General features: G+C 40.0%; 6 protein-coding genes across 9 annotated transcripts in view; 2 read left to right on the forward strand and 4 right to left on the reverse strand.

Moving 5' to 3' along the window:
- Positions 1 to 3,565, reverse strand: part of LOC146316176 (fibroblast growth factor 6-like) — a 9,358-nt gene extending 5,793 nt beyond the window's left edge. Inside the window, exons 1-2 of the mRNA XM_084734699.1 lie at positions 1,798 to 3,565; positions 1,113 to 1,216 (exon numbers count right to left, since the gene is read on the reverse strand). Coding sequence (XP_084590825.1) covers positions 1,113 to 1,216; positions 1,798 to 2,143 — 450 coding nt within the window. The 5' untranslated portion in view covers positions 2,144 to 3,565. The remainder of the gene's footprint in view (positions 1 to 1,112; positions 1,217 to 1,797) is intronic.
- Positions 3,566 to 6,370: 2,805 nt separating this feature from the next.
- LOC146316177 (solute carrier family 45 member 3) lies at positions 6,371 to 44,375 on the reverse strand. Of its 2 annotated transcripts, none has more exons than XM_084734255.1 (6): positions 44,257 to 44,375; positions 20,242 to 20,607; positions 13,163 to 13,353; positions 12,395 to 13,058; positions 7,573 to 7,838; positions 6,371 to 7,479 (listed from the first exon to the last, which is right to left on the reverse strand). In XM_084734255.1, the coding sequence occupies exons 2-6, from the start codon at positions 20,387 to 20,389 to the stop codon at positions 7,036 to 7,038; spliced, it is 1,713 nt and encodes a 570-aa protein (XP_084590381.1). In that variant the 5' UTR covers positions 20,390 to 20,607; positions 44,257 to 44,375; the 3' UTR covers positions 6,371 to 7,035. The 2 variants fall into 2 exon arrangements, with proteins under 2 accessions (XP_084590381.1, XP_084590382.1); XM_084734256.1 differs by lacking the exon at positions 44,257 to 44,375 and adding an exon at positions 29,364 to 29,539.
- A 3,707-nt stretch (positions 44,376 to 48,082) lies between these two features.
- Positions 48,083 to 66,132, reverse strand: ferry3 (FERRY endosomal RAB5 effector complex subunit 3). Of its 2 annotated transcripts, none has more exons than XM_084734855.1 (14): positions 66,041 to 66,132; positions 65,251 to 65,439; positions 64,343 to 64,488; positions 60,962 to 61,143; positions 59,784 to 59,883; positions 59,475 to 59,599; positions 56,104 to 56,210; positions 55,686 to 55,883; positions 55,168 to 55,296; positions 54,495 to 54,563; positions 54,188 to 54,390; positions 51,527 to 51,584; positions 50,442 to 50,509; positions 48,083 to 48,729 (listed from the first exon to the last, which is right to left on the reverse strand). In XM_084734855.1, exons 2-14 carry the CDS (start codon positions 65,429 to 65,431, stop codon positions 48,637 to 48,639), a joined length of 1,659 nt encoding a protein of 552 aa, XP_084590981.1. In that variant the 5' UTR covers positions 65,432 to 65,439; positions 66,041 to 66,132; the 3' UTR covers positions 48,083 to 48,636. The 2 variants fall into 2 exon arrangements, with proteins under 2 accessions (XP_084590981.1, XP_084590980.1); XM_084734854.1 differs by lacking the exon at positions 66,041 to 66,132 and adding an exon at positions 65,868 to 66,015.
- A 1,501-nt stretch (positions 66,133 to 67,633) lies between these two features.
- On the forward strand, positions 67,634 to 76,300 carry e2f4 (E2F transcription factor 4). Its single transcript, XM_084734609.1, has 11 exons — positions 67,634 to 68,061; positions 69,679 to 69,788; positions 70,781 to 70,941; positions 72,394 to 72,438; positions 72,538 to 72,602; positions 72,687 to 72,875; positions 73,147 to 73,234; positions 73,436 to 73,582; positions 74,888 to 74,935; positions 75,029 to 75,073; positions 75,235 to 76,300. The coding sequence occupies exons 1-11, from the start codon at positions 67,897 to 67,899 to the stop codon at positions 75,348 to 75,350; spliced, it is 1,179 nt and encodes a 392-aa protein (XP_084590735.1). The 5' UTR covers positions 67,634 to 67,896; the 3' UTR covers positions 75,351 to 76,300.
- Positions 76,301 to 81,571: 5,271 nt separating this feature from the next.
- On the forward strand, positions 81,572 to 111,479 carry elmo3 (engulfment and cell motility 3). Its single transcript, XM_084734152.1, has 21 exons — positions 81,572 to 81,827; positions 87,339 to 87,447; positions 91,897 to 91,937; positions 92,043 to 92,115; positions 94,118 to 94,168; positions 94,454 to 94,623; positions 95,706 to 95,805; positions 95,926 to 96,077; positions 97,649 to 97,727; positions 98,536 to 98,586; positions 98,699 to 98,821; positions 99,456 to 99,578; positions 99,699 to 99,803; positions 100,127 to 100,235; positions 100,371 to 100,507; positions 107,560 to 107,723; positions 108,781 to 108,893; positions 108,985 to 109,089; positions 109,257 to 109,336; positions 109,420 to 109,500; positions 109,943 to 111,479. Exons 2-21 carry the CDS (start codon positions 87,370 to 87,372, stop codon positions 110,153 to 110,155), a joined length of 2,148 nt encoding a protein of 715 aa, XP_084590278.1. The 5' UTR covers positions 81,572 to 81,827; positions 87,339 to 87,369; the 3' UTR covers positions 110,156 to 111,479.
- A 186-nt stretch (positions 111,480 to 111,665) lies between these two features.
- On the reverse strand, positions 111,666 to 121,388 carry fbxl9 (F-box and leucine rich repeat protein 9). 2 transcript variants are annotated; one of them, XM_084734990.1, is made up of 11 exons: positions 121,028 to 121,388; positions 120,006 to 120,107; positions 119,729 to 119,863; positions 118,050 to 118,229; positions 117,085 to 117,390; positions 116,706 to 116,922; positions 115,745 to 115,902; positions 115,442 to 115,657; positions 114,179 to 114,391; positions 113,880 to 114,097; positions 111,666 to 113,340 (listed from the first exon to the last, which is right to left on the reverse strand). In XM_084734990.1, the coding sequence occupies exons 1-11, from the start codon at positions 121,079 to 121,081 to the stop codon at positions 113,172 to 113,174; spliced, it is 1,968 nt and encodes a 655-aa protein (XP_084591116.1). In that variant the 5' UTR covers positions 121,082 to 121,388; the 3' UTR covers positions 111,666 to 113,171. The 2 variants fall into 2 exon arrangements, with proteins under 2 accessions (XP_084591116.1, XP_084591117.1); XM_084734991.1 differs by lacking the exons at positions 120,006 to 120,107; positions 121,028 to 121,388 and having other exon boundaries at positions 118,050 to 118,527; positions 119,729 to 119,844.
- Between the last annotated feature and the right edge of the window lie 508 nt (positions 121,389 to 121,896).

Genomic DNA, 121,896 nt, shown 5'->3' on the forward strand with positions numbered 1-121,896 from the left:
TGCCATAATACAGGATATGAAAAAGCAGATGCCACTACGTTCAATATCTGCCATATTTTGTCAATAATTCTCCAATAATCATGCACACTGGACCTTTAATTATAGCCCATTATTTTTATAATTACACTTCTGAAAATGATCACAATTTTTTCTGTCTGTTCTACCGCCAGTTAAAACCTTTTAAGAAAAAGGCCAGTTCTTGTTGCTGAGAAATACATACCCCCTCACTGGTGCTCTTATCTTTAGCCCCATCCCTGTATAAAGCTATAGGCTGTTACCTGCCTCCCATCAGGTGAGAATCAGAGTGCCGTGTTTCCATTTCACAAAAAATGCAGGTGTTCTTTGAGGATGCATCAAAAGATATATGAAAATTTCAGACAGTGCTGCACAGTGAGGTCTCGCTGCCGACAACACCTCAACCGCAGCCAAATGTACACACAGCTGCAAATTTTATAGCATTGGATGCTTCTCAGACATCTAACATTCACAGCTGCAGTTTGGTGAAACAATCATAAGGCTGTGAGTTACACTGTCCAGCAAACACAGGTGTTCTGTTTTAAGCCAAAAAGTTTAGAAAGATTTCAATTTTCTTTCTAATATAAACTAGAAATGTGCATATTTCCAATGTTTTTAAGAGGTTAGAGTTTGGAGAAGCAGCTGCTGGTGAGGTGGGTGAGTTGGGCTTTTGCCTCCCAAGATGTGTGTGATGTGCACTGCCCTGCAAAGTGAGCGCTTTGCCGTTAAAATCGATTTCCAGCGCTGCTGACAGGTTTCTTTGCGTCAGGGGGTTTTCCCTCCTCCTCTCTCTCTCCCTCTCTCTCTCTCTCACACACACACACGACCACATCACAGGCGTGTGGACTGAACCCTGCATCTGTTAACCTCATCATTATTTACCCATAGGCCACCAGGCCTGGCACACTTGCTTTAAATAGAGCATTATAAATCCCTGATGAAATTAAAATATATGGATTTCGCAACATAATGTGCAGCCTCCCCCCTGCTGAGAGCCATCACAAGATGTGACTGATCGGGCTGCAAGTGCGTCCTATTTTCAGGAGGATCGTTAACTAACAGAGCTGTACAATAAATGAAATACTGTGCATACCTACCGTTCCGTATAACCTTCCACGGCTGTTCATTGCGACAAACAACTCACTCTTCACCCCGTACAGGCTCACCACTCCTCTCTCCACCGTGGAGATCTCTATTAGACCTGACACGAGACAAAGAATCATCACATTAGAGCAGAAAATAATCATCAACTACCAGCCGATCCTCCTGGTTCAATCAGTGTTTAATGATGGTGACTGGAGCATTGTGCTCTCTCTGCGTCTATGGGTGTAACCTTGCAGATTGCTGCGCAGCATGCCGAGCCTTTGTTCTACATCTTTCAGCCCATCTTACATTTGCATCCAGGCGCGGGTCAATTAAGCGCATTCTGGTTATTAGCAATAATTGCAGTAATTGCATTGACGTGCACAGCTATTGGTCTGTGGACCGCCCTCACAGGGCTGCGTAAAAATAAGTTGTGTCTAAAAGCGTCCATACATTCATGTCATGGTTGAGCTGGGGGAGGAGGAGGAGGAGGAGGGGGGGTGGAGGGGGGGGGGTTGTTCAGCACTGATGGATACTTCTTTTGAATAGATTTGTCTTTGAAGAAATTCAATTGTCAGCGCTCAGAGTCAGGATGACATATGATCATGCAGATTAATAGCTGCTCATCATCACAGATCCATGCTTATTGACTCTGCCTCTGAATGTCTATTGCATTACATCGGTGGAGGTAGGACTCACTGTACTGGTTTTCATTATGTACACCGTTTATCCTGCCGTCGGGGAGGATCTGAAGGTGAAACCCGATGCCCACGTTGCAGTAGAGCCTCCGCACTCTCTTGATGCCCAGCAGATAGTCACTCTCCCAGTTCAGCTCCGGTTTCTCCCCGGAGATCCCCAGCACAGAGCGGGAGAAGAGGGTCTCCCATCGTTTCTCCAGTAAAGTTGCATTCGTCCTGCTGCTCGGTAACGGGTACGCTGACACGATCCCCAGCAGAAAGCCCAGGAGAAGCAGCGCGGTCAGCGTCCAGTGCGGCGTGCCGGCCTCGCAGGACATACTGACGAGGAGCCTTTGCGCAACGGCCATCCGGTTTACCTTCGGGCCACGTGGTCAAAATTAATGACCCTAAAAATACCGCTCTTCTTGTTTTGCTTCCTTCGGCATGCTGGCTGAGGGTTATTTCTGGAGCGCAGATCAGGGCTTTGGGCATGAAACGCAAGCCCCGGTGCAGAGGAGGAGAGGAGACGGGAGAGTGCGCGGCAGAGCTGGAGGTGATGGTGATGGTGGTGTTGGTGGTGGTGATTACCATGTTTTGCAGCTCCTCCGCGCCTCTCTCTCTCACACACACTCTCTCTGTCTCTCTCTCTTCCCCCTCTCTGTCTCCCTCTCGGTTAAGAGTTGAGAAGAAATCCTCCAGCACTCACCAAAAACCCTGCCTCAACCTCGCATCCCTAGATGACATCATGCTGACTTCACGGCCGGGACAATGCAAGGGTAGAGAGGGTGCTGACAGCAGGAAAAATACCAACTCTGCTGAGAGTTGAGGGGAATATTCTTCTGTCACTGCCGGACTGGAGGGGGAGAGAGAAGCTTATTGGTGGCGTTCAGCGGCCGTGGGACGCGATGGGGCACTCGGGCTGCTCCCAAATTGGGTCGGTGGTCATATGTCTGTCAGGCCGCTTCCTTATTTAGAAGGAAGGTGTAAAAACAGGCCCACTTGTCACCGGAGAGCAATGACAGGGCTCTCGTGGTCCCACTTCTTCTGCTGCGCCGTTCAAGAACTTTCCCCAGCAAAACCTGCGTTTTCTGGGCCTAAAAGGACACAGCAGCTGGAGCAGAGAGCCAGCAGGGTAAAGATCAGGGTTCAAGACCTCAGTGTTGGCCAGCATCCGCCCTGCTGACGTGTCCTTGAGCAAGACACCCACTGACTCCCCCTCAGCTCAGCTCCACGGCGCGGCTGGGTGACGGAGGCCCAGAGTGACATTTTACTGAAGTATCACATTTTTATAAGCACATCATAACCCCGTGCATTTCCCATGGTGCATTCGTGAGAACTCGTGAGGCCTGCCATGAAACGGCACACATTGTCAGCATGCCATTCCCTGCAACATGAAAGCCTATCGTCTTTTCCATGTAATAGATAATGCCACCAGCAGCATGCCCATGCGTCAGTGAGGCCGGTGCAGTTGCGCACCAGCAGCCTCTCCTGCACACATCAGTTCCCCGAGATTTCCAAAGGATGGCACCATTTCCAAGTTCATTGAACCACTCCTGTACATCCTGTAGGTCTTAAGTGTGTGTAGACCAAACTGAGGAGAGATTTTCCACAAACACTTAAAATGATCAAGATCAAAAGGCACGTCATATTAAATTTATTAAAATAGTTAACACAAACAAAATTAACTGACTATTATGTTTCAAAGGGACAGTTCACCCCAAAATCAAAAATCCATGTTTCCTGTTACCTGTAGTGCTATTTATCCATCTGTTTATTTGTGGTGTGAGTTGCTGGGTTTTGGCAAGATGAGCCTCAGAGATGTCTGCCCTCTCTAATATAATGGAACTAGATGGTACTCAGCTTGTGGTGCTCAAAATGCCAAAAAATAAATAAATAAATAAATAAATAAAAATAAAAAAATACACCTGAAAAACTCACCAGCAATGTTTCTTTCCAGAAATCATGATCTGGTTACTCATGATAATCCAAAGACCTTGTTGTGAGCAGTTTCATGTGTCTGCAGTAGAAGCTACCAGAAGTGACAGAAAGATGGAGTGGATTATCATGAGTAACCAGGTCATGATTTCTCACACCAAACTAACATAAAAACAATCTGGATGGATAAAAAGCACTACAAGTAAAAGGAAATATGTATAATTTTGATTTTCTGGGTGAACTGTCCCTCTAAGTTTAAATACTGTATACAATGATGATTATTTTTCTTTTTTTTTAAACACTGAGGAGAATGGTTTTCATAAAATCACTCCAAGACACAACTCATTAACAATGCAGTTCTTTTATTTTGTATAAAATCTATTTGGTAACTGCATATTCATACACAATCTGATGATGTATAAGGAAAATGAAATACAAATTTTTGTTATGGCTGAATGCATTTATGACGAAGAAACAAGTGACTGAAATGTTGTAACAAAAACTGTGACTTAAAAAAACCTGATCACATCAGAACACAAACAACTTCTGGCCTGAACATAATCGGACCATTGGCACTTTTTAAAATTACACAGGACATTTGGTTGAGAGCAGGGACTGAAAACAACTCCCTTCCAGTTAAAGATATCTGCAGTGTTTAAGTTTACCAGTAAAACAGATCTCTGATAAGAAGAAACAAGTGGTTATATGAGACCCAGATAAAGCAGTATTGACAAAATGATTAGTTTTTTTTTTATTATTTGCACTAGCTGCACCAGACAAAAAACCCCACCAAGCATCCCAGTTGTGTGACAGGAAATAAGGTTTCAGCTGATGAAGGCTTCATGGATCATGACCACAGGAGCAAATTCTAATCATTTTCATCGTTATACTCATCTGCAGCTGATTGGATACTGGCAGCAGACACCAGCTATAGGCTCTGTGATGTTAACAAAGCTACAGGATAAAGTGGGAAATGTTAAAATAAATTAGAGCTTTGATGATGCTTCTATACCACATCTATACAAATAATTTATCTTTTTTCACAGAAACAGCCTTCACCCTTGCACCTCTGAAAGATGCCAAAGTGGCCCATAGTTTAATACGTGCTATTTTGTAATAAAAGCATAAATAAATACATATGTACAAAAAAGTTTGACAAATGTACAGGCACTTGTAAAACAACTTTTTTTTTCACTTCAGCTACTTCTAGACAATATTTTCCTGTGCATTTCAGGGTAAAAAGGATAATTCAGTTGCTTGACTGTTTGACTCCGCAGCAGTGTCAACATGACAAACAAATCCTCTGCCATTTTTACTTCTCTCACGCTGAGCGTACCTCAGGCAATAAGATCCTTCAGGGCTATTTGTATCTGCTGAACCCAATTCATCACCCCTCGTGTAGGATCACACAACCTGGATACAAAACGCTCACATGAACTCACTTACCGGTTGCGAAACAAGCATGGTGTTTACACCAACCGGCCAAGTTCAAAAGCTCAACTGAAGGCCACAATACATTGTAACACAGAGTATCAGACAGACCAGGCTGAAGTCAATACAGTTCATCAAAACTGCGCACACTCGAGTCAAATCGCTTTTCATTAGTCTCATACTTTCACACTGCCTGTCCTCCATGTACACATACATACACACATGCACGCACGCACGCACACACAGCTTGACCTTCAGCCCATCAATATACAGTGCCTACTCTTGCATCATTTTCAGTAACCAAATATTTCCATTTACTGCATTACATGATTTTTTTTTGGTCTTTCAGGAATGGGTGCTATGAAGTGGGCTTCCATCAGACATCCCCCTACATGTTTACATTACATAACGAGCCCATCTGGATGTCCTAGATTGTCATTTAAGAATACAGTAAAACATGAAGGTTTAGGCCGCAGGGAAAGTGTTTTTTTTTTGTTGTTTTTTTTTTAATCAGTGGCATAAGGACAGGATGGGATACTAAAAACAAGGTGCTAACCTGAGACGACTGTCCTGATCAGATGGTTGGGCAGGATGAGCAATCAACTACACTAGACTACTCTTGATTATCTAGACAGAGGCCATTGGATGCAATATTTCCAGTTCCGGTAAACAGCTTCATTCTCAAACCACCACAGTCGATAACCTCACCTCAACAGGTTGCATAACAAAACTCCCATAGGGATATACAGTATATTTGTATACAAAATATTTACAGTCAAACTGCTCATTAATTTATAGGTGACACTGGGGTGGGGGGGGGGCATACAGTAAGTTGGGGTCAACTTCAGAGTACAGCTGACTTTTTAAAGGGGTACTCCACCAATTTTACACAGATGTCAGAAGAGCTTGGTCAAATCTGAGAAAATAACCTGGATGATGTCATAGTGATGTAATCAGGGTTATTTTGGGTTAGGGTTGAGATTTCAGTGATAAGAAATAAAACAGCCTTACAAAATGAGGGCCTGGAGCTTACAAGATGATGGCACTTAACATGTAGAGGCGGCCTAACGAAAGATGATCCAGGGTTGAATTATTGGAAATGCAGGATCCAGCATTTTTGAAAAACAACATTCTGACAGTTTTTTTGTTAATGGGTCTTTTGCAAGTCCCCAAACATTATGGAGCTGCAGTACTAAATCGCTGGAGTACCCCTTCAGGTCCAATGGTCCCACTTGTTGTTATATTTTCTGAATGGGTAGAGACAATGCATTTATCTATCCATGCTGCCGTTGTAAAGAAAGACAGGCCTGCCTCAATAAGATGATGACTGGCTTAGTGACACTGTAGGTGAGTCTGTACAAGCCAGTACTGTGTTTGACATATTTTTTTTTTCAAGTACAAAACAGACTGTACTTTTATAAATGGTGGCTAGTTCAGGATAAGACCATTAAGTAAAACATAAAAAGGTTAGTAGCTGTGTATCTGAGGTTGATGAGTTCTACAGTAAGTCTGTTTGTGGTACCTGAGGAAAAAGATGATGGACAGAAAAGATGTCACAACAAAAGGGCTTCAGAGAGATTTCTATAGAATTCAGTTGCATTCAGTACAGGCAGTACCACACCTGTCCTGAGCACACAGTTGGTGTTGACTCTTCAGGTGGCTAACATGGAAACTGCACCTTACTGGCTGATAAAAAGTCAATTATGACATTTTCTTTCTCTCATAACCTGCCATACACTGACAGACACACACTTTCCCAACAGAACAAACACACGGTACTATAGCACAAGGCATTCAGGAAACAGTAGTGCATTGTTGAGTTCCGCCCAAGGAACCTGAATGACTGATTGATTATTTGTGATTCCACCACTCCCAAATCTTTTGCATGTATTTCTCAGCTCTTGAGGTCCTTTTGGTCAAAGATGATTTGACTGGCCAGGTAGATGGCAACAGCACCGAAGATGGCAGAGGAGGCGATATAGGCAGTGACGGACTGTGCGAACTGAACGATCATGCCCATGAAGAGGGTGGGGAAAACCTGAGAGAGGAGGAAGGTGCTGTCTAAGATGGCAAAGTCCAAACCCACACCTCTTTTCTCAAAGCCCGGCTCAGCCTCCTCCTGCTCGGTGCCGCCAGAGCTGTGAGAGGAGCCGTTCTGGCTGTGTGGACTGGGGTAGTACTCATAACTGTCCTGACTGAAGAAGGCATTCCCATAGGGAGCCCCTGTTTTGTGGATCAGTCCGTCCTCCTCTTCCACAGGAGTCAAATACACAGAGTCCCGCTTGGTTGTAATACCATTTTTATGGATGCTTTTGGTTTTCTTTTTTGGCATATAGACCTGAAATTAGACAAGACAAGAATCAGCTTATCAATCACAGAGATCTTCTAAACACACTCTCCTTGTGTATACGGCTATAAGATCTTAACTCACCTCTTTCTCCTTGTGGTAGTGGCAGGTGAGGGTGTAGGGCAGAGTCTGCAGTGTGGCGTACGCATAGCCAGTGAGGGCCGCCATTGCAGTTACCAAGACCACACTTTTGGACAGGCAGATGACCATAGCAGAGATGGTAAAGCTCACCATGCTGCTCAGGTAGACCCACCGTGAGCCAAAATGGCGAACCAAACGACTCATGACCAGAGAGAAGAAGGTTGAGGTAGCACACTGCAGGAATAGGCCCAGACTGCCCATACGGATACCTGAAAGAAAAATGTCACTTTGTTACACCAAATTCAGTGCATATATGCAGGTTTTTAATTGCAGCTAAACCCACTAAAAATAGGCAATTGACCTTTTTTCAATTGCCTGTACACCCATTCACCTTCATTTCTTTCTGATGTGCGCTGGAAAACTGAGACTCAGTTTATGTCTGTGCAGGAGAGCAGAGAGTGTGTCTGTGTCTTCAGCTCTCAGTACTTTTGCAGCTTCTAACTGAATCTCTGTGGTTTGAAGTTTAAGTCCTCTCCTGCATCGCTCTTTGTGCTTTCTGGTATCTGCTTTATTTTACTGTTTCACATTGCTTTCAGCAGGATAGGAGTTGTGTTAATTTACTGCCAATGAAAACCCAACATTTCCAGATTTTTCTGCTTCATAATAAAATCTTGAAGATAAGAAAAAAACGGGGGACTTTTATGTTCATCCACCATAAGATGTTGAACGCTGAAAAGAAGTGAAAATAGCATGTCCCACCAGATGTGATGTTTACATCACTGCCGATTGGACCTGGAGCCGATTACTGCCTAGTCATTTGACCTGAGAGTGAATGCCAACTGTACCCTTTTCCACTGAAGACAAAAGTGAGATGCTAGTTGGTGTTGGTCTTCAGACATCCTCTGTAAGACACTCAGTGTAATGATGTATGGTATGTTACAAAATGTTGTCATGTTTCGTTGTCAGTACAAAGACTATCTGACGTCTGTATTAACTCTAATCATTCCCTTTTATGGCCACATCTAGGCAAAAATGCTTGACCACTGACAAACCCTGTGTTAACTTGAAACTGTGATGCATAAACAACTCTTGGGTGAGCTAGAAACCCTGCTGTTTGCTTGAGCCCATAAACACACAGGCACAGATCTGGTTGGGGGGACATTCACAGAGCTCTGCAGCACAGACGCTCTGTTTGGGGTGACTGACTTGGCCTATCACAGAGAACATTAACCTTAGATAAGCCCTTGAAAAGCCAGAGGGCGGCACACATAGGCTGCTCCCTGTTTACAGAGGCACTGTGCCTCTTGGCCAGAGTCTGGCCCAATCAGCCAACCAAACAACAAGCATTTGAACGAGGTCTAACAAACTGACCAAGGCAGAATTTTAAGTTTCATTTGACATGCAACTGTGGGACTGCATGAGGTAGGCTACTTTAGACAGACTACCCACAGTAGATGCAGGTAGGCACACACCCAGTTTAGAGAATCAACACAGAAGCTAAGCAATGTACTGCTGTCGACAGGGTTAGCAACAAAAGATATTTCGCCACTTAGAAGAGGATCCACCTAAAAAAAGAACCCAATATTTAAATACTTCCGCCATTGAACTTTGCCATCAGCAAGCGTTTTCCAACTCGAAACCGCTATTATATGAGCCAAATATTGCTCTCTCTCCACACCAACCAGACTCCATGTGCAAATTCAGAAATTTTACCTTGTAGAACACAGAAGTTGCTGCCATGGAGTTTGGTTGGTTTGGAAAGCGTGATATTTGACTTATATAACAGTGTTTTCCCATCAGAAAAGGCTGTCTGACGACATATATGCATCACAGTATGATGCATGTGAAACTTATATGAACCAGCCAGTACCACAAGAGCTAATGACAACATTCTTATGACTGTGCAACTGCTATTTATAAAAAAAATTGAACAAAATGTTTGTTTAGCTCTCCAGTACAGTATAGTCATAAGAGCATTTGCACCCTCCCTCTGAACTCTGCCTTTAGAAGTAAACATTAAATTTCCATATTTTGACTGAATCACAGAGTGCAACAATTTTCCAAAAATTGTGCTCAACTATGGGATTTTCGCTATGGGAAAATTCTCCCATTTTTAATGATGTTTCCAACCTATTTATTTCACTCATTAAAGTTATTTTTTTCATTTTAGTACCAGTCCATGCAAGCTGCACTGCCTACATGTCGTGACTGTTTTTTATTTCAGCCAGCATTCAGCCTGATCTCTCAGCTTGCTCTCTGTGAACAGTGTGGGTCAGAAGTTCAGCAGCAGCGCAGAGAATCACTTATGTGAAAGGAGTGTGTGGCTCAAATTACTCCTGGAAAGCAAGAAGCTGCCGAGCCCACTTTACAAACACTACAGAAGCTAATGAGGACCGAAATTCAAGCCCTGAGAGATATGGGACTGGGCCAGAATGCCAGTGAATCTGTGCACAGCAGAACTGCTGCAGTATGGGAACGTTTCTCTAGTACAAGCTTCATAAATCACTACATTGCACTGCAACCCTTCACAGAAGGAAAGATGATTGGGAAAAAAAAGCAGTTACAGTGAAGAAATACAGTAAGATAACCTTGATGTGGAGAAAATCAGCAGGATGAATGATGTGGTTTAATAACATCCGTTGCATTTCAGATTAAACAAACCGGCTCAGACAGACCTCAGAATTGTGTGGTTTGGCCATCTACCTGACATGAATGAACATGTTCTTTGTGTGCCAATTCCTTGACATTAATTCTTTGTGAGTGTGACATTCCTCGTGGTCCAGCAAGCACAGGGAGGAGAGACAGAGGAAAAGTGAAAAGTAAACAAAGGAGGGAAGGGAGGGAGAAAGAGGTGGAGAAAAAGGGAGGACAAAAGAATGTGGATGGATGGATGAAAACGAGAGAGAAAGAATTGAGAGGGAGAAGAATGGTTGAGAAAAATTACTAAAGGATGAGAAAACAGGTGGACGGTAGTAGGAAAGGACTGATAAAATGAGAAGTGAGAAGTATGTAAAAAAAAAATACTGGAAAAGAACAGAGAGAAATGCAGTGTCAGGAAGTCTGGCTGAACAAAGGGACACTTAAAACCCAGACATGGCCCATTGTATTCATAAATCTACAACAAGAAGCTGGTCTCTCATTTGTTTACTTCAGCTTAAGCTTCACCTTTGCTATATTTTACCAGACAGTGTTTCAGAATGAACAGTAAAGAAATAAGTCTTCTTAGCATGCTTAACGCTCTTACACCACTGACACAACAGATTTGTTCAGGTTTATCTGCCTTCATATTGTCTATCTAAAGGTTATATTTAGGTAGAATCATACAGCTAAGCATTTGCATAGCTATAGAATACAGCCATACAACTGTCTAGTAGGATTAGTGACAACTCTGTGATTTACAGAGCAGGAACAGGAACAGATAAAGAGACTGTGTGTGTATTTGTTTACAATTTCCAAAGTGCAGGGGTGGAAAGCAATACCTGAAATTCCTTGGATTGGCTTGACATGGACTTAAGCACACATACCCAAAGGATTAGTTACTTGTTCAGTGGCATAACTACACAAAATGTTCATCATCTAATGTCAAGTCTTGGTTACGTCAGAGTCTATGCTAACCCTGGTCTTTGTTGTATATGCCCTATACCTTGTCAGCAGCCAAAATGAGGGCAGCAGGAATGCATGTAGGCATGTAGGAACACAAGCTTGATCTCTGTCCTCCACCTGTGCCTAAGGAATGTGAGTGCATCCTGCCCAGCTGTGACAGAGCAGGCGGCACACTAATGACCCTGAACTACGCTCTGTGGACAAGGCAGTGCAGGTAAGACAAAAGGTAGGACATGTCTCGTGCAAGGCTGTCAAAAGTACTGATACTTAAGTACTTTTTCAATACCGTTTGTCATTTTACAAGTTACAAAAGCATGTGTAAAACTGTGCAAATAGAAAGACTACACACCTAGAAGACTTCATGACTTTCTCCCTCCACAAATTAAAGTAGGCCCTGAAGCTACAATGTCTGTGTGGTTTTGTACCAAGATATAGTCGCATGAGCAAAAGGAAAGATAATTTTATAAGGGACAGCAATGTTGGTGATGTATATTTTGCAAGATGAGAGATGTAGTTCACTGAGCAGTTTCACAGAAAACTAAACAGTGATGCAATAAACCTGTGACAAACTGTGCCTATCTTGACTTGTAAAATTATTGTTTGTGAAATTCATGGCACAATTTAAATGTCAACAAAAAGTTATTTGTCTCTCTCAATGAACTGCTCCCAGTGGAAGGGGAAGGGACAGGCAGAAAATGAAGGGGAGGGACTTCAGCTCTCTATAAAATTATTTTTTGTCCTGCCTGAAATTGGGTTTGCAGCAAAACCAGTGTTCAACTTGCTACAACCATAGATTGTATATTAAACAGGAGTACAACCTATTTAATATTCCATCTATGGCTCAAACTCACGATTTGGACTGCTGTACAAATTTTTGCATGTGCAACAGCTGCATATTGCCCCGTTAATTTTATATTTGATTTAAAAAAAAAAGAAGAAGAAATTAGCCTATTTTTGTGTGCATAGGCTTTTTTCCCTTTTTGCTGTGGTATTGAAAGAGATCTGGAATATCATTTTTTTTATTCTAGTGTTGTATCAAGGATTAAAATTTTAATGTTGTGACAACTCTAGTGCAATGGCAATTTGCTTCACAAGGCACCGTCTCATAATATCTTGTGTGTATACCACAATAAGATATTTTTATATGATATAGTCTAAAGATTAAAAGAAGAGACTTGCATAACACAAATCTTTAAGATACTGCATAAAGAGAAGAACTGACCTTCATCATATCTTTGCCTGGACACACTTCCTGGTAATGCACTGGGCACACCCTCGTACAGGCCCTCCCCCACAAAGTCTGTGTAGAAAAGCATAAAAGACATGACAGCCATCCAGCTGCAGAGCTGAGCCACACACAGCTGCCTCATCACCCGCGGGACGTGGCAGTAGCTCCTGTAAATGGCCGGGGTCATGGACCAGCATGTCCTCAGCAGGCACAGCAGGGGTCCTGACTTCAGCAGCCTCAGTTTGCACTTCAGCAGGTAGCAGCATGAGCGTGGCACGCCGCACCGGCCGGCCTCCATCGCACCAGTCCCTGACTCAAGTAATGATCCAGAGCCTGCCAAGACACTGCTGGCACACGAGGGTTCCTCAGAAACCTTCATGGTGATGAGCACACTGGAGATGAAGATGAGGATGAGGAGGGAGAAGAGGCACTCGGCCTGGCCTCCAAGGTAAGCGGAGAGGAGGCCACGACTCCAGTCGAGTGCAGGTAGCAAATAACCAACACAGCCTCCCAAGCTGACCATGAAGGAGAACATGGCAAAGGCTTGGCCGCAGTCCTCCTCGTCCCGATACAAGTCCGACAAAAGAGCCTCCAGTGGTGTGAAGCACACCTGTCCACAGAAGTCCAGGAGCCCCACCCCAAGGATAAGGAAGCCCACCTGTAGCAAAGCAACAATGACATTAGAGTTAATTTCTTATTTTGTGTGGTTTGTAGGGATAATTCACCACAAGGACAATCACAAACGATGAACAGGTGTCCTACCTGGAGAGTCCGCCCACCCCAGGCAAGGCGTGCAGCCAGTACATCAGCGTGGGGAATGATGACAAGCGCCAACAGGACTCCCAAAGACAGCAGCCAGATGAAAGGCCGTCGCCTGCCATAACTGCTGTTGCAGTGGTCACTGGCTGAGCCAATCAGAGGGATGAACAGAAGGCCGAGCACTGGACCGATACCTGTAGACAGAATCAGGGATAAAACAAGTCAGTTTAGTTAAAAGGGAAAATTTAGAACTATTCATGTTGTAGTCAATTGAAGGAATAAATTCCTCATTGCATGCTGACTGAGAAAGCTGAGTTCTCATGCTGCTGAATCTGATGTTCTTCCTGCATCTAGCGATGTCATAGTGATGTAGTTGGTTTTATGGAAGAACTACAGGCTATTTCAGCTTGGATTTCTGGTCTCGGCCTATAGATAGCAAGGGGGCGTGCTAGATAAGCATTTTTGTCATTTAATAGTATGTTTTGGCCAACAAAGTAATAGATAGAAACTGTGCAGCACATGGGGGTGCAACTCTAGTTTTAAGTCAGTGCCTTAGTTAAGGGCATACATGTTGTATGAAGCCAGAGCGCACAGAGTAAACCAGTGCAAACATGGGGAGAACATGTAAACTCCACACCAGATGTGACCCCAGCTAACTACTGAGCCACTAAGTCAGAGACAGTACTAAGAGAGCGCATAGAGGAGGAACAGCAAACACACATAGGATAGGACAAAGTAGAAGGAAATTTGGACAAGGGCATGTGGGCACAATATGAATTTACAAATGTTTCAAAACAGACTGCATAAGAGGGACAAAGTATTTTCCTTCTGAAACACTGTCACACGTCAAGTTGGTATGATGTCCTTAAAATGACACATTCCATTTCTATTCAGAAATATCCCACACCAAAAACACAAGTAAAATCTCTGTTCAGCGTCAGTGGCTTAGAACAGTTACTATGACTGTTTGGTGTTCAACACATTAAACGACGTCTACTGGTCCTGTCAGGTCCTCCTTTCAGCTGCCCTACAGGGGGTGAACTGCATGTGTCCCTCTGCCATCATCCCTGACTGCTGCTGATGGTTCATACAGATGGCCCGCTGCCTGAAGGTAACCCACCCCCAGCTCATCCTCTACACGTGGTCGGGCCTGGCTAATTAGAACACACCATGTTCAGACACAATATCTAAAACGACCCAATCTCGGGGCTACAGTGTGACATTTAAAAGGTATCCTGCAGAGTTTTCATTATGGACGAGCATGAATTTGTTTACGTCCAATGTTTCTCATCAAAAGGCACTTTGTCAAAAGCCACGTTGTGAATTCATTCTGTCCTCATGCTTATAAAACACATAATACAAACTAGGGCTAAGCTGATAAACTGATTATATATATTTATATATAAATATATATATATATATATATAAATATTTATTTATTAGGGGTGTGTCTAACTGACTGAGACTGATTCAGTATGTATCTCGATACATGTTAAACAATACAATATATTTTAAATAGCAATCGATTCGGTTCGATTCAGCTCTGTCACGATCCGATACGATATGAAGTAATACAAGATAATGTAATGTGTGAAATTTTACATTTTGATTCAACTAATGCTATATTTGTAGAGTGCTATTAGTTACAAAAAGACATCCTGATAGTTTTACTAAATATAGTAACAGTAGAGACAGAGAGAAGGAGACGTTACAGTGATGTTAACATCTTATTATGAGTCTTGTGTAAATGAGATACTGTACAAAAAATGAGAATCTGGGAACAAACTTTAAAACTGTTTAAAATATTAGTATTTTTGCAGTGAGATGATCTGCTGCTCTGTTTCATATGAAGAGTGCTGTGGTTTGGACTAGTGTGGGGGAACAGTGACCCACAGAGACGTCATGTCACTGAGAGAGCAGGTAACACAGAACATCAGACTCGCGTCTCTGTACTCTGCTGTCTGACACGTTTTGCATGAATGATTTGCAGCAGTGTTCCTCATCTTTCTTATAAAACCCAGAACTTATTCTACACTTGTGCGCTTATGAAAGTTTGGTCGTGCGATGCGGTACAATGTCACTTCTGTCACTGTTTGCAGCGCTGTCTGTTTTGAGCAAATGAAGAGGAGACACAGAAGAGGGAGGAGGGAGCGCTTGTTCTATGTGAGCACAGCAGCAGGCGTCCAGCGAGAGCAGTGCAGGCAGAGGCAGGAGGAGACAGAAAATGGAGGAAAGTTACAGTGGCAGCTCCCTGATGCCAAAAATGAAACATATGCGCGTCCTAATGAGATTTAACGATGCGCTAGTGCAGCATCGATTTGTTTCCAATTCATGTTCAGCTTTTAAACTGAACCAATGCACTCGTATCTTACACATTAAAGTCCGATGCATAAGTGAATCGTTACACCCCTAATTTGTATATACATATACATATATATATACACACATATACATATATAAAATTATATGAGGGCACTGAAACCATAAACTTTTCCATTGTAACTTTAATAATTATAAATAATTATCAATAAAAAAACAAATACAACAATTTAACTTAAGGAAAAGCATCAAACATACATAAAAATAAAAAACAAAAACAATCTGTATTATGCTCTATAAAAAATGTGGGACAATTATGCTGAGACTGATACAGACCACGCCAATACCATCGGCTGACCAATATATCAGACTAGCCCTAATACAAACCTCCTCCAAAACACCATTATCTACAGCACCACTAGGGGTCAAAAACTCCACAGCAGATTACCATGACTGAAATACACAACTTAACCAACATCCATTTATAGTCTTGATACAGTTTCACAAGAACCTAAAACACAGAGAAAGGAAGACGCATTTTGTTTTTCTGGTGTCTGAAGAGCACTCCAAAACACACAGAGTCCAGGGGGCCCTGAAAATAGACGAGCACAGACAAAGAGACCGACGGGCAACTTGAGAAAGACAGACAGGTCGACTGCAGCTAGGCAGTCAGTAACTCCACCACCTTTCATGCTGCTGCAGCTGTGGAGGCTCATCCTAACAATCTTCACCATCCACAGCTGTAACTCTTACTGTCTCACACTGTCCCCACTCAGTAGCTGCTCACTACTCCCTGCAATATATACTGTATATATCGCACACATACCAAAGCATGCTTTGCAGCCTCTCAACAAAATACAAGCTGCTTTCAAGCTCTGTTTAGACACACACACACACATAAATCAGTGTGACATCTAATCTTACCCACACACGCTACATATGATCCTACCTAATATAAAACGTGTCACATTCCACAATGTGCTTTGTTACTTAAATACACGTAAATATGCTTAAAATAACAAGAGTAATGGACACGTCAGTATCTTCTTCACTTCCAGAGAGGAAACTGGAGAAAGAAAGTAACAACTGGAGAATGAAGCAGCCAACAAATGGCTATTACATAAAGTAGAAAGCAGCCATCTGAGAACCTGACACTACTGCTTGGGGAAATTAGCTTTAACCCTCCCAAGACACAATATCTATCTTCATTCAAATAACACTCCGGCACTCCATTATAATACAGGCAGATGAGAATTAGGTTGAGTGCCATTTCCAGATTGGCTTACAGTGCAGCATGTTTGGGAGAAACTCTACAATGAAATCATTTTTCTGCATATCACCAGCAGCTGTTACAGAAACGGAAGAGTAGAAGTGTATATTGTTTAATACTTTATACTTGAATAGTCACTTCTGTCAGCCTTTTACGTCGGTGAAATTGTATCTATCATCTGTATAGTCACAAGACAATGTCTCAAAGAGACTCCTTTAGTGAAGACCATGTGAAGGTCATTTGGCCTGACAGGATAAATAAGGCAACCATTCACGTTGCTTACAAGTAAACTCAGTTACAATGTGCAAACCATATGGGTGATGTTAAAAGTGTGTATGCACAGTACACACATGCCACAATTTGCTAGCACCAACATGACTGGCCCTTTTCAAAACCTGTCTTAATGTTTGCGTCGGGCAGAGTTCCAAATAGTTTCAGTAAATTCTTACAGACTATTGTTAGACTGAAAGGTCTGAGGCAACTGAAGCCACAAATACACAACCACAGGCAAAACTGAATTACATGTTAGCCAGACATAATGGTGCGGTCATCAGCTGCAGACCAGTGTTTGTGGTGTGTATGACCATTTTTGCACAAGGCAGTGCACTGCAGAGAGAGGGATACTTTTCATGGCTGTTCTCAGAATTCCTGGATATGATCATGCACCTCACTGTAAAAAAATTACACAAGTGAAATATATCTTAAAGGGATAGTTCACCCAAAAATGAAAATTCAATCATTATCGACTCATCCTCATGCTGATTGACTGCATTGGAGAATCTCCCAAACAATGGAAGTGAATGTTGACCAATTTTCAAACTTAAAAAAACAACAGAATAAAAACATAAAATGCCTCCATACTGCTCGTCTTGTGTAATCCATGTCTCCTAAAGCTCCAACATGCCAAGTTGACTAAAAAATGGCATGATGAGACTTTAGGAGACATGGATTATGCCAGACAAACATTATGGAGGCATTTTCTGTTTTTTTCCAGTTGTTTTTTACATTTGCAAACCGGTCTCCATTCACTTACATTGTTTGGGAGATTATGCAACACTGTTGGCTAACAAAATAAACCCAACCTTCAACTGGCATGACGGTGAGTAGATAATGACTGAATTTTCATTTTGGGTGAACTATCCCTTTAAAGTGAAAGATAATCCACATTAAAACGGCTAAAAGGAACATTCATATTGTGTTGATTTTGGAGGCCCCTCTGGAAAAAACGATGGTGTTTCTAGGCATTAGGAGAAAAAGCATGGATTTTTTTCATCAGTTTTGTAGAGACACCATTTTACCAGGAAATATTGTGCCTGGTGGCAGACAGATGAAAGTGAGACTTACAGGGAATCAATCTAAACAGATAGCGTCATTATTCTATAGCCATTGCACTGTGCAATCAATATTTACTTCATAATGATAAATTAAAGCAAAAGAACTGTGTATTACCACTTAAAATTGAGACTGTTTCTTAACCAGTTTGAAACTCTTGTAGAATGTTTTAATACCCTCGATTATAATTCAGTGTTAGATGACACAAACACACACTTCAACATCAAAAAAGCCTCTCTTACACAGTCTCAACCAAATATAACAATAATGAGGTTTCTTGGCATCAGTAGCTCACTAACACTACAACAGTGTAAAACTTTAAAGGTAAGTGACTGCGAGATTATCCTGGGTCTGTCATATCTCTGTACATATCATTTCCATCAAGTCCAAACGGAAGATGAGCATTCTGGATTCAAATACATGCTGCCTGCATGATAAATTTCTTTTAAGCCTTTGGTTTGCCATCGAATCAATGTTTACACACCACCTGGTGTGTAACAAAAAACAATGCTTTGTATTTTCTGGCTAATTGTTGCCTGTGCCTCTCAGTGGCACTAATGTGCAACCATCACCTAAGAGGAACACAGACTTAATGGATCATCACTCTAACCTTCTGCACCTTTTACCAAGGAGCAGTGTTGTTTCACAATGCCTCTAAAGAGTGGTTGAAGTGAAAACTGGTTTTGAATTTCAGTGTTTGCCAAATCCCGTACCAAATTTTTCTGCCAGTTCTAGTTCAGATCCTATGCAAAATGCACTCCATAAAATAAGTTAGTAGAGCTAATCAGTTGTCAAGCATTGTGTTCTGTGCTACTGTGATGTACAATATAAATGTCATTACATATATGTTTTTTTTAAGTCAAAGGATTAAGCATTGCATATACGCTTAGACAGTACATATTATATGTAGTAATAGTAGTTATTTTAACTAATAGAAAATGAGATAAGATACATTTAGTGGAAAAATAGTTGCCCCTTGTTTTACAGTGTGTAATGGAATTTCATGAACCGCAATGAGTAACACTGTGTGTCAGTCTGTCTGGAGATCGTGTCTCTTCCCCAGGCAGTTTGCCCTCCTGCTGCCTTCAAATTAGCGCCTGATTACAACCTCCACAAAACAACAGGTGATTTGGCCACTGATTTGGGTAACGGCCTCAATTATGTCTTTATGACCTGAATGGGAAAGAAGATAGGAGCCCTGTGGCATAGTCACACTTCTGTGGAACACACAAGGTCATGTCTTGATGTGTCAAACTCATTTACAAAGCGTACAATCCTCGGAGGGAACAGCCTATTCTGATTTACAGCATTTCTCATGGCGTCAGTAGCAACTAATGAAATAGTTTTCCATTTGGATTACAGATTTAATGTAACCACAGCAAACAAAGCATTCAGACTGATTAAAATAAAACCTCATTTCTTTTCAGCCCTACAGTAATACACAAAGTATTGCAAATTGGATAAATGGCACTCAATAGCTCTAAAATATATATTTTGAAACACTTGGACAAGTAACAATCACTCCTGTGGTCAGTAAACAAGCCACAGAGGAGACAGTTGAATCCATGATGCAGTGAGTGTCTTTTCAATATTAAATACCTCGTCACAAAGGGACAAAGATGGAAATGATGAGACTATGAATATGTGTGAGAAAGAAGAGAACACATGCACACTATGAGGTAGCAGGGATATAACGAACAATCAGTCCGGATTAATATATTGATTCACTGATCAACATTCCAAAAAACATTGACGTAAAGTGAAAACATCAGTCCAGGTTATCATCATCTTTAAAGATAAGCCTTTATTTTGGAATTCTATAGCACGTCTATGTCTATGAACCTTGACAGTTATTACTGAATTTTATATTTTTGTTAAATGTTCTTGTTGCTAAGCCATGTTTTATGTGAGTTAGTGGACTGGACTGAAATTATTTATAAATATTTATGCACTGTTTTTTCTTTTATGGCCAAACGCAGAAAAAAAGAGGCAGCAGCTCCTTGTATAACTGATTGCTATGAGATGATGATATTCCCATTTAACACAACCACAGACCCCTGAACTGAATTGAAATCATATCATGGCAGACTTTGTGATATCAGGAAATATTATATCACTGTCCAAAGAACTGATATAATATCAGTTCCCCCCATGCCCTTACCTAACACCATGGTCATGTAGCGCTCCTCCACTCCAGCCTCCAGTAGCAGCGGGGGCACGTATGTGATGCCAGCTGCCACACAGATCTCCAGGCCACAGGTCAGGGAGTTCAGCAGGACGAGACGCCACTGAGACCTCCATCCAGGCATATTTACAGGGGCTGGCTCGCCTGTCTTCCCCTCTGGGATGGCCACTACTGAGGGCTGGGGAGGGGGGATGAGGGACCCGGGCAGGGGCAAGGGGGGGAGCGTGGGGAGACAGATGGTGCCCCAGTGGGACGAGAAGGCTGTCGGAGAGGGACAGCGGCAAAGACACGTGGATGTCTCAGATGACCTGGAGGATTCATCCTCTTCTCAGCATTCTGGATCTGAGGAGGAGTGGGAGAGGAGAGCATTGAGCAATGGAAAGAAAGTTTGAGAAACTTTTGAAGAAACACCTAAATGTGACATGGTCTCTAAAGAGCATGTCCTCTAGTATATAATTAACCACTATTTCAGACCGTTAGAAAATGTGAGTAAGGGCTAAGGTATGTCATGTTAGACAGGTCATTCCCAGGTTACTACACCTGGAGGTCAACGGCCTCAGGTTGCATGGGGAATGTCTGTGTGACAGCTCTCTCACAGCAGAGTGCAGGTTTCCAGAAACAACAGTCACAAGGATATGATATTGATGTATTCTCAGAGCTCCTCAGCAACAGCTTCAGGACAGCAGGAACAACAACAGGCGGACAGAGGTGATGAGTCAGCTGGAGCGACGTGGCAAACACACCAAACCATTTGCCAGCTGAATTCTTCCTCTCCCTGCTGCTTTGCTCGCCTGTTCTTTAAGTCTCAAAATGCGTTCGGTTGAGGTTTGGGAGATCAACATTTTTTTTTTTTTTTTTTTTTAAAAGGAGTCTAAGTTCTAATTTCTCTCTTTACTGCATCTCACTTTCCTTTCTCCATAATAATTCTACTATTAGTGGGAGGATCTAATACCCAGCCTTTCCCTGGCTGACCCTGTCATTATCTGTATTATTAAGCTCCAACTGCAGTTTTAGTCTCGTACACGAAACCTCCTTCCAGAAGTGTTCGGCAGATTACTACCACCGTTCAGCTGAGAGAGCATAAGACAGACTTCAGCACCTGAAAAGACGTGTGACTACAAAGAGACTATAATGCAGGAGGAAGATTAAGTCATTATGTCACATGCGAGAGGGATGATTTAAAACAGCATATTTTCCCGTGCTAGTTTAAGAGACAGCAAGCTCATAAACTGTGTTGTCACAGTGATACATTTAATTCAGAGATCAAGTTTTGTGTATCAAGACAAACAAAAACAGCAGTATGAACCACAACAACCTTGTTATTTTCTGCACTGATAAAGTCAACCACATGTTGAAAGATACTTTATCCAGTGACAGTAGCTGGCATTCTCCATTATATGCTTATAACTCTAAAAATCAGTCTGCACAATGATTTTAGGTTTAATTTTAGGTCTGATTTTAATTCAAAAAGCAAAAAAAAAAAAAAAATTCACTTAAGAGAAATTGGACTGTGGAGAAACAGACTGATGAGGCAACATGTCTTCAGTACATCAGGCTGCCTCCAATCTGTGCACAGTCATGCACAGATTTGTCTGCTGCTAACGAGCAAAAACAAAAAATAAAACCAAGATATTTTCGTCATCATCCACCAATGAGGTGTGCGTTCTTTTAAAGCAGAGGGAAAGAGCAAGAACAGTCAGAACAGCCGCAAACACAGAAACAACAAGGTGCTATATTTGCATTTGGTGTGACATTTCTCTGCCAATGCTGCCCATCTGTTCTCTCCCAGCAAACAAAATGGATGTCATCATCTTCAACAAGACTTGGTTAATCACAGAAATGTGCTCCGCTCAGTAAGTGATCTCATCAGATTCAGCTTCATACAGCATTACAAGGAAAAAAATCATTTCCATTAGGTAACATGTATAGTGCTGAACAAACAGCTGATGAAGAGACAAAACAGATGACATACTGTTTTCTCAAGGATCTGGAGTTGCTTGGGGCATTGCAACAAAGTTTTCATTATCAACTCAGGAAATCCATGTCCTTAAACCTCCTGGTTTAACATCACTTGCAAAAATCACTGTCATCAGTCATCCCAGACTAACATGGCTCATCTAAAACCTATAGGGCTGACGCAACAAACACAATTTTGAAATATTGCACTGATGACAAGCAGCCTCAGAGGATGGCACACAACCACAACATGATTTTTCTTTTTTAGGGGTTCAAGCGGCAGATCTTGCTGCAGACCCCTATTGTTTTTGTTTTGATTACTCTTTTTCTCTTTCTTTCTTTATTTCTGATAAATTTTCTCCAGCAAAAACATTTGTGCAGCAAAAAACAGAAGATGAAAACCCACCAAAATTGGCAGGTGGGTTGCAAATTTCACCCAGTTTTATCAAAATCCTATTTTTGCTGACTTGTCTTAGACCATTGGGCCAATCGCCCTGAAAATCAGTCAGAATTATCTACAGACTTTGCTGATCTAAAGTTATCAAAGGAATTTTGATCCGTCAATCTGTTTTGATTTTACACAGCAATCAATTTTTATCAAAATAGCTCATTTGCAAAGAGAAAAGTTTATATCTCATAATTGACTGCATGGAAAATCACAAAATCATTATGCAAATCAGTCAATGCATGAATTTTTGTAATGACTGTAAAAAATGGGTGTGACCTATTACAATAAATCTAAATTCATAGACATTTCACAATCCAAACCTGAAAAAAAAAAAAATCAGCCATACGTCCTACAGAGCTGAAATTTCTTTAGCACATCTGCTGAATTGTGACAAAAGTTTGCTTCACTGCAACCTGCGGTCAATTCAAAATTGTGAACGTTCAGCCTCATTTGTTTTCAGCCAACTAAAAAACGAGAGTAATCGGTTGGATGCAAATAACTTTTTTTGATGTTGCATTTCGTGAAAGCTTACACTGCAGCATGAGCTGTACTAGGTTTGTTGTTTTATGGAAGTGATCCTCGTCATCGGTGTGTGTTTTGTCACTACTGTATGCAAATTGACATGTCCCAAAGGTAATGATATAACTATGTGTGCAAAAGAAAATGGTAAAACTGCATGAATTAATTTGCTTGGTAACATTGTGCATCTATTACTAGAACCCAGCAGCTAGGCTGCACTGCCCACTGGGCAGTGACATTACTGCACCCCATTACTTTACTCATTGTAAAATGAATATGCAATACAAATAAAAGACTGGTGCTAATACCACTACTGGTTTAAGAAAATGCCAATACACTTGAGTATCATAATATTGTTTTGGGATACTGAATTGATTCTGTATTTTGATATTGTGATACAGGCAAAGATAGATAGCAGTGATTCATTGTGTTGTGTTAAATGCACATCTGCTAGATAACAGTGTTATTTATCTTCACTGTTCTGATTGCATTAAAAAAGTTAACTTTCTAACTCAAGAGTTTATGATATGGTGCTGTGTTCTTTAAAGTATATCAGTTTTCCTAAAAAATGATTTAAAATAAAAAAAAAAAAAAAAACATATGACCATGTTCACAGTATTGCAATATATTACAATACCGCACACCATGCTGTTGAGCCAATCTAAATAACCACAGAGGAAATTTCATCACCCCGACAACCCTACTAAAACTGATGTGTGCCTTTCATATCATTGTTATCAAAAATCTTGACTGAATGTCATCAGTGATGCCATCAGAGTTCCTACGGCATTCATACATTCCCAGCTCAGTCATTGCGAGTCCATTGATATCGAAGCTCTTTGAGAATCTGAAGGACAAAGCAACAGTGTTAGCAGGCTGGACCTAGCAGGGGCCTGGGTCACTGAGAGAGAGGACCATTTCACACCCGTCAGATCTCATTCCCACCCAGCCTGGGTACACTGAAAGACGCCCATCAGGGGACCAGCCTTTGCCCCTACGGCCTGTCTGGCCACTACAACCCCCTACCAACATATTCTATGTGTATGTGTATATGTACAACCTCTCCGACTCCCTCTCCGCTGCATTTCTTCCTCATCCTTCCTCAGCCCCTGAGGTCAGCTTCGTCCCTGACCTGCATTCTGAGAGGAACCCTTTTGACATGTCTGCCCACGACTGAGACTCAGAATCATAAAGGCATAACCAGTGTGAATGCTTTCTATTGCAGCTCCAGCTGACTCTCTGTCAGATGTTCTCACTGGAAACACAAGGGCCCCCAGTGGCAAGAATAGAGACATCTGATTTGTCCACCCAGACAGCCGCGGTTTGTCTGGATGCCTGCCCGAATGCAAGTCAGATTCCAGGGTTTTGTAAATTGAATGGTTGCTTAAATCTTGACCTGAGTCAGAGTTAGGACAGATGCAGGGGAGGATTGAAGTACTCAGACACAGTGTCAGGAACACAGGGATGTAGTGGAGAGAAGCATTTATCAGTCCATTTATCCACCTCAAAGTCAAACATAAAAATAAAATCCAGTTGTTTGTTTTAAATATGGTACTCTTTAGCCAATGTGATGTTTGTACAACGGGCACAAAGCACTAAAGAACTCAAGTTTGTATTTTAGGGATGGAAGACAAAACGCGCACACAGGCAACCCACATAGTCATTCCACCACCCGTTTAATGACACCTCTGACTCTACAATGTATTCTAGTCATGCCCTCCGTCGTCTTCCCATAGCCTTGGAGACACAAACACACGCACACACTGTTAGACAAACAGCCCTCCTTGTCACCTTATGTGTTTAAACACTACAATATGAGCCAGGCTGCTGAGAGGAAGGGGGTGGGGGTGAGGGGCTGCTTTTGTCAGCTCTCCCACTGCTCCATTACCAAGCCCTATTCAGCCGCAGGCCCCCCCAAAAATCGGTCCTAATGACTCTGAGTGGTATTCTTACAGTACAAAACAGGCTTTGTATACATTGTGCCAGGGAGAGTAATGTGATATAGTGAGGTATCAAGTCCATTTCCAAGTCTTTTATTAACGCACAGTTCATATAGATGGTAGGATATAGAAAGTGTGTGCATATGTGTGTGTAACGTTGGGTGGGGGGGGGGGGGTCTCCCAGCAGACAGCATGGTCGGGAAGAGAAGAGGGGAAGGAATTGCTCTGAGATGACATCAGAGCCACAAGCACAGTGGAGGCTGTGGCTGTAGAAACCTCAGCAGGAGGGTCTGGGTTGTGTGTTTGGCTCAAGCTGAATGGCTGCAGCGCTGTGGCCGTCCTCCCTCTGAGTTCCTGCACATTAATGGACCTGACCGTCTGCATAGAGGGACAGCAGGACCAGCTTTTATGCTGACTGCTCCCCTGGCTTACTTCCTGCAAACGTCTCTCTGTGACTCTCCTTCTTTGCTGTCTGAATAACATAGTTAAATGAGTTAAGTGACCCTGAATGAACACTGCGCTGCTTACAATGCTGCCATAATATCACTACCTCAGCACTTCCTAACGGTGCACATTGGCATTGTCGTGGATTTCATAGGAAGAGACTGGCATCACTGAATGAGGGCCCCAGACAGGACACTGTCCTCAACATGTCCTCTGTTATAAATGTCAGTTTTGCCTGATGTCAAGCAACAACAAAAAACTTACAAATATTTGTCCTCTTAACTGCAGCACAATTTATCCATCTCGTTTTGATGTAAGTTTTGGAGATATCTGCCTTCTCTTGAATATAATCAAACTAGAGCCACATCACTGTGCTAGCTAACTCAGTGGCGCCAACATTACAGTTCAACTGAGGAGGATGTCATTGATGTTTACATCATAAGCCTGTTGTCCCTGAGTAGATAGATGTTTCCGTCACAGTGCTACGGTTGGTGGGTGTGGTTTGGAACAAGGAAAATAAATACTACATGAAACTGCTCACAACAAGGTCTGGATCATACTGATGAAATGGGTCATGATTTCTGGAAAGCGATATTGCTGTTGAGTTTTTCAAATGTATTTCTTTCGCAGTTTGAGAACCACAAGCTGGGTGCCATTTAGTTTCATTATATTCAAGACAAGACATCTTTATGTCTGATATCTCCAAAACTCAGCAACTAACACCAAAACTATCTAGATTTTTGATTTTGGGGTGACCTTTCCCCTTATTAAACAGATCTGTTAACCAACTCTGTCATAAATCTTATACCTCGATGACTGAGATTAATTAACTGTTATTATCTCTATCAGCATTTAAACTTCTTCTGTAGACATCAACTGACATTTCATCTGCTTTCTGTTCTGACTAATCAGCTGATGGTTAGCCTGCTTTCAGTCCTTCAGCGCTTACTTCATGTTCCTTCAATGCTCACATACACACTGCTTCAACTGTCGACAGGCCTTTATACTTGAAGCTAAAACTTCAAATGCTAACAGTGATTACACATCAACTTTTTTCAACTGCTTTAATGGTTTAAGGTATGTTAGAATAGAAAATGAGATTAATGTTCGCTTCCTGTAATTTGCCCAATTTGACTGCTGTAGTGTTCATAGTTCAGCTTAGCCTCCGACTGAACTCAGAACTCACCCAAAACTTCAGTTCTGTCACTCTCTCCTTTTTCTTCTCATCTCTGTACCTTTATGAAGCAGATTCATACAGCCTGGGGAAACATTTTCAACCTGCACAAATGCTTCTTTGCATCAAATCAGGCAAATCTGCAACTGATCGTCTTCAATTCACATAGACTTTATACGCAATTGAACTGCTTCTGAAACTTGCTTCACACTCTCTAAACACACAGACCTCAAATGGCACAATCGTTTAATACCCACACCTCAACTGCCACTTTAAAAACTGCCACTTCCGTTCTTTAACTTCAACTGAGACTTCCAACAGTTGTAAGTGCTAAAGTTTAAAGCAATTCCCATACAACAATTCACATAAAAAAAATTATTCAAAGACATTTTAACCTGTTTGCACATTAAATTTTCAGCATGAGCAAGACCACTATTTTTTTTTAAGTGATTGTACCTTTTTCTAATTTATAAACATTACAAACAGATTTTACAATTCTTCCCACCCACTTTTCATCTGCAGCTTTTTTCTCCATATCTCCTAAGTTCATCTCTACATCGCTTCCTGGCCTGTGATCCAGATGAGGACCCCATCACACCTCTGGCACCCTTTTACCAAACACACCGTTTCCATCTGTTACTGACAACTGGATAATAACATGTTACTTGTCTTATCTACTTCAATAAAAAAAGTTTAGCGTTTGATTTGTGTTCTGCCTCTGCTCACTTGAAAGGCAGCACTGACCACGCTGACCCTACCCCCCAGCCTGTAATCTTAAGCCCACATCCGTCACTGCGACCCCTGACCCTGCCTTTCACCACAAATCATGTGACCAACCTAAAATTTCAAAGCTGTCTGCTGCTAATAGTCTCCTCCTGTACTGCGCTGCCTAGTTAAAGTAAAAGTCAACCTGTCCCCAGTTATTTTAAAGCAGTGCTTCTGAGAGAAGATACTATGGGAGGACGTACATCTTATAATGGAACAGGAAAGACGACCTTGTCTTATTTCTGGAGGGTCTAATGACACTCTTTGCACTGCCAAAATGTGAAGTGCTCTTTCCATCTCTGCACCTAATTAGGACAATGACTCAGAATAAGTCCCTTAAGTTTCAAAGACCAAAAAGATGACAAGAAACTAATAGTTCATGGCTCCTGAGAGAGCAATGCTATCAGTGTCTTCAAGAATTATTTTAGGAAGAGAATGTAATTTCTGGTTCTATTATCATCGCAATTCCTCAATTTTCCATTCACTCATAAGATAGAAATACACCACAAGTATTTTAAACAGCATCTAAACCTTAATGGACTGCAGACCCCAACCTTGAAAAAGTGAGAGGAGAAAGGATCAGTGCTTATCTGAGGGGGGCCACATGGGACCCGCACAGACACACAAACACCCACACATATCACACTTATCAGGTGAACATGAGAGGAATGCAGGCGAGGCTGGGTTGCCCTGGTGTGGGATTAAGGTGTGTGTGTATATGTGTGTGTGTCAGAGGGTGAACTGAGGGAAGCCTGCTTGCGCCTCTGTCCACACCAGAGCATGATGCCAACTCCAGCTCAGGGAGGTGACCATTATCATTCTTGCCCATGCAAATAACATGACAATGGAGCACAGCAGAGTTCTGCTGTTTTGCCTCTTGTGAGTCAGTGTGGTTGATAACATGCCTCCCCATGGACTGTGGCTTTCCAGCCACTGAAAACCTTTTGTGTCAAGGTGAAAGGACTAATGAGAGGGAATGCAAACGCTAATGAGTTTTCATTCAAGCATGATCAGGTGTGTTTACATTTAGTTAATAGAGCGGTCAAAATTTTAATTAGGTTTAATCAACAACCAGTTAATTACTGTAAGATGTTATTTCTGATTAAAACCATGTTGGAACATGCAAGCATGAAATTTCATTTAGTAAGATGCAGGAAAAAATGTATAATGATATTCTATGCTAATTTCTCAATGACAGCTTTTATCTTCATTCTACCAATTTTTGTTTTCTTTAATAATTAAACTAATAAAACTGTTGGTCAGTTAATCTCACCAGATGTTTCTGAATTTCTAAACCTTATTTAAAAACATAAAATTTGTCTTTTCAGCCAAATTATTAATACAGCCATGTTTATGACACTTCATGCATCAGGGAATTGACTGAATCAGCCTGTTTGGCCTCATTTTTCAATCAGAAAATGGCTCAGCTTACATCGCTTACATGCACATTCATGTTAATAAAAGAACGTTATGATAAAAATGATACAAAGGTCACATAAGAACTTCTTTGTCAAAAACATGGCTTAAATTAGACCTTTTATTAAAAGGATACAGCTGACCTTTCACTGCCATTAGCACACACAATACAGATGTACAGTTTCATTTCATACGCTACAGTGAGCTCATCAAATTCAGAGCAAATTCATCACGCTTGGCTGAATGACAGCATCTAAAAATCCCAAACGCAGGACTAAAAGTGTACCTTTGCTGTTACAGAGATGTTCATTTAGTTCTGTCTATTTTATCCTCCACTAGCATTTCACACATTGAGGTAAGACCGTTTCAGAGAAAGTGTGATCATTACAAAGTAACATGATGACAAAAAGGAGTTATTTGGCAAAATGATACTCACCAGCCAAAGAAGTGAAGCTCAGAGGTCCATCTACAGACTTGCATTTCTGAAGATTGAGCATCTAATCTATTTTAAAGGCTGCTCGCCCTCTTTATCCAATCAACACACTCCACTCACTTGCAGCATATCTACACTGACTCTTTTGACCACCTGCTTCAACTCTATGCTCAAGAGTCTGACTCTTTTTTTATCCTGCTGCTTTTTGTGTCCCTTGTTCCCTCCTCTCTTATTTAGCCCACCTCCTCTGCATCCCTCCCATTATTTTCCCTCCTTCCCTCCCTCCCTCTCCTCTGTGCCTCAGCCTGTAAGGTGGGAAATGGGAAAATCCCAAAGCACTTGAGGAATCCTGGCACTTTCTGTCTGTCTTTATCTGTCTCAAAATATGACTCATTTCTGTTTTACTCCCCAAGATTTTCTCTTTAAAGCAACATTCAGACCACTACTAAAACCTTTAGCTGAAATATGGTACAGAGACACACTCACCTGTGTTGTATGATAAGAGCACAACAGGCAGTTAGGAAACAAAGAATGAATTGATATCATCTAACAACCCCATGCTAAGGCCACTCCCCCATCCTTTCTCTCCCACTATCTCTAACCACTCCCTAAAAGTTCTATATTATAGCCCCTGACCCAGTATCATGTTCAGCTGCCTATCAGGGCTGGGGGACTCTCATTACCTCCCTTCCTGCAGCCCAGTCTTAGTTAAGCTCATACTCCTGCATGACCGCTTGCCCATGGACTGCTTTAACCCTTTTCCTGGTTCACCAGCTCAGTTAGCAGTAAGCCTATTTGAGTAGACACGTACATGCACGCACGCGCAGACAATTGCACGCACACACACACTCACGCACAGACTATCACTCCACCCCCGGCCGACTGCCATGTCTGTACCCCACGCCTGGAGGCCAAGACCAACCCTCTATAGAGAAAAGCTTTTAATTAGATAACAGTGAGAGGAAGAAAAAAAAACGGAGCAGAGGGAGATCTAAAATGGAGAGGGTGGTTAGTAGTGGGGTGGGAGGGTGGCTGGTGTTGGGTAATGTCATTAGACTATGGCTGGCTTTAAGGAATCTCCATTTCTGGAGCCCGGAGACAGATCAATATTGAGACAGAGAGCAGGGAATGTCTGCTGGCAGCATTTCCCCTCTGCAACAGGAGCGGCTTGCCTGGAATTAAGAGAATTCTGAAAATCCCATTTTGGAAAGAAAGGCTGGGCCTCACTCACTCCAATAGGACTTGTGTGTCGACTATGGCTACAACTAATGATTACTTTAATTGTAGGTTAATCTGTTGATTATTTTCTTGATTAATAAAATAGTTGCTTGGTCTAGAAATTGGAGAAAATTGTGAAATATGTCGAGTGTTTCCCAAAATCCCAGATGACATCCTCAACCCAACAACCCAAAGATATTTAGTTTATTGTCACAGAGGAGTAAAGAAACCAGAAAATAATCCCATTTAAGAAGCTGGAATTACTTTTTTTCTTAAAGCTGCTACACGATTTTGTTGATTTTGGAGACAGCAATGGACAACTGTGGTTCCCCAGTCATAACTATAAAATATAATGTTAAAAATAATTATTTTCAGAAAACTGCTTCTTTTTAACTGGCTTATGTACTACTCACTATAACTCTTCACAGAAAACTGTAAATACAGGCTTATTTCACAGAGAATCCAACCCGGTGGCAGGCATTAAGAATAACTGCATAGAAATAGATGGTCTCACAGACGGTCTTGTTTAGTTATGTAGGTATCTGTATTAAACTGAGACTTTCATAACCAGTTTAGCTTGTTGCAGCTTTAAAAAACTACTCACACCGGTTATAAAAATATTTGGAGATTAATTTAGTAATCAATACATAACCAATTAGTCACTGCAACATAAAAAGTGCACACAAAACTATCAATGCACTCCCTTTCAAACAGTGGGCAAAGGTATATTTTGTCATTGGTGAGCAGTTACCCACCCTAAGTTTAAATATGCGCACACACCCTCCAAGTAGCCTAATAATTAACTAGGAATGGAAAATGTCAAAAAAGGTTTTCGCTGGGTCAGTTCAGCAGAACTGTAAGGAAGTAAGAAGAATAATGAGGTATACAGTGTATAACTAATGCTGCAGACAATCCCCCCACCCCCCCCACCCCCAAACCTCAAGTTCCACACATACCAGACACTTTGCTTTCCCCACCCGGCTGACGGCTCTTTCTACAAATGGCTCTATTGCCACATAAACTGATACTGCAACAAAACTGTACACTTCTTTGACCGTACTGATGTTTCTATTGTTTACATGGGGTGTGTGCTTGACTACAGCCTTGGCTTAAGATGCAGAAGCACTCTGGGCAGGCAGAGAAGGTTTTAATTCCATGGTAGCCTTCTCCACAAACCCGGCTTCTCCAGCGCCGGCCAAACCCAACGTGCCCATAATAAGCTACAACTCACTGCTCCCTGCTTTGATAAACCAAGGAAACCAAAACAGTGTGTCAGAAATAGAACTCAAGGGCCACTACTCCTGGCAGAGCAGCAGGGTCCCAATAAAGCCTAAATGTCACCCACATTATACATAGCACGAAGGATGGGAAGGATCAATTACTCATTGTGTGCTTCCACAGCAAATTAACCTTTAAGTAAATACGTGACGCTGATGCTTAAACACAGAGCTTCTATACATACCGAATAGCTTTTAACATGTAACGCCTTCAGGATTAGCACTACTCCAATAACCATCTAAGAGCAGCAAACAGTTAGCATTCTCCAGGAGTTATCTATACGAGCAAATAACATAGATGCTACAAGATTCTTCTATATAGTCCCCTAAGGCTTGAGAATCCCATCAGTGTTTTAGTTACACATAGCCATCTGTTGCACACTGCCACACGACTGTCACAGCTGCCACAGTATCATAAATAATGAAAATGCAATTATGAATCAATCCATAAAGCTGCACTAAGAGCCACACATTATGTTGCATCCCCTTTAGGATCAATCATACTTTGCACAAGGCTGCTTTACACATGTTTGTTTCCCTCGTCTGAGAGAAGCAGATGAGCTCAAAGCCACAAGTTAACTTAAATTTGTAGGGTTTTTCCTATGTGCCGAATTTAAGGACTGACACATGTGACACTTTAACTTGATGAAATTTGGACTATTTAATAAAATTGTGACATGTGTCAGTGAAAAATGCAGGGTTTTCCCCGAAGAATGTATTTTCCACTGTGCTATGGCTGCGATACTACCTGGTATTATCACAAACATGTCCACAACACAGGTGACAAAAACCTTTGCTCCAACAAATAATTACAGACAATTCTACCTCTAATGTAGAATTTATGAAACTCTTACTAACGACAACCGCAGCAACATTATACTGACCATGTGAATGGCATTTTCCCAGAACAAATGGCATTTTCCTCTTTTACCGCTTTCAGTGTAACAAATCCACAAGATTTTTTCACATGGAACTGAGATAAAGAACCACCAGCTTTGGACCACATAAAACCATCAGGCAAATAAATGAGTACACACCATGTAAAAAAGAAAAAAAAGGCTAAGGTTCTGTTTTCTTATTGAGTTTGATATGATCATTGTACATACTATAAACATCTTCTTGCACAGAGAATCACTTCATTCATTACACCATTTTGATTTACTTTCATCTAGATCCATTAGCGAGACTAATAGCTGGACAGACATGTAACATAACAAACAGCAAGTGAAAGAGCACTGCTTCAAGAGCATTACTCGCTGGCAGGATCTGGTCCTGATCAGTTCATGTGTTAACCCACTGAGAGAAGAGGTGTTCTTAGAGAACATGCATGGGCTCTTACAGAACCAACAGAGGAACACTCATGGGGGCAGAGATGCTAAATGTCCACTGAGAAACACAGTCATTTACATCAGATGCTATCAGGAACATTACAAGGAACTCTTATTCTGTAGTTTACCCCACCTGCTAACAGAAGACAAGGATTGGAGGACAAGTTCTATTTATTGATGTATAATCTGTGATATTAAAAATTTTTACACAATTAATGTGCCAGCGTTAGCCAAAATGCTAATTTTCAAGGCTATCATGTGTGCGCAATGGCAACCTGAGAAAACATACCATTGGGTGCACTAGGGGTGGACGATATGAGCAGTATAGAAAAAGAATATAAGTAGGAAGTACATCAGTATAAATTTGCCCTGCAGCAACAATTTCAACTTGATTGTGCTGACTGCTAGAGTCCTCCCTTTGCCTCACCAAAAAAAGTTGTCCCACATTGGTCCCAGGATTCGTTGTCAACTAGTCATCAGTCTGCGCCACGTAATTGTCTGGAAAATGTGAGAGCCCACACTGCTTTGTTTGAAAATGAAGTGCTGCACAGTCGAGTTAGTATGCTGTGCTCGTGTAAAACATAGCAGTAGTGGATGAGGCTGCAGAAAGAACAAATTAAAATATTTATTTAGCCTTCTTTCTTCTTCAAATTAGTTGGTTTACAGGCATCATAAAAAACATGGTGATGGAGATAGGCTTGTTTCTCTTAAGAGGCCTCCTGTGTTCTTGTCCTTGTTGTATTTGTTACATTTTAATATGTTGTGATTTTGTACAGCTGCTTCCTAGACCAGGTCTGTCATGCTTCTCTTTTTTTATCTCAAAGGAACTTCCTGGTAAAATAAAGTCAAAGTAAATAAAAATTACAGTCTCAATCGTAGCCTCTGCTAACTTCGCATCGGATCTACATTTATGTAAGTGTATGTGGAGGAGGTGCCCCACCACAGAGCAGGAAGAGATGTAGCGTGATAATAGATTATACCAAAATGCTGAAAGATTTGCCAGAGTTTTAATGTTGCAAACTAAAAAGCAGTTAGACTACATACTGACAGCTTCGGCCTCAGCTTTTTGTTACATTTCACTACAGTACGCACAACAAAGAGGAGGAGTTGGTTGTAAGGTCATTGCATCATCCACACATGGTTCAGGTTTAAAAGTCAGACTATGAGCAGAAAACAAATCTGCAAATCATGTCAAGCAACAGTGGTTAAACAAGGTGTGACACAATTTGTTATTCTTGAGTAAAGTTTTTGTATTTTTCTATCATTCAAGTCCAACATAAAATGCTTTTAAAAACCTCAGTACTATGTAAAATATCTCCTAGTAATACATTTAAGAGTACAACAATTGCTTCCACGCAGGTGCCATACCAGTGCTTTACCCCGTCAGAGGCATTTATATTGAAATTTTGAGAAAATAAAACAAATATACCATGATATAAATACCATTACTATCAATTTTCCAAATAATACTGTGATATAAACTGTGGGTCATACCACCCTGCCCTAGACTGCACAAACAGCCTAGTTCCACACATCTTCCATATCACAGAAGCAAGGGAAACAGCTTTGTTTGTTGTGTTTGGCTGAACAACAAGAAAAAGTTAAAAAATAAAGTAAAATATTGTGTGCGACCACTTCACAAGAACAGGATCAAGGACAGGGCATACAGCACATACACATACGCTACACAAAACAAGGCTCCAGTTTGCTTTTCTATTCCAGGTAGTGTGTAGAGTTCGGCACAGCACCCACATGGACCCATGCAGATGTGCCAAACGTTAATGCTTTACAATGTTTGTGCAGTTCCTTGAAATAGGGGCAAGTCAGCAAACTTTAAAATACTTAAGAGAGCAGTATAGAAGCACTGCGTGACTTGTAGGAAATTGAGGGCTGAGAGACATTACGGGGAGAGGAAACAGTGCCAGGGAGGCCCTTCCAGCTGTTTTTCAAGAAACTAGAAACACCAAGGTCATGAACCTTCCAGCTGCATGGATACAGTTAATACAGCAATGCAGAGAGGACTGACAGCCATAAGGACAGATGGACATCAACAGGTCCATCTCCCTTTTCCAGCTGTTGTCGGAGCAGGAGTGGCCCCGAGGCACAATGATTAACGCCTCAGTCAAATGCTACACAAACCAGATGGTAAAGATGGAAGACAAGGGCAACGTCCTCTTGCTCCTCTTTAACTAGTAGCATACACAGGAAGACATGAACCCACACACATACACACACCATGACCCTAAACATATGCTTAACCTTGTGCACACACACAACGTTTAAATCATCTTTAATAACCATCCTGCCCACAGTGGGGTTGTAATCATATTTAATGTAGCCCTTCCTTCAAAAACATAAAAGCAGCAGTAGAAAAACACAATTACACAATAGAAAGGGTTCTACAACATTACCATCTTTGCATGCCCAACCCATAACTGCCAACTAAAAGGCGGAAGGCTACTCTGGGCTTTGTAGAAAAATAAGAAATGTCAATCATCAGCTCTGCCAGACGAAAGGCTTGCCAACAAAAGAAACATGTAATCAAGACAAATTGTTCCTTTCCTTCATTTTAATCATGTCCTCCAAACCTTGGACGGGACACTCGATATCAAAACCACCAAAACAAGTACACCAAGGGGACATTGTTTACCATCGACTAGGGTGGAACAGCAATTCCATAAACGCTTCAGTCTGTATGCATCTGTGTGGGTTACTGTACTCATATGTGCATGAGCAGGCTCCTTTTCACACGTGTGTGAGCTGTGGGGACCATCGGGGACCCATCATGGCTGATCCCCTAAGCTTGCTGTACGAAACATTTCTGACAAAACACTGAACTGGCAGGAGCAGGCATCAAAGCAGTCACACACATATTGACTCAAATCATAAGCTTGATCCTTTCACAAGGCACAGAGCATCTCACATATCAAAGGACTCCCTCAAACACTCAATAGCATCCCTTTCAGCTTACTACATGAAAGAGAACACTGTGGTGTCTCATAATATGCTGTTTTCCCCATTCACAGTGCCAAACTTCAAAGAGGCCTAAATTAAGTTGGAAACCTTTCACTGTCCCCTTGGCTTGGTGTTTCCTGACAGTTTCAGTAAGACGTAATCAGGAGGTGGCAGGGTCATTCATAATTTGGCACACTAAGGGCCTTACCAGATTTGCTCTTTCTGGATCTGCCACTCTATGCGCTCTCTGGGGCATCTCTGAGTTGCAGAGAGGAGCAGGGTGTGAATATGTATTGCAAACATCTGGCTAAGTCCTTATCACCATGGGAAAATGTCTGAGGACAAGCCTGTGTTATCCCAGCTCCAGGGCCTGTACTTGTCTCATCTGGACTTCAACTATGGTCTAGCAGCCATGTCAAACTCTCAAAGTAGAGCTTCTCATTTATGGGGAATTACGGAAAAGCGAAAGCTCATTTGCCGTCTGTTCCTCGCCTTTTTGTGAGAGCTGGACCTGAGGCTGTTTTGCCTTCAATGCCACACAGTCCCCCTCCACACTTAGACCATGTGGGTAGAAATAAGTTAAGTCAGTAAATTGAATTAGACTAGGAGAGGGGGTGTGAGAGTGAAAACAACACAAACCAACTCAGACTGTTGGGTCTGTCGTTTTCTCTCACCGAAAGGAAGTGAGCGCTGCCATGGTAGCTACAAGTAACTTGGTTTTTGTCAAATGTACTCGGGTAGAATTGATAAGCGAGGGTCGAGGCAACACTTACAAGAACCAGAGGCAAAATCCTGATATGAAGACAACATGTATTCATTCTAAAAACATGAATCAAAATAGAAGCAGAGCTGGTCTAAAAATACATTTAATTTCACCAAGTTTTATATTGAAAATAAATTATTTGATACAGCATCATGTCATTTACAATGTCGATGTTTTCAGTGATGCAAAACAAACCCACGTTGTGTTCTGCACCTGCATCCGGAAGACTGTTGCTAACTTAATGCTAAACAATATTTGAGTTTTTTAAAATGTGATACTTAAGCATGCTTTTAATGCCAGTTGAAATTTGAAAAAAGCGTGATATTTGTCAGAAGTTTTTGATGCAGTTTATCATGACACCGGTAACTGTTTCATCCCTACCCACAATGCAGCTACTTTTTTCAGGAATTATGGTGTGTTATGCTAGTAGTGACGAATGTAGCCACAAGCAGAGATCTACAAAGATCTCGTCAGTTCACTTCTTTCTAAATCCACACACATTTTCAAACTAATTGGAACTGGTCCGTCTGGACCCACAAGAGGCTTAATAAAATATTTTCCACATACGCAGGAGTATTCCCCAAGACCTGTAAACACATGTTGATGTGTAATGACACATTCAGACAGAATCAGGCATTGAGGTGGTGTGTGGCGGTGTTTATTTGTGATGAGAAGTAGAAAACAATTAAAATCAGAAATCACATTATATTTCATTATAATTAACATGACATTTCTTCACCCCACACCTCTGTTCTGTTTTTTTTTTGGCATCCCCACAACCCAAACAGACAACTTAATGAATGTATGGAAATGAGGAGAAAGGTGAGCGACTTGAGCAAAGTAACAAAAAGAGCTTCCTGGAGAGTTCTGAGATCAGTCAGAAGCTTTTTAGGCAAAACTTAAGCAAAACACTCTAACAGGAGTCAAATTTGCGTGAATATATCAACCAAAAATTTGCTTCAGATTCTGTCGGAAAACGTTTTGGATGCTGATTCTTACATGACAATTCTTTTATAAAGAGCGAGGCTTTACACTGATCACTGCAGCTGAGTGCATAAGAGGACAGAGCATCCTTCAATCATTTATACTTACAGTATGTTTCACAATGACAGGGGAACGATACACAGCAGTAGACAGTTACTTTTGCCAGCAAAACCAAACGAAACCACTCATATGTTCCCATAACTTACTAAATGCTTCTGTTTTTAGAAACTACTGGCAGTTGGCATACTTCACCCACTGTGTTACAGTGCATTTAAGTTTGAATGACAAAAATACAGAGCAGCAAATTAGGATTAAAGAGAAAAGCAGTTGGCCAAGCACGCCACTGGAGAACTGAACCGGTGCCAACGCACCCACACACTCTGGCACGGAGCGATTTCATGCCAACTGAAGAGAAGATGGGGAATATTCATGTCTTTAGACCAGACATTCAAAGAACACAGACAAGCTAGATGCCTGAATTGAATATGCCTTCACCCTCTCACACCAATTAAAGTTAGCCATGATCCCAGGAGTGGGTCCAAGAGGACTTCACTGTGTGAGTCTTTCATGACGCCACGAGGAGACAGAGGTGTTAGTATGTTGTTACACGTTTGAAAAGGAGAAAATAGATATTTCAAAAAACTGAATGAACTCAAGGGGGAACAAATGACTCAAGTGAAGTCTCAGTCATATCACTCTTTAGTCAAAATCCTCCCTGTCATTTGGGCTACACCAAGCGATTATTTTCATTGCTGATTAATCTGGTGATTATTTTCTAGATCAAATAGTTTTTTGTAGGAGTGCAAGAAAATAAAAATACACTTGAATATTCTGATATTATGTTTTGTAATACTGTATCGATCCTCAAAAACACTATATACATGATACATGCAAAGATTCAAGGCAGTGGTTCATTTGTGTTCTGTTTCAACCCGCATACACTAGATAGCAGTGTTGTTATCTATTTTCACTGCTTTGATTGAATAAAAAAGTATTTTTTTTATCTCAAATGTTATGTATATGGTGGTGTGGTCTTTACTATAACATTATTTTCCTAAAACTAGTTTAAAAAATAGCAACATATCGTACTGCAATATCACAATATATTACAGCACTAATCACACGAGAGGGAGCGCTGTTGTTCTAAATATCAGCATAGTTGTAATTCAGTTGTTACTTGGCTGTAACCAACTGTTATAATGAATCGTAACCCCTTTCTTGTGATGCATATTATATGACCACATTTATGCCAGTACACAGCCCTAGAAGTTGGTCTATAAAATGTCAGAAAATTGTGAAAAATGTTGATCAGTGTTTTCCAAAGCCCAAGATGATGTCATCAAATGTCTTGTTTTGCCCACAGCCCAAAGAAACTCAGTTTACGGTCATAAAGGATCAAAGAAACCAGAAACTATTTACATCGAAATCAGCTTTTCTTTAAAAAATAAAAAAAAATACTCAACCCAATCAATCAGTTATCAAAATAGTGAGTGATTAATTTAATAATTCATAATCACAACTCTACTTGTCATAATAAACAGTAAGTGACTGGTAAAATTCTCAGCAGCGACTGTGAGAAAGTGGCCATAATGTCAAAAACAAAGACGAAGCTGAATGATAACAATGTCACAGAGGTGACATTCCTTGGTGGTAGGGTAGCTAACATCTTTTCTTTTAGCTGTGGCCCATTAGGGGAGCCTGTAAGCGGTCTTTCTCTCTGGCCCAGCTGGCTGCGGAGCACTATTACAGGGAAACTGTTTGGACTTTGACCCCGCAGCTTGCAGAGAGCTGGGAAAAACTTTTGCGCTCCTCTGCTTCCTGTCAATGAGAGATGCAGGAACCAGACAGGTTGCTTAATATTCAACCCTTTCCCCTGCAGTTAGTGAGTTATGGTGGTCTTAATAATGTTCATTCCAGCACTTGCAAGATTTTCCCAGTCTGGGAGCAGCAGGTGTTGTGCTGCTTTTGATTGGTGGTTGTTGTCCTCCAGGGAAACATACAGAACTAAAAAAAAAAAAAAAACTTTCTTTTACCATTACCATTTTTCCCCCCTCCTGTTTCAACAAATGAGCTCAGTGTTTTTACAATGATTAGCGCTTGAGGGACATATTCACTTGTTCAGCAGTAAATGTACAAGGCCCAAATGGTTTGAATGTTTGCCTAAAAGATAACAGAGTACACCATGCAGATCTGAGAAATGAACTCCTGCTAAATCGGAGTTCATGCAGAGACAAAGGAAATAGAGGCAGTCAGCATGGATTCTGTCAATATGAAGCCCGCAGCTCAAATGACATAAACCCTGAGGCAATTGGTCCAACTTAAGTGCAGACAAGGTTTCCCCTAATTTCCTGAAGACAGAAAATCGCAAAGTAAATATTACTTTTTATAATACGCAAAATCGAGGCAAAGCAACAACCAGGATGAATCTCCACTAACATGTACAACAAACGAAAGAAAAACAGTTTTAGACTGGATTGCTTAGAGTTGTGGTTAATTTTTTATGTTGTAAAACTGTGTTGAGTGGAAAAATGCCAGTGTTGAAACAGAACTTAAGAGTTGAAAAGGCTTGAAAAACTTCTATGACAATGTGGTAAACAGGATTATATTATTATGCTACAAAAAAGCTTTGAGTGTTTAAAAAAGGAGCTTAAAATTTAAATTGGATTTTTGTGCCATAACATGTAATGCAGTTTTCATTTTGTTTAAAAGGATCTTATAAAATTTTGATCAAAAAAAAGAATCGCTCAGTAACTGTTTTCAAAGTCAAGGTGTCACTATCAGTACAAGTATCAAAAATTTCTGAACAATACCCAGCCATAAAAGCACCACAACTTGATTAATCTCACTAAACTACACCATGAAAGTAAAAACCTGAAAGCAATGTAAAGAAACAGGACTGCCATGAGAGCCATACAGCAGTGCTTTCCCACTGAAGTGAGTGTCTCCTGCACTTTTCTGATGTGACAGACAACCATTGTACAGATTGCATACCTGTGATTGTTCATGGCTACACATGATACCAGAGCGACAGCAGCGCACAATGCTTTGAAGAGGACACAGAGCTTAAAAGAAAGAAGCCCCCTCCCCTACAAAAAACCCTTCCAGCAAAAGCTCTTTGGGCCCTCCCCATTAGGAAGAGGTAGCTTAAAAAAGAAAAGAAAAAAAGAATATCACACCCACCACATAATCCACCACCTGTCTTCTAAAAAAACATATGCAGAGGCTGAGTGTAATTCATCGAGAATCCAGGTACACATGGAAAGCACAGAGAGCACTCGGAGCTGGAGATAAACAGCCTACGACTGATTAAAAACTGCAAAGCCTTCAGTCTGCCTAAGTAGCTTGGTGTCCTCGACGGTGGGTGATTATCCTGTGCTGGCTGGGGGGTATATTAGACTGTCAGAAAGCAGTCAGAGAACAGCCAGCTGGTCTAGCCACAGCATCCTGGGTGAAGAGGCATTTATATCACTGTGGAGCAGATGAGCTCCGCAGAGAGCAGCACAGACCCACTCCTGGGGGCAACACAGAAATCATCAAGTACTGAGACTGTGGCTGCTAGTCTGATCATAATGACTGCTAGTCACTGATCATCTGTAGTCATACTTTTAGAAGATGTTAATGCAGTACAGCCCAGGAATCTTGCATGGAAACAGGTTTTATACAACATAGCAGAGGGCCCAATTACATGCTGTGTAATTCCAAAAGGAGAAAAAAAAAGTTGGTTTCAAGGTTGTTTTAACTCAACTAATACTGTCAAGAGTAGAGAAGAGAAATGAGGAGCTGCCGGGGCCAACAGGGCAAAAAGAGAAGAGTCTATTTTCCAGGCTAGAATGAATAACACACTTGAGTGGTCCATGGAGAGGGGAAAGAGGCCTTTGTGTAAAGGCAGAGTCACAGACACGGTGACAATAAAAGTCCCTCTGTCATGGGTTAGAGCAGTTTAACCTTTTGATCCTCTTCCTCCTTAATGTGGTTTTTGAATCTTTAAGGTTCTAGTACAAGTCAAAGAACCAGATTCACACAAAAAAAAAACAAGCTAAACTTTTAACTCTTAACTGCAGGTTGTTAAGAAGAAGTTTACTGAGGAGAAAATGTAGTTTACATTCCTGACATTGTAGTGTCTAGATAAAGAAGTTAAATTTAGAAAGAACAATTTCAATATTAGATAAAAAATGTATTTCTTTTAATAGGAGCTCTAAATCAACATCAATGACCAAAATGCAGAATCTGCAGTTCTCCTAATATTTTTTTTTCCTCTCGACCCCTGCGGCTGTTTTATCACACTTGATACCATGTAGATTATATTTTAAAAGAATAATTTAAAATGTGTGAGTGACAGTTGTCGGGGATAAAACCAATGATCTGTTGATCTTTACAAATTGAAACTCAACAGTTTTACATAACATACCCTTCAGTGCATTTAAAAAAAAAAAAAAATGAAAAATTGAAACAAATTGTGGCCTAAAAATCTAAACTCATATCAAACTGTGGATTTGGAGAATGGCGACACCCCTAATCAATATAAATAAACTAAATAATTTATAGGTAGTCAAAAATTACCAAAAAAAAAAATGCCTTCATTGTCACAGTATGGTCATGTTAGACCTTAACACACACAAACTCTGATGAGTTTCGGCATCAAGCCTTCGTCGGGGAGTGTTTTCACTCCTGTGAGAATACCTTCTGGTTTTTTATGATTTTCAAGTACATTTGTCCCCTATCCAAAGAGCACCTCAAACAAACACATTCCAGGACGTCCAGGAAGGGGTCCTACACAAACATTTTTTAATTTACAGACACTAACTAGGGTTGTCACGATACCATAATTTTAAACTTCAACACAATACTAGTGTTAAAATAAGATACCCAATACCTCTTTCAACACCATGACAACAAAAGACAAGTCCTGAGCAGACAAAAATGTTGTTTTTTTATGATTAAACACCTGCACACTGTGCTGTTACAGTAAGAGTCAGTGAAGACTGGTTTTGTTGCAAGAACTTAAATAATCTTTTTTTATTGTGTCAGTATTATCAATAGTATTGTATGTTAGTGCTGAATTGCTTTTAAACTTGTGGAATTAAAAAGTATTTAATAGTCAATATTTTTGGCATCCTTAGCAGTAATACACATATCATAAAGACTTTTTTTGGACAAGGATTCGTCCAGTGTTTCAAAATGTACCAGTCACTCTCCTGTCACCATTACAGTTGGCAAAGAATACATTTCTGCTTGTTTCCAGAGAATATGAAAACAATGTAGAGACTCAGTCTGTGAGTAATCAGTGTACCAAGGAAGTTACAGTTTCCGACAATTTCCCAGGCTACGTGGAAACAGTGCAGGAGCAGTCAATGACTCAGTCTTCATCAGCCTCTGCTGAATTGCTGCTGAGCAAACCCATCTGTCTTAGTAGGAGTTACTCTTCCAAACTGGGAGCTCTGGCCGACTACCAAGTGTAGAAATGTGAAGGCTCACGACAAAGAATGTCTTCTCATTAAGATTTCTTACACTCAGTATAATACAACAAATCTTACATGATGCTGTCCATTTGCCAAGAATTGTTCACAGCTGCATCAGAGTATCTGAGCTTAGTTGGCACTCGGACAACTGAAACCTACAAAACACTTGATACATAAATAGAAAGAGTCAACATTATCATTTAAAAGTTATCTAAATCAATGCCAGTGCCTGCTGGAAGAGTTTTGGAGCAACTTTCCAAACACGGTGTCCTGAAACGCCTCCTCCTCCCCCATAAATCCATGTGTCAAAACAGCGGGGTGCTCGCCAACACAGCGCCAAATGTTTACAGCGAATTAGACGAAGGCTTTCGTGTGGACAGAAAGGGTTATGTTGGTCGGTAAGCCTGTAAAGTTATTGCCACCATGGCACTTGGCAGCACATCAGTGTGCAAGGACTGGAGACTGGTGGTTTAGCTGCAGTCAGCGACGCAGAGTGGAAAAACTTCCAGAAAGCACCATGCTGCTGCTGCTGCTGCTGCTGGAGCTGGACGCTGCCTGGCTGTCTGGCAAACCACACACCTTTCAGCTGCAGACTAACACCACACATGGTCACACACTTACGTTTTCATCTCAGCCCTATCACGGTTTCTGGCGTCGTATGAATTAGGCTCAAACAGGCCGACGTTTGGGTCGAAATTTAATCCCGTTGTGTGCGGTTTGGAAGCGGCGGACCGTTGTACAGCAGCAGCCACATACAATGAATAAGTTTTAACCCACACGGACACCGTTAAGTTACAAAGTAGCAAACTAACGCGTTAGATGTGTCTCACATACAAGGCTAAATTAATGCGTAATCTTTAAAATAAAGATATTATTCCATTGAAAGACTCTCTTAAAAAGCGCGAAGTTTACCTTAAGTTATGTGCAGCTCCGGGAAATCCATGCAGCAACTTGCTCGCTCCCGACGTACCGCTGTTGCTCAACTTGTAGAGAGCCAGTCAGATACCCAGCTGTGACAACCGCTGTCAAGCCAACGGCAATGACCACGACGACTTCCGCTTTTAACTTTCAAAATAGAGGAATTAAAAGCACTCGCAACGGGCATTTTCTGCTGAATAACAAATCAAATACTCCATATAAAAGAAAACCCCAAAAGAGGATTAATACACAGTTTAAGACTAGATTAGACATTTGGATGTTTTGTGATATTCTTTTCAAAATGCTTCATAAGGGTCAAGTGTCACACAAGATTTTATTTTTTTAAGAAAAAAGGCTAGTTCCGGTAGCTGTACTTGTGACGTGAGTGGAAAACGACGGCAAACAGACAGATGAAAAATTAAATAAATTCATAGATTAGTAAATGTGTTTTTACGTAGTCATGCATTTTTCTAAAATGCTTCTGTTAGTATTATTTGTAGAGTACCATTCAAATTCACTTTTCATTGCTATTTACTATTTATATTTTATATATAAATAATAAATATATTTATTATATTTATTTATATATTTTTCCTTTACTTCTTCTACCATTCATCCTCCTTTTAAATCTTAACACATAAATCTGTTCTCAACCTTCACACCACTCTTAGTTTCTCATTTAAACATCATGAATTTGGTTTGTTGCAAGAAACAGAAATGGGCAGACATCTTCTGACAATTATCAATGTTTTTTATAAAGGTTTGCACAGAAATATGACCTCTTTCTACATCATCATGTCAATGTTACAGCAATTTCATATTGTATCAATTAGGCTTTTATCTAAAAAGGTTGTTATTAAATGTGCATGTAATACCCACAATTTCCCAAGTGAAGAAAATGTCAAAACCTAAAACTGTGAATTTAAAGAAAAAAGTATAGGATATTCCATTGTGTTTCAAAATTATATGCTTTTCACTATATTTTGGATTAATGTTGTTTTCATACTCTTAAGCACTGTACTTACAGGTTTTTCTGTATCTTGTTCTAGCTCAGTCATTCTTAACCACAGTGTTTTTTCTTCTCATTCAAAGTATTCTTCACTTGTTGCGTAAAACCAGATTGCTACCCAGCATGTAAAGGCATGCCATTCCTCAGACTCTTAATTCCCACGCAAGTTAAATTAGGTGCGGAAATCAATTATCACTGAATAATTCTGCTCTGGAAGGGTAAAAGTAGGCACAGAAAACTTCTGTCTACCCAAGGAAGGACAAAGTTTCCACTTAGAACAGTCCTTTTGAATGTTTGACAAAAAGCTCATCTAAATGTCATGAAACACTCCACATTAAATAATTATTAAAGATATAATACCGTTTTTCTGGTAATATGATTTTTTGCTCAGTTGGTCTATCAATCCAATTAATTAATGTTTCCACTTGACCTGATTTGAAACAATGTTCCTTCAAGACAGTTTAATTTATGGACTATCACATGCTGTAGATAACTGTCCCTGGTCATGTTTCTGTCCCTGGGCATCCCCATCCAAAGAGTACTGCAGCCCAGGCTGGTTTGACCAAGCCTGAGCCTTATGTTTCACGACTGTCAGAAAAGCTTTTAACAGGTGCCTCGTCGTACCTGTTTTTCACATGTAACCTAGTGCTTTATATGGCTTTATAAGAATGAATACTTTTAATACTCAGTGTGTGAATGTTGTCCTGATCATTTCCATGCATGTGTACAGAAGTGAGAGAGGAGTGAGAGGTGGATTATCTTGCTGAATCGGCACCCTGCACTCTCCAGCTGAGGAAACCCAACACTCCAGGCCACTGAGACCAATCCCAAGAATGCCAAACACTCAGCAATACATATTCTTACAATTCTGTGGCTTCTCAGCATGGCAGCGTGTTATAAACAGTTGCAGGTTTCAACATGAAGCTATCAAGAAATATCACAACTCTCTCAGGGCCAGTGGCCATGTTGTTTATCTTGAGAGAAGGGGAAACTTGCTTTGGCTGCCACACTCTCAACTCTTTTAAAATCATCCTAATACCACAGCTGAACGTGGCTATAGCAAAGTTTCTGACGAGCTGAATTGATTTCAGTCCGTCTGAAATAGCTTCAAGGCCACCATTACATGTGCAGGAATGTAATTCCAATGAATGACATGGATTATTAACTTCAGAGAGAGATTATGTGCCTGTGGATAACCCATCAACACTAAATAAAACGCTGAACCAAACGCCACTAGAAGGAGGAAGAGGGGAAAAAAACATAATCATCCAAAATGTGAAACTGTCATGAGCTTATAAATGCTTTCATAAAGAATTTACATCAAATCAGTGTGTTGCATATATTTTTTCTTTATTAAAACATACAAATGTAAACATATACAGGGAATATACAGAATGTAATACATCTGATTAACATTTACTGAAGAGGCGGAAATTTTCAGAGACACTTGTTTAAATTTTCTCTCTTTTGATGTGTGTGTGTGCAGTCACCCTTTTCACATCTTTGTCTTTAAGAACAGTGCCATCTGCTGTTATAGAGGTAGAGGGGAGGGACCACACACGTGCACACACACTCACACCAACAGCAATCCTCACTACAACTCACTGCAATGCAGCATAAAAGCACCTGCGCCAAATGTCTTTAGGACTATAAGAGCCAAGTTTATGTCACTTCCCTCTGGACTAATCAGCCCTCAAATATGAAGCCAATGACCCACTGGTTCAGACTCCTAAATCTCATTTGATAGCTTAACTGTGGGATTATACATCAGGACTAATTTGTGAACATTCAACAAATGAAATATGATGTTTAGAGGGACCTCACACGTCAAAAAATTTAGATTTAAAGATGAGATGTTTTTTTTATAATCAACATACTGTTATTATGCCCATCTGTATGGTGCTGTGGTGAAAACACAAGAGAGAAAGTCACATTTAGCCTGGTTGCTAACTCTGCTATTGAGAAATGTTAAATGACATAGTAAGATTATTTGAAGTGGGATTGCATGAAGGACTTATCAATAGTCAGTGTATTACTTACAATAGATGCCTGTCGGCACACCCCTGAGCTAAGCATTGAACTCCTGGACAGAGTCGGCATCAATTTTTTTTTGCCATTTGAAAAAAAGATCCACCTCAAGAAATCAGTGTAAGTTTAAGTGTACGCTATATTAAAAATATTTTCACTTCAATTTGCTATCAGACAGACTTTTCTGACAGGAAACAGCTGTTAAAGAAGTGAAATGTCGCTCTCTCCAACCAAAACCTATAGGCGAAATCAGTCATTTTTCCCTGTAGAAAACGGGAGTTGCTGATTTACCACTGTCTCAATCTGTGATTTTGTTGGTGCTATTGTGTGACTTCAGTGTTTTAAAAGGATAGTTTGGATTCACTGAAGTTACACAACAACACACAAAAAACAGTGAAGGCAGTCGTAGATCAGCAACTCCCATGCTCTGTGAGGTAAAATATGGGTTTTGGTTGGAGAGAGCAATATTTGGCTTATAAAGTGGTGGTTTCCAGTCAGAAAAGGCTGTGTAATGTATACACTTTAACTGATACTGATACTGACCTTTTTTCCATGGTTAAAATACCTTTTGCTGCTGACCCTGTCCATAGCAGGTCACTGCTTAGCTTCCATGTCGTTGCAGGGCTTGCTGACCAGCATCTAGTGTAGGTAGTACATTGATTATCAATAAGTACTTCATGCAACCCCACTTCAAATAATCCAAACTATTTCTTTAATAAGGTTTGTTAGGCTACAACTGCCAGTGCCGCTTCCATCCAGCTTCATCACTTTAGTAAACAATACTGTGTTTCCACATTTGCTGTATCTACTGGCAAATTAAAACAACTTTACAAACAGCAGGGTCTCCGTTATGCTGTAGCTCAAACCTGCAGAAAGTTAAAGATCACAGCGTTAAAGGAAAACTGGAATACTTGCAGCCGTGGTGGTTGATGTCATGATGTCATAAAAGTCTGTCACCACAGCCGCACCCTGGAGGCTTGAAATGATAAATTCAGCAGCTGCTTTGGTGGGCCACTGAATCCCATCCTCTTTCAGTAAGAAGCATTTACAGCTTGTGTATCTTCAGAAGGTGCAAAAATAACAAGGCTCAACAACTGCATAAAAATGCCTCTTTTCATTTAAAGTACTTTTCGCAGCTCTATTGTCAGTGCTTTAATGCCACCATATTATGTTGCCCTCACTTAAATGAATGGGACTTATGTGCTACTACACCCAACCTCCACCTCCTACAAGTCCTGAAAAAAACAAAACAAATATAACTAGTCACAGCTGTTACAATAAACTTGTTTCAGTTAGTCTGAATGCCTTGAGGATGCAATGTGGTGCATCTCTACCCATCAGTGCTTTGAGGTGAGAGTGAGGGTGGAAGAGACACGGAAGATCTGAGGCAGCATGTTGCTCAACTGGTAGAACATCTCCTCTGAGATACTCTGTCAGTACAAAATAGACACACAAAGACACAGCCAGCATTAGTGAAAAAACAGGGGACTAAAATTTGTGCAGCAGAAAATACACATTTTCACTGTGACAATGGGAGGCAACCACTGCAACCTTAGTTTGAACCCAGCTGAAACTGTGCCCATGCAAACAGAAATACATCTGGACTGTTTGTGTACAGCCAAGTGTTAACAGCCCCTGCGGTGTCCTTCAGCTCAACATCACAGGGTCTTTTTATCCTGCGGGAACAGTAGTCAAGATGCTCGAGTGACGTGAGCTCCGGCAGCTGTGACTTTAACAGGGGAACATACCGTGTCACTCTAAGCATCAGCACCCGTCAAATAAGAATGTTAAGTATTAATCTTTAGGGAAGAAACGCAGTCACACACACATCATTCATCCACGCACAAACACGGTGCGTATATTTAGCCGCCGCGTCTCTTTGAGGCACAGCAAACAAGAAGCACTATTTTAAATGGTGTCTGAGCATGTAGCTGACAGGAAGCCGATGCAGTCGGGAGTCCTTTGATGCTGCTGGCTTTATCATCTTAACCTGTCAACATGGGATCTTGCTATAGGCTCTGCTGCCTGCCTGACAAACCACAAGAGCTATAGGTATACAACATCCAGCTAAGCTCGAAATAAAATAACAGTTTAACAGTTCATAAAATAACAACACTGGGGTCACAATTACTTCATAATGTGACAGAAAAACTTGCTTAAAAGCTGAACCTGAATGTTTCTCCTCTTTTACCTGTAAAGCAACACCTGTAAATTGGGTGACTATTCTAAATTATTTATTAAGATAAAATACTGGACGTGGATATCCGAGCAAGATTATGCCTCAGGGTTGAAAAGCTATATGTTATTCCCGCTGAGCTTTCTTTTAGCACAGTAGTGTAAACACTGGTCAAGAGAGCCTGAGGCTCTATAATCTATGATTTATGGCATGCTTTTCAAACAGTCGCTCTTCTTTGCCTGCATTCAAAGGTGTGTACTGCAAAGCCAGGTGTGCCTTTTGTGATGCTGTGTACACTTGAGGCCTTAAAATATACATGTCTGTTGAATTAACAGAGATTTGCTGGCAAGCAATTACACAAGAGTTGGTGGTGTGCTGTCTTAACGACCAAACCAATTATATTGGTGCGGTTATGACAACGATCATAATGTGATCATGGCCACAGTAATCAACTGCTTATATGAATCAACAGTTGATTCAGTCTCCATGACACTTATGACAAACTGCCAAAAACAAGCAAATGAGATGCAGCACTGAAATTACAGCAACGTTTTGATATACAGTAGGCTTACTGGTCTGTATTATTGCATATTAAAATTATAAACAGTACTTATAATCTGAAAACTGCTTGAAACACCTATACTGTGTTTTGAAAAAGTCTTTATGAATGTTTATGACTCTTATCATTAGCTGTCTTTCGGTCAAGTATGTCACTTTTAATGCAAAGTTGACATTGTTTGAGATGGTTCTGTTATGCCAACTTGACACTAATTAAGCCAATAATGTTGTTGTTGTGATACTATGACATTAACCTGGCCAATAATGTAGTTGTTATGACAACTTCATATAATCCAAGACAGAAAAGTCTTTGTGATGACAACTTGACATTATCAAACTTTCCATTCATAGTTATCAAGTTGACCCAGACAGACAACAGGTTTCCACTGTAGTGCATTCTGTTCTCACCTTTGGCACGAGAAACTGGACTGTGCGTGATATACCTCCATCCCAGGAGGCCATCTCCATCATGAAGCCTGAAATAAATAAAAGAGATTGAAAGAATTCCTCTCACGCAGCAGAGCAACTGTTGCACCAATCAAGCAGAAATAAGCGGTGCGCCTCTCAGTTACAACAATACATTTTTAATCAGCTTTGTATTATGGGAAATTTACAAAACTGTCAGTAGACACACTGGTAAGTTTCTCTCTTCAAAGGAAGACTTCAGCTCGAATAATAATCTCTTGCTCTTTGACTGTGAGGAAATGAAAACAAGACCTCATGTGTCCAGTTTTAGGAAGCAGTAAATGTGGAATAGATAGATCTCTGCTATCAAATTTCTGCTTGAAAAAACTGCATCTTATCAAGTCAACTTGTTTATATTTGGATGATATAAAGAATGCACGAATAAAGCACAAAGTAGGAACAATGCAAGGTGCAATATAAACTGTTGTTTTAACAGTGTTAGTACAATAGCTCAGAATACAATTCCTTAACTTAAAGGACCAGTATGTAAGATCTAGTGGCTAGAAGTGAGCTTGCATTTTGCAAACATCTCTCCTCACCCTTCCCTTCTAAGCATGTAGGAGAACCTACAGTAGCCACAAAACTTGCAAAAAATGTAAAAGGCTATATCTAGAGCCAGTGTTTGGTTTGTGCATTTTGGGTGACTGCAGAAACTATGTCCTCTGTAGATATAAAGGGCTCATTCTAAGGCCAGACATATACTTGCTGTTTAACCACACATTTGCGTTCGTGTATGTGTAGCATAATTTCTGAGGACACAACCATCGCTCTAAATGGACGCAGGATACATGAGACAGCCATGATGCACATGGATACATATGGATGTGTAGGGGTGCATATGTGTACATGTAGTGAAAACCAGGTACATCTCCGGCATAAAGTAACATAAACACAATCATTTTTATTATCGGGTGATTATACACTAATGAAAACATACTTATGAATATTATATTACATTTCTGCCACATTCTGCCAATAAATCCCCATAAACCTTACACACCGGACCTCTAAAAAATGTCTTATCTTACCTTTGACACATTTGAAAACCAGCTCGGCTCTCTTAAGACACCACGGTATGGTCATCTCCTGCAGAGGATATGGATGAAAACACTCAATTGTTTAGATTGTCAAAAGAAAATCTAAAAAATCTTGATTTGTTAAAGAACACTGTAAGAGCTTCTTGTGTTGGTGGTGTGGGTGGTGAGTCATATTAACAGTTAAAAGTGTGATACATTACTTACCTACTTAGGAGTCTGACTGTTACGCAGGTATGCAAATTAGACACTGTATATGTCACATATTAACTAGGTCAAACGTAAAATCTCCTGCCAGGTGACTACATCCACACACACAATTTGTGAGTGCAAATGAAGTAACTTCCCTGCAAATGCACAACTGTGTACGTCACCTCTCATCTCCCTTCAGTTCTGAGTGTGTTTGGCTTCAGGCTGCTGGCTGCCTTTGCTCACAGCGAGGTGCGCCAGATAGATAGTCACTCTCTGTCACACACTCACACACACACACACATACACACACACAGCCTTTCCCCCACTTAGAAAATTGTTACACCCATCTGAAGTCAACAAACTGGATACATCAACTGGATGGGGTGTCATCAGGACGTTGGTTTCGGCCCCCGTCAACTGCATCACGATTTGCACGGGCTTGTGCAATGGGTCTTTGACGCATTAACAGTAGCTTGGTATACTTGAGAGTTTTTCATTATGACTGCGGCTGGTGCCAGCAGCAATTGAGGCTAGAAGAGGCATTTCTTACAACCAGAAAAATGAACATAACTGTTGTGAAATTGTGAGTCATTATCTGCAAACTGGAACTAAACTGGTTGAAAGAGTTTTCAATTTCCTCTCTGCAAGCTTTCAAACACATGTTAGGCCGTACTGTTATTAAGCAATTCTTCTTGGTTCTTTTTTCCTTCACACTCTAAATGCTCAAGGGAAAAAACATTTAACAATGAAAATAAGAGGCAGAGCCCTGATGTAGTTTGACTGTCTGCACTTCATCTAGACAAACTATGTCAGTTGTTTTAAATGCCAAAACACCACAATAGGCTTGTACAAACAGGCAAACATCTCCAAGACCAAAAAGGAGACAACAGATGGAAAGTTCTGATGTGAAACCAGAAGCTATCAATTAAAGTTTCTCTGGTTCCCGAGGCTTCGAGAGTTAGAAGGCTCTGGTTATGTAAACAAAGACTCTTGATTGGACATGAGAAGAGAAGTTGCACTGGGCATGTTGTGGCATGAATGCACTCCAGACGGAGGCTTGTTGGGAATTTACTTTCCATGTTATGGGTTTTCTCAGTTTAATAAATTTAAATAGAAATACAAATCATTTTCTAACAAGGAGCTGCTGTTCACGTTAAAAGAAAATCCCAATTCCATTAATTTTCAGAAGACCTAATAAAAAAGAGATTTTCGAGTTTATAGATATAAAAGAAAAATCCACTTTATTGTGATCAGATATTTACCTAAACTCTGCTGGATTTGGGCTCAGTCCATCAGTCACTGAAAGCTTTCTCTTGTCACTCTTCCCTATGGTGGAGCACAGAGTGCTGCTGTACACCCTGAGATACTAAGCAAATAGAGGAGTTCACAACTTTCTCCTTTGCCCTCCTGGTTTTAAGCCTGGGAAATGTTAAATTGTAGGCTGAACTCATAGCCACTGCCTGACAAGCTAGACCACAGCTGAAGATGCAGCGCATCAACAAGCAGAGACAGAATGAAAGGTAAGAAATTAGGACTATGGCATCAGTTAGGACCACCAAGCTTTTTTGGCCACCAAGATTCTTCACCTTCAACTATACTAATAAAGTTAATGATGGAGGTTCGAGAGCTAAATCTACCCCAATGAAGTGTTGATGAGCAACATTGAATTCATGTTCTGTAGCCCCAACCTGACCCATGAACTCCCAAGAGTGTATATAATGGATGTTACAATGTTTATTGATATTATTGAACTGTCAGTGCTCAAATCTGCACGACTACAACCACTGAGTTTGGAACTTTCAACCTTATCCACTACTTTTAACTAACTGTTTAGATAATTGACTTTACTTTTAGTCATCTATGTCAACCATTTGCCTTAAAGCCATCTATCTCAACCATTATTAATTACCCATAGCTAACAACCATTTATTCATTTCCTTTAGCAAACTGTTCAAATTTATCTGCTCAGTCACACATACATTTTTTAAAATCGATGTTTACGAATTAGTTGAGCTATTTCATAATCTTTCCACATACCCGGCCACTGCAGAAGAACTGCCTGTGGTACAAAAAATGAGGATACCAAAAACCTTTCAGCCGTTTTCAATTTACCTCAGGTAAAATTCCACTAAAACGCACAGCGCCACCAAATACAGAGCTTTTTCGCAGTGATGGTTACACTGGAAGCATTTCATAACCTGTTCAAGCCAAGTATTTGGTAGCCAAACAATTGTGCTGCCCAACTCAAATATTTAACTTTATTTTCTCCTATGCTCCTTTTGAAGAACTCTTCTGAACTTGTCACACCATTTTACAAAACGATAAAACTGTGGCAGCTACTGTAACTACTCATTACATTATTATAATATTTATAGTGTGTGTGAATGTGTGTTGAGTGTGACCTACTACAACATCATCCATACTGTACACACAAGCATTCAGAGCGCTCTCAGCTACTCTTACCTCTGACATGTCGTGGACCAGCAGCAAAGGGATGGTGACGGTGGTGATGTCATGCGTGCAGCAGACCTTCAGGATGTTTCTCAAGCCCATGATGGCCGGATCTCGGGCCGTGATGTTCCCTGAACGCACGTTGTCGTCCACGCACAGGTGGAAGACAACATGGACCTCTGACAGGTTGGAGTGCCGTGAGATGTAAAACTCACCTTGAGAAAGAGACACAGCAGGAACAATAATAGTACACAAAAATGTAAATGTGTTAATTTGACTAGGGGTGTAGTGCGTAAAAAAGTATATTGATAACCATTACCTGGCAAAATGTTAGATGGGTTTCTTTCAACATTTTTGTTCTTGTCATCTCCTCCATTCCTTGGAATCTCTGTAAGATTACAGAATTTAAAAAACACTGATCTTGATATAAGGACATTTAATGGCAACAGCAGCTGGACTTAATTTGACAGGCTTGTAAGCTAGAACAAATGTTTCTATATACAGCTCTCCTCTATGAACCACTCTCAATGCTATAATAAAGACATGGACACGTTCCTGTCAATACAGTAGCAGCGATATAAAATGTCTTCTACTTCCTGTCTGTGTAATCCCTTTCTCATACTGCTGGCATGTCACTGACATCCTCCAACACTGTAAGAATTTTTGCAGAGTAAAGTTTCTTGTACTGAAACACTGTTACAGTCATGTACAACAACTTGTATCCTATCACTTTGTCTCTCTGTGGCACTGCTAAACAAGGCCACAGATAAAAATGTTAGTTAAGCATTTTATAGGTGGCTAAAAAAGGCACTCTGGATGTCTGGGATAATCAGTTTTCTTCAGTAGCATCTGTGTCCAGGTCACTGGCTACAGTTCTGGTGAAATGTAGATTTGTGGAAACGTCTGTTTTGCCAGTTTTGCCTTTTTCTTGCTGATAACTGTCGGTAAACGCCCTGTCTACATTACAGCTGTGTTGAGACCAAAAGTCTGACCGGGTTGTTCTTTCTGCTTGCTGCTCCTCTGGGCTCTGGCGTAGAGCACCACTTGCTGCACCTCCTCCAACTGCTCCTCCAGACAGTGGAAGTGGAAGTCTGTACACTCCTTTGCCACGGTCGCAAAGTCTGTGGGACGGCACAGTGCAGGGCAGTGATGAAATGATGCATGAAAAGTTAAAGTTAGCCAGAACATATCTCTGTAATTATGTCTCTATACTAAACTGCCACTATGAAAAAAGAATCCAGACTTAAAAAAGGTGAATGAAAAGTTTGGTCTGTGAGCAAATCTTTTAAATAGGCGTGAAATAATAGTGCTATTCTCACAATAAAGGTGAGAGACAATCAGAGTGAGTCATGAGTCGGACTGAAATAAAAATGCTTCAATTCATTGGTGCCAGAATATAACAAAGAACTGCTAGAATTACTGTGGAAAATGTTAACATGTCTTTCTACAGAATGACACCACAGGACTCACTCATTGTCTCAATGCAGATCACCACAATATATTCCCTGACCTCTCTTGATGCCACTGTAGGAATTGACCCTGTTGTCGACCAACAACACCAGACCACAGAGGGAGGAGGAGTAGAGCGAAAGGGCCGTCTGCAGCCGCCTCAGCTTTGCTCCGCTGCTGCCATGCCGGCGGTGCTTACAGAAGTCCAGCACATCTGCCCGGACCAGCCGCAGGTTGTGCATTGTCTTCAGTTGTGCTCCTGATCAAAGAAATATACATCATTTATATAATAAATACATTGATAGAGATACTTTCATACATTCATCAGAAAATGATTATACATTATACCATATATACTATATAGTGTGGTTCATATTTGCTTTACATAAATATTTACGGTTTCTGCACATGGTGTGTGACATGTGAGCTGACACAAAGGTGTGTGCAAATATCTGGAGAGCAGGTTAGAGATGAAGCACCTAAGTGTATGGTGAAGCTCTCCTCCAGCTGAGGCTGCTCCTCAAACATCCGGGCCCCAGAGTCTGCGAGCTCTGACAGCTGGCTGGGCTGCACCTTAATCTCCTCGCTGAAAATCCATCATGCAAACAAATCAACCAGCAAAGATATCTATCAAAAATGGTAAATAGCAGATGTACGTTTGCATGTTCAAGGAATGAACTGACAGAACTTAAAGAGTTTTACGCCCATATAAAATGAAAATTAGACACAAACTTTGTTTGTGATAGTTTAGAAAATTAGTGTAATACTGCCCAGAACAAGAAATTATTGAACATATAAAGTACTTTTCACATTATTTCAAAGGGAAAAAAACTGGCTAATAGGGATGTAACAATATTAAAAACTCAAGGTACGATAACATCACAATAAAAAGTCTGTGATACAACATTTATCAGGATTAGAGCTGTCACAATATTAGATTTTCACTACATGATTATTGTGGCTGAAGGAATTCACAATAAAGATATTATCGCAATATCTATAGAATTTTGGGGGGCAAAAAGTAATAATAATAGAGAGTCATTAGCCATTATCATAACTGATTTACGAGCATACAGTATGTTTAAGAGATGCTGGATTATTTACATGATGATTATTATCTGATTATTATTATGAGGATTATCATGTGGATTATCAACATGATAAATATTTCATTTTTAAATATCACAGTTATCATTAATTGTGATTCTAAACCCAGTGTCAGCTGGGATAGGCTGCAGCGTCCCCACAACCCTTCAAGGGTAAGCAGTTACAGACAATACATGAATGAATGAATGGACAATTATCACCAATACTGGTATATCGTGACACCCCTAATTGCAAGATCAAAAAATATCGCTATGTCATGATATTCAATATGTTACACCCCCACCGGTTCAGCATCAGTTTTTTCTGGCTAATTCTTGGGCAGTGAATACAATAAAACTGGAAATCATGTTGTCCACAATCTGCTTATACAGCAGAGTGTAAGTATACAGTTTCAGCACTTCATTTACAAAAAATGTGAAAGGAATCAAAAATCCAACCTGAATTCCGTTTTCCAGGTTAGACTACAGCTTTAAAAACCCATATTTACAAAGTGTTAAAAGTGCTGACATAGAAGTAAGTTGCACCCACACAAGATAATGATATTCATCATTAAGACAAAGCAATGCAGGGTCAGCAGATTGTCTGAGAAGCTCTCAGCATACAGGTCCTGCTGGTATCTGTGTTTTGATGGAATATCCAATATATGCAGAGGAGTGTAAGACCTGAATTTAAACCACCGCTCTTTGGGACTGCATTACTGTTAAGCTCTATTACACTTCTTATCCCAAGATGCCAGTCATAACTGATATTGCAAAGCTGAGCATCAGTCAAACTACGATGAGTTTTTGACCTCTTGTAATCACTTCAATTTCTATGTAAATGGAGCCGGTACTTCAAAGGGCCGGCAGACACGTCGTGTTTTGGATTAAAACTGCTGCACAAGTGCAGCTGCTGAGATCCTGTTAGTTAAGGGTCAGTTTGACCTCAAGTCAAAATTCAGTGAGATTTTTCCACTAACACATAGCTCACACAAGGGATATTTAAAACATCTTATTTGATCAATTTCATGCTGATTATGAGTCAACAAAACAACTGTTCTTATCTTTATTTAAATCCTATTTTTTCTTTCTTTTAACCACTTTAAAGTACTTTTAAGCACGGTTCCTGCACCTCTCCAAAGTCAAGTTAAATCACTTGTATTGCATTTTCAAAGTGCAATTTCAAGCTTTTCCAGCACCTTACAGCTGTGTTAAATAACATATTTATATAAGCATATATCTCAAAATTATTAGGCCCTATTTCATTTCTTCATCACATTAAATCAGATGTTATTGTGCTATAAGCAGGGCTCAACCATACGGATTTCCCGCTTGCCCAGCACAAGTAAAATGCCATGTCAGGCTAGTAAATCTAACAACTCACTTGCCCAACAGGACAAGTGGTAAAAAAAAAAAAAGCTAGAATTTTTATAAAAATATTAAAGTTTCAAGCAAAATCAGCAGTAAACGCTATTTTAAGCCTCTCAAATGTTGAGATTTTGTGCCTGTCTCTGTTTTAGATCACATTAAACAGTATATCTTTGGTTATGGACTGGAAAAATTAGACATTTTAAGACATCACGTTGGACTGGGATGAGCATTTTTCCCTATTTTCTGACATTTCATAAACATTGCAGCCATAGATTAAAAAAATACAATTACCATTGCTGTTATTGGATAACTGCTAATAAATAAAACCATCTGTATGGCAGAAAGTAAAAGCTGAGTTTGGGCAAGTAGATTTTTTATCCACTGACCACTCTGACCATGCCACCAAGTAAGAAAACAAAATAAGGTTGAACCCTGTATGAGTAACAAAATATGCTACCTGACAGAAAACAGTGAAAAATTAAAAGGAAACACAACAAAGTTTCATGTTTGAAAATGTGTCACCTGCCTGTAAGTAAACTGGCTAAATATAACCTGGCTGAGCCCATGTAAAACAATCACTCAAACAATTACTTTCAATTAAATCCTTTTCTTTTTTTTTATTTTTTGTTTTCAAGACAACGCTCATTAAATCATCAACCTCCCAGCATGTTGTCATCCATCAGCCTTGCACTTGCTGTTCAATCAGAGGGCACACGTCAACAAAGAGTGACAGATCACACTACAGGCAGCCACACATGCAGAGTGGAATGCGAGGCTCAAGTGGAGTTATCTGCATTTTGTGTGAGCGGTAAAGGCAATTAGGCCTCTGACTATTCAGTCAGAGAGTGTTATAATATGAAATAATTCAATCAAAATTTACCTGAAATTTTACATTACCCAAAATCCAAGCACTTCTCAAACTTTGAAAACATTACATTAGAATTCAAGTGGTTTTAAGGGTTTCCGGCACCTGTAAGGTTTAAGGTTTACTTTACTTCCATGCTTAATCTCTGTACGAATAAATTTAAGATGATCTTAAATCTTACAAACAAGGAGATGAGTCAAAGCTTGTGCACTGATCCCACAGTGTCAGAGGACAAAGTTCATAATGTGCTGCTTTTTGACAAGACCACTACAGGCCACTACAGCTTTTCATTTTCTACTCAACAAGAGTAAGCAACTACGCACTTGACTCCAGCAGTCATTTTCTCAGATCAGCTGATTTGGTTTTACTCTGATATTTAAAAAAAACAGAGCAAGTCATAAAACTAAAAGAACCTGTTCAGGTGTGTATGGGTGTAAAATGAGCCTACAGATACCAGATGTGTGTACATAAACAAAGATTGTGCTTTAGTATGCACACAAATACGCATGTTAACATTCGACAAACTCACTTAATTTTGCTGCTGTTGTTGGATTTCTGAAGGTCCTGGTGCAGTTTGATGACCCACTCCTGATACTCCTGCTTCTGAATCCCAGTCACCTGCTTCAGCTCACTGGCCCACTTGTTCTCCAGAACCTGCTCAACAAAGTCAAACTTTGTCAAGCTTTAATATGACAACAACATATTTTAGGATGGGGCAAATCTCAAAATGTAAATGTAAAATTCATTAAATGACTCCCCGGAAGTGTCTGTGGTGAAATGATAACTTTGTACTGTGATCAAGGTACACCTGCTTTTAACACCCCAGCTTCTTTTTTACCTGCTGTGCATCAAAGTGTTGAGACGCAACTGCATTTACATCCTGGTCACTCAAAGTATTCCCCAGCTCATGCATCACTTTATCCATTTCAGCAGCTTGCCTACCAGACAGAAAAATATTCACTGATTTGATTGGAGTGATGGTGAAATACATCATCATCTTGATGACTCATGAACAGACATATGTCAGTCACCTATATTTATGACAGGTGACTGAAATACATAAAATAAAAAAAAACCAAATTGGATGGCTTCAAGGGATAGTTCAGGTTATCTGATGTAGGGTTACATGAGATACTTATCGATGGTATCATACAGTATCAGGGCATAGTATCAGCTACAGCATATGGCAGACAACACGCCCCAGTTAGGAGAAGCAGAGAGGCCAAATATCACTCTCTCCAAAATAACCAGACTCCATAGGCAAAAATGGTAATTTTATCTCACAGAAAACATGAGTTGCCAAACTACTGCTGCCTCAATCTGTTAGTTAGTTTGTGTTATTGTGTGATTTCTACATTTCACAAGGACAGTTTGGATACACAGACATCACACAATAACACAAACAAACTAACAGATCAAGGCAGTGATATACCAGAAACTACTGTGTAATGCAAAGTAAAAAAAAAGATTTCACCTATGGAGTTTGGCTGATTTGGAAAAAAACAAGATTTGGCAAAAACCAAGATTTGGCTCACACTAAGCCCACTTTTGACAGTAAATAAAAATTCAGAGCAGCTTATACTGGCGCAGTATTGTCTCCCACATCACTTTTTCATTCAGAACTAACAATTTTGCTTCACCATATCCAAGGAAACATTAGCTTTAGATAGAAAAAAAATAACTTTGTAAATAACCTCCCAAAAACCTTTTAATTGTACTCTAAACATTTGGCAGTCTATCACTGCCTCTGTGGAACATCAGATGGTGCACTGAGGCCCACCAGTGGACTGTGGCCTCTATAGCCTATATTTATACAAAAAACAACAGGTAATCATGGGTGCATGTGAGTGTCCCCTGATAAATCAGAAAGTAAGTACTAAAACAAGTGTATTTACCTTATGTCCAAAGGATGTAAAAAGATAAAAGAAGATAGCTTTACCATGCACTGTACAAATTTAAAGACAGATGCAAGAAATCCAAGGAACCTACTTCTAGGCGATAATCCCTGATACCAACCTCTCTTGCAGCTTTTTAATCTCCATGTCTCTCTCACTTATGAGCTCAGAGATGCTAACAAAGTAGTTGTGCTCCAGGTTGAGAAGGGTATCTGAGGCAGGGGAGTGGATCAGCTCATGGTAAACATCTGCAAAGTCCTCATCCCAGCTGGGCTCTTCGGGTCGAGCATGCTCCAGTGTCGTCTGAAACAGTGATAGACAAAAGAGAATAACTATTTTGAACTGGCAACTGCAAATGGTTGGGGATGCATGATGATTAACGGAGACAATAAATTAGCAGTCAATATTGGCCTTTCCAGCTATACAGGTCTGTTCTAAGATTGCTGTATATTAACTGATAAATATCACCTGTAATAATATTTTAGTTGAACACATCATCACAAAGAATTTCATTTGAATTGTTGGGCAAAATGCTCTATAAAAGCCAAAGTATATTCAAAGTGTTTCGATGAAAATATAAATGAACATCTGAAGAGTCAGAGAACTGTTCTTTGTTTTTGTTGTCATAGTGATGTCAGTCAGATCAGGTTAAGTCAGAGCTATGTAATATTAAATCATCCATCTTTGCTCACAACATGTTAGCCTTTCTTTTTTGGGGGGCTTTTGTTCCTTTAATGACAGGACAGCTGAGGTTTGAAAAGAAAGGAGAAGAGAGAGTGGGGGAATGACATGCAGCAAAGGGTGGGAGTCTAACCCACAGCCGCTACAGAGGACTCACAACAAAGAAATGTTTAATTATCACATCACACAGTATCAGCCATAAGAAGCGGGTGATTATCAATGATCATGTCAACTGAAACAAAAAAAAAATGATGTGCATCCCTAAAAATGGTGACAACAATACAACCTAACCACACTCCACACTCAATGTTGCAGAATTGCTTCACTGTTTGAAACCAATTAGGCATGGGCAATAAAACAATAATGATACATATCAGCACTGAACACTCCATCAATATCAATAAGAAAATTGTTCAATAATGTTCAGTGTTTTCATCTAAATGCAAACTGCCATGAAAATACAGAAGAAATACATACGCTCTGGCTCATAAACAGCCTAACATATCTCCTGATAACGGAGCGTGCTAAGAGTGACATGCAAACAGCCAGTCATTTAACGGCTGTGTATTTCAGTTCACGATCAATGTGTGACACAACAACAGAAACAGTGTGAGGTGTGAAAAATTAGCCCGGGCAGGGAGGAAATTGTCAATCAGAAAGGACAGGTCAGCTCACAGTATGGCAGTTTTTTGTTTTTTTTGGGGGGGTGGGGGTCTTTTGGGGTTTTTATATCATGCAAGTCAAATACTTATGTCCCTTGGAAAATAAAGTGGTTAAATTCAAACTAAGGTGGTTAAATTATAAATAAACACTTAAACTCAACCTTTTTTATTTTGGTCTATATTAAAAATAGATTAAAAATTATCAACTCGAAATGGAAGATCTTGTTGTGATAGATGTTTCAGTTATATCACCCAGCTTTTAAACTAATCACTTGTGGGTGACAATCTGCTGCACATGCTGAGTGAGTGTGACCAGCAAAATGCTGACTTTCAGCAGAAAGTGTACAAATTTAATTTTCTGTGGTCAGTGGAAGACAAAAGAGGAAGCCAAAATGCAATATCAACACATTCTGAATGTTTTGCTCCACTCAATAAACCAGGGCAGTTGATGTGTCCTATCCATAATTAGAAAAGAAACAGGACGTTAATCAGAATCTGAAACTCCTCTATTTATACAGGCTCAGGAATCTTCAGGCCACAAACACGATGGACACTGGAAGGCTTCCATGTGTATTTCTGTATGACTGCAGTAAAACATTAACGAGTGCATTGGGTCAGAGGGGCTTGACAACACGAGCTGAGGCAGCCCTTGTCTTTTTATAAATGTCTGGGAAAGTTCCAATACAGAGTTTAGACTCCTGAACTTTTAGATGTAAAACCACACAATCCTAAACATGAAATAAGAGACATTCACTTTCAAAGAAACACGTCGGTGATAAGATCGTACCTGTTTTCATTTGGAAACTACAAACTTCACTTCTGTGTGTCAACAGACTGTTTGTTTGTTTTGGATGGATCCATTATATGAAAATGATGACTCTATTCTTAAGTACGTGCAACCGCCGCCACATATTCAATCTCTAGGAAGAAACACATCAAAGTGTAACCAAGTGCAATAGGGAAACATTAAACACAGCACGCAGGCTTATGCAATGAGACTGCTCAGGAACTCATGAATAATCAATTTGCAGATGCACAGCGCTGCTTCTGTTTAAATTACTCTAATGATCCATGACTGCCCCGAAGTTAGATGGAGCAATCAAGGACACGTCCAAAACACTGGCTGTGCTGCTACAGAGACATGGAGTGGTGCACATACACATTACGGTCAAATTTAAGTGTCAAATTAACTTTTTAGAATAAAACACACTGTCCACATTTTTCACAGAAATGTTTTTTTTAGGAATTCGTGTATGGATGTATGGAAAATGCAACAGCATTTTGAAGCCAGAAACACATAGTGTGGAGGATGAAATGTTCATCCAGGTGGAAAACAGGAGGGAAAATGTAGAGAAATTCATGTGGACATTTTGTAGTTGACAGTAATTCTAAACTGTATATTTGAATGTAACATGTCAGGGTCACTGTTCAGTCACAGGGGCCAAACAAACTGAATCTGAAAGATGTTTACTTCTATGTGGATGAAAATTCTCACTCAGTGAAAGAAAGACAAAATGAAAACTCATTATTCTTTAATCTATTGACATCTTTTCATTAAAATCATATATATGTTAGTCTAAAATGACTAAAGTCAGAGTGACTGCATACAACTAAATGCAATCAAAAGAACTAGAGGATGACTGATTAACCAGTGCTGATGGGACGTTTCACAAACTATCAGTATCAGCAGAACTTGGTTCCAATAGTGGCCAATGGCTGCACAACCTCCAGTCACGCAGGAACACGTTACTGTTTTGCATGGACAGAAAATAACAATTTATTTAGGTATTTATCATTCTGTCTTAGATCACTAGTCCCCAACCTTTTTTCCTTGGAGTCCCCTCTGATTGTATCAAACAAAACCTGACTTAGATGTTCAGTTCACCAGTTATCAAGTCAAAGACTGTTCACTTCTGACAGTCGATTAACCTCTAAAAAAGAAAAGACGTTCAGCTTATAACAAGAGGCACCATGGCCACCTATTCATTTACTAATGTAAAGATGTAGATAAATCCAAATGACTCCAAAAACGCATCATAATATTGAATCTGTCAAGAGCCATGAAAGATAAAATGATATGAGAGCTTGTGATATAAGACACTATTAAAAACCCTGATGTTAGTTTTCAGGCACAGTAACATACTCATGTGTGTTATCACCTCCACATAAGACCTGGTCCATGCATTAGTGAGCTGGTTCAAGTCTACATCTCCTGTTGTGAGTCTCTGCAGGGCCAACTCTGCCTCTCTGTCATAATCCAGGATGGTCTCCTTCTCGACAAAGGTGGAAAGCGAGGTTTTGAGCTCTGCAGAGGGAAAGAGATGCACACACAGCAAAAAGCATTCAAATATTTTCATTTTTGTGCAAGCCAAGTAGTACACTGCAAAATCAATTGGCTAGATCCATTCCATCCGTATAGGTTTCAAACCTATAGTACACATGCTGACAGTACCACCTCATTCCCAGGAAGACGTGTAGAGAGTAATTACTTGGACAGATCCATTTCAAACAAAGCGGGACTGCACCTGTCCAAAATATCAGTAATAATGGAAATCACACTTGATTGAATTGTTTTTTTGTTTTGTTTTTTTGTTTCAGTAATTTAGGTCTGATACACATGATAGTGTATTTATAATGTGTAAATTAAGATGTAGTATGTGTAATATTATTTATACAGTATATTTACTACATTGTTACAGACAAGTAAATAGAGCTGAAAGGGCTTTTGCCATAAACAGTGCCTGGCTGGAGAGCTTACTGCCAGGCCACACATGGCCCCTTACAAAATTCACATGTAAACAATAATAATAATACTGATACTACTACTACTTAAGGCTATACAGTATATGGGTAATGTTACAATGAGGGGGTGGTTGCAGTTAGGGTCTGCAAATCCCAAATATGAAAATGGAGCAGAGTTTACCTAAGAAATGCAGCAAAGAAAGAAAAATAGGAAAATTATTTGACCAAGTCATCTCCACTTGCGAGCAGGAAATCCACAACAAATATTAACTTCTGTAACTTGTCCTTAAATTAATTTTGTTTTTTGCCAACCATGGAATCTCACCATTTTCTATGTAACAAGGTATTTTATGTAGCAGCATCAGTCGTCCATGAAGGTCACTGATGTTCTCTTGAACAGGAAACTGAAGAGGAACTTTGAGGACACAGGTGTGTTTCCCTGCCTTGAACTCAAACACAAACTCCTTCTCAGCAGTAGTGCTCACTTTGCATTTGTTCTTCTTCATGGTTGTGGCTGAAAAATACAACAATAAGTAAATAAGTAAACAAACAAAAAATAAATAATTGTCAGCTTTTTACTGTCATATCTTCCACTATGTGAAATACCCAATCTTAACAAACTGACACCACAAAGAAAACAGTATACACAGTACAAGTATCACAGTGAGACCAAGACTTCTTCATTACTACCTTGTTGAACTGTAATTAGCAGGAGAAAACTTTTTGTAATTGCCTTACGTAAATCAATATGTTTAATATAGCCGATTTGCATCACTGATCAGCTAGCATGTCCAATTAGCTTCACGTTAGCTAGCAGCTAGCGAGCGTTTAGCTCTGAAGCTAAAAATAATAAAAGAGAGACACTGTCGTGGACATGTCAAACTGGGCGCTGCTACTTGCTTTATTTGTGCGGCATATAAATGTTATAATGACCAGATTTACCTGAGTATGAATGAATCTCGTGTTTCCTGGTGCAGAGGCAGCTCTCTTGTTTGGGTCAATCAGCTGACTGCAACTAACTGTACAAGCACTTTCGCGACACTGAGGCTCAGCTCTCTGTACTTATGTTTTTAGTTGTACGTCAGAACTACTAAAGTATGAGGCTGAAAGCTTACCAAACTGGAAAATTGTTGCTCTTTTATTTTCCTTGTTCTCTTGTCCGTACGAAGCACATTTTCATTGACACGAATCTGTTGAGCCCAAAGTTTAATTTACAAGGGCGTTTTTCCTTGGGCACGACCGCCTCCTGCTGGAAAAGGTTATTGGTTGCTGATGGTTCAACTGATACTTTGTAGCCACATAACACCAAAACACTTAACATCAAACTGGAAAATACAGAAGGAATTTAAACAATTAAACAATGAATGGTATTATATACTTACTGATTGTGTAAATGTATGAAAATTATTGAGAGAGGAACAGTGAGTTTGATGTAAATAAGAACAAATATTTGATAGCAACAAATAATTAAGACATTTAATCATCCTAATGACCATTAACTCAATAATATGTTGATTATGTTCCACAGATTCACTCCATCATCTCATAAGTAGAGGTTGAGACTATACCTGTACATAGAAGCCACTAAATCTCAAAGAGATTCACATCCTTCTATTACAAAACCCTCTCAAGATGTAAAAAAAAAAATTAAAAAAAAAACCAGACAAAAAAAAAAAAAGCTTATGAAGTATAACTTTAATTTGAAGTAATGTATATGTATATCAGTTCAGTGGATTTATTTTTGCCAAATCAGTTAAGTTGAATCTTTGAGAATTAATTTAACATACTCAAGGTAAATTCCATCTGGCTCCTACAGAGGGTGAGCAGAGGGTGGCAGTGATGTGGCCAAGCTAATCTACCTCTTGATTTGTTTTTTTGTTTATTTTTTTTTTTTCAAATATCCTTATCTTCAAACTTTCTCTGTTTGCCATTTAATCAAAGTTAAGCTTTTCAGAGTATATACTTAATTGATTTAAGTAGCTAAAAAAATTATTATATTACATAGTACAATATTGATATTAGATATAAAATACATATAATATATATTATATATAATATTTTAGTGATAAGCTACAGTCTCTCAGCTAGAAGCTGACTAAATACCATTTTCGTCAATATTAAAATAAAGAAGTAAATACATGTGGCGCTGTGAAATTAAAGTCCCCTGAAATAAATAAATGCGGAATTATGAAATATCAGTCCCGTTAAATACATAAAGGTTGTATGTATGTATTTATTTATTTAATATTAACATAAATGGCATTCCTGGCTGACTACTATGCAATCTAAAATAGAATATAGAAAATATGAACTTGCATACTGGAAAAAAGCTGGCTACAGCAAAAGCCTTTTCCATGAATATATATACATATATTTCAAACTGTGCCTGCGCGTGTGTGTAGTGTGCACGCGTGGCCGTGCACGACATGAACGCGTGCGTGTGTTTTCTTCAAGTTTGAGTGGATAAGGGATTGTGTATAAATAGCCCTCATACGTGTATACAGAAAACCTAATTTTTTTTACCTCCCTGAAAAAGAACAACACATAATCCTTACAGATAAATAACCTTAAATCACAATAGAATACACCAATGGATTATAAACTATTTAATGTTTACACATGCTTTTATGAACACAGTCTTGATTTAACCACGCTTTTGAACTGATGTGTATACTCGCAGACGCTCCCTGGGACGGTTGAACCGTCCCGTCATACCTCGCGTGGCCAACGGCTCTCTTCATCGACTGCTCGCTCATTGAATCATCGTACTGAGGCTGTTCACTGTTTAGCTTGATATACTGAAATAATTTGGAGCAAATCAGGTCGGAGCAGGTAATTAAACACCTGTTATCGGCCCCACACGCCCCCGGCCTTCTGTTTATCTGACTGCGGTGGTGGGGCGTGCTTTCCTGGGCTCGCTGGCTGGGTTTGGTTGGGGAGGCAGGGGGAAGTACGGAGCTGGTCCCGAGTGATGATGGAGCTGGAGTCGGCCAGTAACAGAGGCGAACTGGGAGCTGTGGGGGACTCTTTGCAGCCACAGACGCCGAGCAGGCACGAAAAGAGCCTGGGACTGCTCACGACCAAGTTTGTGACTTTACTACAGGAGGCAAAGGACGGGGTGCTGGATCTGAAAGCGGTAAGCATGCAACCCAGAGTCTTTGTTGTTAGCTAGCACATGTCATTTTGAGCCTGCCCGCTGTCGTTAGGTTACATGCACTTTCGCTAGCTTGCTTGTTAGCCTAGCCTAGCCAACTGACAGGCTAACTTGAATGGTCGGTATGTCTTATGGCTTTGTATTTTCTCACACTCCTCGGTTACGTTTAAACCCCAGCTTTAATGCTGTGTCATGTTATTGTGTCGTTTCTCTAAGGGAGCAAAGTTAGGTTACAAACTGAACTTTGTGAACACTGGTCAACTTTTCAGACTCTGCCCCCTGCAGATTCAAAGTTAAAAAAGTGGGTCAGCTTTTGTCGTTCCCTTTTGAGCTAACGCTGCTGCAACTTCACACATGAACAACTTTATTTTGATTGATAATGCCTTTGTCATTTGACGACATGTAGTCACTGAGCTACTTTATATTCTTTTTTTAACGACTATGCATCAGCTTTTCAATTACATGTACATTAACTAACGTTAGCTGGGTTTTACACCAGTTTAGGCCACCATTCTCTTAATGAGCTGTTCAGATATTATATTAAAACAAATCTATGATCCTACAGCAGCCTTTCAGTGACAGCCACTTGAGCGAAGTTACTTTGTATTTGTATTTACCTTTAATAAGATAACGCTGCTTAGGGCAAATTGATCTTTACACTTTTCAGCCGGTGCCTCTAACACTTAAAAAGCCTTGAACTCAAACACTATACAAATGGGGTTTGTCCTGCAGCCCAGACTTATCAAAACATGTTAATACACTTGTCAAACTAGGATATAAATAGAAACATTGTAACAAACGCTGCCTTACATGTTTTTTTTTTCTCAACTGAAACATTAAACCAGATGGCAGCTTGACCAGTCAAGCATTACATTGTATAATAGAACAGTTTTTTCTCTTTTCACAGTAAACTCAATGAGTTGATACAATGACTTCACACCCGATTGCATGGCTGTGTTTTAAATGTGTTTTGTACTGTTTTGTAATATCAAACCTCTGTTCTGATTGGAGTCTCACTGTTGGGGAAAAAAAGCCAAACCTCATTAAACTACAGTTAACCGAAACATTACCTAACTTACCAGTTAACCTTACATTTATTTTGCATGCAGTCATAATGAAATTATGGAATTTGCCTTACCATTTATTGGCTGTCATTCAGCAGGTCTTTGACTCCATTGCAGCATGACACAAAGTTAGCACCAGCCAAATGCTGCAAAAATATGCAGGTGGCTGATAAATTTGCTTCACTGCCCAGCCAAAGGAACGCTGGTAATCTATTGAGTGGCAGGTAAAATTTGAACATTCACTAGCCATTTGGCCAGTGGATAAAAAAAAGTTAATTTTGCACCCTAATCCACCAGGACTGATGACAAAACTTAGGCTTATCAGCAACAGCCATATGGTTATCATTAGTTTGTTAAACACCAAGAGTTTGGGTTGGGCAGGAAGTTAAATGACACTTTCATATGATGGGTGGTGAAACCTCATGGTTTTTGGGTGCAGTGCATCAAACCCAATGGCACAGATACTGCTGTCTATGAACCTACTAAAGGAGATGCCAATAATCTCTGTTGTCATTTCTTTTGTCCTGTCATTCAGGCGGCAGACACCCTGGCAGTGCGGCAGAAACGGCGTATCTATGATATCACTAATGTGTTGGAGGGAATTGGACTGATAGAGAAGAAGTCCAAGAACAGCATCCAATGGAAGTAAGTCATTTTTTTTATTCACCAAAGACACTCCATTAATATATAGAAAACTAAAAAAAAAGTATCTACATAATCATTTCATATCAACATAATAAAATGTCCTGAACAATAGAAAAACACCTGACTACAGCAGGTGTGCTATTACAACCTTGCAAATACAAATGTGTAAAAGTGCTGTGCATTTACATTTCAAGTCGAGGAACAGTGACATATGTCTTTGCTGTTTTGGCTCTGTAGTCAAGCACATTGGATTTGAAATAGCGAGTTTACCAGATCTTAGCTGTAATTAGCATGTGTTTGCATCCCCATCAAATGAACTGTGTATCAACTGTAGCCATTTCATTCATAGTTCCCTCAAACTGGTATTTTTTGACTTTCTACATTTTGACAGTGAAACTCAGAACATTGTAGGTGTTATTAATATCATTTACAGTGGCTCTGTTTTATTCAATTGTCCCTGTAAGCTGTGACAATGAGCAAGCATGCACAACACCAGGACCCTGAAACTGAAGCAGCTAAATGTCATTCAGCCATCAATAATTTAATTTAACCTTTCTCTACTTTGACATGTTAAAATGTCTTAAGGAAGACAGAAAAATGAATCAAAATTTTATCAAAATCAAAAGATGGCCTAATGCAATTTTCAAATTGCAGGAGGCGTTATATTTGTTAAAGATCAAAAGTGTGTCAGAATGCCATTTTAGATTAAATATTGTTGCGCTCCAGAGATGTCCTGGCTGACACGTCATATTCTACAGACTTAATAATAATAATAAGCTTAAAATTTTAACATTGATTCATCAGTTAATGGTTATCATTAGCATCCCTATAACTGTGTAATAGATCACTAAAGAAAGCATTATTTCAAGCCTGCTGTAGACCTGATACATCTTGTTTTGTTAAGACACAGCATGTGTGCTCCTGAGTGTGTGAAGCTGTCTTTGCCTGCTGTCTGTCCCATACATGACCATGTGTTTGTGTTTGTGTTTCAGGGGCGTAGGGCCTGGCTGTAACACCAGAGAGATAGCTGATAAGCTGATTGATCTGAAGGCCGAGCTTGATGACCTGGCTCTCAGGGAACACGAGCTGGACCAGCAGAGAGTCTGGGTCCAACAGAGCATCAAGAATGTCACAGACGACTCCAACAACAGCCCATATCCTTCTCTGCTTTGTTGTGTTTATGTGTATGTTACAGCTAGATTTTTTTTTCAGTAATATAGCTTCTGGTCAGTGCTGATTTAATGTGACACTTTCATCAGCCATGAATTTATTCTGTTGTGTTCTAAATCACTGTCGATGACTGTGCTTAAAAAGATTTGCCCATCCTTGGTTCTTTTTTAAGCCTAGCCAGGATAATCCTTGTGACACCCTTGTGACTTTTTCATGTCCAATGCCAATATCAATACCACAACCTTGAGTATCTGCTGATATTAATACTAAACCATAATCAGCCATCTAAAAAATATCATGCTTAAATTGTGACATAAATTTTCTACTCCCATGAAGGAGTGGTATTAGCCAGTATCGGATTGACATCGATACCGAGTATCAGATCTGGACTATATCTACTACCCAGATGACATTAATGAACTGTTTTCACAAGTTGAGCAGTACTCCTTATGACTAGTAAACTGATCTAAAATTGGTGGCTTTTCACTTAATCCCCAGTGATACAGTTTTGTTTATATTCTTTTATTTCCGTAGTGCCATGGCAGCTGTACTAAAGGGTTTTCTGACAATAATGGTACTGTAACTTTCACCTGCTGATTGGAAATATTAAGTGAATTTGCAGGCTCATAGGTGTTGCTCAGAGCAGTGCCAAATCGCTGACTAACAAAGACTGTAGGTACTGATGTAGACGACAGCCAGGGGTTTTTCTTGTACAGGACAGACAGCCAATTTTATCACGAGAAATGTTCCTGAAGAACCCAGACAACAGCGTCAAACTATGTGAAAATGTTATGCAACCATTTGCAAACATGCCATGAAGAATTACTTTGAAATACTCATTATTATATGCTTTGTGAAAACCACCAATGGTCAGAATTTAGGTTTGTGCATGTGGCACAAAGCAACAGTAGACACAATGACACAGTGAAACATATCCAATCTCAACACCATCTGGCATCTCATAGGGGATAATCCTGGGTATACATCCCCACAGATTCTGCCAGATCTGTCACCCACACAGCTCACATTGAGGCTTTCTGTCTTGGTCATTTAAAGGGCCGCTCTAAAAGTAATTGTACAATTCCTTCTGTGACTCTGGAGCAAGCTTTCTAAAGTTTGAATAAATAACCCTGATTATGTCATCAGAGGCTATTTAGTTTCATTATAGGATTTGTAAGGTTCAGCATTTATGAAGGTTGACTCATACTAGAGACTCTAAGTCAGGATCTCTCAGCCTCTGCTGTCTCAACTTGGAAGTGCAAAACTACATTTCGGGAGTATCCTATTAATAAATCAAAGTATAAAGTATTCAGTAAACCATCATGTCCTTGGTTAACCGGCCATCCTGGAGATGAAATGGCTTTTGCTAACAATGTTTACTCATTTAATGTTCAAACATGATTGTTACTGGAATTGGACCCTTAACACATTCACACTATGGCGTATGTAAAACATGAAGACCTCTGTGGAGCTTTCAAAGGTAAGTGTTTCAAATGCTCAACTTTTATAGACATTTTTGTTTGCTGACAGTCTCAAACACAGTTTCCATCACTCATCGCCTATATCTGTCCTTCCTCAGGAGACACGCTCCTAGCAATTCGTGCTCCCATTGGCACACAACTAGAAGTTCCCATACCAGAATCTGTAAGTCGTGTGTGGTTTTTGTCTTTTCGTCCAGCTATCTGTTTTGTCTATTGTCTCAGGCTGGGTATACATGTTCTCATCCAGGTCCTCAATGGTCAGAGAAAATACCAGATCCGTCTCAAGAGTTCATCTGGTCCCATCGAGGTTTTGCTGGTCAATAAGGACCCGTCCAGTGCCTCTCCTGTTGTTTTGCCCGTCCCTCCTCCAGATGATGTCCTTCAAAGCCTCCCAGCACCGACGCCTACCTCTCAGCCGCCCACTGCTGCCTCCCAGGTCCACACTGATATGAACTTTCTCTCTATACAATTAGTCCTACTTATGTATTGATCTGTTTACTGTAGGAGACTGGGTCTTCACATAAACATTGATCCCAAGACGGCAACATTTTTCTTCAAGTTTTCTTTATTCATATAACACTCGTGTTTGAAATAGTGTCCACAAATGCTTAATCACTACTGAAAAATTATTCAACACTGACACGTCTTTTCATCATGCATTGTTTTGACTTTCCTCTTCTTCCTTCTCTCATCTTTCCACCTTCCAGGTCCCCAAAGCAGCTCCACCAACTTCTGTGAAACCTGCTCCTGCCACATCGTCAGCTACAGCAGCCAATCAGACAGCCTCAGTGACAGGTAGGGAGGGACAGTGTATTTATGAGTTGAAATGTTTACGCAACAATACTTGAGCTTCCCATCTGTCTAAGAACAATTTCCTAAGTAATCAAACAGATCTACAGTTCTTTTTTTTCTTATTGTATTTTACACTGAACCATTTGTGATGCACTGTAATACAAGGCCAAGAACCAACATTATTTTATCTCTCACTTATTTCAGAAGTGACGAGCACCACGCCGCTCACCCCAACAACAGATACACCGGCTACAGTTACTCAGCAACTACAGTCTTCAGCCTCATTGGATGGATCTGCATCCTCCTCTGCTTCTGCAGTGTTTGAACCAATTAAGTCAGATCCCTCTGAATGTGAGTTTTACATGTTACTGAACTCTGTTGAATCTCTCCCTCTGGAATGCTGATTTGAAAAGATGAGAATGTTTTGGCACGGATGACAACGCTGGTGATGACCAATATTTTACTTTTCTGTTCTTAGCCACTCTTTGATATATTGTCATTGGTTTCTTCCCAAAGTGTGGTGTCATATATGTCATTGGGATCACATCTAATACACAGTGATTCATTGTCATTATTATTATTATTAGACTGTAAACCTTTAATAAAACCAGTGGATAAACATAGTCAATGTCATTAGCAGTTACGTTGCGTTTCTCTAGTTGTGGCAAAATGATAACATACAGCATTAGCAGTTTGAATTTTATGGATGAGCATTTCCACCAGTTTGATGGAAAAAATATCCTGTTAATTATTATAATGAGAAACTTATTGAAAATAAATATAATGACTTAGATACTAAGTTATCACTTTGATAAAGTTTGGCATTGTTGTTGTGCTATCTCATTATTTTGAGATACTAGGTCATTGTTTCAATAATGTTTCTAATTTTTATGACTTACAGGATCTTTCTTTTTTAATTGCACCGGTGGAAATGGGCTTGCATAGAATAAAACCAAACCTCGCCGTGCTCTCTGGGGAAAATATTCAACGAACTCCCTTTAAGAAATATAATTTCTTACATGTCCGCCACAACACGTAACCCAAGAAACACAAGATAAAATGCGTCATATGTCGACAACCCTCTTGTCAGTTCCACGTCAATATAATCCAGACATGTCTGACATATTCTACACATATAGACATTAAAATTGTATAGAAAAGCATCCTATTACTGCTGTGATGTCGATATTACTATCAATGGATCATTTTCACTTTCTAAGAACAGTGCGTCACAAGGAAAAAATAGGCGACATGCCAAAGCTCTAGAAGAAACACCACAGGCTCTGTGGCTGCTGTAACTTGTTCATGTTTGCCAAAATGAAAAGCAAGAAGTTCCACAACATTCACAAGCATCAGTGGGTGTCAAATCCTGATCTTTCTTTTAAGGGCATAACAGCCAGTTCAAAATGGGCTGCAACAAAGTTGCGCGTTGGTAGAAGGGGCATTACAGCCACTTTCTGGGGCATCCATAGCACTGGACATTTGGCTGTGGTATAATGTCTGCCCTGATTAATGCAGAGCTTTTTTTATTTAAAAGGCTACGTTTCATACAGGACCATAAGTCATAGTATAAGGAAAATTTCAATGTCCATAATATACAATCAAGTGTAAAGTAGTGACTGTGAAGCTGAAATGTTTGCTGTGGTTCCCTTCTAGTGTTGGACTTTCCCAAAGAGCTCTCTGACATGTTTGATCCAACTAAAGGTAAACCCCTCTTTAGTGTTACACAATTAACTTTTTTTCCTCCATCAAGTATGTGGTTCTTACCAACATACCACTTTTCTCTCTCTCTGACAGAGATCATGAGTGGAGATCTGTTGGATGATTTGATGTCATCAGAAGGTGAGTTTGTTTGCAGACTGATGGACAAATTATTAGAATAAAAGAAAATGATTTGTTTATGTATAATAAATAATAATAAACACATTTCAGCACTTTGACTCAGGGCCTGCTTTTACTCGTCCTGCACGTCTCATCTCTTACTTTGTCTGATGTAATTCCAGTGTTCTCGCCGCTCCTCCGCCTGTCCCCTCCACCCAGCGACCATGACTACATATACAACCTGGATGAGACAGAAGGCCTGTGTGACCTCTTTGACGTCCCTATTCTCAACCTCTGACCCCTGAGATCATTGTCAGAGTGGGAACCAGTTTTCCTAAACAGGCTAATCTACCTTAATTCTCTCCAAGATGTCCCCCCCTCACTGACATTGAAGGTGAGAAGAGGTGCAGGAAGGCTAACATGATCTGATTAGCGTTCACGGACACCTCTGCACTGACAAGGTGAGCTCAAGCTGAGCTCAGTCAGACAGTAGCTCGATGTACAGCTTTGTGAAGAAATACAGACGAGAACAAAACATTTTACTTAATGCTTTTCCAAGGAAACAGTCGAAACAAATGACAAATAATTATATTTTTGGATTGTTATGTATGATAAAACGTTATGTTTGTGTATCAGCTTTCCCGTGTGCTTGTGAGCGAACATGTGTGGGCACACTTTACGAGAGTGTGCTTGTGTGTCTGTGTGAATGCTTGAGTTTTGTATTGAACGCTCTCTTAACTTGAGTCAGATGTCTCCGGGAAAATAAAAGAGAAACCTTTTTCCTATCAGGTAAAGAGTCATGGCAGACAAACGGAGCACAGCCTTTATCACCGGCAGCTGCTCACGCATGGCTTGAGTCTAAACACAGCTGGTTAAATATGCACTGTCCTCATGTACATAGAGAATATATATTTTGTATTACCAGCACACAAAACTATGGCGTATTAATGAACTACATTTTTAAAGCAGGCAGAGCAATAAATTTGCAAATAAACAAAGGTACCAGACAGATCATACTGTATGTATGAAGTGCTTTGTTTTAAGTGATGGGAATTAAACATTTCAGTGTTTGAAGTGTACCAGTTGGAGAAAAAGGATCCTAATGTTGAGTTACTGAAGCCAGTAAACTTTGTGACACAAAGAGCCAAGCACCAAAATAATGCAGGAGAATTAGAATTCTACCATTTATCACTTTTAGGTCAATAAGGTGCTTGTTAAAATGAAATAAAGTGTGTCCTCTAAGCTCCACATTATGGCTACCTCATTCTTTAACTGGTTCAGTATTGCCATTTTTACACTGAGGTGTTTGATTATAAGAATAGGCTTGCTTTCTGTTTCATTTTTGCCTCTGGACTTTTGTACCTTGCAGATTTTTATTGGCTCTGATTTATATATAACTTAAAGGTCCAGTGTGTATGATTTATAGTGATTTATCGGCAGAAATTTAATATGATATTCATAAGTATGTTTTCATGAGTGTATAATCACATGAAAATTAGAATTGTGTTTTCACTATCTTAGAATGACTTAGGGATGCACCAATACCATTCCAGTATCAGGTCTTGGTTCAGTACTGTACTCATAAACCCACTCCAATACCATCACAACTAATAAGAAGTCACAAAAGGTAGCTGCTTTAACACAAACAATTTTCTTTGGCAGCTGTCCTTACATCTGTTTAACAGTCTCAAACTCACATGCACCTGTAGACCACAACCACTGTCCCATAAGTCCTGTCAGGCGTAACACTAGTTTGAATGCCTCAGCTAATTAATCCAAAGACAAAGGAAAAAACACCACTGCTGCAGGTCTGTAATGCTCTTTTCTTGGTCATTAGTGTGTTCCAGACCTGGCAGTGGGTAATAAGTGGGCTACAACTTCTCTTTGTATACTTGTCTTTATTCTTCTGTTAATCTTCACCAAAACAGCATGACAGCGCAGTACATTCAACTTAACTCTCTCAGGTTCACAGCAGGGTAAACACTCCACTGTTACACTCATACCTGTCCCTCCAGGTAGGAAGTAATTAGCAATATAAATGTATTATTAAAATAATGTGCTGCAAATGATAATGAAATAATTATCACCTGTAACGTCATAGTAACTGTAAATTTAATTCTGCAAGTCCATAATAATGTGGAATTACCTTTAATGATAATGTACACAGGAAACTCCACAGCCTATAAAGGAACAAAAAGCTTAATATAAATAATCCAACCCAAAAATGTACCACAGTTACACCAGCAGCAGGACACGGCAACAGTTTTTTACATCTAGAAAGTGAGCAACATCTGAAGTTGAACATGTTTTTAAAACCCCTGTAAGACCTGTAATGTGATTATTAAGTAGTCATTTCTGTGCTCAGCATCTTCAGGTACCCAAATTTAAGTACTTATCCTTGTACTTGATCTGACAGGAAGTGGTATCGGTGCATTCCTACAATGAGCCCTTTATATCTACAGGGGGTGTGGGCCAGCATGCTTCTTCAGTAGCTCAGAACAGACAAACCAAACACTGGCTCTAGGGTTAGATGAGTGTTTACAATCTGCAAGCTCACCACTAGATGCCACTGAATCCTACACTCTGGTCCTTTAACTGGTGTACATCAGAGGAATAGCTTCTTCCCTTCTCCAAAATGACTTCTTTGTCTTTCGATTATAATGTATGTATATGAATACCATGTATGAGTTCATTTGTATGTAAAAGGACATGTATGTATTTCTGATGTATTTTTACTGATGCAGTGGATAATAGTCGCCATGTCATGAAAATGCTCCTGTTTTTGCTTATTTTGTATATTTGGCACAGATCCCTATTCATTAGTTTTTCCTTTCTGTTTCTGGTAAATGAAACACTGCCTATCACTCTAAATGTAATTTTTTAAACTCTAATCATTCTCTCTGTGCAGGGGGCAGGTGAGTAGCAGTTCAGGATGATAACATTCATGTTTCTACAGTGCTTTCCTTCTTTTGTGTGTGTAATTATGTGCTGTTTTGCCCTGGATGACGTGTATGTATGTATAATATGTACGGTGTATATCCCTCTCTACTGCTTGTATAGAATAGCATTTATTTTTTTATACCTGATAGATATATTATTACTGCTACTAATTTGGGGCTGAACGTCATAGTTAAAGGAATTTATCCACGAAACCTTCTGCTTTATCAAAGCGTCCTGTCTCATTGTTGCACTTTACATCACTGTGGACAGATTGGTTGCTACTCATCCATTCCTTGATTAGTAGCCAGTCACTGTGTTTGGACAGTGTTTGTGAGTTTGCCTAATCCTTCAGTAGAGCAGCCAGGGAGTTCAACAGTAATGGGTTGAATGAATCGTGTGTGTGAATGTGTGTTGGCGTGCGAGACTCAATCCTACAGACTGTTTTTATCAAGCTCACTTTCACATTGCTAAGCTGTAGTTGCATCAAATGAAACAAAATAAACACTTTGGTATTCTTGTGTGTATTGTCCGGTTTCCTTGGTAATGTGCATCACAGGTTTTCCTGTAACAATATGTATGCTGTCAAGGTTCAATTAGGGAGAATCCTGAAATGGTGCTCAGATGTGTTGTTGACACATGCTAAGGCCTTGGAGCCATTGAGAGACCTACACTAACTTTGAAGAGACATACTGTCTCTCCTCCAGACAGTAGATACAGCTGTCTTCTCCTTTCAGATAAACAAGGGAACAGCCTGATAGTGTTGCTATGGTGGCTAAGGTCAGAGAGACATTGTCTCTCTGAACGGAGAAGACGTAACTAATCTGTAATCTGTAACACTGATCCTGAGCTGTGGAGCCAGGGGTGTTGACCTGTGGTCTCAGACCTTGTGTATTCATAATTCCTGTGTTTGGATTCAGTGTGTTGGGCCTGACCTTATTTGGGCATAGGTTCATCATGACCTTGTCTGTGAATGTTTAAAGACTATCTCAGAGGACTGAAACTCCAGAACTGAAGGGAACATCAGTACCAACTGTGTACAGGTTATTCATTCATTCTCCAGGATCAAGTCTTATTAAATTAGTTTGAGCATAAGACATATTGGGCTCCTGTGTACTTCCTTCTTCTGACGTATGGGCAAAGGATAAAATCCACGACAGCTACCTTGTATTGTCTCATCATATGATCATGTATAGCCTGGCAAATGATACCATTTTAAATTGAGTTCTTTGAATAAAAGTATGTTTCCGAGGCAGCAATCTGAATCATTTGCAAAGGAGGAAGGCCTGCTCTATCTACGGGCCCCAGTGCAGCTGCACTGCCTATGCTGTCTATACTCACGCCACTGGATAATATGTGAGATAGTATGTGCTGTTTAACACTGGCTCTATTAAATGAACGGTATTCTGGTCTGCTGTAAGCATGTGACAGTACAGTGACAGCTATGTCATTGAATGGACAGAATTAAATTTGCTCTTGTGACTTAGTGTTTATAGGATTCATGGCTGTTTCATGAGTTCTTTCCCATTGTGCTCAGGCCTCAGATGAAGTCCCACAGCTGGCTTTCTGAAGACCTAATAATTAACTAGGCTGAACTGTTAAATATAATGGCAATAGGATCCTGAGATTAGGCTGTTTTATCCCTTCAGCTCCATTGGTCAACATATAGCCGAGTCATCTGTATGTAGTATGGTGTCTTTAAGGAAGGAGTATCATCTCATTTCATTTCATGGGCCACATACAGCCCATTATGATCTCAAGTGAACCAGACCAGTAAAACCATTGCATAAAAATCTATAAATAACAACACCTCCATTTTTTCATTGCTTTAGTGTAAAGCAGTATGGGTACATTTTGAAAACAGCCTGAGATGTTAGGAAAATAAGGGTAATTTCAACAACGTCTCAACTTTTCCACATTCAGTCATCTAGAACAGTGTTTCACAAACATTTTTCCTGGGGACCCTCTTTTTAAGAATGGCAAACCATGGCAACCCAATTCACAGTAAGCCTTATCAGTAAATACTGGGAAGAGTTCATTTGTGCATAAATGAAGCATTTAGTCATTTTGTCTAAGTTAACAGCCAATCTCATTGTTTTTATTTCCTCTTATTGGGAAAACAAGATTTTAGCCTTCTTCATAAATTAGACAAGATAACTTAATTTAGATGGAATTAACAGGTTATTGTTTTTCCTCTCATCAGTAAAATAACACACATTTTAAATGTGTTATAAAAGATGTACTGCAGAAATAAACCACAAATTTCTTCCAAAGTCTTTTAATTATTTTGGGACCCAAATAAAATCTCATGTGACCCACCTGTAGGTCCCAGCCCAGTCTTTGGGAATGATTGATCTAGAAAATCATTTAATTTTCTGTACATTTCCACTCCTGTTTAGTAACACTGGCCACTGGTCACCACACAGCACAAACTAAACGGGTAGCTAATGAGGAAGAACAGTAAATTAACCCTGCCTTTTAAACCATTTACAAAACCACAGTTTTGGCAGAGCTAAGCAACAGGCATCCAAAGAGGTTGTTTTAAGACAGAAGTCTGATACGTATTATTTTGTACTGAAACTGCTGTTCAGTGTTCTTTAAATATGACCACATCCATGATTTTTGTTAGTGGTCTATGACTGCTCTGCAATTTTTTACACTTTGCAAAGTCACCCAGGAAGCCAGATTCGACCCTCTGGTTGGCTGGTTCTGGCCCTTGGGCTATACATTTACCATCCATTGAAAGCCTCATCAAGTTATGATGCACAATGAATGGCTTATTGCATACAGACAGTTAGTATGAGTCATACGGACCTATACTGACATGATGTCAAAATGTAAACTACATTATGGTTTAGAAAATTATTCGTCTATGTGGAGTATCCTGGTGGCCTTGAGGTGCTGTTTGACTGCAGCTGGGAACATGAGTTGTATTCCCTATCTCTTCCTTTCCACATTTCCTGTCAGCTGTCTACTGTCAGTTTTCCATTATATAGGCACAGCCTTTAAAAGAAATACACTTGTAGGTCTTCATAAGAGAGGCATGAAGTGCAGGGATGTCTTAGTAATCAGCGCAGTAATGTTGCTCGTGTCTGATCCAATAACCACCCAGATGTCCATGTGGTTAACAACAGTGAAACAGAAGCAGTGAAACTAGTTTTGACAAAACGCTCGATGGAGACAGGAGGGACAGCAGGGGGCGGCTGTAACCAGCTGTACCCGACCCGGAACTTTGAATTAGTTCGTCTCCTAGTTCTTGGAAATTAAAGAAAAGCTCGTCTAGCTCATGATAAGCAGCAATAGCATTTCCAGAATTTATATTATATTACCTTCAAAATAAAAGCTTTGTATCGCGCAAGGAATAAAATTACTTATTCGCGGTCTTTAAAGAAGCACACTGTGATGGTTGAAGGTAAACTGTTAAAAGAACGCACATGAATGAAAATAAATGACACCGAGCAAATAAATGGCGACAGTTCTTTTGTCGCTGACACTATTTTCACGCCAATGCTTACATTAAAACAGACTCGACAGGAAGGTTTTTATTTTGAAAGACACAACCGGAAACCAGTCGCCTAAATCTGGTTATCTTAACTCAAACTCTCGACTTCACGACTCCAACCAACCCGGAACTTTTAAGCCAACTAATCATTCCAGAAAACTTATTGCAAGGAGTTCCTCCTGTTTTTTGGGCAGTTCAAATGTTTATCTGAGAAAAGTCACTCTTGTGGACTGAGTTAATTTCATCTGAGGGGAAACAGAAAGTTGCAAATGCTTCTCGCTCCGACTGCGGCGGTTCCTGCAGGACAGTAGCCCTCGACTCGTCTTTTCAAACCAGGTAGGACGCAGTCTGGGAAAAAAAAAGCACTGCAGCTGACTCTCACACTTCTTTCACAACATTGTCCTGTCCTGTACTTTGTGTTTTCAACGAGATTTAACTGCAGTCATCCCAGTTTTAAATAAGAAACAGTTCAGGTGCTATTTTTATCTGTCTTTGCATCTATCGTTTACTTCTAACCACAGTTAGCTGAAACTGTGAACTTAAACAGCAGCACATGACAACTAGCTTACACTGTTCAGATGCACCTAAATTACATTGAATAGAATAGAATTATGTTATTGTAACTTTAACCAAATTTTACTCTCCAGTGTAACATTTATATCTTCTCAGTGTATTTTTTTCTTTTCTTTTCTTTAAAATAAAAAGTCAGAATCCACAATAGAAGCCTAAAGTGAGTATTTGTGTGTGTGGTGGTGGTAGTACCCTGTCAGGTTAGGAATTTCAGGCAGCTGAGAGCTTCCCCCTTCAAACACACACACACACACACACACACACACACACACACACACACACACACACACACACACACACACACAGAGGGTAGGGAGGGGGTCTGTCAGTCCAGGGGGTCTGAGACTCACTGGTGAGTCTGCAGGCTAACAAAAGGTCTGGGCTGCTGGTGGTTTGAAGCTTAATGAAGCAAACTGCTCATGGAAGAATACAGGCACCGACAGCTGCTGGACATGTTGGACATTTTATTCTGTTCAACTTAAGTCTGGCTTTTTAACATCAGTGTCCTCCACTTTGTAGTGAGTGGTTTGTGAATATCTGTGAAAGACCTTATTCTGTCCTGAAGGGGAAACAATGTATTTATGCCTAAATGTATTTCCTGCACTGTAGCTATCATATCTTCCCATTATAGTAAAGATATATTAATTCAGTTACAACTGGTTGGTAATATGATTTCCTCCCAAAATAAATCTCACCTGTAAAGTAAAACTGAAAACATGCTTGTGCTACAATTTTCATTATTTTTTAATCTGAGAAAAGCTTTATTGATTCATCGATTTATCGTTTCATTTATAAAATGTTTAAAAATAGTAACAGTACAGTGTTTTGTTCGATGTAGGGTTGGTTAACTCTATTGGATACGGCTTAAAATACTGGATAGAGTGTGTGTGTGAGTCTTTGCAAGATCTGATTTATTAGCCCCAAAAAGGGGCCCTGCTCCTTTCCAGCAGCATCATGAAAACCAACTCTTTAACCTGAGCATACAACAATGACAGCAATCACATCACACTAACAGGGTTAGTAGTATACATTTAAGGGTAGGGCGATGACTAAATTGGCATATGATGATGTCCACAATGAAACAGCGATGGACGATGATATCGTTGTTGGTGGAACAATTGAAAGAAATGCTCTAAAAGTATCACACAGAACAGAAACACAGTTACTACCAGTGTAACCGAGGATCTTTGGTTCACCTAACAGTTTTTTTTTTTTTTAATAAGAAAATAAACAGGACAGGAGACATAGTGCAATGACCTGCAGCCATAGCTTCTTTCTATTTTCCTTCTCAAATTATAATTGTTACTGATAAATTGATGTCATTTAGTTGATCAGTGAACTGATTAATTGTTTAAACTCTACAACCAATTGTCTTTTTACTGGAAATTAATATAAAATAAGTTTAAATGAGTAGATAACCTGAATGCAGAAATTACTATAATAATAGTTAATTAGTCAGAATCGAGTCATTGAGAATAGTGTACAGACACACTTCATTTCTATTAAAAAGCAGACAGACTCGTACAGGACTTGCACTTTTGGTTTTCACTTATTAATTTCAGGGGACCTCACAAAAAGGCACTGACACCACAGACCCACTCACTTCAGTGGTTAACCTCAATGGAGAGGAGACAGAGATGAAAATCTCCCTTCTCTCTTCTGCTGAGTTAAGAAAGGGAAACATGATTAAACAACTTCAACATTTTTACTGATCAGCATCTCAGAAGAGATGCTGAAGTGCACAACAAATTCAGCTGGGTTGTCTCAACGTAAAAGTACAAGAACACGTTTAACAAGGGCTTTTATCTAGTTCATAGTGTTGTTCAGGCTGAGGAAATGTTACAGCTGTTTGAAGGCAAGTCACTACTTTTGGAATACTAACATCATATTTGTCGTCTAATTGTATTCCAGCCAGTAATGTAATTAGATTTAGAATAGTATGTAATACCTTTGATGAGTCAGAATACAGGTTACAACCCCTACTAAGCTTGTCTCGTTTTGCAGTCAAAGAAACGAGCTCCGTCTTGTTGTGATGAAGAGAGAATGTCAGTGCATCTTGAGCTCTTTCCAGTGTTGCATGAAGCCTGAAGCATGTACAGACAGGTCATGATGAACATATGTTAATAGTGCTTTGTCACTGGCTCAGTTAACCCAGACTGCTGCAAGTATTCTGGATTTAATGTTTGAACTCTCTGTTCTGACTGATCTGACTGTCGATTGCCCTTCAGGACAAAAATTTTCGGAAAGTTTTATTTTCCCAACAGTTGTAACTGGCTCAATAGACTATTGATTAATGTTAACGGTAATCTGATAGAAGACAAGAAATTGTCTAGAATTTTAATTATAGTAATGTAGTTGCTGCCTTTTCTGTTAGTGAAGACAGTTATCTTAATTTATTGTCTGGACTGCAGGAATGCAAGTCTGTTGGCTGAATCTTTTACTAAAAAGCCATGCTGTTGTAACACATGCAGAATGGGTGTTGGCATCACCTTGGTGAAAGGACATCTCTGACAAAGGCTGCGTCTGGGTAGCAGCATGTTGCTCCAACCTGTATGTTCAGCTTTAATGGTGCCTTCATAGATGTGACAGTTAGCCATGCCATGGGCACTAACACACGCCCATATCATCACAAAAGACAATAAAGTTTATCAGTTTGAACTGTATTTAGTTGAATACAAGTTGTAAAGTGCAAATCATTGTATTCTCTTTTTATTTACGTTTTACAAACCATCTCAACTTTTTTGGAATTGAGGTTGTCATAGATTTAGAGATATTTCTGTCTGGGCCAAAGTGGTAGACCAACCAATTTTCAAATTGGCAGCCTTTTTCAACAACTAGCTGTAGAAGCTGTAAGAGCCAAGAGTGATAAAGTTGGTCTATTCATGCAGATCAGCTGAATCCCAGTCATTCCCAATGGATAGCCAAATACAACATCCTAACAGCTGTAGTGCAAGCCCCAATTTTAAGCTTTTACATTTCACTATTAATACACACCTGTGAGGAAACAAAGCTATCTCTCCTTTCATTCTTTTTAAGGCAACCAAAGCAATAATTTGGGTTTCAGCTGATAGACAGACACATGGACTCAGTTTCACATTCATCATTATACAGTTAGCGTTCGCCCTTGAATTTGCTGACTCATAAGCTGCTCTAGAACAAACCCGCATTCCCCCAAATCTCTTTAAGATTAAGGCTGCTTGCAAAGTCTTGCTGTTGCAGAGAAGTTGACCTTCGGCACCAGCGCAGATTATGATTTCAGCACCAGCATTAGGGCTGCACAATTCATTGAAATTGCAATAGAATCGCAATAAAGCCAAATGCAGTGTCCGAAATCGCGGAACCAAGAACAAATCACAATTTTTTGAAGATGGAAAAATGTATGAGAACACGGCCTCTTGTTCTCCAGATGAAAGGAAACATTTTTGTTTACTTCAGATATCAATAAACATCACATCATCACAATTTTAATAGTGTTTTATTTAACTATTTAGTATTTTTTTCTGTGAACATGAAAAGTGTAGTGCAAAACTGATCATATCCACTAATTGTATCACATATCGCAATTTCAGTCAAAATAATAGCAATGTGACTTTTTACCAAATTGTACAGCTCTAACCAGCATCCATGTGAATGATTCAAAAACAAAACTGATGCGATTGTGTTTGCATATTCTTATAAAAAATCTGCAGGACTCTAGCCTCAGTCCATCCTGCTGTAGAAAGATAGCCCTCCCCAGTTCATTCTTCCTTTGGTCCTCTTTATCTGGAAAGGCGCTGCCTCAGGGCAGGTGAGGTGAGAAGACAGTAAAGGCATGTGGTTGTTTTGACAGGAGTATTGCTTTGAAACTTCTCATAAACTGTGAGAGCTTTTTTTTTTTTTTTTTTTTTTTTTTTTAGACGGGAGTGATGGTATGTGAACTATCCAAGAGATCGAGCAGACTAGAGGGCGTGGGTTATTAATCACACTGAACACAAGCAGACACAAGCTCGGCCTCTTTTCTTTCATTGTGAGCTCACGAACGTACAGAAGAATTCAGATCCAACTGTATTGTTTCCATGTGCTGAGCGACAGGGAAGGGGGAAGGGTTGGGAGCACAACAACAGCTTCTTCTGTATCCTCTGGGAATGCTGTCTGAAGGCTGAGGAGGAAGTGTGTATGATGAGTGTGTGAGTTGGAAAGGGAAGAAGAAAGACTGAATAATCCACAGTGCATGTACAGGCAGTGTTAAGCTCTCTCAGCTTCATTCGATGCACCATAAATACACAGTGAAAGAGGAACACAGTGTTTCCGAGCTTCATATTGAAAACGATAGTAGACTGTGAGTCATGCATGAGACAACTGGCCTTGTCGGTTCACCTTACAGAGAGACAGCTGTCAGGTTTATCTTAACCTTATTTTATATCTGTATATTGGGCATCGTGATTTATTATGTTTTGTGATACTGTATTGATTCTGAAATCACTGTATCATGATAATTGTGATACATGTAAAGATTTGTGGCCCTGGTTCATGAACCCTTGGCCCCTAAATAGCAGTGCAGTTATCTTTATTCACTGCTCTGAATGCATCAAAAGTAAACTTTTTTTTAACTCAAATGTTATGCGTATGGTGCTGTGTTCTTTATACTATGATGGTTTTCCTAAAATTAGATTTAAAAAAGCAATATATCAGTTTGCTTGCAGTATTGCAGTACATTGCCATGTATCACAGTGTATTCAATTATAACCCCTGTATTTGAGTACATATTGTATTGCCAGATTCTTGCCAATACACAGCCCTACAGCTGGCTTAAAGGGGGAGTTTCCTACTAAAAAAAGGCACATAACATCCAAATGGATTCATAGACGAGCACAAGTTTTATTGGAAACGTTGATCATGAGCCAAAGGACTGCTGATTACATGTCCATGCCAGCTGGCAAAAAAGGGGTGTTGCAGTGGGAGTGGCGTATAACAAAACAGCACAAACCTTCTGAATGGATTCATGTAGCACGACCAAACTTTGTAGAAAGATACACACATAGAGATAGGCAGACATTTGCCATGGAGGTCAAGTGTTTGTGAGGTGGTGTGTGTTTAAATGTGTGTAGATGCATGTGCATCTGTGGTTCACAGCATTGTGATTCACACTTATTTACTCATGTTTCTGGTACTGAATGAAGGTGCCATGTAGTAAAGGTCATGACATTTTGATAAGGGGATATCAAGGAATATAATGTCCTGTATGTAACGTCATGAGACACTTCATATTGACACATTCATGTCTTTTATTATCAACAGCTACAGAGTGGTGGAGTCACGAGGTGCCAGCATGCCACAACAGAAGGACATAGTGAAGATAGCCATCCAGATGCCTGGGGCGTACCCCCAGCTCATACAACTGGACCAGGTAATGCACACACACACATTCAAATATCCAGTATAACAAATGCTAGTAAAAGGTATTTGGGGCACCTGTGTAGCTCAGTTGGTAGAGCATGCACTCTATGTATGATGAGGCTGCCAGTCCTCTGCAGCAGCCACGTGTTTGATTCCAGCCTGTGTCCCTTTGCTGTGTGTTATCCACCATCTTCATCTTTCATCATAGTTTCCTGTCTTCACTTCAGTTGCCCTGTCACATTAAAGGCACAAAAGCCTGGACATATATACATACAAGCACACACACACACACACACACACACACACACATATATACATATATATATATATATATGTATGTATGTTTGTGTGTGTAGTGAGACAGAGAGAGCCTCTGTTGGAGAGAGATTCCTGTTCTCAGATTTTGCGGGCTGCTCTGACACCATGGGAATTTCTTGGCCTTAGTTGAGGCTTTTTTCAGGCAGCGCTTCCTCTCAGGCTGCATCATTCGTTGACCTTGGTGAACCCAAAGACTGCTACAGTGATCATAACCCAGCCTTTAAGGGACGTTGACAGTTGACATAAGTTGCTGTGAGTTAAAAATTAGTGTTAGTGCGAGTTATGTTGCTCGAGAGCTCCCCGAGGCTGGTCTGACAAAAATCTGCTGCAGCACTAAGGGCCACAACACACAAAAAGTTTTGCCCATCCACAACAGAGTACAACAGAGCACGTTTACTACACACTTGAGCCCTATTTATCATCATGTCACTTCTTATAACCATGAATAGCAGCATGATGTAGCTATGGTTATGTCTGAGAAGACTGTCAAGCCTAAAATCACACATGCATTGCATTTGTGGATTAATTTTTGTGTGTCAGTATATTTTTACCGATTACGTGTGCTTCTGCTCACACTGCCACCTGATAAGATGATCTCTGACCACAAGACTGTCTGCTTGAATTGATGTTCATGCCTCAGTACAACTAGCACTCATCAACTAAACCTAACCATAAATATTTTATTAGAGGGGTTCACAGTCTGGGCAGCAGCTGTACCTGAGAGGCCAAATTCAGGGCAATTAGGCATCTTAACCCTGTGAACCAATCAGATTAAAGTAATGATTCTGGCTCTATGATTCTTTTTCAAACAGTACCATTGCCTGCAAGTTGGGTGATGTATTTCAATGAGAATACACTGTTCAGATAGATTGTGTTGTAGTTGAGCAGCCTTGGACATCTTTGGACATACACACACTTAAATTTTAACATGAAGCGCTTGCATGAAAAACTTATCATATTGGAAAAACTGAGGCAGTGACCAAATTTTCAAAAATGTTTAGTAGAATTGGTTTTGAGGACCTTTGACCTGAATGATTCCTTTTCTTCGCTCTTAAATGTTTCTGTGATTGAACAACAATGGAGATAAAATGTGTCTGTGATTAGAAGATCAACACAAATGTTACAACTCTAATTCTGAGATAATTATTGTCGCACTGTAAACCGGAAGATGAAGAAGATTAAATTGGTGCTATAAAAGTCTGGGTGACTGTGTAGTGTGTGTGTGTGTGTGTGTGTGTGTCTGCAGAAGTTGACTGTCCTCACTTCCTTACCAGTGTGGTTTGACATAGCTACTGCAGCACGAAATATTTAAAATAGCTGTACAATGTCACTGCCTCAATAAAAAACGTTTGTGATGTCATTGACAGTTAAACTGACGCGTCAGCTTTTTAACATTTTCTAAGCATTCATTCTTTCATTTGCTGATTTTTACTTACCCACCTATGGAGCCCCAGAGTGTTCAATATTAAATAAGTAATTCTAAAATAAATGTGAATCAATCTCATAAATATTTAAATGAAGCAATATTCTGTGAGATAATTAGAAAATTATTTAAACTCAATTCATTGTTAAAATATTTTTAGTTCATCATTTTTATTTACTCACAATGACAGACCAGTTCATTTTTATATATACAATGCTTAACAAATGTATTAGACCTCCGCCCAATGTGAAGTTTATGCCTCAGCTGCTCTAAATTGCAGCATTGTTAATTACCAAAGTCATTTTTTATTTTTCTGTAATGGTTAATACACCGGTTTGTAGAAGCTCTTTAACCAAAATGATAGTTTTAATGCTATTAATGCTATTGTTATCCATGAATTTTCAAATTTACTGTTTATACTTATTTACTTGCATTCCTGAACAGAAAAAATAGTTTTAGTGGTTGAATGTTATGCTTGATTAATTTATGACTTCTCAGAGAAGCCCAGTGAGCCGGCTCAAATTTGGGTATTAAAAAGGTGAACTCAGTTTGAAATTCTTCATTCCTGTTCAAAATTGTAAAACATCGAGAGCTCACTGAAAATGAAAGAGTGCGCATTAAAACACTTCATGAAGCTTGATGGTCTCTGAGACAAAGAGGAAAAGACATAAAGTGTTCTCACAGTGTGGTCCAGTATGCTTTGGAGCCAACTGCTGAGACTGGTACTTACAAAATGTGCCAAGGAAGAGGCAGGAAACGAAAGTTAAGTGAAGCAGAAGGAAGACCACTGTTGATCTTCAGGCAGAGAGAAGGTACTCTGGATGGACAAGTCCAAGTTTGAACTCTTCGATCATCGTCGTGTTTATGTCCACAGAAAAGCTGGAGAATGTTTTCATGCCAGTTGCACCCACAGTGAAACACGGTGGAGATTCCATCATGGTATGGGGCTCAATTTATGGAAATGGTGTGGGCAAATTAGTGAAAATTGACGGTATCATGGACAAGAACATCTACCACAACATCTTAGTGCATGATGGAATCCCTTCTGGACTGAATCTGATTGGTTGTGGGTTCATATACCAACAAGACAATGACCCCAAGCAAACTTCAAAGCTGTGTAGAGACTATTTGACCAAGAGAAAGGAATCTGGAGTTCTGGAACTGATGGACTGGCCAAGCCAAAGTCCGGATTTGAATCCTATTGAACAAATTTGGAAGTAGGTTCAAAGATTGATTGCGCAAAAGTTTCCTCTAAAGCAAGTCTGTGGGAACAGCTAGAACCTATTTGGAGTTCAATAACAAAAGAGACTGTCGAAAAGTATATAAAAACAATGCCAGCTAGAATGCAAGCTGTTATCAAGGCCAAGGGCCTCATCTTTCAGTCAATCAAAACATAGTTCAGAGACCAGACAGACACGTCTGTGATTCCTCCTGGTGAAAGATTTTATAACGTGTGACCTCCCATCGCTGATCAGTCATGTAGTGTGCAAACCACAACAACTTCAAGATTCCTGCTTACAAGACACAAAGTTTTGAGGTGTGAACAATGCAGTGATCTGACAACTTTGACAGTCATGTAGTGTGACCAAGGCTTAACTTTGCAGTGTTTTGACTCTAAACCTGCTCCTGAGAGAAAAACACACAATTCTGTGAAGATCCAAAAGACAAGGAGTCTTTCTCTGTGGTTGCTCTTATGAACATGAGCTGCTGTGACTTTGAAATCTTAGTAATAATTTAAGCTCACGATATTGTACAAATTGTTGGTTCATTTATATATTTTATACAATTAATTCATATCATTATTTCATTATATATTTTTATTTATATGTTTTCCATGTCTCTCTGAGAAACTTTGGGGAACTTGTAATTCTTTGTTCAAGACACTACACATGAGTTTAAGCTGTAACCCAGACAGGAGGGGTGTGTGTCTGACAGTCACATACTGCACATCACTTGAGAAGGTGTGACTGAGAGAAAGGATTTAACTGGCACTTAAAGACTGTCTGGTAACTTCCAACAGTTGGAAAACACAGCAGGACTGAAAGTGGGCTGACAAGAGATCCCAGTTTCACACTTTTTCAGACATGATAACTTAAGCAACTGTTATGTGTTTTTGTTGTAATAATCTGAAAAGCAGCACAACAGTTGAGCATTCAGGAGTGTTGACTTGAATATGAATGGCCATTCTCTACTCAAAATATTTTTATTTTAGATCTCAACCAATCCCGGCCCAGCCATCTCCACTAAAAACATCTGATTGGTCGACCTTCTTGGCTGCCACTAATAACAGAGCAGCCACTGGGTCTACCACAGAACCCAAAGACATTTTGATTGGTTGACCACTGGGCTGACCACTAATAGCAGGATAGCTGGGAGTCAGACATGGAAGTAGTCTGGCTTTTATTTACGTACAAAGAGTGATCTGGGCACTGAGGGCAACATTGTTCAGAAAGCGTTGGGGAGCTCTAGGATTTCCTCTTCTCAGCAAACAAGGTTTGCAGCCAGCGAGAATAGCTGTGGTGCCGTGATCCCATAACAGCATGTTATTACTGAAGCATGCCTTCAGCTCCCTGACAGAGAAAATACTTTGATAGTAGTCTGCTAAGTCTTGTTGTTACAGTATGAGCCACATGTATGTAGCAGGTGTGTGTTTTTTATGATGTGTGAATATATTTGCATGTGTTTGACTACATGCTGTTTTGCTGTGTCTCTATGCAGAAAAAGCCTCTGTCTGCAGTAATAAAGGAGGTGTGTGATGGGTAGGTTGATGATAATGGATCAGTTTTTTATGTCTGTAATGTTTGACATCATTATCGTCCATCTGTATCTATTATTGTCATAGTAATTAATTTGTGTGTGTGTAGCTGGAATCTCCCAGGTCCTGAGAACTACGCTCTGCAGTACGCTGATGGAGTGCAGACGTACATCACTGAATCGGTGAGTCACATCTGTGTACAAATCAATAGTCTGAGCACATCTTGAAGACATTGAACCACAGACCTGAGTCAGACCTTCAGATGTTTCTATGTGCAGGACTAGAAATCTCTATCTAGGCTGTAAAAACGCAGCAGTGAATCACTGAATCACAACGCCATCAGCACTTTGTGACTCCTCTCTACTTTTGTATTGCCCTCAAAACCAAAGCCCAGGGCAGTGTCATTAATGCTGTGAGACAGACTGAAAAAGAAAAGGACAAGTAGACAGAGTCCGTAAAAAATCTTGAAGGTTTGGAAGATGCTTAATTTTTGCCATTATGTTTTCAAGGTTAGAAACGTACTGGAATTTGAATATACTCAACATAATCTGGTGTTTCATCTACACAATCACTCATGTAAACAAAAAATCTTTTAATATTTGAAATGAAACGATCCCATGGTCATTTTTGTCATTCATAGCTAGATAAGTGGCCTGCTAGCCCTTTTCTCTGTAGATTAGCGTTACATTAAATAGTCATTATCAAAACATGCAATCAGAGTGAATATGAACTGGTAATTTAAACAAAGTGACAATATAAATTGAATGCTGTGCGTATGAGGGAATTTGCAATTGCGTTTATAATAACAATTTAAAATGTGATTCTAAAGGCTTCAAGAGAATGGAAAGTTTTGGTTTAGGTACCTTGAAAGTGCTGAAATTCACTCTTAAAAAGCAGTAAGAACCCTGAGTAGAGAGAACAAAAAGAGAAAAAGCAGCTGGAACCACACTCAGCTTCTTGGTGTCAAATGACCTTTTGAAAAGGTTGGCACTGAAGGCCCTCCCCCTCTTTAGGCTGGAGACAGGCCTGCAGAATTCATTACAGTGCCATCAGATAATACAGATAAATATGATGTATTTGTTGTAATGAATAAGTGCTGTGAGACCATCATGAGTGTGCTACTGTTCAGGGTGTGAAACACAGCAGGCTTTTAGTCTTAGCACTACGATTGGTAGTTGGTACAAGGACACTAACGTTCAGACTTTGAAGTAAGTGAGTTTGCAGTTAAGCACAGATGTTTCAGTTTAAGAGCAGTTTCTTGATGAGTCTGAGGAACACTTGGCTCAAACGCATGCAGTGTTATAATGTGGCTATTTCCTGATTTCAACAGTAAACTTTCTCTCTCCTGATACTAATTCCTATTCCTCAGCTCAGGGTTTCTGCAGACACCAAATACAACTACATACCAGTACTGTCTTATTCAGTCAGATCGGCACAAATACACACCAGATTCACACATGCATTAAGTTTACTTAATTAACTACTTTGCTCGGTGAAACTTAGTGTCTAAACTTATCTGTCATTTGCAATACCAATCTAACACATTGGCCTTTGTCAAAGTGGACAAAATGCAAATGTCACCAGTGACCACTAACTTGGGCAGCAAAAATAGGAATCAGTTTTCATCCACTGGTCACATACATGTACTTGCTCTAAACACACTCTTACACTTGTGCACTTTTGCACCCATATGCACAATGTACACATAAAATATGAACTTGCACAGACATACAGTATTCACATTTATATGTTGCATGTGTTACATTTCTTTTCTTTTTTTCTTGTATAACAAGGTTTATCTGTTTATCTTTGTTTTACCCCCAAAATGTTCTAACATGGACTCAACCTTTATATCATCAAACTCTCACATCTCTCTCTGCTACTGAAAGCAAGTATAGAGGCTATACTAAGTACTAGTCATAGCTTTTTTGTCTCTTTATAGGTGACTATATTTGTCGAAGTGTGAAGTCTATGGGTTACTGTATTATTTATGTGTATTGTGTATTGGGCTTTGTGCCATATGTGCGTGAGTGTCTGTGTGTGGCTGACTTATTTGTATCCATCCATACTTCCTCTGCGAGTTTCAGTGGTCTGTATATAACAGTCTGTTTTTTTTTTTTTTTTAGTTTCCAACAGTTTTTAAGTAAGTTTTCATCTGTGTGTGTCTTTGTTTGTGTATTGTAGAATCGTCTGGACATTAAGAATGGCTGCATTCTGCGTCTGACCAAGGCACCGGTGAGTCTGAATCTACCAGCCACGCTCTTTCACCTCCCTCCTCTCACATTCCTCCCGCCCTCTGTCTCACTCTGTCCCTGCCTCGTCACTCTGCAGGGAACAAATTCACCACTATCAGCTGCTGCATTCACAGGCAGTAGAATTAGTCAGCGCTGGTCTGTCACCGCCAATTACAAGTTCCAAAGGAGAACAACAGTGTAATATGAGTAACTAGAAAAGGAGAAAGTTGTTGAGTATGGTATGTGTGTCTTTTTTTGTCTGTTTCATTGATGTTGGTGAATGCAGGGCCGCTGTGCAGAAGACTTGTACAAGGGCATCCAGAGCTCGGACTCAGGCGTGCGATGTGATTCACTGAAGGAACTGGCGAGCGTCTCCACAGACGTGACCTTTGCGCAGGAGTTCATCAGCAGAGACGGACACCTCTTATTGGTCAAGATAGTAGAGGACTCTAATGAGTTAGTACTCCCTGTGTGTGTCTCTGCTTGCATATTTTCCTTCCCTGAGGTGTAATACTGTTCCTCTGATAGACATCAGTGGAGCTGCAGGGTGAAGTGGTTTTCACACATGTAACAGCACATCCTACCCTAGAACAATCAAGGAGGGTATCTGCTGAATGTGTTTATAGACAAACATATTTGATAATATTCTGCATAAATAAGGGTTTCCTCCCATTTGATCCAGACTCCCAGTTCTTTTTCACTTAAAGGAGTAGTACTCATTGTTTGAAGTGCAGTGGTATGAGGTACCTAGCAATCAGACAGCCTTTTCTGAGTGGAAATCACAGTTACGTAAGCCAGATATCGCTCTCTCCAAAACAACCAGACTCCTTAAGAAAAAACAGGAATTTTTCACAGGAGTTGCTGGACTGCTGCTGCCTTGATATGTTACTTTGTTTGTGTTATTGTGTGTCTTTGGTGAAAATGAACTAACCCTCTAAAACAGGGGTTTCCAACTTATAAGCAATGCAAAATCTCTTTTAAAACACAGAAGTCACACAATAACACAAACAAACTAACCAATCAAGGTAGAGGTAGACCAGTAACTAATGTGTTCTGCAAGGTAAAATGACTGATTTTGTCAATTGAGTGTAGTTGGTTTTTGAGTGAGTGATATTTGGCTTATATAGCTGAGGTTTCCCATCAGAAAAGGCTCTCTGATGGCAATGTAAAGCTGTGAAAATATTCTTAAGTATAGCGTAGTGAAGTTTCTGCTGCTGACCCTGTCCAGAACAGTACTTTATTTAGCTTCCAAGCTGGTAGTCCTCTCTGCTTCTCCAAACTGGGAGTCATCTTCTGTAGGCGATACTCTGACTATCGATTGAAACCTCATACAGCCTCAATTCAAGTAATTCAGAGAATCTGATAAAAGCCTGTTAATTTATTTCTTTTGATCAGTTTCCACGAACATGGGTAATGCTGACAAACTTCACTGTAGTGTTCAATGAAAGGCACACGCTGTCCACCAGAATGATATTTGTCAGTGTGTGTATGAGTGTATGGGAATGGACAAAATATTTCTTTCTATGTGTGTCATGCAGGAGTAATGTGATCATGACCCACACACTGACTGGCTTCATGGAACTGATGGATCATGGGATAGTTTCCTGGGAGAACCTCTCATCTGTCTTCATCAAGAAGGTGCTGTATCTGCCACTCTCTGTCTGTCCATTGTTTTGTTTGAGATTTTCATCTGTCACTCATCACAGCTGCACTCGATCTTACTATTCCCACTTCCCTTCCGTCTTCCTCTTCTTTCAGATTGCGGGCTTCGTCAACGCCAAGCCGACCGATGCATCAATACAGCAGGTGTCTCTGGACATCCTGGAGAGCATGGTGTTGAGCAGCCACAGCCTCTTCCTACAGGTCAAACAGGAAGTCACTATGGAGAGGCTCATCGCTCACCTTCAGGTGTAAGTAACAGAGAGATATGGACTGACTCTAAGAAACTAATAAAAAAAAAATGTTGCATGCTGCCACCATTGCTTAATGGATGAATATATTTTTCTTCAAACTTTCTATGTGTAGCACCTTTTCAAGATAATTACATACTTTTTAAGACAGGTTTAATTACTGAATTGAGACTATTACTGAGAAATCAGGACATGTGATATGATATGAGACTGTGAATGACTGAAATGTCTCCATGACTTTACAGAGGGATCATTCTTATTGGGCTACAGTGCACAATCTGTCCATTGCAGTTAAATAATACACACATCCAAAGTCGTTTTCTCAGCCAAATCGTTAAATTGTTGCTATGTTTTGCGAGTCTGTGTCCACCTTCCCTAGAGACACCAGCAAACCAATAACAGCAAACAGTAGGCAGTGCCTTGTATATCCTCTCCTCCCCTTTTTAATTGGCATCATAGGCACAAGGATGTTGGTCCCTAAAAAGAATTTAACATCAGTAATAAGGAACTGGTTTGGAGTTTCCAAAACCGACACAGTGCAAGCAACACTTATTTGTAATGAATAAGGGTAAAAGTACAGGTCCTGGAAATCCTTGAAAACACTTGAATTTTAATGTAGTGTTTGGATATTGGATACTTGAATCACTTTTATAAGAAATCACTACCTGACTATTTGTTTCTTTTTTTAAGATAAAGAAATAAAATAAGTTGGATATTGGCTCAGTTGTGTTGTATAGGATGCTACAGGTGACAGGACAGGAGACATTTTCAAACATGAAACTTTGTTGTGTTTTCTTTTCATTTGTCACCCTTCTGTAGAATGAAATCATTAAACAGACACTTCTTTATAGCACAATAATATTGGATTCAATGTGATGAAAAAGAAAATAATTATTTTGAGTATATGTCATTTAAGGTGCTGGAAGAGCTTGAAAAGTACTTAAATATGACTCTGTAAAAGGTGTAGGAACTAGGGCTGCAAGAAACAATTATTTTCATAGTCGACTAATCAGTCAGTTATTTTCTTGATTCATTGATCAATAGTTGTTTGCTCACTAAAAATGATAATAATGTCCATCTTCTTTTTTTTCTTTTTAGTTTTGTTATCTTGTAGGGCTATAATTTTAAATAGGAAAATTAGTTTGGTTATACTCTTCAGTAACTTGCAAAATAGTCCTGCCTGAAAGAATTATGATATTTTTGCCATATCACTCACTCCTACTGAGAAGATGATCTATTCATGTTTGGTGAAAGTGAAAGAGAAAACAAACTCAGACAGAGTGGCACTTCTGTAGGGCGGGTAGGGTTAGGAGTTGATAAGTAACAGCATTGTCTTTGTAACGGGAAGTTTTAAAGTATATAAAACATTAGTGCTGATAATACTACTGTCGCTGCATTTGTTCACGCCAAGACTTCACGTAGACATAATAAATTGATTTGAGAAGTGAAACATTAAAAGCATAAGCATCCTGAAATCTCAGCCAGTTTTCCTTCCTGAACCTGCAGCTGTGGAACATTTTATACTGTGTGTTTGTCTCACACTTGCCTTTTTCTTCTCTGTCATCTTTCAGGACCAACCAGCAGATACAAACCAAAGCCATGGCCCTACTGATGGCACTACTACAAACAGCCGGGGACTCAGACAGACAGGTACTGCTGCCGGCTGTTTCTCACTTTCTAACGCCCTTTTCATCAGCTTCCTCTTTTCGTAGCTATTCAAACTTCGAAGCATGCAGGCAAGTAGATATTTACTTTGTTTCAGGGCCTTCCTGAATGCCTCTTACTTGCAGACAGAGGTGCCTGCAGCTAGAAATCAGTGTGTGTGCATAATTTTTCATCACTGATGTTTTTCATCTCCAGTCATATTAACACTTTACTGTGGTGCATTCATGCACTGATGGGAAGCTTCTATATCCTCTCCTGAGAGTGCCATGCATATGACTTGGGATAGAAGCTGGTTATTTGCACCAGCAGGCCATTATTGTACATGCGAGTCAGAATCCTGCAGACAGACAGTTGGAAGTGACCCATCTATCTCATTCTGTCTGCTCATCTCAGTGTTTCTGCAGACAGTCGAGGCTTTCTGTCCCTCTCTTCTGTTTTTGCTCCTCTCTCATTGTACGGACACAGTCCCTTCATTCAGCCCTGTATCTCCTTTCTCTCAGACTCTCTTTGTTACTCACACACACTTCCTCACTTTTACAGTAGGTCAACAAACCCACCCTTCTTATCAGCAAATTAGTCCTGAACAAAGTGAGGTTGGGTTAGAGATGCATGTACCAGCAAGAGATGGTTTCGTCATAGAGGTCAAAGTCTCACACACTAACCCTCGTCCCGCCCAGTAATCAGTTACTGGCACTATATCGCCACACCATGTTAGAAACGTGTCATTGCACCACAGTAGCACATTTTACTAATGGCAGCTTTGGTCTTGTGTTCTTTGTCTTCTGTTTTCCAGGAAATGTTTGCATTTCTGAATAAGAAGAACCTCCGTCAGTACATTTATAAAGTAAATTATCTCCTTATTTACATTTACATTTCATGTAGTTTTCTGTATCTCAGTGATAAGATGATTCAAGTAGACCGTGGCCTTTTGAAGACAGTTGCACATTTTGTTGCAGAACATCATCCACAGTTCTGGCTCAGTCCAGGACGAGATGGCCCACTACCTCTATGTCCTACAGTCCGTTACCTTGAATCACCTGGAGCCTCGCATGAGGACGCCACTGGACTGTTACAGCCAGGTGAGTTATAACACGATGTAGAAAACTACTTTTTCTTAAATGCAGTTTTTGTTTTTTAATTTTGGCATTAGATAATTTGATTTCCTAACTCTGCAAACGCCCCTTATCATCAGTTCCCCACTGCCCATAGATTGTTAACAACTAAATTGCAGTAATTCCCAATGATCACAGATCTACCCCAAAACTTAATCAGCTGTTCACTGGCCCAACGCCAGCTTGTTTTTTTTTTTTGGGCAAATTTTCTTAATCAGGGTTTCCACAGGTCCTTAAAAAATCTAATATCCAATAATCTGAATTTTAGGCCTTAAAATGCCCAGTGTCATGGGTACAAAATGAAACTAACATGGAACCAGTAACCTCTAATGCAGACTGCAACCCAGTCAGAATTTTTCAGGGCACACATGGTTTCATGCCGCACCTTTCATTGTGGAAAGATCAAGGTCTCACATCAAGTGTATGTATGAAGATAATAGCATGACAGAGAAAGTAGTAAAATACCAGTACATATTTTATTACAACCCTGGTTTATTGTCTGTTAGGATCAACAAAATAACAGTTTGAAACACTGAAAACACTCAACATTCATCTCTGTACTAAACGTCCACCTTTTATCTGCCCCTTCCCGTCACTCCAGGAGCAGCGAGACATCCTTCACGGTTTACGTCAGGCAGCGTTTGAGACAGAAAGCGAGAACAGTCTGAGCCACGAGAGGCGACGCTCGCTCTGCGCCAAAGAGTTCAAGAAGTTAGGTTTCTCTGTAAGTGACTGCTGTCAGAGGTTATTGTGTAAGGCTTCTGCTCATTATTATCAATACTCACAGTTATAATCCTTTTCATTTTCATATGACTATGATTAATGTTTGATCATTTCCTCTCAGAACAATAGTAACCCTGGTCAGGACTTGGTGCGAACGCCTCCTGGTCTTCTAGCTTTGGACACCATGTATTATTTTGCTGCACGCTATCCTGATGCCTACAGCAGGGTGAGTCTGATTTATCTGCTGTTCATTTGAGAATTTGATGAGCTCTCAATTTAAAATTATATTTCTGGTACAATAAAACATTTGGCAATATTAATGCTAGCATCATGTCAACATCCTAGAGCAGTAAGTCACCAACCAATTTGAGATGAAAAAAAATCGCTTCATTAAAGATATATACAGCTTATACATGTTTCTTTACTGACTGTTGTAAAATTGCATATGAGCATGTTATTATGGTCTGTGTAAACTTATGACCAAGCAAAGTTTAATTTACAATGCTTATAATTAAAGGTTAATTTGTTTCTCTCTCCCTGTTTCCTCAGTTTGTCCTGGAGAACAGCAGTAGGGAAGACAAACATGAATGTCCATTTGCCAGGAGCAGCATCCAGCTCACACTCATTCTGTGTGAAATCCTGCGCATTGGAGAGCCTCGTAAGTTAACCTCCTCAAACCTGTTAAGTGTCATAATTTTGTCTGGAACCTCAAGTCAAACTGACTCTAAAACTGCCCATGTTGCATCGTGTTGCCTTTGTCTTCCTTCTGCTCCATCTCACCCTCCGTTCACAGCTTCAGAGACGGGATCTGACTACCACCCAATCTTCTTCAGTCAGGATCGGCTGATGGAAGAGCTTTTCTGTGTCTGCATTCAGCTGCTCAACAAGACCTGGAAGGAGATGAGAGCTACACAGGAGGACTTTGACAAGGTACGAAGGAAACGTGTTTGTTTTCTTGCTGAGAGTTTGATGAGAGGATCACTCTCATGTCTGAATGGTGAATATGCAGCTTAAAGAAGCTCTCTGACCTTAGGAGAGTCTGGCTAGATGTTTCCCCCTTATTCCAGTCTTTGTGCTAAGCTAAGCTAACTGAGTACTGACTCGAGCTTCATATTGTAACATACAAACATTAGAGCAGTATTAATCTTCTCATGTATCTCAATAAGAAAGCAAAAAAACATATTTTCCCAAATGACTCTTTCTAGTTCATGTTAATATGAGGTATGATGAACAAAAATCAAAAGATTTAAGGATCCAGTGCTGGGCTGTTTTGCTTCAACATTATCTCAACACTATTTATTTATGATTATGACATTATTTGCACTTTTAAAGCACATCTTAGTACATACTGTAAATGCACTGAAAGGGTGGACTGCATTTCAGTTGTACTGCAGCACTGTCCCGATATGTCTTAATATCCACTCCGGAAAATCTAATGAAGACCCAGCAGGAGGAGAGCTGTGTTAAAAGGCAGATGATTCAATTTGTCTGTAAAACAAGCTGTGTTTTCTGACATACTGATGTAAAAAAGTGGTCTTTGCCCAAAGATACAACAAGAAAGCTCTTATCTGTTGCTGAGGGGTCAAGTTGAATTCCTTGGATGCACAATTTTTTATGTTCAACAAGTCAGTTGTGACAGGGTGAAGGTGCATCAGGGCCTTCCCACAGCGACAGGAAAGATTATGGCTTTGTTAACGGAATTTTTTATGCTCTGCAGTTCCCACAGTCACTGCACCAACAAATAACTGTTGAATTGCTGGTCTAGCATGGCTCAATAGTGCGCCAATTGTTGCTGTGTGTATAAAAAGATGACACAGGCTATTTCAGATCCAAGCTTACCATGGCCAGAACAGGCCCGTTTACTGCAAATCTTGCAAATAAATCCCATGATATGGCAACACTGTGCTTCTCATTGAGCTTTTGGCTACAGTTGTGGTTTTCAGCTGTTATGTTGGGAAGCCCCACCTATAAATACACTTCCAGAAATTATGAAATGATGATGAAATGGATCACTGCCGTGTATCCACCCAGTGTTTCACTTCTTTAATGCATGATTGTCTGTCAGGGACTCAGCTGCAATGCAATGATTTATTCATTCTGTAATTTAAACCCTTAATTTGTTCATTATTATTAATTTTGATTTAGCTTTAGTACTTTGAAGAAAATGCCATTTAGTTTTACTGATATTTTAGTCATCTGAACTGTTAGTTTAATTGACTAAATATCATCCTCCTTTCTCCCATCATATTACATGCTATACAGCATTTCTTCAGATGTACATTTTTCTTTTTGTTGGGCATTTTTTCCAATTTGAGGACAATCAAACTTCTGACTTATTATCTTTAGTGCATCAATTGATTTATTTTTTTATTTTACACACTGAGATTAGCAAATCTTGGTCATTCACTTCTCTAATCGGCACGGGACAGTGGTGGTTTCTTTTAGCTTGTACTGTATTTCGAGTTTAGTGAAAACAGTCAGTGTATCATCATTTTACACACCAGCTCAGGTTACCCAATAAAATAATATTAACTTTAAAAACAACTTTTGCATGAATTTTGGGATGATCCTTCTGCAATTGTTGCTTCAGGTTTGTTTTGTTTTTACTGGAGATTGTCTATCCATGCAGTTTAGAAAGGCTTTTCTCCCAAGTGTTTACATTTCTTTTATTTATAAGACCTGCAGCCCAGTGTATGCAGGTTGACTTCTCGCATAGATCAGTACTGTCCAATTGTGTGCATATAACCTCCCCACCAGTCAGTTTTTGTCATCATAAATTAATTTTTATGTAGTTAATTGTCTGTTTTCATCAGTGAAAAAATGTTGTTGATGAAAACTGACAAAAATTGTTAGTCAACAAAATTAAGACAGATTTTTATCTTGCATATAATGAGTCATATATAAAACTGAGTCTCATCAGCTCTGAATGAAATTTGTCAGGTATGTTAAGGTCCTCAAACAAATTAAAATTTAACTAAAAGACAAGCTCCTCCAGACACACAGAGTTCAACTTAAATGAGAGCCTACTGAAAGAGTTTTTATGGTGCATTTGTGTAAGTTTGTACTTTTGTGTCTCTGTATAGGTTCATTCTTATGCTAACCGTCCCTGACCCCTACAGATACAGATGCAGATTGACCCTGCATTTAGGAACACACAGCTACCTTAAAACCACAATGTAGTACTTGTACTGTGGTAATGGGTTGAGTCCAGCCTTCAGCAGCGGGGCCTTGTCAGGGAGAAATATTGAGAGTCCAACCGTCCTGAAAAGGAGAGCGGTGGAGCTTTTGTCCCAAGCCACATTTCAACATCACACACAACTGTCCATCATAGACAAAGTGCTCTCCTGATAGTTGTAAAACTCAGTGACCTTTTGGCCTTTCGGGATCGGGCCAGTGTCCTGAGCGCCAGGCCAGCAGACCGGTCTTTTGTTTTTGCTTGTGGCCCCCTACCCAGGGTGCTTTGGGGCAAGGACAAAGGGGCATTAGGTGGACAAAGAGAAGCGTGGTAGGCGGCAGAAACAGAGGGAGAAGGAAATGAGGAAAACAAAAGCGCTCAGGGCATGAGCAGTAATTACACAACAACAGAGGGAACCTAAAACCTCTGGAAACAATATGAGAGGGAGGGAATGAGAGGGTTGGACTGGAGCGAGCACAGTGGAGGAGAAACTAAAGGAAAAAAGAGGTGCTGGCATGTTATCTCACATATTTAGGTTTCGTTAGTAAGAGATTTATTTGGAAGTATTTTGTTTGTGCGTGTGAGACTCCAACACAAACACTCCTTCCATCCAATCACGTGCGTGGATCTGTGTAGCTCTCTACACCCCGTGTGATAACGGTCATCCTCCACAAGTGCACACACACACACACACACGCACATTGAGGCACACATTTAGCATACATGCACATGCTGCAGGGTTTTAGGGAACAGGGACAGCTGCCAGTCATCGCTCCTATTGGCCAGTTCAGCTAAATGGCAGAGAGGCTGGACAGGGGGGTGGGGGGTGGTTGTGCATGTGTGTGAGAGTATCAGGGTGTCTGTTTACAAAACACCCACAGGACTGCACCTCTCCTGTCATGTAGGTGATCTCTGTGTCTCTCTGCCTCATGCTCACCGCTCGTCATCCCCGTCACTTTTCTCTGATTGTTGACGACGGGTGGAATTCGAAGGTCGGATTTAAATATTTGCCCAAATAGTCAGTCAGCCCAGAAGGAAAAAGATGGAGGTAAGGTTGTTTCAAGTATTATTTCTTGGTTGGACTGTGCATTAGTTTCATATTTGTTTGTTACTGATTATTTTAATTGCTGAAAGTATTCAGATCTTTTGAGTAAAAGGTCAAGGTAGAGGTAAAGGTCATGCATTGAAAATCTTATGTAATAGAAGTACAGAAATATTAGAAATAAAACATACTTAAAGTACCAAAAATAAAAGTACTTATCTTGCAGAATGGCCCATTTCAGAATAATATATATAGTGTCAGTGGATTACAGTTATTGATCTATTAATGTGTCCCTATTTGGAAGAACCCAAGTGTAATACAAGTACTTCTAAATTGTAGTTAATAACAGTACTTGAGTAGATGTAATTAGTTCCATTCCACGATTGATTAATTTAAATGGGCACTCAGTAACAAATTTTTTAGGTGTAGACAGAATGTTGATTTTTCATCCATTCCCCAAATACATTATTAAAAAAATGACATTTAACAGCAGAAAAGATTTATAGCATGAGAGTTAAGATGACATAACAGTATGAAGTGGCTTGTGTCTGAGGCTCGTGTCATGTGAAAGTTGCTGGACATTGAGGTTATTTTGGCTCAAGGGGCTTGAGCAGCGAGTCACAGTGTGAAACTCTAGCTGCTTGTTTTGTGTCCCTGCATGTTCACACAATCTAGGATGACAGTCTGGATTTCACCGTCTGCACCTCCACTGCTGCCAGACAGAGAGGCTCGGTCATTCTCTGTGGTTGTAAACCGTCTGGTCACATTAAAAACACTCGTCACATGATAACAAGCCTTATCAGATTGTCATGGGACTGAGATTTGCTGCTTTTGATTTTAAGGTAGAATCAGTGTGATTTGTCCAAGCTGTTCCTAAACGCACCCTTGAGTCTCATTTCCTGGAAGCAAAATAATGAGAAAATAAGGAAATACAGGCAGAGGGCAGGGTCTCTACAGGTACAGACACCACCACATGCTGCTAGTGGGCCATAAATGATGATTGAAAGGGATTATGCTTGAGTCTATACATTACTTTGTGGCTAAACACTGCATATTATGCCTTTAATGTACGTCAGTTTCTTGTTAGCAGATTCTTTGTTGTGCTGAGCACAGAGAGAAGTGTGGACAGAGCTGCACTGAATTGCTCAAATGGCACTTTAGTCACTGATTGTTCACAATCAGTCAAATTGGGTGTGAGCAGGAATGATCTAGGTCAGCAGAGTGTGTGTCAGAGAAGCGAGAACAGGACATATAGTGCTGGACTTGGCTCAATCTATAGATTTAAATATAGATTTTCTGCTATTTACAACTGAGGTACATATATTGAAGGGAGCTATGGATTTTACACATATGAACGCAGTGTGTGACCAACTGCCCTGACCTCTTGTTTCAGGGTAGCCAGGGTCACCCCCCGTCCCTCTGTGTGAGCTTCAGCTAATCAAATCATGCGTAATGCACACACACACATAAAATCACAACAAACGCTGAGTCAGTGCTACAACAGTTCAATCTGGAAGTGGAGTTTTTTTTTTTTTGTTTTTTTTTTCAGACTTAATTTTTGCTTTTGTTTTGTCTTTTTTGACAAAACTGCAACAGACAGTGCAGTGACAACAGGCAGGGTCACCATAGGTAAAGTGAAATTATTAACATCATGTAAAATAAAAATGAAATGTCCATGATTGTCCTTTTAATCCATGACTTAGATTCATGTATAGTCAGGGTATTTATAAGCAGGGAGATGTCTCCCACTCATTCATAAATTGAATATTTAAGAAAAGTACAGAGGAAAATACATCAGAATTCTCCAAATAAAATAAGTATATAAAGAAATAACTTCAGATTCAAATGAGACTTGATTTTTTCCCCCCCTGTATTTAGTGTTATTAGAGTAAATTGTTCCATAGCATACATTTCTTGAACTACATCTGTGCACTCAGGGATTGTAGGAGACTCATACCACTGCCATTCCAGGTTATTGCTTATTACCTGTTAGTAATTTATGCAACAAATATCTGTCCTATTTTTTTTTTCAGCTCAGGTGGCACATTTCCCAAGTACATAACACTTAAATTAAAATCAAGTTCGCAGCCAATTATTGATCTGATTTGAATCACCACATCTTAAAAATTAGTTTTTATGTTAAATGTGTGTTTGATTTTACACCTGGGGTTAACACGAACTTCTAAAGATGAACCCCATAACTGCTCAGTAAAATCACATCCCAGTTTATCCATCATTGATTGCACTAATTCAGCTTGGTTGGCGTGATGGTGCTTGGGGGGGTGTTGCAGATAATTGGGTTGATAAAGAGCTTGCTGATCAATGACTGGCCCCTGTGGTGTGAGTCAGACAGGAGGAGTCGGCTCTTTAACTTCAAACTGATAATAAAAGTGGGTGGGAAAATAGATGAATGGTCTGGAGGGAAGAGGTGTGGTTGAGAACGAGTAATGAAAGAGTGGATGAGAGGAAGTGAAGTACTCCTGATCTGTTAATCCTCTATCTTATCTATCAATCCATGGACCAGGTTGTGGTCTGGTAGAGTCAACAGAAGAAACTTCCTCATGTGGGTTTTAAGGGTCAAAAGGTAACGGTTGGGGGCTTTTATAGTGTTAAGTAAAATGGACTAAAAATAAAATACTAAAAGCTGTTCCAGGTATTTCCTGTATCTCCTTAAATTCTTCTGTTCTTGGTCAGTTTTGTCCTTGAACAAATCAAAGTAATAAGACTCCTGATTGGCTACCTGTAACACGGCTCTATGCAAAGCAGAAGTTCACCTGAACTTCTGCAAACGAGAGCATGGCAGTTCATGGCAACGGTATCTCTGATTAAATTAATTTGGACCTTTTAAAGGGTCAGTTCACCCAAAATCAAAAATACATATTTTTCCTCTTGCCTGTAGTGCTGTTTATCCATCCACCTTGTTTTGGTGGGAGTTACTGTATTTTGGAGATGTTGCCCACAGAAAAAAAAATTACACTTGAGAAACTCAACAGTAATGTTGTAACCTGGTTTCTCAAGATAATCAACATTGTGGTGAGCAGTTCTGTGTAGGAACTATTTTCTCTCTATTGATCTTCACCCACTAACCATATCATGGTTCAGAAAGAAGCGTGTATCATGGTTGAGAGGCTCGCACTCGTGACAACATGGATTGTAAACACTAATGGCGTCCTCTTTGGCTGCACTGTAACTTCTCTGAGAAAAACGTAGCTGTGATACGGGTGGCAGGCGTAGTTGGGTAGAAAGAAAATAGTTCCTACATGACACTGTTCACAATAAGGTCTGTTTGCCATTTAGTCCCATTATATGTAAGAAAAGGCAGACATCTCTCCAAAAGTAAGAAACTCACCAAAACAATCTAGATGAATAAATAAGAGGAAAAATATGTATTTTTGATTTGGGGTGACTTGTCCCTTTAGCCACATCTCACAGTCTGTCTTTCTCTGCTGCTTGGACAAATGAAACTTGTGTAGAATATAATGTGTCACATGAGCCACCCACAAAAAAAAGAGACAATAAAATGAAAGGCAAAATAGAAGAAGAAAAATTGTTTTTTAAGTTGGTTGTAAGAACCAGTCCAGACAGGAGTTATATTAACACTGTAACCACATACAGAAGCTCTGTTTTGGACAGCAACTTCAACACAAAGGCATCTCTGAAATAAGGGGATATGTTGGTACGGGAGAGCTGCATGGGACTCAGACCAAACATGAATACAAGTCAGCCAAACTCAACTGAACCCTGTCCCCATGTGTCCATTCACAGGTGATGCAGGTGGTGAGGGAGCAGATCACCAGGACGTTGTCCAGTAAGCCGACCTCCCTGGAGCTCTTCAAGAACAAAGTTAATGCCCTCAACTACAGCGAGATCCTCAAACTGCGGCAGACAGAACGGCTGCACCAAGAGGAGACTCTTGCTCCACCCGTACTGTGAGTAACAGGATGTTTACAACTTCTCGTTGCTTTATTTGATTAATTTGTTTCTGCTACATGGCTGAAGATGTCCCTCTGTACAGCCAGTCGTGTTATTCTCATATTGCGTCCTAAAATCCACAGTGTCCATATGAAGCACAACAAAGAAAATCAGATGATTTCAAAGATTGATCCCCAGACATGAAAACATTCTTGAAACTAATTGTTTTGCTCTGGAAACAATTAAAATTATGATCAGAGCAAATACCAGCTGAGCTGAGGGGTGAGAATGAACTGCTCAGCTTTCACTTTCAGCTGCCACACAGTGTTCAGGGTTTGGTTATGTAGGTCAATCTAAAGCAATAACGTGTGTGTAGCACAACCTGATCAGCTGCTCCATTGACGACTCCAGATAGTTTCCACCCGTATGGAACCAGCTGACAAGTCTGCAGCTCTACTGTTGTTTATTATGCTGCTGTTTGTCACTAAACACTGAGTGTAACAGTGTGTTGATGACACTTTAAGGGGTCATTCATGCAGGTTGACTTTACTGTCTGAAGGTGCTGTCCACGCTGTGGATTCCCATTTGATTTAATGATGAAGAAAATGCTGATTATTGTCCTGGCAATATTTTTACGTTGCCTTTTATGGCTTATGTTGAAGAATATGCTGCAACAATTAGCTAATTAATCCAGTAGTTGTCAAATATAAAATTAATCACCTACTATTTTAATTATTGTTGTCAGTTGTAATTTTTTAAGAAAAAATGTCAGAATTCTCTGGTTTTAACTTCTAAAATGTGAATATTTTCTGGTTTCTTTAGGCCTCTATGACATTAATCTGACTATTGTGGACAAAACAAGACATTTGAGGATGTCAACTTTGGCTCTGAGAAACAGTGATCAACATTTTTGACCAAACAACTAATCTTTTAATTGAGGACATTGTCAATAGATTAATTGATAATGAAAATAATTGTTAGTTGCTGCTGTAGTGGTGAGGTTTCAGCTGTGTCTGTTAAAAGGGGATATAACTACAACGTGACAAAGCATTTTGTTGTGTTTTCTATTTCCAGCGAGCTCAAGGAGCGCCTGAAGCCAGAGCTGCTTGAGTTGATCCGCCAGCAGAGACTCAACAGGCTGTGTCAAGGAACAATGTTCAGGAAGATTAGCAGCCGACGCAGACAGGGTGAGACGGCACACACACACAGCCTTTAAAAAAAAAAGAAAGCAGACTGTGTCTTGTCTGGCTAACCTCAGTGATTGCCTGATTTTCTCAGATAAACTCTGGTACTGCCGCTTGTCACCCAATCACAAGATGCTTCACTACGGTGACGTGGAGGAGGACATGGACAATCCACCAATCGAAACACTGCAAGAGAAGAGTGAGTTGAAGCTGGGCTGGGGTTCAGCAAATGAAAAGATTTACAGCTTGTCTATATTGGGATGAAGCAAACAAAAATTAATCACGAAAATAAGAGTCCTGATTTATTGATGCATTATTGAATTAAACAAGATTTTCTCTGTTCATGGTTCCTTTTCTCTCCCTCAGTTCCAGTAGCAGATATCAAAGGCTTGCTGACGGGAAAAGACTGTCCTCACATGAAGGAGAACAAAGGCAAACAGAACAAGGTAATCAGCGCTTCGTCTTGTCAGGTTCTGCTCATGTTCACCTCCCGTTGGTTGACGTCTCACTGTTTGTTTATGTCCTGCAGGAGGTGCTGGACCTGGCATTTAGCATCACATATGATGTAGAGGAGTACAGCCTCAACTTCATCGCCCCCTCCAGAACTGATGTGAGTCTTGCTCCAAACTTACCCACAAAAAATCCAGAAACTTTGCCTCTGTACCTTCACTATCTCAGTTTCTTCTTTTCTGTATGGAAGCACATTTCCACCAACGTGATGGGAAAAAAACAGATCCTATAAGTCATTATAACGAGAAAGTTTCTCAAAATAATGACTTATGTCACACATAATGAGTTAATTATTTCAAAATAATGAGGAATTTCCTTAAAATAATGGCTTAGTATATCAAAATAATGAAAAACTACAGTAATTTGAGAAATTTCATCATTGAGATACTAAGCCATTATTTTTGCTAATATTCCTCATTAAAATGACTTTCAGGATCTTTCTTTCATCACACTGGTAGAAGTAGGTTTCAATTTTTCTGTGCATTATAATGTGCATTAAGGATATAAACAGTATACTGAGAGGCTTCCTCTGTCTCTGCCAGTTCTGCCTGTGGACAGATGGACTAAGCGTCCTCCTGGGCCGGGAGATGAGTAGTGAATCCATGCGCAGCGAGCTGGAGATCCTCCTCTCTATGGAGATTAAACTCCGCCTCCTGGACCTTGAGAACGTTCCCATCCCTGACAGCGCACCAGTCGTCCCCAAACCACCAAGCAACTACAACTTCTGCTACGACTTTAGCCAGACTGAGCAGTAGTGTGTGTGTGTGTGAGTGTGAGAGAGAGAGCATTGGCTAGAGTGTGTGAATGTGTAAATATATATATATATGTGTGTGTGAGTGTATGTCTGAAATAAGAGGCATGTGTGGTAAGAGCTGACCTGTGCATCCATGCACTTATTCTTATAACAGATTTATAACCTCGACATTAAATTCTTCTTCTGTGTTTATCCAAGTGAAACAATGAACAGAAGAAAACCTGCGGACTTTAAACTACAATAGTGTTTGCGGGCGTGCACTGCTACTAGATCACTATTTGACTGTACTAATGCCGCATATTATCACTGCTCACCTTGGAGAGATTTTCTTTTCCATCAGTCTCTCTATTCACAATTCCTCGTCCTCCTCCTCAGCTGTCTGGAAGCTGCGACACAAAGCTCCAAAAACAACAAAGACTTGGAAAAATGGGATTCCTCTTTTACTATGCAGCCACTCAAGTAACGGTACTTTAATTTTGTAATCATTTTATATTTCTAAATATATCTAAAATGGTGTATGAGACATTGAATCTTCCTGTGTGTGGGGAGGTTTATTACTTGTTGATCTTTGTTTTAAAATGCTGGTTGTTATATTGTTTTTTCGTTTTTTTAAATGGGCATTAACTAGTACACAGTGCATTCTCCAGATTGTGGTACACATTAGACACATTTCCAGCACATGAAACATGCACCATGTTTGCAGTGTTGGACAATATTTGGCTTAAATATACTTTCAGGTAGCCACCTTTGTACGGATCCCTGCAGCTCACTATGATTACTGTGGAGTGAAGATGCTCTGAAAGCTCTGTGCGACTTTTCTTTTTTACAGTGGTGCAGAGCTACATTAGGTACAAAACTGACTTCTTTTTCTCTTTTGGTTTTTAACAATAGGCAATAACTGCCGTAATCAACAGTTTGATAATGGGGAAAAACTTGTAACAAGTTTTCAATCCAACCAGCAATCATCCCAGTAAATCTGTAAGATACTGTGTGCAATCAGTGATCTTTTTTATCTTGTAACAAATCCTGAATTAATTCTAGAACTGATCGAGTTTATACAAGGTACTTTATAATACTATGATGTCTCACTCAGAGGTGACATTTGAAGCAGCTACTTAAGAACTGACGCAGGTCTACAAAATCTGTGTTTGAGTGTTTTCTGCCATTTCTATTTTGCTTGGGGTCATTTCATTTCAGCACAGTCACAACTGTCTTCTGCAGTGCATTCCTGACACACAGCCCTCTGTGATAAACATTCACTTTGAATCATGTGCTTTGGGTGACTTCACATGAATAAACTGATTTATATTGAGAGAAAAGAACAAGCGTGTGTGTTTTGCTCATAGCATAGTAGCCAAAGTTTGGTTTATTTATAAAATCATCTGTTATCCTTGATTTTTCTTCCTTATCCTTTTATTCCTTGTTATCCTTGATCTTTTCAATCTAGACATTTCCCTCTGTCAGTGATTCATACAGTGTTACAACAGTACAAAAGTATTCAACAATGTACAGACAGTATAATGGGATGTTTGTTTAAATAGGCTACAGTGATTAATCAAAGCTGCTTTCTAAATTGCATTCTTTTTCTTTTTACTTTTAGTTCATCATGCGGCCTTACAAAGTATGTACCGTTGCATGCAGTATGTATACAATTAGGGCAAGTTACTACATCATCATCATAGCATTGCATCCATCAAAGTATATAAAGCAAAATGTCTGCCTTCTGTCAATGAGCTGTCCTCTGTCTGTGCCCCCTCAACAGCTCAGTTGATGTGACGCATCTTCCGCTGTGCAGAGGATTGTGGGTCAGATTAGCCAGAAAATCATTGACTTGTATACTGCGAAATGTGGCCGGATGCAATAGGACATCCGAGTATTTTTAGCATACTGCATTTGACATACTATGTATTGGGACATACTATGTACTGTTATGGTAAGCTTGTAGCATCCAATAATAACAGCAAATGTCAAGCGACTGGACAGAGATGTGACATGATTTGTGGGATATTACTCCCTTTTAATGAATTCCTTAAAATATGAGATTAAATTTCACTATCATGATGACGGTGGCAGTTTTCAAAGACACTTGAGGGAACTGTGAGACTAAACAAAATAAATTTCCTGCCATCATTCGACTTAGCTTCGGACTAACTGGCATTCATCTTTGTCTAACAGTTGAAATTGAGGAAACTTTGACGACCACTACTTCACTTCATATCCTTTACTTCCACTTTAGCAGCACAAAACTGTCAGTGTTAGATAAAAATATTTCTTTGTTGTTGAAAAAATAAGATATCAAGAAAAAAATCAGAAGTGGACCAGCAAGAGCATTTAAATGGAGACTGACCTCCTTTCAGTGCTCAAAACAATATAAAACTGGAATGTTATTTATGCCATTAGGACTAAACAAAAGTCCACATCTCATCTTTCAATTTCAGTCACATTAGTTAAAAAAAATATTAAATATATTATTAAATTATATGCAATTAAGAATTCATTTTCAATCTCAACAAAGTGATTTTGGTCAAGTCATTTTGGTTTTCTTCCAAACCTTCAGCAATATAAATATTTTCTGTGATACTGTTTCTCTGGTTTGTTTGACGTTTACCTCCAACAAATGACACTCTCAGTGAGATACTGCGGGAGTTATGTGTTGCTGTTTTCAGTATTTCTCTTGATTTTAATTCTATAGTTAATTATCTTTGAATGTGGTGGTTTGATTTGGTTTCGTCTGCCCTGTCTGATTGTTTGAATCCAAGCAACACAGGAAATGTTTACCATACATTATTTCCACATCCATTTTGGTATGTGGTGGTACCTGCCCCATACCGAAAAGACTTAAAATCACTTACAGTACAGGATGACGTATAGGTGACACATTTTACAGAAGCGCCCCCTGTAAACTAACAACTTTTCAACATTTCCTTCAGGTCTTGTGCAAATTACTGAAATGTGCAAAAGCTTGACTCACGGAGCAGGCTTTGGTCAGCAGGTTATTTTAAAAGGTTCAGTAGCAGTCACTCAGAAAGGGTCAGATCAGCCCCACCTATGAACTTGTAGTGAATATTTTCCAAGAAGGGCAGCTGTGATTGGAGGAGGTCCACGGTTGTAATGGAGATGTTTTTGCACCTTGAGATGTCGAGCGTTCGCAGACGGGTACAGTGCTGCATCAGGAGGAACAAGGACCTGGGGGGTTCAAAGGTCAAGAGGTTAGGAATTCAGATGGAGATGAATAACAGTAATATTTTGAAGGCATATCAATCAGATTTCTGGGTTCAGCATAGCACAGAAACTGACAAATGATTTACTGCATGTCGCTGATTCTGGGGCTTGTTCAATATTAATTTAGCTTAATTTGACCTCTGTATATGATACAGTGACCACGATAATCTTTTTAATCTCCTCTAAATTTGGTGGGTGTTAAGGACACTGGTCTTGATTGGTTTCTGCACTCATCCCCACTCCCTCTCTCATATGGTTTTCCCCAGGGGTCAGTTCATGGGTCCACATTATTTTCTATTTATAGAAAATCCTGACCTCTGGTCCTAAAAAGAATCTTGGGAACCTGGCCTCAAACATTAAGCAGTCTGCCTGCAATTTGGCTGTGATCCTTGACTTTGAGCTTTGCTTTGGCACAAAAATCCATATGATAGTGAAACCACGCTTTCTCCAATTTAATATTTTCTGGAAAAAGTCTTCCAGATGTTGGTTTGTAAGCCACTCACCTGTCAGTGATGTTATTACAACAGGAGAGGTAGAGATGCTGCAGTCTGTGTAGATAAGGTGCAGCCTGGGCCACTCCGCAGTCACTGATACCTGGGCAGTGGCTGAGGGCCAGGCTGGTGAGGCTGCGGCAGTGCCAGGCTACAGACGCCAAGCTGGCGTCGGTGATCTCCGGCAGCATGGAGAGAGACAGACGGTGGAGGTCTGGGAAATGCACCACCTTACGAGAGGAGAAACAGTTTTTGAAATATTCTGCATTCCTGCTACAGAGTCAAACAGTTCCCTGTCCTCCGCCTCCCACCTGTGTGATGCTGCTGTCAGTGACTTTGGGGCAGGCGGAGAGGTCCAGCTCCTGCAGCCTGCTGAGAGCTAGAAGTGAAGCTCCAGCCTGCTGTTTGAACTGCTCCAAGTCGTTCTGTGTCACCAGCTTGGGTCGCTCATCAAACGGCAAACGAGGAGGCTTGAAGAAGCCCATGTTGCCAAAGGTCCGGGTGAACCTGGGACCCTTATCTCCCTGTTGAGAGAAGTACATTAACACAACCGATATGGCTCTTCTCACTAAAAATACAGTACTGCAACTTCTACAGTCCAAACCCCAATTCCAAAAAGTTGGAATGCTGTGTAACATACAAATAAAAAATTAATGCAATGACTTGCAAATCCTTTTCAAACTATCTTCTATTTATTTTAAAACTGTATAAAGACAAGATATTTAATATTCAAACTGATAAACTGGGTTTTTTGTAAATATACACTGTATTTGATGCCTGAACACCTTCCAAAAAAGTTGGGACAGCAGCAACAAGAACACCTGTTTGGAACATTCAATCAGTAAACAGGTATGTTGGTAACAGGTGAGACAATATGAACAAGGCATCTTTGAAAGTCTCAGTCGTCCACAAGCATGGATGGGACAAGCTCCTGTCACATCTGTGAAGATCCCATTAATGCTGAAAGGTACATACAGGTTTTGGCACAACTTATGAAGAACGTCTTTCTCAGGGACGTCCCTGCTTTTTTCAGCAAGACAATGCCGAGACATTCTGCATGTGTTACAACAGTGTGTCTTCATGGTAAATGAGTTTAGGTATTAGACTGACCTGCCTGCAATCCAGACCTTTTGAAAATGTGTGGTGCATTATGAAGTGAAAATACAACAGGACTGAGAACCTGAAGTCATATACCAAGCAAGAATGAGAAAAAAAACCATTAGTGTCCTCAGTTCCCAAATACTTACTGAGTATTGTTAGAAAACATGGTGATGTATCACAGTGGTAAACATGCCCCTGTCCCAACTTTTTGGAGCATATTACAAGCATCAAATTTAGAATGAGTGTATATTTACAAAAAACAACTGAGTTGATCAGTTTGAACATTAAATATCTTGTCTTTGTACTGTATTTAACTAAATATAGGTAAAAAAAAAAAAAGGTATTTGCAAATCATTGTATTCTTTTTTTAAATTAAATTTTACATGGCGTTCCAACTTTTCTGGATTTGGGGTTTGCATAAAACAAGCTATTCCATATTATTCTTCCGCCCTCCACATGTCTGTGGTTCTCACCGTTTCCTGGTCAGGCTCACATGTGGTCGTTTCCACCATCCCCAGCAGCCCCCAGTCTGTGACTTCTTTACACCAGCCAAGCCGCAGCACTACCAGCCTGTGCAGGTAGGTGGCTATAGAGCGCACAGACAGATCAGTCACATTGACACACGATGTCAAGTCGAGCTCACGGAGAGTATCACCAAGAAGCTGAGTGAGAGACAAAACTGCAAGATCCTAAAGAGAGAGGAAGAAGATTTTTTTTTCTCATGCAGCTTTCCCATAAACACAGTTACACGTGTAAGCACAAACACACCGACTTACCCTGATGTAGGTGCAGCTCTTGAGGCTGAGTGTCTCCAGCTGTGCTCTTTCAGCACTGGATCCTGTCAAGCCTTTCACTAACTCTGTTCCACTGATGTGCAGACACTCAGACAGATTCAGACTCCTCAGGGACGGCACAGACAGAAGGTTGGCGAGGCCTGTGGACGACAACAAATTACTACTTTGAATTATAACACGTTTGCTAGCAGACAGGATGCTGGGGTAGTTAATGTGAACAGAGGATATGATATGGGAAGGTATTTCATAATTAAACCCACATTTTTTTGTCTGATTGCTTAATGGCCCGAAGGGTGAAGCATGATTAATGAGTGTTGAGTCTAAAACCAGTTTTTAATGTCCCGAAGGTGGCTCTCTTTTAAACCAGCTAGATCACCATGGTAACTAAAGCTGGTCAGGAGCAGGTTATGTTCAGAGTTTGAGATTAATTCAGCTGACCATGTTCTTAATGAGTGATATAGATTCTCAGCTGTGCGTTATCAATACCACTGAAGGAAGCTGTGTTATGTAATTATACCAACACAAACTGTAAGGACCGCCTCAGTCAATGAAATAGAAATAAAGATTTAAAAATCTAAAAATAAAAGAAATAAAAGTAAATGTGATAAAATAACAAACTAAATTAACACAAATAATCAGAAATCTTGAATCTCACAGGCCTTTATATTATAATACTATTCAAATGTGAAAAGGAGAATCTAAACACTTTATTCAGTGAGGGAAATAACAATAAACAGTTAAACATGAGTTTTGCTTGCTTTTTAACCACAGCAATTAGGCCACGAAAAAGGTTGACCATGCAGTTACAATGCCTGGAAAAGGGTTATGAACACTGTGGTGTTTAATGGCAACTAAGCAAGGTGTTAAACTTCTAGGGCTCTTCTATTTATAAATTAATCTTCAAGTCTATGATACACACAAACCAATATTACACCGTGGGCACCTTTTTCAGTGATCCTCCAGTCGCGGGACAGGGAGAGATGTGTCAGTGTCTTCAGACCTTGTGCTACGGCCTCTACAGACCTGTTGGTCAGCTCAGTGCAGGCACTGATGTCCAGTCTCTGAAGGCTCGGCTGATGCTTGACCAGGACTTCAACTGAGTAGTCGGTCAGCTCCTTACAGCCATGCAGACACAGTTCCTCTAAGACCAAACCCTGAACCTGGAACAGACAGTAAATGTTTTCTGTGAGGACATCATAAGGAGTTAAAGTAGACAATTGTCCCCACAAACGACCAAATTAGGTACCAATATATGACTTGAGCAGTTTCATGCTGGCTGCTCAAGCAATAAAATAACGTCACAGGGACGTCTGTGTCCTCACCTGTGCAATAGTGCGTAGTGACTCAGGAGTGATGGAGGTTCTGCTGAGGTCCAGAGCTACAAGGGTGGATTTCTGCTCTGTTAACAACTTCCGCAGGTTCCTCAGTGACAGCAATGCTGACGAGTCCTCAATGGCCCCCACTGGGCACCCCCGATAGGGGTCGAACTCAAAGGCGATATGGCAGCCAGCCAGCGAGAGGTGGCGGAGGCGCGGGGTGCAGCTGGTGAGCCGGGTGAAGGTGAGGTCAGAGAGGTAGCGCAGATCGGACAGGTCCAACTCCTCCAAACCAGACAGAGCTGACCTGACCTGGAACAAGAAGATGGAGTTTGACCTGAAATTGGACAATTACTACAGGTGGAAAAACAATAAAGCTGCAAACACAGTGACACTAAAAATTTACTGTGGAGAATTAGTGTGAAAGGTTGTTTACTCACTGAGGGAAATTAACATCATCATCATCACTTTGCTTCTGCCTCATTTAGTTATGCTGAATAACAAATTGAGTTACCAAGATGTTTGTATATCAATATATCTATCTATATATATATATATATATATATATTACAGATAACAGCTGGGTGAAAATCTGTGTGCAGCTTTAGCTAAGGCTAGCCATGGCTACCTCACAAACTAGCTTTCACTTCCACTATGGCAGCAAAAACACAAGTGTCCCTTTTCCACACATATGCTGGCTTGGCTTGACAGTTTGCCCCTACATGTCAGTTACTGTGTTTTGGCTTTGTAGTGTGAAACACATCTGCACAAGCTTTGTTCTTTGCATTTGCTGTGTCTCAGTGGCTAAAGTGACTTTTATCAGTTTTATTGTTAATATTTCAACTCCAGTGTCCAAAGCAGTATACCTAAAAATAAGCATTAAAGATTATGCTTGAGAAACAGATTGTCAGCCTGCAATCTCACTATTATATAATAATAATAATAATAATAATAATAATAATAATAAATACCTGCTGTCTGTGCTCCTCCCTGGAGAGGAAAGCCCCGGACATGAAGAGGCTGTCCAGGCCCCTGAGGTTCAGCCTGCGGAGGGAGGTGAGGCGAGGGAGGAGGGCCAGCAGAGAGGCCTCTGTTATACTGCTACCCGGCAGGGCCAAGCTGTCCAACTTAGAACCCAAGCACAGACCCACCTGACGGTGGAGAAAGACAAAAAGAGATACAGAAACAGGTTGGAGTAAAGTAAACAAGAAAGCAAGGATGACAGAAGGACAGAGAGTATGGGCAGTACTTTTTAATTCACTGCTTGCCGTTTCCATGACATAAAAATCACATATGGAGAGTGTTTGATGGTTTTAACATGACCAAATTTCCAAATTACTCAGCCTTTATGTAAACACTGGTAGATTAAACATATCTCTCTATTTATCTTTCCAGCCAATGGCTGAGGTTCTCCAACTTGTAGTACACCAAATCTTAACAGGAAGTTCACTGCTTGCAAATCCACATGCAAATAAATACACAATGCTGTGCTAACGCTCAAAGATCTTGACTTCTACAGTTAAGTCCAGCAGCTGCTCTGAACTTTGAACCATTACGTGTTTTATGATCCTGGTCAGCATGACGGAAAATTAAAATGATAAAATGATAAGGGTGATGCAAATACTCGAGACAATGTAATCTACAGTGTATTACAATGTTAGCCTTTCAGGAGGAGAAACTTCTTCTCTTGCCTGATGGCAATCTATTCCTGAGTTAAACAAAATTCACAAAACGGGGTTTGCTCAACAGTTTTTTTCAAAAGGCTTTCATACACCCTCGAGGTGCAGGAGTTCTCTGAGCCAACAAAGAAGCATGTGATGGTCTGAAGTGAAAACACAACACTAATTAAAATCCAAGTAACCAGCATCCAAGGTCTTCACATGAAGGCAGTAATATAAATGATGTGCCAAAAACAAATGTTTTAGTACAGAGGGAAGACATGTTCAGCTTTTCATAATTGCTAGAACACTAAACTCCATTCTCTGAAGCAAATGAGGTAGAATGAATCTGTTGTCTGTGTTACTGTACTGTTTTACTTGCAGCACTTACAGTATACAATATGTTCCATACAAAGCTGTGAAAATACCCTTTTTATGTATTTCTTTTGAAAATGCAAAATGCATGTATTATACACAATAAAAATATTTTTTTTCTTCTGTAGCGACATGCCCTGAACACTTTGTTTTCCATTGTTTGTTGTAGTGTGTAATACTGACTGGCTGTGTGTATGATGTAAAAGCATTGATTGATTTTGCCAGAAGAGTCAGAGGGTTTGTGAAAGCACTTTAAAGATTTGATTTTATGTTGACAGACAGAAAAGGTAGTGTCTTAGCAATTCTGAAAAACTGTAAACACTGATAATCAGAAATACTCAGTTATATATGTCTCTCATCCATCTCTGCTTCCACATTGTTTTGTCTGGCCTCGATGTACTACAAAGAGGGACTTACTTCGGCTCTGTGAGGGGCTCCATGTGTTTTTCAGTACAATGAGCAATAGATCAGTTTAAAAGTGGTAGTGTTTGCACTGCCACAACCTCATATATATAACATCAAAAATTAAGCTATCTACATGAAAATCTCTTCCCACTTCCTTTTATGTAGCCAACATCCAGTGTATTTGTGTTTTTAATCAGAACAGCATACTGTACCTCCAGAAGCAGTGATCTTGACATACTGAAGCCATCGAGCTGGCTAATGATCAGGCTGCAGCGTGACTTTCTGCTCAGCCCTCTGATCAACTCCAGTGATGAGGCTGAGGCCGGGAAGCAGAAGGTGATGTTCTTCTGCACAAAGAAAAACAGACAAACACGGGGTTAACTTTTCCCTCAAGCTTATACAATTTTGCAGATCCTTCCGCAGTTACTTTACGATCAGTAAACACATTTATAATGCCACATGCAGTGTATGTGCTCTGGAGCAAGTTACCTGAAAGCGCAGGTCCTGACTGGCACTGTACCAGCTGCGGCAGACCAGCGAGGCTTCCTTCCTGTCTGAAGCGTGAAGAAAGCTCAGGATGTAAACTATGATCTGCAGCAAGAGACAGAAACACAGATTAACACATTAGATTACATTCAAGTTTTTTGATCCTGGAAGGGACAAATCTGCCCCAGGGTTACATGGTTCTGCACTTTTTCATTTGGATGTCCAGTCAGTATCAATGGTATATGTAATCAAATGAACAGAAAAGATTCTTCTGCTGTAAAATCTGTGGCTTTTCCCATAGCCAGTTATGTCACTGGATGACAGGATGAACCACTGGCCAGGGGTGTAATAGATGTGTATTTTTGTCACCTCGTGCTATGTTTTGGCCAACAAAATGTAGTAGCTATAGGCTATGGTGGTGATACACTTTTACATGGGCGTGGGTATCAGAAGCTTGCATGTGATGCATTCTGGTACAAGATAACTCCATTTTCTTGGTCAATATAGCATGCAGTAAGGAATTTGTTGCTTTATTTGACTACATTTACCACCAACACTGACTGGACATCCACATGAAAAGTTCTGAATTTTCCCTTTAACTTTCCAGGTCTGAGCCTGTGGGCTTGCCCTCAGATGAAGCTTGGAAAAAGGTGTCCCCACTTATTTTAGCTCAATTCCTGAATGTCTATGGAATCATCATTATGTCATTTGATCTCATAGACACTTAACATTTAAGTTAAGATAGTACCGATTCTGATATGAGAATTACGATTAAACTGCCTGTGACACTAAAACCAATTTGAAAACCTCTGCATTACTTCAAATGGCAGTACTGTATACTGAATAAATGAATGACATATTATCCTTTGACAAGAGCATGAGTATGTGAGGACACATGTTCATCCAGGACTGGACTGTCACTGTGACTCTACTGACAGCTCCCATAAATACTGTATATGTGTGTGTGTGTGTGTCGGCATGAATATGAAGCTGTGCCTCTATAAATAACCGGTCCATGAACTCACCTCCAGAGGCAGCTCAGGTGTTTCTACAATGTCCTCTCCATCGCAGTCTTCCATCTCAGCTTCTCCTTCGTAGTTGTGAAGGACTGCAGACCATCACAAGTGAATCAACTAGCCAGTCAGTAGCTAGCTGCACAAGTTGCAGAGCTGCTGTGTTTCTTAACTAGCTTTAGCGTTTAAGCTAATGGAGTCTGAGAAGCCGTTTCATTCTTTTCCATCAACAAATCGATAAAGTTGATCTATTTCAGATCTATGGAAGTCAGTGCAGAGCCGTACTGCTTGTTTTCATCTCACTAAGCTACTTTGCAGTGAACCACAGGCTGTACATTTCCGTCGACAGGCAGACTTCGGTGGGATCAGCTGACCACAGAGAAAACGGTCGCGTCGGGGGGGCGGAGAATTGTGGGAAATGTGGTTTTCCTCTCCCCATGTTCCTCCACCTATTAACTGGTAGTAACACCCACACAAGTCGGTTACTAACACAGTTTGTACACCTTGACCTATTTTGGTTGGAAAAAAAAGTCAAGCTGTGACATGAATAAGTGGGAAACTACTGAATTTTTTGGTCACCAGACGTTTTACTGAGGAGGTGTGAGGCTGGAAAGTATTTGTTGGTAATTTCCTTCAAACAGAAATAGACATTTTTAACAGCAGTCATTTTTAAATGAAATAGAGTTAACACTTGTGTTATAGCTACTAATTAAGATCCTCTTCCACTCAGGTCAGACAAAGTCTGGGTGCTGCTGTGGTGTTCATGTTGGCTCATTGGAAAAGGTCTGCTACAATAATTAGTATGATACCCACTGTGTTTGATATCAAAATGCCTATTAGCAAGATTATGTAAGATATTTAAGAAATTTAATTTAATTTTT

The sequence above is a fragment of the Lutjanus erythropterus genome, chromosome 13 (genome assembly GCF_056507025.1).
Source record: "Lutjanus erythropterus isolate fLutEry1 chromosome 13, fLutEry1.hap2, whole genome shotgun sequence".
Classification (NCBI taxonomy): Eukaryota; Metazoa; Chordata; class Actinopteri; order Lutjaniformes; family Lutjanidae; genus Lutjanus; species Lutjanus erythropterus.

Coding starts and splice junctions, on each gene's coding strand:
- elmo3 (XM_084734152.1), top strand. CDS start 87,370: ATGCCACAACAGAAGGACATAGTGAAGATAGCCATCCAGATGCCTGGG. Junction 94,624..95,705: donor ATAGTAGAGGACTCTAATGA/GTTAGTACTCCC, acceptor TGTGTCATGCAG/GAGTAATGTGATCATGACCC. Junction 109,090..109,256: donor CGAAACACTGCAAGAGAAGA/GTGAGTTGAAGC, acceptor TCTCTCCCTCAG/TTCCAGTAGCAGATATCAAA.
- ferry3 (XM_084734855.1), bottom strand. CDS start 65,431: ATGAAGAAGAACAAATGCAAAGTGAGCACTACTGCTGAGAAGGAGTTT. Junction 56,211..59,474: donor AACAACAGCAGCAAAATTAA/GTGAGTTTGTCG, acceptor ATGGATTTTCAG/CGAGGAGATTAAGGTGCAGC. Junction 55,297..55,685: donor CTACAGTGGCATCAAGAGAG/GTCAGGGAATAT, acceptor GCCGTCCCACAG/ACTTTGCGACCGTGGCAAAG.
- fbxl9 (XM_084734990.1), bottom strand. CDS start 121,081: ATGGAAGACTGCGATGGAGAGGACATTGTAGAAACACCTGAGCTGCCT. Junction 119,864..120,005: donor GTCAGGACCTGCGCTTTCAG/GTAACTTGCTCC, acceptor TTCTTTGTGCAG/AAGAACATCACCTTCTGCTT. Junction 118,230..119,728: donor CAAGATCACTGCTTCTGGAG/GTACAGTATGCT, acceptor CTCCACCGTCAG/GTGGGTCTGTGCTTGGGTTC.
- LOC146316177 (XM_084734255.1), bottom strand. CDS start 20,389: ATGCCTGGATGGAGGTCTCAGTGGCGTCTCGTCCTGCTGAACTCCCTG. Junction 13,059..13,162: donor GGGGTGGGCGGACTCTCCAG/GTAGGACACCTG, acceptor GCTTTGCTACAG/GTGGGCTTCCTTATCCTTGG. Junction 7,480..7,572: donor ACTACCACAAGGAGAAAGAG/GTGAGTTAAGAT, acceptor GTCTAATTTCAG/GTCTATATGCCAAAAAAGAA.
- e2f4 (XM_084734609.1), top strand. CDS start 67,897: ATGATGGAGCTGGAGTCGGCCAGTAACAGAGGCGAACTGGGAGCTGTG. Junction 70,942..72,393: donor AGACGACTCCAACAACAGCC/CATATCCTTCTC, acceptor AACACATTCACA/CTATGGCGTATGTAAAACAT. Junction 72,603..72,686: donor AAGTTCCCATACCAGAATCT/GTAAGTCGTGTG, acceptor GTTCTCATCCAG/GTCCTCAATGGTCAGAGAAA.